The sequence below is a fragment of the Antechinus flavipes genome, chromosome 5 (assembly GCF_016432865.1).
Source record: "Antechinus flavipes isolate AdamAnt ecotype Samford, QLD, Australia chromosome 5, AdamAnt_v2, whole genome shotgun sequence".
Taxonomy (NCBI): domain Eukaryota; kingdom Metazoa; phylum Chordata; class Mammalia; order Dasyuromorphia; family Dasyuridae; genus Antechinus; species Antechinus flavipes.
This window is the reverse complement of record NC_067402.1, coordinates 276,150,413-276,290,107: the sequence shown is the minus strand read 5'-3', so window position 1 is coordinate 276,290,107 and position 139,695 is coordinate 276,150,413. Positions and strand designations below refer to the sequence as shown.

The 139,695-nt window shown below is 39.4% G+C and overlaps 1 protein-coding gene across 6 annotated transcripts; it reads left to right on the top strand.

Moving 5' to 3' along the window:
- The first annotated feature begins 18,597 nt into the window (after nucleotides 1–18,597).
- On the top strand, nucleotides 18,598–126,816 carry IGF1 (insulin like growth factor 1). Of its 6 annotated transcripts, none has more exons than XM_051961200.1 (5): nucleotides 18,598–19,015; nucleotides 24,738–24,894; nucleotides 96,671–96,852; nucleotides 99,595–99,646; nucleotides 119,278–126,816. In XM_051961200.1, exons 1-5 carry the CDS (start codon nucleotides 18,953–18,955, stop codon nucleotides 119,394–119,396), a joined length of 573 nt encoding a protein of 190 aa, XP_051817160.1. In that variant the 5' UTR covers nucleotides 18,598–18,952; the 3' UTR covers nucleotides 119,397–126,816. The 6 variants fall into 6 exon arrangements, with proteins under 6 accessions (XP_051817160.1, XP_051817159.1, XP_051817157.1 ...); XM_051961197.1 differs by having other exon boundaries at nucleotides 18,629–19,015; nucleotides 96,671–96,810; nucleotides 99,595–99,807; XM_051961195.1 differs by having other exon boundaries at nucleotides 18,669–19,015; nucleotides 99,595–99,807.
- The last annotated feature ends 12,879 nt before the right edge of the window (nucleotides 126,817–139,695 follow it).

Sequence of the window (139,695 nt, the reverse complement as noted above, 5' to 3'; positions counted from 1 at the left end):
ATTGGGGTACCAATCACTGGATTAATCAATGATATAAAGGAAGTATTAAGTATAACTGGTAATATTGGGGAGAATACAATAGAGCAGGGACACAAGCCAGGGGTATTAGTAAGACAACCTAACCTCTCAGAGACCCCTAGAATTTTAAATGGTTTCTGATTCAACAATAAAAATGGGAATTAGTATAAGGATCTCCAGGATCTGTACCTAGCTGCCCACTGGAGAGTCAGTCAAGGAGCATGGAGTTTGGGTTAAGGACGCCCAGAATTTATATGAGTTATACTTTGTTCCTTTCTTGCAACCTTCCTTTTTCCTTTTGTCCATTATTTTCCTTTTTTCAGTGCATTTAGTTTTCTCATTTGCTGAATCGTTACATCCAAATTCTCAGCTGCAACTGTGTGAGTTATATTCACAATTCCAAAGGTATCTGGTTTCAGGTGTAGCTACGTCCCATTCCTGAAATCGGATTTAGGCCCAGAGAGACCCCACATCTCTACTCTTAGTGAATGATTGCTAAGGGGTAAACATCTGGAATTTATAGGAATGAAGAAGTCTTCTTTAAATAATTCCTGCTACATCAAGGCCCCATTGCATTCTTCCAGGACTGTAAAACCTGGGAACGTGGTTATATCACATCTTTCAGCTGGTTTCTATAATAGGTGATTTTTGTCCTGAGATTTCTTTAGGTAATAAAGTCAGTAATTACCCCTTTTCTGAGGGGTGTTCCTGAGCCCAATGCACCTAGGGCAGACCACCCTTGGCTTTTGCTACCCATTCACTGAAACTATTTTCCTGTGAGTTAAGTAAATCCTTCCATCATGCAACAGCTTTACACTTTCAGGAAGAATAAAATGCTCTACATGCTTCTGAGTGTGCAAGGTCTCTGTGTGACTCCCAGAGACCAACCAAATGGACAAGTCTACACAAGGATCTCCCACTCACATAATGACTTTCATGTGGAAGGAAATTATAGAGTGGGGTGACTCCAAACCTGGTTTTAGCATTAGGGAGAATGAGCCCAAGTTCCAGCTAGCTAGCTTTGAAATCTGTCACAGGGTAAAAATGAAGAGTCTGTGTCTGTGTCTGTGTATTTATGTATGTGTGTGTAAATATTTTTGCATATATTATTTATATGTATGTATGTGTATATATTTGTGTGTATATGCATGCGTGCATACATATGTATTTATGGATGTGTAAATCTTTTTGTATACATTATATGTGTGTATATATGCATGTGTGTATACATGTTTGCGGGTCTGTAAATGCATGTACATGTTATTTACGTGTATGTCTATATGTGCACATGTGAGTGTGTACATGCATGTGTGTATACATTTATATGTTGGTGTGTAAATGTATGTTCACACATTATTTGTGTGTGTAGGGTATATGTGTGTGTGTGTGTATGTATACCTGTGTGTGTACACTCTTAAGATTCCACCAAAGTTATCAGTACCAGGCTGTGGAGAGCAGCTACTGAAAATATCTCATCAAACATTCTACCAGTTCCCTATATCCTTTGATAATCCACTCCTCTGTCCCCTGAGAGTCCTCCTTGACAATTTAGGGTAAGAGACCTAAATCTCAAATCCAGAATATGTCATTTATTACTTATGTGACTTAGACATTTTCTGCATCTCGGTTTCTTAATTTGGAGGGGGAAAAAGTAGTGAAGCAAGGAGAGAATTGGGCTAGCTGTTCCACAACACTGATGCTACTTACTTTGAGGACCTTGGGCAAAAAAATCACTTACGTTCTTTCTCCCATTAGAATCTAAGTTCCTTTAGGAGAGAAAGTTTTTTGCCTTCCTTTATATCCTTCACTTAGCACAGTGTCTGGCACATCAGTACTTGTTGACACCCTAATTTAACCTCCCCGAATCTCAATTTCTCCATCTGTAAAGTAAGAGAGTTAAATGACTGAGTTACAACAAAATTTTTAAAGATCAATTTAAGGTATTATATTTAAAAGAAACTATCTCCAAAATGAGAAGACAGAAGGCAATTCAATTAAAACCCTTCAAATGATGAGGCAGAAAAATTAAAAAATTCATTGTATTTTCCGGGGGAGGGGGGCATCCCAGGACTCAACAATTTATGAGGCTTTTTCTAGCTCTCTGAACCTCAGTTTCCTAATAGAAGTTCCTTTTTTGCTCAAAATCCTGTAATCCTATGAGCCTTCATTCCCTGTGACCATTGAAAGTTGATTTGTTAAGGTCTAGTATTGAGTTTAAGCTTCCCTTGCCTGATTCGAGTCTCCCTTTTGGAACAGCACCTAGCCGAGAGTCTGTGTTTTGTAAACATTTTATCAAGTCAAATTCTAAGGAGTGAGTAGCTTAGAAAAGTCCAAAGCTACATGAGTTGACCCAGATATTCTCTCAGGAGAAAGCAGTCTTCCCCAGTTTCTGGCTGTGGGGTTTTTTTTCCCCCAACATTTCCTATAGGATAATGCAACTGACTCTGAAGACTCTCCCCCTTGAGAGCCATGGAATATGTTTAACAAGCCTGGCGCCTTGTTGCGGAGGTTGCCAATCCAGGATGTGGTCTTTCTACCTGGATGGGAACCCAAGCTGGGGAGAAGCGTGCCAGGGGCGTTGGCAGATATCTACCTCGAATGGGGTCCAAATCTGAAGTCACCATTTTCCTTGCAAAGAATACAGCGAGGAGAAGCCAGGGAACAATTGATGAAAAGACCTAGGAAGCCAGTTCAGCTAGTCATCACTAGCCAAGAAAAGAAAGGAGAAGGAAAAAAAAAAATCAAGAAGCAGCCAACAGAAAGAAGCCAAAGAAATAGCCGACAAGGGGAGAAGTTGGTCACGCTGCCTTGAAACTAATCCGTCAAATATCTATTAATCACCTACTGTGTACAATGTATCACACTGGGGATCGGAAATGTAAAAACTAGCGAAACAAATCCCGTTGTCCAAAAATAAAAAGGCGTGGACACCTTAAACTCATGGGAGGGTCAATGAAAATCAAGGTATATGTCACATTCTGATCCAAGGAACTATTGTTTTAACAGGTATTATAAGTGATTATTGAAGCAACTTAAAGAGCTTTTGTTAGAACGGGTCAGGCTAGGGAGTAAGCAGGGCTGAAGAACTATTATAACCCAAGAACCAGGGTCTGAACAGATTGATCTGTCTACAAAGCCAGACATTAGTTCTTGCTGAAATGAGAAGACAAGTTTACCCATGTGAGATCATTTTATCTTAATTTCCAGATCCTCTGGGATTTTTTTTTTGGTTGGATTGGTTTTTTTTTTCTTTTTTGTATGTTTTTGGTTGTTTTGTGAGAGGGAGCATGACATAGTATATAGAAAATAGTCTTGAAGTCAAGAATACCTGAGTTTTTTATATAGAAAGTAAATAACTATCTTATTTGCCCGTGGCAATTTTCTAAGGCAGAAAGCCACAATATTCACAACAGAATTGGAAACAAAATAGACCCCCATTAAACTGACAAGAGCTAAACATCATTGTACATTAATGGAATATTATATCACTATAAAAATGATTTTTTTAAAAAAAGAAATGATAAATATGAGGAATTCCAAGAAACCCCAATTAACTGAAACGAAGTAACAAAAAGCAGAGAAATGACATACACAATGACGATAACAATGTAAAGGACAAAACATAAAACCAAATTGATTGATTGTATATATAATAATCACCTTTGATCCTGTAGAAGAAAGCATAAAAGGCACCCTCTATTCATCAGAGAAATAGAAGAGCATGGGTGTGGAATATTGTAGATGCCATCAGATTTAGTTAATGAGTTCATCTAGATTGCTTACCTGATTTTTTTTAAGTGTAGATAGGGAAAGTTGGCTTGTTTTGTTACTTATGAAGACTAATTGAGTGTAGAGTGGTGGGTAACAAATTACACAAATTAGATGTGTGACTTTTTGTGATAGAACTTGAAACAAAATAGATGCTGACCAACTGAAGAATAGCTAAATATATTGGAGTACCTGAAGATAATGGAATATTACTGTAAGAAATGTTATATATATAAAGAATCTATAGTAGTTGACCTGATGCAAACAGAGGCAGAGAAGAAAAATGATATATACAATGAATGCAACAATGGAAGTGAAAAGAACAGTGACCACAAAATAATCTAAAATGAATATTGCAAAATTATAAAGATTTGGGGTCAGTTTTGACACCTTTGACATTTCTCCCCACTTCTTTCCTTATATTATATATGATGTCAGATTTTTTTCAATCTATTGATTTTGCTGAATTACATTTTCTTGTCTTCCTCTTCCTTTTCTTATTTTTCCTTCTTAAAAAATGTTCTTTGTTACAAGAGCTGGTAATTTGGAACAGGAAGGATTACAAGAGAAATATAGGTGATGCAAAAAATTTAATTAAATGATTATTAACTAAATACAATTAAATTAATTTTAATAAGATAAAATAATTATTAATTAAGATATTCTAGAAAATGGAGAAAGGCATGAATAAATTTTTAAAATGTGTTACCTCCTTAATCTTTAGTGCTGATCCTTCATGAAATTACATCTCCTCTACTTTGTATTTCCTTATCTATGTACAGATTATATCTGCCTACCGAATTTATTTTTCCTTTTCAGCGTGAACAGAGTCAAGGAGGATTCTAGAGGAAAGAGGAACATTTCAGAATCTGAAGAGTTTGCAGCAATTGGTCAACAATCCTTTGAAAATTTGAAAGTTTTATAGAAAAAGTAATTCTTATTACTAACCATATAATAATGCTTTTCCCAAGTCCATGGCAGGCAGCAGCATGGCTGAATCAGCCTCAAGGTCAGTGAGACCTGGAGTTGAAACCCTGACACATATTAGCTGTGTTTAGCCAAATCACTTAAACTTTTAGGTTCTCCCCCACCCCCTCCCATACAATTCTTTAAATCCACAAGTTCACAAAGAGGTATCAATCTGCCTTTTCTACCTTCAATGAAGTCCAAGCAAATCCCTAAGACTCTTAAATTTCCGAGCTATTATAGAATCATGGAAATAGTGCTAGATTATCCTTTAGGTCATTCAGCCCATCGCTCTCATTTACAGAAGGGAAACTGAGTTCCAAAGAATTTAAGCAGATTTACTTCACAAAGGAAGTTAACAGGTACCTTGTTACTCCTGGTATATTTTATCGTTACTTTTCTGGAACCAAGAGTATTCGCTGAATTTAACCTATTAAAATCTGCTAAGGAGATTAAATGACATCATGGATATGGAAAGTTCTTTGAAAAGCATAAAGCCACCGGAGAGGCAGCCAAGAAATGTAATTATGGAGAAGGCGAGGCAGAGTTCATGGAGAAGGGAGGAAAAAGTTGGGCAGAGTAAAGGGGGCAGGGGAGAAGAGGAAAAGGGAGGAGTGGGGAGTCGGCTCTAAGGCAGGTCCAGGCAGGGGTCAGGTACCTCAGCCTCCTGGATAGGGACACTGGATGACAGAGGATTCACTAAGGGACATCCCTTGGTTATGCTCCTTTTCATTGGCTTTCAAAGTAGCCTATAGTCAAAGTGATTTTTTTAAAGAATAAATCAGACCTGGACATGGCGCTCTTCAACAATGAGATGATTCAAACCAGTTCCGATTGTTCAGGGATGAAGAGAGCCATCTATACCCAAAGAGAGGACTATGGGAACTGAGTGTGGAGCATAATATAGCATTCTCAATCTTTCTGTTGTTGTTTGCTTGTATTTTGATTTCTTTTCCAGTTTTTTTTTCTTTCTTGATCTGATTTTTTTTTTGTGTGCAGCAAGATAACTGTATAAATATATATGCACATATATTGGATATAACATATATGTTAACATATTAAACATGTATTGGACTACCTGTCATCTAGGGGAAGGAGTGGAAGGAAGGAGGAGGAAAGTTGAAACAGAGGTTTTGCAAGGGTCAATTACCCATGCATATGTATTGTAAATAAAAAGCCTTATTTAAAAAAAAAAAAAGAATTTAAAGAAATAAATTTTCCCATAGGAACTGCTTTGGCTACATTTCATAAAATTTGGTGTGCTACCTCATTGTTGTCATTCTTTGTAATGAAATTGTTGTTTGGTTCTATGATTTGTCCTTTGACCCACTTATTCTTTAGCATTCGATTTTTTAGTTTATAATAATTTTTAATCTTTTTCCATTGCCTTTCCTTGTTAAATATAATTTTATTGTGTGATGGACCAAAAACAATATATTTAATATTTCTGCTTTCATACAATTGATTTTGAAGTTTTAATGCCCTAGTTCATGCTCTATTTTTATGGGGGTGCTATATGTTACCAAGAAAGGTATATATTCCTTATTGTTCTGTAAGAAATAATCAGCAGGTTCTGCACACATATATTGTATCTAGGATATACTGTAACCTATTCAACATGTAAAGGACTGCTTGCCATCTAGGGGAGGGGGTGGAGGGAGAGAGGGGAAAAATCGGAACAGAAGTGAATGCAAAGGATAATGCTGTAAAAAAAAAAAAAAAATTACCCTGGCATGGGTTCTATCAATAAAAAGTTATTTAAAAAAAAAAAAAAGAAAGAAAGAATCAGCAGGATGATTTCAGAGAGGCCTGGAGAGACTTACATGAACTGAGCTAAGTGAAATGGGCAGAACCAAGAGATCATTATATATGGCAATAGCAAGATTATACGATGATTAGTTCTGATGGTCATGGTTCTTGTCAACAATGAAATGATTCAGGCCAGTTCCAATGGTCTTATGATGAAGAGAGCCATCTGCACCCAGAGAGAGACACTGAATGTGAACCTCAACATAGTATTTTCACTGTTTTTATTATTGTTGCTTGCATTTTGGTTTTTTCTCATTTCTTTTCCTTTTTGATCTGATTTTTCTTGTGCAGCATGATATTTGTGGAAATATGTAGAGAGGAATTGCATGTGTTCAGCATATATTGATTGGATTACTTACCATCTAGTGAAGGGGTAAGGGAAAAGGAGGGGAAAAAATTAGAACACAGCATTTTGTAAGAGTGAATGTTGAAAATTATTCATGTATATATTTTGAAAATAAAACACTTTAATTTTTTTTAAAAAGAATAAATCAGACCATATCTCTCTCTTCTATTCAATTCACTAAGCTAGCTTCCTATCACTTCTGGAATAAATTATAAATTAGCTTTTAAATCTTTCGATTAATATGTGTTTGCATGTATATATATATATATATATATACATGTATGTATATATGTCCACCTATAAAAACCATATATATGCCCCCTACATGTACACTGATATAAGCATGTAAACATTATAAATATACACAACCCCCTATATATTCACACATATACATATACATATATGGACAAATACACATGGATATATACATACTCACATTGTTACATATATGCAAATGTAGGTTGTGTACGTGTGTGTGTGTGTAATTCTCCTTCCCATGCACTTCTGCTTCATAAAATCCCATAGTCATCTCAAAATTTAGCCTAAGCATTCCCTTCTTCATGAAGATTTCCCTACTGCCCCTTTGCCCCTTCTTCCCAGAGAGAGACAAAGAGAGAGAGAGAGACAAACAGGGACAGAGAGACAGACAGAGACAGTAATAGAGAGAGAGAGACAGACAGAGAGAGAGAGAGACAGAGACAGACAGAGACAGGGAGAGAGACAAAGGGACAGGGACAGAGATACAGAGACAGAGACAGTAATAGAGACAGAGATAGAGAGATAGAGACAGAGATGGAGAGAGACAAAGAGACAGAGACAGAGATAGAGAGACAGAGACAGAGAGAGACACACACAGAGAGAGACAGAGAGACAGTGACAAAGAGAGAGACAGAAAGACAGAGGTAGAGGAGATAGAGAAATAAAGAGAGACAGACAGAGAGAGAAACAGAGAGACAGAGATAGAGAGACAAAGGCAGAGAGAGAATAACAGAGAGAAACAGAGATAGAGAGACAAAGACAGACAGACAGAGACAGAGATACTTAACAAATAAAGCTGGCAGGATTCATTATGGCATAGCATGCTGAACTCAGAGTCAGAAAACTTGAGTTCCAATTTTGCCTTTAGACACTTAATAGCTCTGTGACCCTGGGCATGTTACTTCTCTCTCTGCCTCAGTTTACCTATAAAACATGGGCAATAATAGCACCTACCTCCCGAGGTGTTTGTGTGGATCAAGTAAAATAACATATGAAAAGTGGTTCACAAACCTTATAATACTGTGTAAAAGACAGCTTGGAATTGGATTTTATTATCTAGTAAATACGGAGCCACTGCCTCCTCAATCTTTGCTATTTCTATGTGTTTCTGTTCTCTAGACCTGTGATATTGTGTGTAGAGAGAGCTCCAGGTGAGGAAACAGCTTGCAGCCAATGCAGATATGTAACTTAACACCTTACAAACTTATACAACTGAAAGGTCAGGGCTTCAACTCAGGGTAACTCAGCAATACATCAATAAACATTTATTAAACACCTACTATGTACCAGGTGCTGTTTAAGCACAGGGGATACAAATATAAATAAAAACAAAGACAATCCCTGCCCTCAAAAAGCTTACAAACTAATGGGGGAAGACAAGGCCCAAAAGGAAGCTGAAAAAAGTGGGGTATGGGTGTAATAAAGGAAGGGGAATGGCAGTATCCTTCAGACCACTATACCGTGCTGCCTTTTTGTTGCTAGTGCTATTAGAAATAATGATTCAAACGTTATAATTACTATTACCATGTCCATGTCTGATTTCCTCTATTAGATTATAAGATCCTTAAGCACAGAGAATGTGTCTTATTATCCTTTTTAAGCAATGCTCTAAATCTAGGATCTTATGATCTTGAGCAAATCATTATAGTCTCCTTGAGCCTCAGTTTCCCTTTCTCTCACATAAAGGGGTTGAACTATATGGCCTCTGAATCCTTGTGTCTGTATCTATCTCTGTATGTCTCTCTCCCTTTGTCTCTCTGTCTCTCTCTCTCTCTTTGTTTCTCTGTCTCTGTCTCTTTATCTCTGTTTCTCTGTGTCTCTCCTCTATCTCTCGCTGTCTCCGTCTGTCTCTCCCTTTCTTTCTCTGTCTCTGTATTCTGTTTATCTTTCTCTCTGTCTCTTTCTGTTTCTCCGTCTGTCTCTTTTTCTGTTTCTCACTGTGTGTCATTATCTCTCTCTCTTTCTGTTTCTGTCTCTGTCACACACACACACACACACACACACACACACACACACGAGAATTTTATATAGACAACTCTGTGACTTTGGAGTAAGAATAAAGCTTTGGTGGAAATACTTTTGTTTCCTCCTCACTTCAATCATCCAAAGATTTACAGGGCTCCTCTCTCAGCCTTTCCTGACCTCCCCCTCCCTGACTCCACTGCTCACCCAAATTATTTGGTGTATACTTAGCAGAAAAAGTCCTGGGGTCAGAGAATATAGGTTCAAATCCCACCCAAAACACTACTTTTGTGGTCTGCAACAGATCAAGTAATTTACCTGGGCTTTAGCTTCCTCATCTGTAAAATGAGATAATGGAATCACAAACTTAGAACTGAAAAGAACCATTAGAGACTCTCTAGCTGAACCTCCTCATTTTACAGATGGGGAAACTGAGGGAGATTCAATGACTTGCCCAAGGCCACAAGTGCCTGACATAGGCTAACTCTCTGTCTCTCACTGAAGCCACTGAGCCATCCAACTGCCTAGAGATTAGAGTGGAATCTCAGAGATTCTTTCAAACTCAAATTTATGATGCTGTGGATGATATACATGATCAATCAATCAACAAGCAGTCAACAAGGTCTATTTTTTGTTGTTCAGCCATTTTTCAGCCGGCTTCGACTCTGTAACGACATTTAGAATTTTTAAAAAAGACTACAATGGTTTGTTATTTTCTTCTCCAACTCATTTTACAGATGAGGGAACTGAGGCAAACAAGGTTAAGTGACTTGCTCAGGGTCACAACAGAAAGTAAGTATCTGACACTGAATTTGAACTCAATCTTCCTGACTCCAGGCCCAGCACTCTATCCACTGAATCACAGAGCTGCCCTCAACCTCAACCACTTTAAAGCACATCCCTTGTCATTGCCATGGCATAGTAGACAGGGCAATTAGCCTCTCTGACGTTCAGTTCCCTCATCTATAAAATGAGGGAGATGGACTAGATGGCCCCTGAGATCACTTCTAGCCAGAGATCAAAATACCTACTCCTTGCTGGTAAAATAGGACTATGAAGAGCAAAATGCAAAACATAACATAGATTTGAACCCCTAAAAGTAATGGCTTAGTCTAACACTTAATTCATACACAATTTATTATTTATTATATTTATATTTATATATTCATACCTCTATATGTGTATTATAATATACAATATACATACATCTATTTATATTCATAAATTTATTCTATATAATACATGCAATATATTATATATGTGTTACCATGTATAACATACACATTTTATTTATATTTAGAAATTTATCATATCCATTGTACATGTGATATATTACACACATATGTGCTATCATCTGCAATATATAAATTTTGTATTTATATTTATAAATGTATATATCATACATATACATATATTTTATTTGTTTCTATTTACACATTTATATATCATACATCCAATATATAATATACATATATTTCATTCATTTATATTTCTATTTGCACATTTATTTTCTATATCATACATATTAACATATTGTGTGCATAATATATTATATGACGTGTTATAAATATTTATACAATCAAATATAAATCTATTTATACATTTAGCTCTGAAATTAAATTTGGAGGTAGGAACTTTCAACCTCTTCTTCCGAGATTTGCATCCATAAAGAGCCCTGCCTTTGAGTCCAGAAATTAGAAGTTCTGGCTTTGTTGCTTACTGGCCAAGTCAGCAATGAGCAGATTAATTGGCCTCTCTGTGCCTCAGTCTCTCTTCTACAAACTGGGAATAATGAAAAGAAAGTGGCATAGGGGATGAAGCATTGGACCTGGAGTCAGTTCAAATCCCATTTCTAATACTTGCTAGCTATATGATCCTAAGTAGCTCATGTAATCCTTTTTGTTTCATTCTCATCGTTTGTAAAAATAAGGGGATTAAATTTTATAGCTTCTATGCTTTGTTTCTTCCGCTTCTAAATTTATGGTGCTATCATTATAAATCAGGGATTATTAACTTTTTTATGCCAGAGATTCATCTGGAAGTCAGTCAGATGATGATGCCTGTGGATTTCTTCTCAGAATAATGTTTTTAAATGCATAAAATAAAATACATAGGATTACAAAGGAAACCGATTACATGGAAATCAATATGAATTTCCCTCCATCTAAGTTAATAGACCCTTTGAAATCTATCCATGGAACAATATACTAATATAAGGTGTTATTGTAATTACTATTTTTCCCAATGGTCAGTAATGAACATCACTAAGTTAAACGTTGATTTTTTTGTTTTGTTTTGTCTTGTTTTAAATGATGCCCAACAGAAGCTAAAATCCCTTGGAAAGTTAGGGGAATGAAGAGGTATTTTTTGAGCCACACACTAGAGGGCACCCACATTTTTCCATTCCTGTAGAAGGAGTCCATAAATAGGAACAGCTGTGAATTTCAGAGGAGGTGCCTTCATTCCATCATGTCCATTTAAATTGGGCCAGTGGAGAGGACCCATTAGGTTCCCGCTATTGGCTTCCTTCCTTTGCCCAACCAGCCCCTTCCTTCCCCATGGTTTCTCCTGCCCTCTTCCATCAACATTCCATCTGCTCTCAGCGCAGCATACTGGGTCACAAACTCAGGAAGGCTTTCATCCCTACATGTGTTCAGAAAGCATCTTTTTTTTTTCTTTTGGCATTTCAGGAACCATCAATATCCAAGTAGAGGAATGGAAGAAAAACTCTAATTGCTTTAAGGGAAGGGGCTTGTCATCTCTATTCTGTCTTTTCTAGAAGTGGGGAGAAATCATATTTTGACTTCAATCAACAATTCTATTGCCTTAACCATTATTTTTTTCATCCTCCTCCTGGGTCTGTTCATCCCAATTCATCCTACTTAGTACTATCAGATTCAGCTTGGTAGTCAGAGTCTTGGTCTTTTCACTTTCTTGTTCAAATACTTTCTATTGCTCCCTCTGTTCTATTGGAAGAAAGTCCAAACTCCTCAGATTATAAAATATTCAAAGTCTTCTATAGTCTGAAACCAATCAGTCTTTATGTTTAATACCTCCCTTTGTGTTCTTTATACTGTTGGAAAATTAGGGAGTATGGTAAATAGGCAGAGCTAGACTGGGAGTCAGGAACACCTACGTTCAAATCCCACTTTGGATATATACAAATCCCACTATGGATAGATAGACAGACAGACAGACAGATAGATAGATAGATAGATAGATAGATAGATAGATAGATAGATGACTCTATGCAAATCACTAAACCCTTTTCTATTTCTCAGGTTTCTCATCTGTAAAGTGAAGAAGGAAGGGGGCCATGATAGTCCTTTTCAGGTCAGAACCTATGCCATGATGTTTCCCTGTTCCTTAATACAGTCTTTGCATTCATGCATCTATTTGCAACTTGCAGAAATGCTCATGGCTTCCCTATACTTGCAATATCTTTTCCCCACCTTACTCATCATGTTTGGATGTTCAGTTAGAGTCCTATCTCTTCCACAAAGACTAGACAAGATGAAAAGGATTCAGAACGGACCAGCTAGGGTGCTGAATCCATAGGATATAAGAATCCCTTGGAGAAGTTGGAGATGTTTAGTCTGGAGAAGAGGAGAGAAGGAGAGAGGAAGGGAGAAACAGAGAAAGGGCGAGAGAGAGAAGGAGAGAGGAAGAGAGGCAGAAGACAGACAGATTCAGAGACATAGAGACACAGAGATAGAGTCAGATAGAGAATGGGACAGGATGGAGGTGGGAGCTAATGCAAATGTCAGCTTGGTCCATGTATTCTAAGGGCTCCCATGTAGAAGAATTATTTTTGCTTTTCTTAAGTCTAGAGCATTTAGGAACAATGAGTGGAAGGTCTAGAAAGACAGAATTAGGCATTGTATAATTTGGAAGGTACAGTATCTGAAAACAGAACAGACCGCCTTAGGTGGTGGTGTCTAGAGTACGTCCAGCAAAGACGATTATCCTTGAATTTTTGTAAGAGGAGTTACTCTTCAGGTATGGGTTTGACTTAACTTAAGACATCTCTTCCAAAATTATGGGATTCTAGGATTGTTCTAATCATAGCAACTGAACTTAATCTGCCTCTCCATTGAACTCCAATTGTATTTTTGTTGGAATTAATTTTTGCTCACTGTCCTACTGACTTAGTTCTTTTTCTTTCCCTTCTCTGGCAGACTGCAAGTTCTCTGAGGGCAGAGACCATTCCTTATTCATCAATGTAATGAATTCAGTCTCTAATCCAGCGTTTGACACATGTGATGGTAGAGGAAGAAACATAGCCTAGTGGAAAGAAGAATGGTTTTTGTTGAGTCAAAGGTGTTTGATTTAAATCACAGATTATACAAATGGAATTGAAAGTGACAAATGACCACTTTCCCATTCTGCGCCTCGGTTTCTTCATCTATAAAATACAGTTATTGTTGTGGTTGTTTATAAAACTAGCTTCCTCTTTATAGTCCTGAGTCCTATAGATATCCCAGAAGCATAGAATTGGAGCTGGAGAGACCATCAAGAGCATCTATTACGACTCATTCATTTCATACATGACTGAACCAGGACCCCCCCCCCAAAAAAAAAAAAAAAAAGTTGAATGGCTTGCCCAAAATCCCTCATGCTGAGAGGATTCTAGGATTATAGCTCTGGAGCTGGAGGGGACCACAAAAGTCCTTGAATCCACCCTCCTCACTTCCTACATGAGAAAACAAAAACCCCAAAAGTGATTGAATTGTCCAAAGTTTTATATCCTGAGAAGACAGCTTGGAACTTAGCAGCCTTCTTCCTCTTTGCATTAACCTGAAGCAGCCTGCATTTTAAAGAGCAAACAATCCTCTTCTTTTTAGAATGGTGTCAGAAGTCTTCTGAGGTTGCAGCCTTATGCCAATACACCAGGCAAGAAAAAAGTCTTTGGGGAAGAGTTATTTATATCCTTCAGGCATTACAAATTCAAAAGGTGAAAACAGGAGTTGGATGATCTCACCATGAGCGCATCCTTTACAGCTATCTATTTTGGTGGTGCACAATTCCCCAATCTCACTGGGGAACTTTGCCAGACACTAAGCCCTGTAATCATCTGGGAATTTGAAATGACCCCTTAGGTTCAGATTCAACGGGGCTGGGGGACCTGAATTGAGACTTGGGTCCACCTTGGAACCTCCAGTTTCTAAAGATAAGCTTTTAACATTACGGGTGGTGATATCGTACTTGAGTGTTATTATTTTTCCCCGGAGTGCGTCATCATGAAAGTATCCAAATGTTGACTAGTTATCAGATGACACATTTATCGCTTATGGTTTTTTTTTTCATTTTTTTCTTCTTAGAATTCACCAGGAAAAAAAAAAGATGGATCTTATTTTCCAGTAGTTATTACACTGTGACATATTCATATCACCCTATGCAGAAATGTGGACCAGTTTCCAAACTGAACTATACAATAATCACTACAGGAAATTGCTTTCCCTATTGGAAACTGATCTCCGGCATCTGAATGTTTCCACCGGCAAAGCTGATGACAATTAGGGCTTGCTGTAATTTTGGTTTGACTTGATTCGAGGGGGCATAAATTAAAAGCCAATTATCCCTTGAGGTAATTGAGTCTATGAAATAGAGGGGCTTCTTGAGCTGATGTGTCAGGACCCAAGGAGGCCAGGACTTTGATCAAATAAGTGGGGCCTTCTGTCTTCCCAAGCAACATTTCTTATTAAATCGGTGAGGTAAGGTGATATGCGCACTGTGAATTCGGGAGAGATCACAGCCGACTTGGTTACAGGCCTTCAAATAAGCTTCTGAGCTCTTTCAAACATCTTGGAAAGATTAAAATATGTGGAAATCACAATGGGGAATAGAGGGCAGGCTGGATACTCTGTAAGGGAGCCGAGCGATACGCCGTGGACGGAGACTCCGGCTTGCCCCCCCGTCCAGACGTGGAACACGAGATCGGACTTTTAGAACTGGAAGGAACCTCGGTTATCATCTGGCCCAAGAAGGCCATTTTTGCAGATGAGGAAACCAAGGCCCAGACTGATTAAGCAATTATCTAAGAGTGGTCCAAAGCAGAGCAGAGATTTGAATCCAGGTTCTCAAACTCCCACTGAGGCAGCCTTTGCTTCTCATTTAAGAGCTAAGTTCAATTAGATATTGAAATAGTTGACTAGAGAGATACCATACTAAGCCCTTTGACTTTGTGGTTAAATATTTTGCCAAAAAACAGGGAAAGGTGAGTGAGAGAGTGAGCTATTTCTGAAAAAAAAATCAATTGAGTTTCAAAGGAGGAAGCATTGAAACCAAAGAGAAACATCCTGTTTTTAATAGTTGAGTGACTTGCCCAGGGTCATACGGTTAGTACGTGTCTAAGGATGGATTTGAACTCCAGAAGATGAGTCTTCCTTGACTCCATGGTGCTCTACACACTATTGCATCTAGCTGCTCAACATGTAGGATTCGACATGGCCAAAGAACCATGGGTCTAGAGCAGGGAGGGATCTCAGAGGTCATCTAAGCTACTCTTGTTTTACCACTGAGAAAAACGAGACAGAGAGAGATAAACTGATTTTCCTAACGTGACACAGTGAAAGGCGGAGTGGGTGACAGAAATGGCATTTGAACCCAAGTCCCCTTTATATTAATGGTACTGTTCTGCACATGCAACAAGATAGATGGGCTTGCTCTCTGATTTTGAAAAGTCTTTTTCAGTTTTTCATGCACTTTAAGTATCACTAGACCTGGAGTTAAAACAGATTTGGAGTTCGAATCCTATCTCTGATTCTTGCAAGCTGTGTGAGCTCAAGCAAATTATTTAAACTCTCTGAGCTTCGCTTTTACCATCCCTGTTGTTGTTGTTATTGTTGTTGATATTGTGTTGTTGTTGTTGTTGTTGTTGTTTTTGTTGTTGTGTCGTGTTCCGGTCTATTTAACCTCAGGAAGAAAGTTTTCTTGGCAAAGATATGGGAGTGGTTTCCCATTTCCTTCTCTAGTGTGCCCCCATTTTAAAAATGAGAAACTGAGGCAAGTAAACGTTAAGTGACTTGCCCAGGGTCACATGGCTAGTATGCATTGGGGTGAGACTCAAACTCAGATCTTCTTATCTATTAGACAGCATTGTCTCTCCAGTTATTGCTAACACTCTATAAAATGTAAAATAAGAAAAGCCTCTCTGTTCTAAACAGCCTCAAAGATTTCAAAACACTTTCCCAATTACAGGCCTGTGCAGAAGAAAATGGGAGAATTCACATGCCCATTGGACAGACAGACAAGCTGAGTCTCAGAGACATAAAATAGTTTGCCCTTACTCCATGGCCAGGATGTGTCAGAAGTGACCATTCTTAACCTCAATCTGGTGTGTTCCTCCACAATGTACGCTGATGAATTAGATCCTCGCCTTTCACAACAGGAGTCTCTATGGAAAGTTGTGCATAAAATGATTTTTGTAAATAAAAATTGCATACTAAATGCATTATTACAGTGGGTAGAATGCCACGCCTGGACTCAGGAACACTTGAGTTCAAATCTGGCCTCAGCTATTAGCTTGTGTGACCCTGGGCAAGTCACTTACTGCTTGCCTCGGTTTCCTCATCTGCAAAATGAGCTGGAGAAGGAAATGGCCAGTATCTCTGCCAAGAAAACCCTAAATGAGGTCACAGAGAGCAAGACACAATTTAAATAATTCAAAAATAACAATAACCTCTGAATTCAGAGACAGTGTGCTTTCCATTCTACAGAGCGCCTCTTGTTAGGAAAACAGACCATGACAGGATTGCCTTATTTGATGGGAGGTGATGGAACATAGAGAATTATTGCTCCTCTCTTTCCATGCAGAATCATATTGTCACACAGGATTACAGATTTCAATCTACAAGAGATATTAAAGACTTTCAAGTTCACACACACACACACACACACACACACACACACATTTTTCAGATGAGGAAACTGAGGTCCAGAAGAGTGCAAAGGCTTCTCCAATGTCCCACCTATCACAAGTAGCAGAACTGGGATTTGAACTCAGATTCTCTGGCTCTCCAGCCAGGCAGGATTCTTTTCCTGTACTAGACGGGAACCCATGGGGAAATTTGGAGAGGTCCGGTTTAAGACTGCTGGAGGAATAATCCACAGCTTTAAAAGTCTTAGATTTCAAAAGGTGATAATTGCTATGGGGTCCATAACCACTCAGAAAGCATGAATCAACCCATTTTTCAAAACCTGCTGAGCTTCCCTTGGATGAAAGGTCCCTAAGCCAAAAATAAAGCCCACCTCTGGAACGGAGCACCATTCCCCGAGAGAGCCGGAAGGCCAAAGGAGCCCCCCAACTCGGCGGAAGGTGATAACTTCAAACTCCAGCCCATTTAAGGGTCCCTAGAAATCAATCAGCCCCTATTCCACCAATTCCTAGGGAAGGCTTCAAGTTATTCTCTTGATTTTTCCCACCTTGTTCCATAATCCCCCCGCTTTTATCTCCCCCGTCTCTAAGGAGCCGGACAAATCGTGTCTATAAAATATCACAACCCGATTCTCAATGGCCAAGAGTGGAGATGCAAAGTATATATTATAAATAGAAAAAACAGCTGGCTTTGGAGCACACCGCAAAACCACTAGCACAGTGGAGGGATTTGCATGACATCATAACCCTGGAGAGGGTATTACTGGCCAGCTGGTGTTATTTCAGAATATACACAAATTGGAGGGGGCAAAAAAAAATCCCCAAACAGGGTCAAGGTAGGCAAGAGGGAAGAAGAAGGGGGGGGGGGGGAATAACGAGCTCTCAGATGCCCTCCCCGGGAGTTGTCAGGCAGTCTACTAATTAGAGGAAGGAAGGAAAGAAGGGAAATTTCTTTTTTTTTTTTCCTTTCTTTCATTTTTCTTTGTGGCCGGCTGTCCAGCCCAGCACCAGGATACCGGGCAAAGAGCATGAGACAGTGACCTAAAGTAGGCCGATTGCATCGCTGCATTCCCCTTATGTAGGTTCTAGGAAATGAGATCATTCCCCCTCACGTGGCTGCTGGGAGCTCACCGAGGTATTTGCTCCCGTGTGTTACAAGTGAGGGTTCACCGGGGGGCAGCAGCTTCTGGGGAGCCAGTTTTTCTCCCCCTCTCTGGTGATTTTATGGTTAAATCTGGAAGGCTTGCTGTCTGGAGAGGAGCTTTTCTCTGCGCTGAGAGACAAAGGCACCCCGTTTCTGTCTCTCTCTCGCTCTCCCTCTCCCCCCCCCACGGCCCTCCGCCCCCCATCTTCTGCTCTGGAGAAGCCAGTAAGGTGTACGGACAAATGGGCTTCTCGGCCCAGGGAAGGGTTAATGATCATACAACTCCTTGTTTTGTGTAGCAAGCCCGAGGATTTTAATGTCTGCTAACCCTACCACTAACACACATTCTTTTCGGGGTGGGGTGAGGGGGGGTGAGAGAGAGAGAGAGAGAGAGAGAGAGAGAGAGAGAGAGAGAGAGAGAGAGAGAGAGAGAGAAATGCTTCTGTGCTCTAGTTTTAAAATGCAAAGGTATGATGTTATTTGTCACCATGCCCAAAAAAGTCCTTACTTGATAACTTTGCCAGAAGAGGGAGAGAGAGAGAAGGCAAATGTTCCCCCAGCTGTTTCCTGTCTACAGTGTCTGTGTTTTGTAGATAAATGTGAGGATTTTCTCTAAATCCCTCTTCTGTTTGCTAAATCTCACTGTCACTGCTAAATTCAGAGCAGCTAGAGCCTGCGCAATGGAATAAAGTCCTCAAAATTGAAATGTGACATAGCTCTCGACATATTCCCCATCTCTCTGGATTCCTCCTCTCCCATTATTACTGCTCACCAATTCATTTTCAGACTTTGCACTTCAGGAGCAATGGACAAATTCAACAGTCTTTCAACCCAATTCTCTAAGTGCTGCCTTTGTGATTTCTTGAAGGTAAATCTTTCTTACTCTTTGCAAAGCATGTGGGCATTTTATTTCAATTGGATTCTTTTTTTTTTTTTCCCTTTTCCCATTTCGGTGTGTTGCATGCTGTCTGCCTTGGAGCGATATTTATTTACTTGTAAATGACATTGTTTCTGAAGGTGTGGGGAGGGGGGCGGGTGGGAGACGGGCATTTGCAAACTGCTGACTGGGCAATTTTGTTGGGGAGGGGGATCTGGAAAACAGCTCCGGGGGATAAGTTGCATTGGCACGGGAGGCAAATCAGGGATGGGGGAAACTGCAGGTACTTGGGCTGACTTCCACTTTTGCAAGCTTTCCTGTAGATCATTGTGGGAGATTCCTTTGCATCTTATCTATAGTCAGAGTCTGTGAAACCCCTGGGGGAATAGAAACTCCCAGCTGTTTTCTGCAGGTGCAGATGTTCTCCTTGGAACCCCGGGGGTTTGACTCGGCAACTTTGTCAGGACCGGGACTGGGATCCAAGGCGTATGTGTCCTGAGTGGCACCCGAGGGGAAAGGAGAGGGGGGAGATGTTCTAACTTTTGCAGCTTAGCTCGGTGGCTCAACTCCTGGCTATGGCTCTGAAGGCACTTACCTCCGACTTGGGCCATTCAAAGTTAGAGGGAGATCGAGTCGGCTCTTAGGGTAATCAACCTTTTGCCGACTCTTGCTGACCTTGCATATTCCTATAGACCAGAGCAAATGTATACTGTATAAGGAAAGCGGAAATTACTCCAGCGGGTGCCTGTCCAACTTCTCCCTTCTGGGGAGGGCTTCTGGAGGCAAAAGTTTAGATGTGGGGTTTCATGTCAGAGCTCTCTCTCTCTCTCTCTCTCTCTCTCTCTCTCTCTCTCTCTCTCTCTCTCTCTCTCTGTGTGTGTGTGTGTCTCTGTCTCTCTCTGTCTCTGTCTCTGTCTCTGTCTCTGTCTTCTTGGGGCTCGCTGGTGTCAGGTCCCTGAGAAGGTAAACCTGGCTTGCTGGGGATGCACTGACCTCTCACTCGGCTTCCGTTCAAGTTTCCATTTCTGCCACAATCCTAGCCTTGGAGACGGCTGTTTTTTTCAATTTGCTAACACTTTGGTGCCGGGGACACCATCACCGCCAGGACTGTAATTGCCTCGCGGCTCAATTCATAAATGATAGCTGCTGCTTAAAGGCAATCTTCATTCACTGTTCTTTTGGTCATCCCACGGAAGGGGGGTGAGGGGAGACACGGGAGGAAGGTTTCATTAGACAAGTCTGGGACCCACATGTCAAGGGGCACCCGGTCCTGACTCCCCAGGGGAGACCCATCAGTTTGGCCCCCTGAGAACAGCAGCGTTATAAAAGACACGAAAAGCAACCAATTGTCTTTGTCTCGGTTCCTGTCCAACCGACGAGCATGGGGCATGTGGCAGAGTCCACGTACCTATATTCTGCCACAACTTTTGTCCTTTTGCAACCAACTCGCCAAGTCCTTCTGTCCTGTGTGCCGGGCACTTTTCAGGAATGGAAAAATCCATGGGGTCACTTTTCCCCCCTATACCTTAATTGGGGTAAATGACTTGGCTCCAACCCTAAAATGCAATTGAGTGATCCACCAGGGTCCTGCTCATGGGCTTAATTCTCCGTTCTCCCCCCCCCTCCCATTCCTACTTCCCACTCCACATGACTGCAAACATTTCCAAGTAGTGAAATCAGGAGGGAAGAAGTGAAAAAGGTAAAGGAGGCACGCAGGTCATTTGACTGACCTGCCCCAATCCTGTGCTGCTCTAATCGGAATGCAATAGGAATTGGTCCCTTTACTGGGGGGGGGGGGGGGGGGGTAAGGGGGGAAATAGGGGAGGGGAGGGAAGGGGAGGGAAGAGAAGGAGGAAGGAGGGGGAAGGACCCAGTGGAATTCCAGCTGTGTAGCGAGCCCAGTGTTTGAATGGACAAAAGGCCGTTTACCCAGTCCCCTGGTATACCTGCCCTGGGTGTCCAAATGTAACTAGATGCTTTCATAAACCCCACCCACAGAGCAGCACATGTTTCTTAAAGTCTTCAGCTTTCAATTCACATCAGCCACATAATACCCACCCTGACCTGCTGTAAAAGACCTGCAACCCAATTGTCACACCTCCGTGAGTATTTTCTTATGAATATTACCCTGCGATTTCCTTGGCCCCCTCGACTGGAGCCCAGACATCTTGAATCAATTGAAGGGCCATTTAATTAAAATTCAGATCAAAGAAGTTTTTCTCTGTAGATTGGGTTCCTGGAGGACTTTTGAGGGAACGGTGTTTTGAGTTGAGATTTCTTTTTCTTTCTTCTCCCTTTCTTTTTTTCCCGTAAGTTTCTTTCTCTTTTCCTTTCGTATTTCTTTCATTTTTCTTTCTTCCTTTTTGGTAAAATAAAGGAGCCACAGTAAATGATGAACATATGGGTCGACTTCTTTCAAACTTTTCACTCACAGGCAAGCTCTTTATTGTTTTCTTTTTTGGAACACTATGTGGATAAATTTTCGGGTTCTCTCTGTGGGTGTACTGGACTGTTCCCTTGGCCTTCATTAAAGGAAAAAACCACTAGAGGATCTATCTTGTCCTAGGACTAAAGTGCTGATGTTTATCTTACAGTGTAACCCAGCTGAAAAGTCTGAAAAATCCAAGTCGTTCAGTACTGGAGATTTATGCTTAGAATTGGTCTCAATGTTTTCTATCTGAATGAGCTGTTAAAGACATAAAGTTCTGACTATATATACATACATATATATGTATGTATATGTGTATATGTATGGATAGATGTATAGATGTGTGTGGTTAGATACGGGTATGATGCAAATATGTGTGTGTGTTATGTGTATATATTACGTGTATATATAGCATAAACACTCACATATCCGAGCGTTTAGCCCACTGAGGTAATATGGAGGACAATTTTTCCAATATTTTTTTTTTCCTAAGAAAAAGCCATTCATGATTACAGGTGCCTGATCTACCAACTCAAGATATAGGGAGACTAGAATTGCATAAAATAGAGGGGAGATGATGAAAAACTAGGGAAGTGGGGAGAAGAGATGAGTTAGAAATGAAAGATTCTAGAAATGGTCATACCTAGAGAGTCCTGTGTCTTTTAAGATTTTGCAATGGCGCATGCTCTTTTTCAATGAAAGTGTTGGAGTCACATTGGGTTGTGTTTGGGGTGCATTTGTTGGGGTTTTCTCTTGGAAATGTGGGGGATGAAGAAAAAAATTGCCAGCAAGAAAAAATGGAAATTGGATGCTTGCTTGTTTCTTATAGCCCCGGTGGATTTGGATATGTGGGTGGTTTCCATTCAGCGGTGCCATTGAGAAAATGGAAGAAATGTTCAACCTTCTCTTCACCGCCTCTTCCATTTTATGTCGGTTATTTATAATGCTTTGCTGTATATTTTACAAGCATTTGCTAAATATTTATGCTGTGTTAACGAGAGTCAAGGGCTTGGGTTCTTTGCCAAGTGCAGGAATAAAAAGTCTGGCCACAAATATGGAAATCTTAATTAAAATGACCCAGCAAACTTTGCAACTGATGTAAAGCTATTAAGTTGAAAGTTCACAGAGTGCAAAGGCAGCGGTCAGGAAATAAATGATTGTGTCCAGGTCTTCAAAGGGGAAGGGGTTGGACGGGAATGCCATTGTGATGAGTTTCAGAGAATGATGACTTCCAGTCGCTTCTCCTTGTCCTACCTGCCCAAGAGACATAATTCATTTTGCCTACTGTCCCGGCAGAGTTTCCCTCTAATTTCACTGACATTGGATAAGACCAAGAGGGAAGTTAGGAGTCTTAAAATTGAAGACTTTTTGGAAAGAGCCAGAACTTTGAGATATGAGTTGACACCATGGAAAACCAAATGATCATTTTCAAATTGGTTTTATTCTTTTTGAGAATAGACCTGGGACTTGAGCCTCAGGAATCCATCTTCTGGCTGGATTACTGGTTTTTTTTTTCTCTCTCTCTCTCTATGACTAGCCAAGTCTCATCATTGGGGGGTCCTTCTGTTTATTTAGTATAAGATGGATATGATGACATAAGGGCCTCCAATAGGTGAAGGGAAAACTGCTGCCGGGGGGGAAAAAAACCCAGAAACAAAAAAGGCTTTGAAATGCTTTGGCAAGTTCTACATATGCAGTAGGCATTTGCTAAATATTTGTAGATTTGATTCTGATTGGATGAAATGGACTTTAGAATGGATTGGACTTTTTTTTTTTTTAAGAAGTAAAAATCCATTTGGCGCAGCATAGCCTAGAGGACAGAGAACTGACTTATGAGTTGAGAAGCCTTGGATTCGGGTCCTTCCTCTGACACATGCTGACTATGTGACCTTGAGCCAGTGACTCTATATGCCTCCAGTAATATCTTAAGACTCAAAGCTGCAAACAATGCATGTGCTTCTTATGAGGAGGTCCCTCTATCTATACAATCAAAGGTTCTCACCCAAAAGAAATCTACCTATATGATCCGATGTCATTTCTGCTTTCTCATATTTTATAGTCTCTTGACCTCTCTTTTCCCTTACCCCCAGGGCCATCTTTCTCTGGTGGTCGTAACTGCCAGGATTCCACAGAGTAGAAATCTGATTTTTTTAAACAGGGAAAAATATGAAGATTTGTAACATCATTTCAAGACCATTTTGGATAGTGTAGACCTTTCTAATAGAATAGAATGTTCTACTTAATTGCATTCTAGTTCATAGAATTGTCATATATAGCAAAAACAGACCACCAATTTTCAAAGCATTCTAATATAATTAAATGCATTTAAGACCAAACAAGACACTGTGATCTTAGAAGCCACAGCAAAGAAATCATTAAGAACTTCACTTATTGTTCTTTTTGCGATCTTGGCAAGTCATTTAATATCTATGGTCCTTAGTTTCTTTATTTACCATGCACAGGGCTTAGACCTCTCCCTATCTTCCAGCTCTAAAATGAAAGGATATCATCACATAATTTTAGAATTGGAAGCAAGGATGTTTAGGTAAATGTTTAATGACCAGGCTCTGCAGAGGAGAAAAGTGTGCACGGGATACACTTTTAAGTATAACCTACATTATTAATATTTTCCCTTCCCTTTCTCAAGTGCAGATAAGCAACAAAACGATGAACCAATCCCTAATTTTGTTGTGTTTCTGATTTCTGAGGCATAAACATTTACAATGAAAATTTAACAATCTGCTGTCACAAGCCAGTTTGAGCTGCTGGACACCAAATTCCCTCTGAGACGTCACTGATAAATGGGCAACCAGCTTCTATTTGAAGGCTTCCCGCAAAGGGCACCCTTACTTCCTCCCAAAGAAGCTCATTCCCCACGCAGACAGCTCAACCTGTAAAAAAGTACCAATTAAAAGTGGTTGTAGAATACCAGTTTACAGAGAGGACCAAAACATGAACAGGATGCAATGGAAAGAATGTTGGCTCTTAAGTCAAAGACTGTGAATTCAAATCCTAAGTCACCCAACTCACTGAGTATCCCTAGTTGGGTCCGAGTCTCTTAACTATAGGGATCCTCAATTTTTTCCCCTTTTTTCCTTCTATTTGGGATTTAGATTTAGAGCAGATTCGATTTAGATTACAACTATACACTCATTTCGAATAGATATATGAAGTCGCTTTTTAGCTCTCAATCTATTTTCTTAGCTTCTTGACTCATAAAACAAACTCTCTCCCATACTCCCTCAGAATGCTGGTGGTTTGATAGTCCTTCTGCTTATTTGACAGGTGAAGATGCATACAGTGTCCTCCATCCATCTCTTCTACCTGGCCTTGTGTTTGCTCACCTTGACCAGTTCGGCCACAGCGGGGCCGGAGACGCTCTGCGGAGCTGAGCTGGTGGATGCCCTGCAGTTTGTTTGTGGAGAAAGAGGTTTCTACTTCAGTAAGTTACCCTCTCCCCTCTCCCCACATTTCAGTTCCTGAAGTCTAAAATGTTTGCTTCTGTGGATTTCAACCTGCAAATTATTTAACCGAAGGGCTCACCACTGGCTGCTCTCCTAAGGCTCAGAGATCCCTTACCTTAAAGTAAGCATGTTTCAGAGGAGAGCTGGCTAAGTGAATGGAATTTTCCTTCTTCATTTTCTACCTTTTTGCCATTCCTGGTTTATCCTTCTCTCTACCTTTGAGGTAGCATGATGCACTAAAAAGAGCACCAGCTTTAGGGTTAGAATATGTTGGTTCAAATGCTTTCTCCTCTATGATCTTTGGTAATCACTTACTTTGAGATGCCTCAGTTTCTCCATGCATAAAATGGAGGGGTTGGCCCAGATGGCCAAATTTAATCTACTCTAATCCTTTCCAGTGAAATAAGGGGGTCAGACAGAATGGCCCTTAAGGGGTGTGCATATCTGAATGTGTATGGAAACATATATACTTATTTTCAAAGTCTGAGCCAAGTATACTTTATTGTGGTAATGCTCAAATTAATACTGATTTTGGAGTCTAAGCATGTCTCAACTTATTATTGTTGCCTGTGTGATTGGAAAAGTCACTTTCCACCCCTCTGAACCTCAGTTTCCTCACCTAGGACATTAATCCAGGTTTATTCCAGGTCCAAATGGTTTATCCTTTTGAGAAAAGATGGGAAAAGCCCACTGATCAATGCTATGGCCAATGAAGGTAACAGGAGATGAGTCTTGGTGACTAATACAACAAAGAGACAAAATAAATGCAAACTGAATTCGCATTTTGTTCTCTGTGAGAACCAGTTTGTGATTTTTAGTAAAGACTTAGCATTGACTTGGGAGAGCTGATGAATTATAGACTCTTATTCTCTGGTTGCTATCTCCACATGAAAGGGAATCTTTATTAAAAGAACAAGGGTATAGTAGGCTTTTTCTAAATCATATTAAATTTCAATGCTCTAAAGACACGCAAGTCTTTCTTGACAAAATACCCTCATGAAATCCATGGGATTCCAACTAATTAGTCCCTTGGATTTAGTTATCCCTTGCTCATAGGATAGGGAAAGATCCAGAAGCAGATACTTCTCCTAAGTAGCTCTGCAGAATTTCAGACTCCCACTGGCCATTGACTGGATCTTGTGATCTAAGAAATGAGAATCTGGCCCACATCACGTGTGAGTCATCCAGAAGGGTTTGTTTCACCAGAAGGCAGAAGAGTTTTCTCAGTTCTCCTCTCAGCCTTAAAGAATAGATTCTCCTAAGTAATCCTCTTCCCAGATCTCTCTCCAGGAATAGAGAAACCTGATGATCAGTGGCTCTCTACTGATTCCAGGAGAGAGCCATCTTTCAGGGAAAAGGCATGGGAAAGACAGTTCTGTGCACACTTTGGTGCCTTCTGCTGTCTTAGGAAATAAATGGTAATCTTTGTCCAACCAATGATTGAATCAAGTGGAGAGAATTTATTTTTTCAGAATAGATCATTTTTCTTTAATTCTTCAAATTTCATATTAACAAATCTAGAATGCAAATAAAATTTTAAAATGTTAATGTTGTTTTTAACATGAAAATTACCATGAAGAAAATGACTTTCTGACATAAACATGATATTGTAAAAAATGTCTAATCCTTCTGTGAATCATTATTCTTCATTCAGTTTTCTGAATTTCAATGCCTCCCACTTAGCCCAAAGTGGATTTTTTTAAATTTCAATCATCTGCTCTTACTGTCTCCAGTCACTTAACTGCGTGACTACCAGATCTTCACTTTGTTTGGGCCTGTCAAAAAATATATAACTAATGATAAAATAAATCTCCCTCTACTAAACAGACTATAGGCATGGAATAAGGCATGCTTTGTCAGATATGACCAATGTGCTTGTTTGTCTTAAGTATTCTTCTTTATTAGAAAGGAGGGTTCAGAGATGGTAGGGGAGTGGGGAATCATTGAGAAATATCATTGATTTTTTAAAAAGAAAAACATCCATAAAGCAATTTTTAAATAAAAATCATGGATCTTGAAAGGACCTTGAAAGTCATGTAGACCTCACTTTGCAAATGGGGGGAGCCCAGAGATATTAAGTCATATAATTGGTAAGTAATAGAGCTAGAAGCCAAACCCAGGTTTTGTATCTTCAAATTCAAATTCTGCCTTGATAACCACTATCATGCAAAAAAAAATCATTCATTTACTGATCATTTGAATTGTAGAATATATAACATTCCCTAAGATTCCAAATAATAGACCATGGAAACAGAGCCTTTTGCTATCCATGACACATACATGTGTGTGATTTTTTTTTAATAGGAGAGAAAGCAGAAACGGGATCTTAAGTCAGTTTATAATTGTATTACACATGCTCACCATCCCCCTCAAGATAATCAAAATTCTTTAGCAATGATGATGGAAACAAATGGTGGATTTCTACAAGTTTCCTTGTGTTTGGAATACAAGGATCTACTCGTTCCCTCCTTGGGGGTAGAGGGAGTGGATAAAGGTTGAAGCTGAAATCCTAATTCAGTAAGTCCAAAGAATACGTGGTATGTGTGAAAAATCATGACATATTGAATATGACTTCTTGGGAGAAAAGTATTCTATGAACTCAAAGCATCCTCTATTCATATTATCCTTGTTGTTTCATTTCTCTGTGAACGGTATGTCTTTGTTGATTTATAGAGTGGATTGATTTCATTTGGATTACTGATCTGATACAAGATCCATACAGAGGCCTTTTTGATCATCATTCTCAGTGTAGGAAAATACTTCTCCTACTCCAAGTAGAACAAACTGTTAAGGTTCTCCAACCAAGTTCCATTAAACCTCGTGTAATTTTCTTTTTCCCAGAATCCAAATCCAACTCAGAGTAAGCTCCCTTTCAGATGTCCCCTGATGAATTTCCTCCAAGATAAGCAAGTGAAGTAAATGCTCTCATAACCAAAGGAATTCCAGTTTTAAGAGAGATGTCAATATAAATTCACAAGGCTTCAGCTTACCCCTTTCTTCCTGGGTTTCACTAGCAATATTTAAGGCTGCCAAAATGTTTGGAAGTTAATTGTTAGTTGAGGGGGAGCTAGGTGAGAAGGAGCACCAGTCCTGGAGTTGGGAGGACCTGAATTCAAATACAGCATCAGACACTTGACACTTACTAGCTATTTGACCCTCCCTTGCCAAAAAAACAAAAAAGAAGAAGAAAAAGAAGTTAGCGGTGGTGTTTATTGCTTTATGACTAAGTTGTCAACTGGTTCTAAATTAATTGGTTGCATTAGAGAAAGAGATTGTTAATTGATGGTTAAGATGCCTTGCATCTTAGCCAGGTACTCTTATAGGAATGAAGAAATTTTCCAAGATCTTGGCCATGTTAGATCATTAATCTATTCAATTAATTAAGTATTGTCTTACATCGAAGGATCACAGATATAAAACTGGAAGAGACCCTAGAGACTATCTAGTCCAAACCCTCACTTTAAATATGAGGAAAAATGAAATCCAAAGGGGCTAGTTAACTTACCCAAGCTCACCCAAATGATAAGTAAGTAGGAATCAGGATTTGAAGTCAGATCCTTTGACTGCTGACCCAGTACTCTTTCTACTGTGCCATGTTTTTTTCTCAAGATTGCCCATGAGATCCCGAGATTCGGTTCAATGTTGAGAAAAACTTCTCCCAAGATGTAAGAGGGAGTAATGAGTACTTACAACTCAGAGATTCTATTATACTTTTCCCACATAGGCTCCATTTCATAACTTCCTAGTGAAAGGATTTCATGGGCCTTCCTTGCTTCATATTTTTAGTGAGAGTGGACGTCCTCATCCACAATTAAACCTGAGTTTCACAGATATTTCATGAGATTGAATTCCAAATGAAGAGCTAACCGCCAAGTCTCACCCACATGCCATAATAAAGGTATTAATTTCAAGACTCAAACACTCGACATTCTATGGGAATATTAGTAGAATAATAAGTACCATAGAATTCTTTATTGGGGCAAAAATAAAACAATTCAGTCAGTCACAGTCCTTCAAAGAAGGCTAGATTATCTTAACCATCATCATACAAAACTGGAGACAACCAGCTGCTGGTTTAGGTGAAGACTAGTCAAGAGTTGAGGAGCTGGATTTATCAATCTCTACAGATGCCTTCTTGATCTAGGTTTTGCTAAGAGTTTATACAATCTAATTCAATTTAGGAAATAATTTTGAGAGGTTATTATGTCCCAGGCACTATAAACCAATTGCCTTAGTATATTGTATATATTGTTGTACATAGTCTTTTACCTGACTCTTTATAATTATTTTAATAGTTATGTCTTGGGACCACCAAGCTTGATAAGTGGTTACTATGGGGAGAATTGGTTCCCAAAATGTTAGCTACACTATAAATGATCCTCTAATTAGAGGGTACTAATGAGAGCTTACAACCTACCAAAACTTGGCCCCAAAAGCATCCTAAACATTTCAGAAATCGACTACCCTATTATTAAGTAAACAAGTGTGCTGGGCTATCCTCCATATACAAAGATGGTGATTTCTCCACAATTAAGGTGCTAGGATGGAGCTGATGTATCCAGCCCACTGATTTCTCCCTCTTGTGGCCAGAAACATACATTTGCAACATAACCAGTTGAAATTAAGTGCCTTCAGAGACAGCTAGATGGTACAATGGATAGAACACCAGCCCTGAATCTGACCCTTAACATTTAACACTTACTCACTGAGTGACCCTGGGCAAGTCACTAAACATTAACTGCCTAAAAAAGAGAGAAAGAGAAAGAGATAGAGGGAGGGAGGAAGAAGAAGAAGAAGAAGAAGAAGAGGAGGAGGAGGAGGAGGAGGAGGAAGAGGAGGAGGAGGAGAAAGAGGAGGAGGAGGAGGAGGAGGAGGAGGAGGAGGAAGAGGAGGAGGAGGAGGAGGAGAGGAGGAGGAGGAGGAGGAGGAGGAGGAAGGAGGAGGAGGAGGAAGAGGAGAGGAGGAGGAAGAGGAGGAGGAAGAGGAGGAGGAGGAAGGAGGAGAAGGAGGAGGAGGAGGAAGGAGGAGGAGGAAGGAGGAGGAGGAGGAAGGAGGAGGAGGAGAGGAGGAGGAGAGAGGAGGAGGAAGGAGGAGGAGGAGGAGGAAGGAGGAGGAGGAGGAGGAGGAGGAGGAGAAGGAGGAGGAGGAGGAGGAGGAGGAGGAGGAGGAAGGAGGAGAGGAGGAAGAAGGAAGGAAGGAAGGAAGGAAGGAAGGAAGGAAGGAAGGAAGGAGGAAGGAAGGAAGAAGGAAGGAAGAAAGAAAGAAAGAAAAGAAAGAAAGAAAGAAAGAAAGAAAAAGAAAGAAAGAAAGAAAGAAAGAAAGAAAGAAGAAAGAAAGAAAGAAAGAAAGAAAAAGAAAGAAAGAAAGAAAGAAAGAAAGAAAGAAAGAAAGAAAGAAAGAAAGAAAGAGAATAGGAGGGAGGAAGGAAGGAAGGAAGCAAGCAAGCAAGCACTGGGTCCAATTATGCCTCTGATGCTTATGTTCTGTGTGACCCTGAACAAATCATTTAATCTCCCTGACCCTCTTTCCTTATCTGTAAAATGACAGTGCTGGACAAGATGACATTTAAGTTCCTTGCTACTTTTAAATCTAGGAGTTTAAATCAATTCACTACTTTCAGCTTCAGTTTCCTCATCTGTAAAAAAAAAGATAGAGTTGAACAAGAAGGCCTCCAGAGCTATAATTTTTCTTCTGGCCCTTGAGCATCACATTTTAACTCTGTGCTCCTTTGCACATCCATCAAAAAAAAAAGTTGGCAGAAGAGTCTAGTGATTCCTGTGCATTTATTGTTACTTGTATTATTACTTTATTATATATATAATATTATATAGTGTTAGTATAACAGTTACCATGCTTATAAAGTCTGCTATTGATATAGCGGACTTACATCTCCAAGGTACTTTCAGCATGGCATAGAGGCTAGAGCACTAGCCTTGGAATTCAAAAGTGGCTTCAGTTTCTACCTGAGACATTAATAAGGCATGTGATGATCACTACCTTTTTCTGAGCCTCAGTTTCCTTTTTCTAAAATGGAGCTCTTACCTCACAAAGTTGTTGTGAATGTCAAGTGAGATGATACTCGTAAAGCAATCTGCAGACCTTGATCACATAAATGTCAACTTATTTTTTGTTTTTATTTTTATTAGCAACTCTAGTACATTGTGAGAGTACTCACTGTGAAAAATTTATGAAAGGAGAAAAACAAAGAGATACACGTAAACTAGAAAGTCTTGGATAGGCTGCTACCAAAACCATTGAAAAGAACTTCCAATGGAGTGAGATAATAGCACTATTGGACTAACAGAATATTACATATTATATTACTTTATTCTCAGAACAATTTTGTTGTACAGAGATGAATAATTAATAATAATAATAATATCCCTAATTGTCAGATGAGAAAACTAAAACATGAAGACAACTTGATTCCCCATCTAGTGATCTAGCCATTACATTTTGCTGTCTTCAATTAAGAAAATTCAATTCCATCCAACAAGCATTTATCAAATACCTACTATGTCAACTGATAAGCTTTTTTTTTCCCCCTGTGACATTGGGGTTAAGTGACTTTCCCAGGATCACACAACTAGAAAGTGTTAAGTGTCTGAAATCAGATTTGAACTCAGGTCCTCCTGACTTCAGGGCTGGTGCTCTATCCATTGCACCACCTAGCTACCCCTTGATAAGCATTTATTAAGCATCTACTATATCAAAAATCATTTACTACATGAATAGTATATATTTATATGCCTGCATATAAATGGCATATATTTGTATGCCTGTTATATAATTCAATCAAAGGGCATTATTAATCCCCTAGTATATGCTATACACTGAACTAGATTAGGGATACAAATAGAAAAATAAAAAGGAAAACACTTCACAAGGAGTTTTCATATTCATAATGGCAGGAGACAAGTGGGCATAGGGAGGAGAGGAATAAATAAATTCAAAAATGATGCAAAATAAATAAGGAACAGAGGTTGAGCAGATGTTCTAGTTTGTCCAAGTCTATCCTGAATCATCCTATGCAAAAAAGAATCAAGGAAGTCATTTGTATGTTGCAAAGACGGTAGTTTTCCCTTTCAATGATTTTCCTATAATTTATCATCCAGAAAGCCAGATGATAGCTATATAACAGCAACAGCAATAATACCAACAGCAATCACAATAACAAAAATGAGAAGTTTAAATTATAGAACAGCCATAGATCTGCCTTGATAGAGATTGTTTCCTTCCTGAGAATTCCCTGTACTGATGAAATCAGTCTGGTTCCATCAAAATATTACAGTTAATAATTACAAGAAGAAAAATGGTATTTTACACTCCGTCAAGTACGCTATAAAATTTATCTCACTTGATCCTTACAACATCATGGGAGAGGGGGTGTTATTAGCCACATTGTACAGATAAGGAAACAGTTGCGTAGCCGGTAAAACTCAGAGATACAATTCAAATTCTAGCCTTCCTAAGTCCAGATACTTCATTCCAACTGCTACCCACTGCTTTTTGTTCTGCAAATCCTTTCAACATCAACAATATAAAACAAAGTATTTTCAACCCCCCAGCATGATGTAATAATCTATTCATGAAATATTCATGAATAAATATTCAATAAGGGGAAGAGTATTTATATATCACCTACTATGGCTCAGGCACTAAGTGCTTTAAAAATATCTCATTTGATCCTAACAATGCTTTGATGCAGGTACTGCTATATATCTTATAGTTGAAGAAACGGAGACAAACAGAGTTGACCTGCCCAGGGTCACTCAGCTAGGACGTGTCTGAGACTGGATTTGAACTCAATTCTTCCTGACTTCAGACCCATGGCTCTATCCACCCATGACATCTAGCTGCCTCATTACTTGCAATAACTACAATGATAACTTTTACCCACTAAAGTGTCAAATCACTACAGTGATAAACTTCAAACATGCACCTATCTGCTGTCTCTGAAGACAATTACACAAACACACACACACACACACACACACACACACACACACATTTATAACATAATTGGGCAACTGTTGATGACTTAAGATACTATGAAACAAATTTTAGTGCAAACTCCTTGGATGATTAAATTCAAAATCCCCCAATTGGACACCACTGGATTATATCATACAGAAAGTACTTTGAAAAGCCAGCTTTAAATAAAATATATCAATAAAAGGCATTATTCATATAAATATCACCACTCCACTGGGTCCATCCTACATTGTTATATGTGTAATATAATGAAAGGAGTCAAATCTTTTAGTAGCTATCTGACCATAGAAAATTCCTTCAACTTCAGTGCCTCAATTTCTTCATCTGTAAATAAAGGGAAAATAAAAGGGTAGCTAGGTGGTGCAGTGGGTAGAGCACCAGCCCTGAAGTCGGGAGGACCTGAGTTCAAATCTGGCCTCAGATGCATAACACTTCCTAGCTATGTGACCCTGGGCAAGTCACTTAACCCTAATTGCCTCTGTAAAATAAAATAAAGTAAATAAACAAATAAAAGGAAAATAATAGTCACAATATCTACTTCTGGGGCTATAGTGAAAATCCCAGTAGAACAGCGATTACTTTTAAACTCTAAGATGGTGCAGAAATGTCTGTTATTGCTATTGATAATAAGGAGAATGCTCATGATCTCCAAACTGTGGAATGAAAAGCTTTCAAAATATAGAGACCCAGCAGAAGAAATTAAAACCATGTGGGGAAAGGGTGAGGCTCACATTATTCCCATCATTCAATCTGCTACTGAAGTTGTCTTGGAGATGATTTTAATCAGGCTACAGAGGGTTTGCGGATATTCTGATATTCAATTACAAAAAGCAGTTATTTTATACACCGGATAATGTTAAATTTTAAAGAATAGCATTCATTTCAATCAACCCAGTCTATTGACATATCCATGTATTGTCTCTACCTGGACTCCATCAAAAAAAAAAAATTTGAAACAAGATGAAGATAAGAGATCTACAATGAAATCATAGATCTGAACAAAAATCTCAGTGTATATATACATAGAGCTTTAAGGTTCCCCAAACACTTTGAATACATTATATCATCCAAGTCTCACAATAATTCCAATAGATGACATTGCAATCCCCATTTTATAGATAAGAAAATTGAGTCACATGATAGTTGAGACAAGATTCAAACCCATATCCCCAAAACCCAGTCGAATGCTCGATCTTGGCAGTGGGTAGACATTTTTGAGACCAGCCTGACGGGCTGCTGTCCAGGGATGTTTGTTGAGGAGGTCCTTCCATCTCAGAGATCTGGGGATTCTGAATCTCCCAGCTTTCCCGGCCTTGCATTTAATTTGGCCAGGATACGGAGCACTTCTTTGGTGGCATCTGGGGGAATCGGTCTCCACTGAAGCTGCAGCCTTGGGCAAGATGCCATGGAAACACCTCTCCAAGAAACACCTCTCCAGGAAAATGCCAGCAGCCCGGGAGATTCCAAAGAATGACTTTTCCATTCTCTGGAAGTTCAAATCCCCAGGCCTTATTAGCTGCTAGGCTAAGGGGATGACAAAGCGCTGCATTCTGTTTGTCTTTATCTATAGGCTAGATGGTGTTTAAAATCCAGAAGGGAAAAAAAGCTGTTATTTGACATCTGATTCCTTAACTGCAGTTCACTGTATGCCTATTTAATGCATTGTTTAGTCTCATATTGGCTAACGCCACTTAACGAAGCACTCGGCGAGAGCCGGCATTCATTTTTGGCATCTCCATCTCCTCTTGCTTTTTCACTGAACCTTAAATACCAAGAAAAACCCTTGACTTACTTTGCTCCTGGCATGTTGCTTTATGCAATTGGCCTGAACCTTTGCACGGGGCCCTCTGCATTTGTCCTGAGATAATTAATGGCTTTGCAATATTTGATCAGCAGCAGCCACGGTTGCAGGGAGGAATTATGCAACTGGCAGAGACCACACAGTCTTCTAATGAAAACCTCTTGCATTAAATGCTCAAGCAATCTGTTTCAGGGCAGGAGAAGCACATGGTGACCTCCAGAAGCAACATCCAAAAGACTGGAGTCTCACTTAATGGCCCATCCCGTGGAAGACAAGTGGAAAGGCAACCTGACTTGACCTCTGCAGATCTGGGTTCAAATCACAGCTTAGCTACTTCCTGCTAAGTATGACCTTAGATAAATCACTCCATCTTTCTGGGCCTCCGTTGCCCCATTTGTAAAAGTGTAAGATTGGACTTGATGGAGAATTAGAATAAGAAACACTAGCTAGGATCATCTTTATGGTCCCTTATGGACCTTCAATTCTTCCTGCAGCCTGAATGGGACAGGAGATAAGAGTGCTGGGCTCAAAATCAGGTAGACCCAAGTTTGAATCCTATTTATCTCAGACACTTACTAGTTGTCTCTGAAGCCAGACATATCATTTCACTGTTCAAGCCTTAATTTCCCCAGCAATAGAAAAAGAACAATAATGATGCTTACCTTGTTCTGAGGATTAAATGGGTAAAGGAATCTGTAAAAGTTAAAAAAAAATGTGTGAGTTACTACTATGATATGACAAAGGACCTTGAAAATAATCCAGTACAACCGAGTCATTTTACAGATGAGAAAACAGAGGACCAACGATGTTGTTTCAAGGTCACATAATTATGGGCAGAACTGAGATAAGAACACTAGTAATTTTCCTGACTCCTAGGTCTCATCAGGCTTGTTTCAGACTTGGACAGGAAATATACAATGAAAGGAGGAATCTATGCTGTAATGAGGTGCTTTTGCTTATCATTAGTAATGATAATTCAACATCAATACACAGAAAAACCAGTTCACATAAATGTCTATCAAGTCTCTCCATTTTTCCTTCTCTCTTTGTGTATGGCTGTCTTCTCTCTCTCTCTCTCTCTCTCTCTCTCTCTCTCTCTCTCTCTCTCTCTCTCTGTCTCTCTCTCTGTCTGTCTCTCTCTCTTTTCTCTCCTCTCTTTCTCTCTCTCTCTCTCTCTCTCTCTCTCTCTCTCTCTCTCTCTCTCTCTCTCTCTCTCTCTCCCTCTCTCTCTTCTCTCTCTTCACTCCTCCCTCCCCCACCTACCCTGGGTAAAGACCATTCCAGTAGGGTCTCCCTTTCCCAGGTTCCATTTAAAGTCACAGTTCAGAATGTTATTGTATATTCTATCACTCCTACTCTTGGATTGCTCTCTCCAATGTCAACTCAGCTCGAGCTGCTTTGGAATGACTTTATAACACTGGGCCATTGGAAAATCTGAAGCACAGTGATGAGTTATTGGGCCAGTCATTTTTGCTGGAGTTTTCGGTGAACTCAAAAGTCAACAGTGCCCCAGACCAAGAGGGATTTTTCACTCTATTTTCTGCAGAATCCTAGGGCAATCGTGTATGAATTTTTCTCAAAAGCCCTCCTCCTTGAAGTCTTCATGAAATGGAATAGATTCTTTGAATTTGAAGAATTCTCAAGCTGGATGATGAGTGCTCAAGACTATAGGACCCCAGATTAAGAGCTAGAAAGGACCACTGAGATGATTTAGTCTAAGCTTTGATTTTACAGTGTTAAAAAAAATAAATCAAGGACCAAAGAGGTAAAATTACTTGTCCAAAGTCACATGGTTACTAAATAGCAGAGCCAGAATCTAAGGCTAGTTCCTCTGACTCTGAATCCAAAATTCTTTAAACTACCACAGGCTGTATTCATTATCTTCTGGATTCCAATATCCCTTCTTTTAACTTTAAAAATATGTCCATTATGGAGCCAATTTTCATAAGTACCAGGATGATGCGCCATTTTCCCTGATGAAATCAACTTTTCATCATTGACATATGATTGAGAAAGTCTGCATAAAGCCAACCCACATGCAGTCAAATCCTAATATGTGAAAAACCAGGGGAAAAAGTGTTTCTCATGAGAATCCTGGGCAATTCCTGAATAGTCTGGGGGTTTCAACCTTCTCTCCCAGGAAATGTTTTCCCTCCCCTCCAATTGTATCATTGAAATTGCACTTGATCTCATTTTTCCCACTTACCTTCCAGTGGCTAGACCCAAAGTCTCCTTTCAGCTCTGACATCATCTGATTGTGGGATGTTAGGGAGTGTTGAGTGAGAGTCAAGGACCAATCAAGAACCGGATCATTATTGATCCTGGAATGACCCCAAACTGATTCTGACAGATCAGAAAATTCATGGGCAAAGAGTCATTTGATAACCTTTCCTTAAAATTTCTTAAATGATTTCTCATTTCCTAATTACCAAACTTGTGGTGTCTTTTTAAGGTTGGTATATTTGGGGGCACTCATCTGACAAGAAATGTGTATGTCTATTCAGTGTTATTTTAGTCATTCATTCATTTAACAATTAATTATTTTAGTCAATTGTTATCATTTATTACAAGTTATTTTAGTTACTTTACAAATACTTAATAAATACATAACATTTGTCGGGTACTGTGCTAGCTATCGGGGACACAAGTAAGGCAGAAACTAGTCATTTTAAAACATCTATTTCCGACAATCCTTCTTTGTCTCAAAATCACTCAGCTCATTTCTTTTTATATGAAATCAAAGTCTTATCAGTATAGAATGGCATAGTGGGAGACATTAGAGTGGGAATTAGGAAGACTCACTTTTACTAGCAGGTTCTTCTTCTCTGACTTAAGCTGTGTGATTTTGGCATGAAATTCTACTTCTCTGGAGCCCCTTCTATAAAAATAAGGAATTAGAGAGCATTATGCCAGTGTTACTAAGTCTATTCTGCCACATGCTGGTTGTAGGATCCTGGGCAATTTATCTACTCTTTCGATGTTTCAGCCAACTCTCTAAAGAGGTAAGTTGCAAATGAATTGATATGTACATCAGTGGAGAAAATTTACTATCCAGGTGTTCTAGAGACTGATAAAGGATTAGACCTAAACCACCTCTTCTCATTGATATTATTAATAGTAATAATTGTATGGGTAATTATAAGTAATAGAAATAGAAGAAATAATAACAATGAATAATGATGAAAATGTCAATTATTTTGTTAATGTTTTCATCAATCTCCTCCCCTCTTGAATATGTTGAAATGATGAAGAACTGATCAAGATATTTCTAATGAAATTTAAACAATCACTGATATTTCTTCAATGTTTTAAAGTCTGTGAACAACTTTATGTGTATTACCTCATTTGAATTTCACAGCAGTCCTGTGAGGAAAGTAATACAGATAGTATACCTATTTTGCTGAGAAGGAAATGAAATTGAGGGACTTACCTGAGGTCATGATACTATTAAGAATTAGAGGCAGGATCAGAACCCACTTCCTCTTGCTTCTAAGTCCAGTAGGCTTCATTCATCCAAAACTTTAGTTTTCAAAGATTTTACCTCACATCAACCTGAGCAGTGAGTCTTCCATTTTATAGATGGAGAAACTGATGCTCAAGGAGGTTGAAATTCCTTGGCAAGCATGAACACTCATTTTCAACTCAAGTCTTCTGCCTCTGAGTCAAGCATATTTACCTCCACCTAAATCAGTTATCAAATATTTACTCATCAGTCTGGGGTACAAACCTAGGATCTTATTACATCCCTCCTGTTCCTATAAATCACTGGGTCACTTATCACATAATTCCATTAACAAGAGCCTTTTCTCGTTTTCTTTTTGCGCTATTGATGTACAGGAATTACAGGGCGTCAAACACTTAATCAATTCACCAAAAATGTATTAAATTCCCACCATGTCCTAGGCAACACGCCTCCCATGATCCCTCTCAATTGGGTCAGTTATGTGTATGTTGTCATTGTTGTTTTCAAAAATTCTCTTGGAAAGCTTTTCACAATTTGAAAATATCATTGACTAGTTTATTCATTCCAGTTGGTCGCCAACTTGAAACCACCAAAGATAAAGGCATCATAGCGTCTTGCCCCTGTGTCCCCTGCATTCCTGACGTAGGAGTCAACAGGTCTTCCATGAAAAAGCTTAACTTTTCCTACGTATTTTGAGTTTTATGTTTCTTTCCATTAAAGTTTCCAGCCACTCATAGACATATTTAGTTTGGCAATGAGCAGCAGTGACTCATGGAATGAAGAAATTTGAAAGCAAAGCTACTGAAAATGGATCTAATTTCTGTGTGTGTGCGTGTGTGTGTGTGTGTGTGTGTGTGTGTGTAATTTGGGAGCCAGTGATTGATAATTTGTCTAATTTTTCTGGGTTTCATCAACTGAAGCCCTGCCAAGTATTTGTGCTATATGGATGCTTTGTTATTCCTGAAATGTATAACGAACTTCAGCTGTGATTCTATCTAATGCAGTCAAAATGTAAGACTAGGGTTGGCTGGTTTTCTCATTGTTTTTGGCTGAGCCCCCTCAATCAATGGGTATCTAGTGCAAAAACAAGATCATATTGAAACCATTTTCTGCATGTTCCTTCCTATGGATCCAACCTTTTCACTTTCAAATTTGCCAAGCCTGAACAAATGGCCCCAATTAAAGGGATGACTCTGTCTTGGATGGAGAGGGTGCCCTAAGTGGAACAGGCTTGCTAGGGAGATGTCAGGTTCCCCAGTACTGGAAGTCTTCAAGCAAAAATTAAATAACCACTGATTGGAGATGGGATGGAGGGGAACTCCTAGAGGATTAGGTGGGATTATCTATGACTTGAGAAAACTCTTCCAAAGCTGATATAATCTGTATTTATCAATAATTGCATTCCCTTTATTATTTCTTCGTGAAATTTGTGTAGGTATATTTTTGATTTGGGTAGCAAGGGATTTTGATATATTCTATTTATTCCTGCTTCCTCCTATTGAGCACATACTTAAATATCAAGGTGAAATTTATGATGGGATCATTCAATAGACATCATTCAGCTTTACCTTTATATAGGCAGACCATAGGTCCCACACACACATACACATACTCTTGAAAATTATAAAATATATTAATATTCTAAGTCAATCATCAAGCATCAGGTGCTTATTTTCTGCCAGGTACTGTGCTAAGTATGTACAAACACATAGATAGATAGATAGATAGATAGATAGATAGATAGATAAAGAGAGAGAGAGAGAGAGACATATATATGTCTGTCCTCAAAGACAGAGTTCACATTTTAATGAGGGTAATTTTGCACACAATTATGGAAATTTCCATTAGCACAAAAGGTAAGATTGAGAGAAATCAGGGACTCTTGAAGCACATAGTCAACAGGGAAAAACATAGGGCTGACTCTATCGTCGGAGGCACATCTGTTAATGCCTAGAAGTCATCTGGTATGGCTTGGTATATGTGCCATCCTTAATTCAACTCTTAAAAATAAAAAAATAAAAAATCAGAGGAGTTCATCTCTTAGGAGAGATCAGGCTCAACTGGCTACAGAAATATTTTTCTGGCCAATAAGTTAGTTTTGATTTATGATGGGAAAGTTTGGTTTTATAATCAAAGCAACAGGCTCTTTATGCTCCAAGGAGTGCAGAAAGCAAACACTATGTGGCATGGCAAAGAAATGTAGTCATTTGAGGGATAGTGGAGGCCAGAAGGTACCCGTTGATTGGTTTGGCTTTAGTCTCTCTTCTCTGAACACGGATCACACGGGTCAGATTTTGATCAGAACCAGAACTAGTAAATCTTGCACCCAAGATGGGAAATTTTTGTTTTAGTTTTGGGTCCAGCCGATTTGAAAGTGAAGGAGATCATCACAGAAGCCACATACTTAGAGGGTTTGTCGGGGAAAAGATCCTGCTCTATTGATGAGACACAGAGATTCAAAACAAGTTAACTCTATGTCATTTCTCTGGACTTCAGTTTCTAGAATTGTAAGATGAGAAGCCTGGCCTAGATGGTGTCCAAGACCTTCCATCCCTCCATCTTTATTGATGACTACAGTCATACACAGGGCCACAGGTGGCCCTAGGGAAGGAGGAAGATGGAGAGGATTTCACCTAGAGGGAGACCTTATCATTGCTGTATGATGTAACCGCCAGCAGATGGAGGATGAGGGTTTGAGAAGCTCAGCATTTGGTAGCTTCTTATTTTAACTTATATTTCTTGCTAAATACCAAGACAGTAGTTGAGGCAGCCAAGTGGTGCAGTGTTTCAGAGCACAGGACTTTGGAATAAAGAAGACATGAGTTGAAATTCTGCCTCACTTACTACCCGTGATACCACTCTGAGCAAGCCACTTAATAGCAGCCTGCCTCAGTTTACTCTTTTGTAAAATGGGAATCATTATAGCACTTATTAACAGGGTTATTGTGAGGGTCCAATTAGATAATATGTGCAGCTTTTTGCAAACCTTAAAGATGCTATATAAATGCTAATTATTTTTACTGTGATTCTTATTTATCAGTATTACTAATTAGGTGATAATCTCTCTCAGTTACCTGCTAACAACGTATAAGAGCTGGGTAAGAGATCCAGTTGCCCCACTCTGGTTACAGATCAGTTTTTGACCTAAGCTTTGAATAAGCAAATTCCACTCAACTAATAGCAATTCATGTGCTAACTCTATTGGGCAAAAGCCTTCTTATTTCCTCCCTTTCGTCCTGATTTTCCTTGGAAGTAACATTGAACTGCTCCAAGGATAACCCCATCGTCTGACCTTCTGTGAACTGGAAACACTAATTGCTGTGGCTGCAATTTCCATGCCAGTGGTTGAGCCAGGAACTCGACTTTAGCTCTTAGGATCTTGCCAGGCCTTCACAAGCCCCCACTGGTGACAGCCAAAGAATAACACTTTGTAAAGACAGACAATTGTTTATCTTTGAAATAAATAGATAGATGTGTGTCCTACCCCTAATTCAGTGACTTTACTGGTCACTTTTAGCAAGTTTCTAATGTTGTTTCTTGTTTTTCCAATCCGACAAAAAAAAAATTATCTGGGATTTGAGTTGGGAGAAAGAACAAATTAAGTGATCCAGAGAAGCTAAAAGAGGGTTTCAGTCAATAATCTGCAAGTTGTTACAAACTAAAAGTTTAAGCAGAGACTCTTTGGGGAAACTTCCCCTGGAATAAAAAAGATGGACACTAGCAAATCTGCCTGACCATTGGTGGTCATAGATACAATCCTAAGCGATAAACTTTAGGTGCTGGTGGTACAATGATCTCATGATAATTAATCAATCAATCAACAAGTTTATTGCATCCTCCAATGTGGATTCAAGATCCAAAGACTTGAATAAGATAATCCCTGTCCTCAAGGAGCTTACACACTGAACTGAGGAAAGTAACATGGCTTCAACTCTTCAAGTTATTGTTCTACCTTCCAATGGTTAGAAAATCTTCCAGGGGCCATCTTCTGTTCCCAAAAGATACAATCTATAAGAGTGTGGAGAGAAAATAATTGTATCTAGGAATTAAGGGAGTAGAATTCTAGGAAGGAAGGAAGGAAGGAAGGAAGGAAGGAAGGAAGGAAGGAAGGAAGGAAGGAAGGAAGGAAGGAAGGAAGGAAGGAAGGAAATAAAAAAGGAAAGAAGGAAGGAAGGAAGGAAGGAAGGAAGGAAGGAAGGAAGGAAGGAAGGAAGGAAGGAAGGAAGGAAGGAAGGAAGGAAGGAAGGAAGGAAATAAAAAAGGAAGGAAGGAAGGAAGGAAGGAAGGAAGGAAGGAAGGAAGGAAAACATGGCTACTTTGCTTTCCTGGAAGGGAGAGAGGGATAGGAGGTTACCAGGGTCCAATGCAAAGGAGAAAGTTCCATAATTATCTAACAGCCACAAGGCAGTACAAACCAACTAACTGAATATACTGGAAAGAAGTGGGTATAATTTGGTTTTGCATAAATGCTCCTACTAAACCACCACAAAGTCACAGATAATTACAGAAACTCTATAAATGATATAACCTGAGTCTTAGAATGCTTATAAACAGGTGGAAGACACGCGGGATGAAGTGCAAGCAAATCTGGGTTAGGAAGATATCAGCATTCCAAGGAGGTTGAAAGTAATGAATGAAAAACTCTGTAGCCAAATAAAATTCCTGGGGGAATTGAGGTATATGGAATATGAGCTTTTCGGTTGGAAGCTGTCTAGGATATCTAGGCCAAGATCCCATGAATTAGATCATGGGATCCTAGCTCTAAACCTGGAAAGAATCTCAGAGACCATCTAGTCTAACCCCTTCATTTTACAGATGAAGGAATTGAGACCTCGAGGAGTCGTGATTAATTAAATCACAAATCGAAAACGGCAAGGGACACCAAAGGCTATGTAGTCTGGTGGTTCTCAAAGTATGGTCCAAGGACTCCTTAGGACTCCCAAGACCCTATCAGAGGTCCATGAGATCAAAATTATTTTCATAATAATATAAAATCTTTTTGACTTATGACAGATTAAATATTGATAGGCAAAAGCTCTTTGGCACCCTCAATAATTTTTTAAGAATATAAAGGGGTCCAGAAACCAAAAAGTTTTAGAACTACCGATGTAATCCAACACCCACACTTTACAGATGAGGAAACTAAGGTCAAAATCACAAAAACCATAAGAGTCAAAGTCCAGATTTGGACCTAGATTTTCCTGACACTGAGCTCAGCTCCCTATCTATTAGAAAGCCATGTTGCCTTGACAATACCCTTCCTGGAATATTACAACAAGAACTGAATTTGGTCTGCTGGCCTGGATCTTGGCTAGAATAAAGATCTGGAGAGGGGGAAAGCTGCCTTTTAGGGGAAAAAAATTCTAGATTCTGTCTCTTACTCTGCCTCATATTAGATTCCATCAAGACGGACCAACAGCAAACATTGCTGTTAACGTAAGGATCCTAGGCAGGGTCTTTTGAAATTGTAGGAGCGGGAGACCAGTAGATCTAGAAGTATTTCAGTGCCAGTCGCTCGCTCTAAAAATGTTAGACACGGGGACCTAAGGCATCAAGTACTGATCCAAGGAACCAGAATGAACCCAAATGAAGGAAGCTAGAAATGCAGGTACAGACCAGACTAGGAGACGTTCTAGAGTGGACGGCAGCAAGTGATGCAAATTTCAGCCTTCTCTTTTGCCTAGAGCTCAGATGCCCCATTTGTGAGATGCAGCTCTGCCCGGAGCTGGGCCACTAATACTATTTTCTGGGTCACAGCAGCCTTCACCAGACTGACATCACATGGCTAAGGACAATTCATGCCCAGCCGTCCCTGCATTCTGCCAAACACTAATGAAGGGAAAAGGGTTAATTGGCTATTTCTCTTTGGTGTCCACATGACTCCTAGAATCTGGACAATTGTTTAGAAGGCCATGACCACATGGGGAATTTACTACTGAGAAACATAACAAACCAAACCATTGGTATGAGTTACAACCTCATTAGTTACTCTTTGGTTGTCAGATTAACACTTAGCGGAAGCCTAAAGTTGAATTAAAAAGAGGGGATTCATTACTGACAAAATATTGTTAGAAATTTCTTTTCCCCTTCAGAAGTGATCTGTCACTTTCCCCTCAGACTTTCTCTCCGAAGAATAATATTTAATATTCCTACACACATAGTTTATTCTTACTTGAGCATTGAGTGAAAAAAGTTTATCCCCGATTTACAGATGAGAAGACTGAGGCTTGAATTTTTCATTGGTCATATGGCTAGTAAGTGACAGAGGCAGGATTCAAATCTATGTCCTTTCTAATTCCATGTCCTGTGCTTTCCCCACAATACTCCTCATTCAACGAATTAACAAATATTCAGATATTGGTTCACACCCCCAAAATCACTTTGTGTTTATCATATAAATTGTGTACTTATTTATGGTTGTACAAGTTATGTTCCCCTTACCACCACAACAAAATATAAGTCATCGAGAACCGACTCTGATTTTTTTTTTTTTTTGTCTTCCCAGCACTTCTTTCCAGCCTGTCTCCGCCATGTGCTGGCTGTATGTCACTTTTAGGACTCTAGGAAACTCTCTAAGTTCAGAGCAGTTGTTGAAATACATTAGTAGAAGGAATTTCTTCTGGTAGTTCCCCAAACAAAGGAAATCACAGAACCAATCTTTATCCCTCCCTCTATTCCTGTCCCCTACTTCCAGGAAAATGGAAGGTAGGTCCTAAAGAAAAATGGATAAAATTAAAATTGAGTTCATCAAAGCCCAAAGTGGAAGCTTTGTGGAGTAGGAAAAATAAGAGCATAGAGAGGAGAGAATCTCCAAGGAAGCCCGTTCTTCCTCCCTCCCCCATAGGCCTTTTCATTTTCCCTCTCCTGATTTTAGTGTAGATTGCAAGATTTAATAAAGCTCCCAATGGCTCCTTAGCCTGTCAGGGGAAAGTGATTTTCTGATTCCAAGTTCACTAGAGATTTCTGGAAAAACAGTAACAGGGGTTTGGAAAGACCGGGGCCTTAGCACATAAAGAAATATATTGAATATTTTTTAAAGATATAAAATTCTTAGAACTGCTGGACAGGTTTCTATGTGTGACCTCTCTCTTCCAAGTGGCAATTGCTCAACAGCCCGATTCCCAACCGAAGGCTGACATAATCTTGTTGTGCAACCCTGATCCATAGCAATGTCACTTTGGAAATTGCCCTCTCTGTGCATTTGACTGGGGGGGGGAGGCAGGGGGAACAGCCAAGCAGCTTTAGGTCGTGAGTCGAAAAAGCAGCAGCGTCCAGGACCATTCCCGCGAAACCTGAGCCCTCCCTCCGCCAAAAAGTCAAAACAAATTTGGGTCTTGGGGAAAAGGAGAATGTCAGTACCAGCATTTTGCTCTTTAATCAGAACCCAGGAATGACACTGTGGGTGGCCATGGCCCTTCCTCCCTCCCCCTATTTTTCCCCCTGTGCCATCTCCTGTAGTTTCCCTAACAGAGCTCTTCAGCAGAGAGAGCAGGAGAGGTGAGAGGGGAGAGCGGGTTCCATGATCATTCTACCCCAGATTTCTCTACTGAGAACTGTGTCTATGAGGAACCCCAGGGATGGGACACCTGGTAGCAAGGGACAAGACCGAAATGCTGAGATCACTGCTTGAAATCCCTTGATTTTTTTTTTTTTTTTGGTAATCAAATCACAAAGTCTTTTTTTTTCTCCTTTCCCTTTTTCCTTTCTTTCCTTCTCCTTTTTTTTTAATATCAGTTTGGTCTGGATCCTACCCAACAGTCTGAAGATTAAAGACTATACATCCCATTCTAATCTTCTGACTCATTCAATTCCCATTGGATCGCTTGTCTGGTCCAATCTGAAATATGAAACAGGATCTGAAAAGTGTCTCTTAAAAAATGAGCCTTCCCCCACTTTTGTTCCTAAACAGCCAGTCCCAAAAGTTCCCTTGGGATTTGATGAAGGGCAGCCGAGGTCTGGCTTCATCAAGGGCAGAGTGAGATGATGAACAGAAGTCTGCAAAGAAAGAGGGCTTGGGTACAGAGTAAAGCCCTGCCGATTACTATTCATGCGACCTTAAGGAAAACACTTTCTGTCTCTGAAACTCAGTTTCCTTATCTGTAAAATAAGGGGATTGGACCAGTTGGGTGGGCAGCTAGGGTTGCAGGCTTAAAGTAAGTAAGGCTCATTTTTATGAGTTCAAATCCAGCTTTAGAAACTCACTAGCTGTGGGATTCAAAACAAGCTCCCGTCTGACTCAGTTTCCTCATCTGTAAAATGAGCTAGACAAGGAAATGGCAAACCACTCCAATATTTTTGCCATGAAAACCCCAAATGGGGTCACAGAGAGTAGGATATGACTCAAACAACTGAACAACTGCATGTCTTTTAACTCTAAATGAGAAAAGTTCTAATCTTGCTCTTGTAGTGATGAAACCAAAATTCTTAAAGTGTCAGAGATTTAGACTTTCAGTGCAATATCATCCAACTACCTCAATTTACAGATGAAAAAACTAAAACCCAGAGAAGGAAAAATGCTGAATTTAAACTTAGATGTTTTGATTCCAAATCACATTCTTTCCATGGTACCATACATTTTCAGACTCGGTTTCCTCATTTGTAAAAAAGCAAGTTGGTCTTCAAGATTTTGTAAGGTTTCTTCTAGCTCTGGATCTCATGATCCTAAAGGACTTTAGTTTCTACTTAGTGACCCACTGGAAAGTGGTCTCTGGATGATGGTTGAATTTATCTTCTTCTTTGTTAGTGATCAGCCTTCAATCAAACCAAAGGATAACATAGGGCATTCTAGATCTCCTGCATAATGTACATTCATTAGATAAGGAAAAGATCAAGAGAAAATAATTCTTCTTTATTTGAATCCAATGCTTTCCCTCTCCTTTAACATTTGGTGGCCACCTTGGTTAATTGATGTCGCCAGAGCATTCCAACATGCTATTTTAACCTTTTTATCCTAGTTTAGCACAGTTTCAGGCATTTTGGGTGTCTAATATATGCTTGTTGGCTTCTTGACTTCCTCATTTCAATCAGGACCCGGATACCCCGACAAGCTCAGCTGAAGGCTGGAATTCTGAATGTGCAGTGTGTGTCTATGTTTCCTGTGACTTTTCTGTCACCCATATAGAGTTAAATTTGCTAGGGATGCCTTCTGCAGTTGAGTGGGCTTCGATCCCATGGCGAGCCAGAAGGAGCTTGCCTTTGGACAGCATCCTATCAATGTCAGAGGCCTTTTTGTTAGAGTTCAAATAAGGCCGTAAGAGAGAAGGGGGAGAAGGGTCCATGCAAATGATTGGATTTCTTGGGTTTGCAAGTGTCTGGCCTGCCTCCTTCCTAAAGCTGTCAGAAGGTGTTCTAAATCACCCTTGGACTTGGTTTAGAATGAAGTAAAACTTTCCTTCGAATCCATAAGGGAGCCAGAGCAAGTCCCATGCCAAAGCCCAAAATCAATCTTTGATTCTCTATGTTTGCAATTGCTTCTCATCGCTGAGCTAAGTGATTTCATACATGCCAGGCACCCAGGTTGAAAACAACAGTTTCTGGGGAAACATCCCTACAGAAAAGTTGAATACAGTGGAGATACAAAGAGATTATGACTCAGACTCTTCATTTCAGGAACCTGGCCCAGCTACTGACCTGCTGGGGAATATTGAGCAAGACAATACGCTTTTCTGTGGTCATCTGACAAACGTATCTGTTAGAGTAGTTTCACAAAGATGGCGTAAGAGTGGGGCAAGATAACATGATATGAAATGGTTTCAGCCACTTGAAAGAAAGGAACTGTGTTTGTTCATCCATGGTAGCTGTTTTTTTTTTCTTTTTCTTATTGTTAAACCCCATTAATTGAGGTTTTACACTAGAGAAATGTTTGGAGATTTTTTTTAAAAAAAAGAATGAAATGTAGTTGCATAATTTTCATATGATATAGTGATAATTACAATATTTCTGTAATACTTTAAAATTAGCCTGATAAATGTTAACAGAAGGCGCTGTCTCTAGAGTGAAAGGTCTTAGATTTACATCTCTTTTCTTTTCTGGGACTCACCTGCTAAAATCCAGGAAGTTGGACCAAATGGTCTCCAACGATGCTTCCAAGTCTACATCTATGATCTCTTTTGAAACTTACTGGCTAGGTCGGCACTACAGATATTATTGTGCCCATTTTAAAGATGAGGAAACTGAGATCCATTAAGGTTAAGCCACATAGTATATTAAGTGTCAGAAGCAGAATTGGAAATCAGACCTTCCTGACTCCAAGACCAATTAGCATCATAAAATGCGGAGTTGGAAGACCTTAGCAATCTCTCTTTTATTTTACCATTAGGGAGACTAGTGACCCAGAGAAGGGTAAAAACTTTCCCAAAGAGCTAAATGGCAGGGTTTAATGATTAGATTGATAAATGTTGCCTATTAAACTAGATACCTTAACGTGTGTACTTATATTGTATTTAATTTATACTTTAACATATTTAACATGTATCGGTCAACTTGCCATCTGGAGGAGGGGGTGGGAGGAAGGAGGGGGAAAATTGGAACAAAAGGTTTGGCAATTGTCAATGCTGTAAAATTACCCATGCGTATAACTTCTAAATAAAAAGCTATAATAAAAATGTTTTTAAATAAAATAGATACCTTATAATTCTAACATTACATAGTCTATGTTTAAGCAACTCCTTAGGGAGATTAGCTTAAAAACACATGAATGACTCGAAATTAATATGTTAGCTATCTGGATAGAAATGTGAACTCCTAAAGGGTTTTCTCTCAGGTAGTTTAAACACTTCTCTTGTAGATCTTTCAAAAAAGCAACTATTGCTTTAAAAATTGTAAATATTTTGGGGGTAGGGATCATATCCCCAATTGAATCCTAAGTTTCTTCGAGACAAGGACAGAGTCTTCTCTTTGTATTTCCCATTATGGTTTACATAATGAAAAACAACTGCATCCCTAATCCAGCAGGCATATATTAAGTGCCTATTGCATACAAAGCCTTTCTTTTGGCTTTTTGGATCTTGACCTCCACAGGTCTGGATGCAACATTTGTCAGCACCTCTTAGACAACTGTCCTTGGTAGATCTGGGATCGGGGACCATCTCTAACATGTACTAATTATGTGAGCCTAGGCAAATAAATACCTTTACCTCCCATCTCTATGGCGACTCTCCTTGACTCTGGGTTATGGAGCAGATGGTGATCTGTATTGGTGGAGAGAGTTTTCTCCCTGGGAGTTCTCTGAACCAAGACAATCACAGATCTGGGCTTCCTCATTCCCTCCAAAAAGATTGTTCAAGACAGTGTAGTAGGTGTTAGGAATACAAAGACATTTCAGAGATCTGTGTTCATCTTCAAGGAACTCCCAGTTTACCAGATGAGAGGGATATGAGTATATAGGTACTAATTTGTTGGCCTTGGAATGAGTGCTTGATTGACTGGTTAATTAGTGGAAAAAGGAAATGAGCCTGCCAGCCTAATATCTTTTCAGTTCTGCATTTAGAGTCACAGGACCATGTTTAGTAGCTAGTCTATTTAAGAACAAATGACTAGAAGAGCTGAATTACTGTGGCTATGATATTAAACATCTACTGACTTCCCCACTAATAGGGGATTGAAGGGTGGAAATCACTTTAAACAAAGCTAAATTCCTATCCTTTCTTCTTTCCATTATCACATCCCGGCCTTCCTTTCTTCCTTTCCTCCCCTTTTTTTCTCTCCCTCCCTCTTTCTTCTTTCTCTCCCATTTCTCTTTTCTTCTCTTCTCTCCCTTTCCTTCTTTCCTTTCTCATCCCCATTTTCTTCTTCCCTTCTTTTTTTCCTTTTACTCCTTCCTTCTTTCCTTCTTCTTTTCCACATCCTCATTTTCTCCCCCTCCCCTTTTCCCCACATCTCCCCCTTTCTTCTCTCTCTTCCTTTCTCCCTTTCCTCCCTCCATCACCTCTCTCCTTCCCTCCATTCCCTCATCCCTCCTGTTTCCAAATCTCCCTTTCCTCGCTCTTTTCTTTCTTCTCCTCTCCTTTCTCTCCCCCCACGAGAGCCTCATTTTATGACTCATGCCTTAGACTATTAAAATGGAAACAGCTTTCATCATTTCCTCAGCATTATCCCTTCAAATGATTGCTTAAGGAGGATCAGGCTGGAGAAACAGGGCCAAGTTTGCAACTGGGGAAGGTGGCTATGTATCCTCTGAGAGGGAGGAAGGAAGGCTCCAAGGAAAGAAGGGAATTCCTATCAATAGCACCTTCTGGAGTTCATGCTTGAAAATCCTGCTTTGTTGGGGGTTTTTGATAGTGCTGAAGAAGGGTTTAAATTGAGAAGCTGTCTGCAGAGAAACATCACGCTCAGATGTCTTTAGGGATTATCTGGTCCAACTCTCTCATTCTGAAAGGGAGAGAAATGAAAGCCAAAAGAGGGAAGTGATTTCCTTGCAGTCACACACCTGCCTAATAAGTGTCTTAATTACCAGTGTAACCATGGGCTTCTCTCTAGAGCTCAGTTTCCTCCTCAGTGAAATGGGGAGATTAAACTAGATCATCTCTAAGATCTTCATCTGTCTCCAAAGCGATTATTCTATGACCTGTCTGGGACTCAGTTTCCCTGCCTGTAAAAGTGTAGCTAGCATTCATCCATTCACTTAGCATGTCTCCAAGCCAGCACTTGAAGGTTTACAAAGTGCCTTATAAATTTTCCTTATTTGATTTTCACAACAACCCTGGAATGTGGGTGATATTGTTTTCCCCATTTTACAGATAAGAAAACTGAGGTTAATTAAGAGATTTGTCCATGGTCACAGAGCTAGTAAGGTCTGAGGCAAGACTTGAACATGTCCTCAAGTCTAACATGGCTTCCCATGACCAAAGGCCACATCACCTCTCACCTAAATCATTATAATCATTTCTTAATCTATCTCCTTATTTCCAGTCTCCTTCATCTTTGGTCCATCCTCTTCATCATTGATCTGACAATCAGAGACAGTATGGCAAAATAAAATGAACATTGGAGTCAGAAGACCCGAGTTCAAATTCAACCTCTAATATTTACTACCTTGGATCCAAACTCCCAATTTCCTCATCTATAAAATGGGTTGATGACCTCTGAGGTACCTTCTAGGTCTAGGATGCTACAACTTTTATGTCCTTCAGTTTTCCGATTTGTAAAACGAAGGAGGGTTGAACTAGATGCCTTCTAAGGTCCTTTGTAGACGGAAACCTCGAAACTGAGCCTTCTTTTCTCAAAAGCCTTAGGCCAGATTCTAAGATTTAAAGGCCAAGGTGGTCAAAAAGATGAAAAAAAGAGTCCCCCCAGATTTAAAAAGATGAAAAAAACTAGCCCTTAGTTTCCAGTGAAACACTCAAAAAACAACTTATTTAATTAAAATTGTTTTCTTCACATCGGAGTCAGATTTTCACAGGTTTTCACAGGTGTTCCTAACCCAGCACATTTTTTTTCAGGCTGGAGTGCTTAGCAAGGTGGGAGCTGCTCTCTAAAAGAGATCTCTGTCCTTAAATTATTTTTCTGCTTTGATGAGCTTCAAGACCAAATTGCTCTGACAAGTGCCAATGCCCCAACCCTTTTATAATAGCACTGCTCGGGTTCTCTCCTTCCAAGCAAGAGTTCAGCAGGGAGTTATTTTTGAAGGCTTATTCTCTCTGGCATTCATATAACATGCTAACATTTGAAAAAAAAGTGCTTTGAAAGCATTGGAGAGGAGTAGTGGATCTCTACAGAGCAAAGTTGAGTTCAAATCTGCTTCTGACACTTATTGGCTATGTAAGTCTAGGTGAGGCAATCTCAAGGTCTTAAGCAAAAAAAAAAAAAAAAAAAAAATACTGAGTTGTTTTAATTAATAGAAGGAATTTTCTATGGCAGTGAAATCACAGGTCTAGCTCTTATCCTTCTTTAATAGACTATTTCATTTGAGGTTCAGGCAACCTTGGGAAATTAGTATCCTCAGGTAATGAATCAAAGTATTATAAACATAAACTGCCTGCTCTGTAGTTACCCAAAATGCTTTCTGTTTAGATGAGATTTACATATAGCTTTTCAGAAGAGTATAATAGAAGTTGTTATTGCATCTTGTTTAAGTCGTTCTGTCAGGGAAGGATTGTGAATCTTTACATTAAGTATTTCTTTTGAGTGTAGGAAATAAATACCTGTCCCATATCCGATTCAAATTTAACAATGAGTGTCTTTCTTTTCCCCATTTTGAGGAGCCCTTGAATATGAGCCTAAAATTAAGCTTTAAGAAAAAAGCTATTGGAGTGCCAAGGTAGAGGAATAAGAAGCTAAAAGAAGTGAGAAAGGTGAATGATCTTTCTCATGAGAGACTAGGCTTGTATTTCTATGGCAAAGTGAGGTTTGCAAAGTGTTTTACCCTGGAAGCAACCCTGGAAGATGGAGCTAGTATTATCCCTTTTTAACATTAAATTAATGAGGCAGAGAGATTAAATGGCTTGCTCAGAGTTACACAGATGGTAAATATCTAAAGCTACATTTGAACTCAAGTCTTCCTGACTGGGTGGGAAATAATGTTGAGTTTTCTCATTGGTAAAGTGTTATTGGAACGTCAGTCATTCCAGTGAGGGAGACCTACACAAAGGGTGAGTAGGATGAGAAGGGAGGGTCACATCTGTCACATGATTGGTTTGAAAGAGAGAAGGAAATGAGCCTTATTTATTTGGATCTTGAATAATCTGAAGATGTGGAACATGGTCCCAAACTCTCATTTCTTTCTTATTAAGATCTCTTTTCTACCAAGCCTTACCTACTGTTTTTCTCTTTTTCCACATTTTTCTCTAGAGCTAATAGAGCTTAATGCTATATCTTTGGGTGGTCCAGCTAGGGCTAGAACCCAAGTCTCTAAGACCCCTAATTCTTGATTATTCTGAGATTTCAATTCTGATCTCTACTTTTCTGGCACCATTTTTAAAACTTATCTCTTCTTCCAGATTATTGCCAGAATTTCTGTTTATTTAGGGTGTTTTTAGGATCATAGGGTTTTGAGCTAGCAGGTACTTTAAAAACCTGGTTAAATTCAGAAGACTCATTTCACTGAAAGAAATCAAATCTGAAAGAAAGACTCATTGATCCCAGTTTTCTTTCCTTCCCCACAGAAAATAGTTCCTATCTTCTTCTAAATGAAGGGATAACAATGGCCTTCAGGAGCAATACAGTGAAGTGAGTCAAGAGGAACTGAGTTCAAATCTAGCCTCAGACATTTACTAGCTGTATGATGCTGGGCAAATCATTTAACTCTGACTGCTTCTTTAAAAAAAAATTTAAAGCAAAGGGCACTTTGAAGCTTCCCAGAGATTCTACTCCTTCTAACTTAATGTCATAGCTGACCATATATCACAAATAGTAATTTGTGTACTGTATACAAATCCTGCCTCTGATATATACTAGCTAAATGACCCTGGACAGCTCACTTAGTTTCTCAATGTCTCTGGCAATTCATTTCTATGCTATATATAGTATATTTACATACTATATATAATTTATATGCTATAAATTAGAGGATTGTCCATCTGAATTGGTAGAGGAAATTTCCACATTGAAAATTGCTAACACCGATGAAATAACCTGCTTTCCCCTCTTATCACCCCAAAGCAAGCTTAATGTCACGTAAGTGGCTTAGAGGTCCATTTATTTCCAAAGAGAAGATTGTGGAGTTGGTCTTTTCCCATTCCTGGTTGAGAGCTGTCAGGAACAGGCCCAGCAAAGAACTCTCAGCAAGTGAGAAAGTTAGGGCCCAAAGGGAAATGCAGCTGGTTGCTCTAAGAGCTAAAATCGCCTACTCAGCTACTTGTGTGGGGCTCCCTTGCTCTGCTAATGGGACACTTTCTGTGATAGCTGTGGAAATGCAAATCGCTTTTGGCTTGGAGCTCAGATGGAGCAAGGGAAATTCAGAGGAAAGTGAAGAAAGCATGGAACTTGGAGAAAGAAGGGATAGTCAGAGCCAGGGTTTCTATAGGCTTTTAAGGCTTCCAAAAGTCCTTTACATTCATGAGCTCATGTGAGCCTCCCCACAGGGGGTGAAGGTAGGACAAAGATTACTAGCCTCCTTCTACTGATAGGGAGGCTCCAAGCTGACTCATCCAAGGACACACACCTAATCAAAGTTGGCAGGTAGATTCTAATTCTTCTGTTCTTTTATTTTTCCCAGCATCCACCATTCTATCCATTCCATCATCCTCAAGCATTTTTTCTTTGAACTTTCTAGTGCCTAGTACAGTGCCTGACAAAGAAAAGGTGTTTAAGAAGTGTTGATCCATTAAATGATTGATTGATTATCCTTGGCCTATATATATATATATTATATATATAATACACATATTATATATAAAATTCTTCCTTCTTACCTTCATCAAGATTCAGTTTAAACACCGGCTCCCACATGATGTCTGTACTGAGCATGTCCACAGCCCATTCAATTACATGAAAAATTAAATTCAAATTCTCTCTCTCACACATACTAAGTATGTGACCCAAGGCAATCTGTCAGTGCCATAAACAACTCTCTAAGACTAGAAATGATAGAAAAAATACTCATCTATATGAGCAGAGGAAGTTTTTCAATCTGGTACTTCCTCATACCAATAAAATTCAATAGCAATCCCTCTATTATGTATCTGTGTTTGTAGAATAGACATATATATGTATATGTATATGTATATATATGATAAAATGAAGACTCTTTGAGGGCAATTTTTTTCTTAAGATGCCTCCTCTTCCTCCCCAGCCCCCACCAAAAAAAGATCTGAGTTCAAATTTGACCCTGACTGCTTACTAGTTGTTTGATCCTGTCAGTTATTTAAATTCTCTTTAGTTTCCTAAAGAACTCACCTTAAATTTCCTCATCTATAAAATGGGGGAAATAATAATAGCACTTATCTTCCAAGGTTGTTGTGAGGATAAAAATGAGATAATATTTATAAACCACTTTTCAAAACTTATAGTACTTGATAAATGGGATTTACTGTTATTATTTGCTTTGAAGGAAACTAGTGATTATCAGAGATAGGTGTGAAGAGAGCATATCCCTTATTTGGGCATTTTTTTTCCTGAGAGAGTGGAAGCTTCTTGAGGGGCAAGGACTGTTCCATTTTGTTTTTGCACGGTTGATACTGAATATATACTGCTGAATCTACCAAAACTCACCAAGCACATTCTTGATGCTTCTCAGGATGTTAGCCCATAATTCACCTTTGGGCCCCCAGGACAATCAGCTAAGTGTCTGCTGACTCCAAGTTGAACCCTTGGTCCATTAGATCAGTGGTTCCCAAACTTTGTGATCTTCAGATCCTTTTACAATCTTATAAATACTAAAAGAATTTCCATTTATGTGGATTTTATCTGTTGATATTTATCATGTAGAAGTTAAAAGTGATATTTTTTAATTCAAAATAATTATTGCTGTTTAAATGCAAAGACATATGTAAGAAAAGTAACTATCTCCCATGACAAAAACAATTAACAAGAAGAGTGGCATTAGTTTACATTTTTTTTAAATCTCTTTAATATCTAGTTTAATAGAAAACAGCTGGCTTCTCCTATTTACTTCTACATTCAATGTTTTGGTTGAAATATATGGAGAAAATCCAGCCTCATGAAGGCAAATAGTTGAAAAAGGGAGAGGTGTTTTAATGGGCAAATCTCTTTTTTTTTTTAAATAGTAGCTTTTTATTTTTCAAAATACGTGCAAAGATAGTTTTCAACATTCACTCTTACAAAACCTTGTGTTCCCTATTTGTCTCCCTTCCCCAGACAGCAAGTAATCCAATATAGGTTAAACATGTGTAATTCTTCTAAACATTCTTTCACATTTATCATGCTAATGGGAAAATATCTTAATATTATTATGAAAATAGTTTTGATCTAAAAGACCCCCTGAAAGGGTCTTAGAGACCCCCCAAAGGTTTGTGGACCACACTTTGAGAATTGTTGTCTTAAACTATACCAACTGTCAAGGCCTGATAAAGGGAAGCATTTAAAGTTTTGGAAAAGCAACTCGGATGCTAGCCCAGACAGAATAACAGAGCTGGAGGGAGTATACAAGAGTGTAGAGACCAATCTCTTGCATTTGGGGAGGAGGGAGCTCAGAGAGAGCCCTTCTTTGGGTAGGGCTACATGATACCTGGAGCATTCAGGTTAGAATATAGGTCTTCTCAGCCCTGGTCCGCCCGAATCACTACCGTGTTATGTCTCGGCAGAAAACACGGCATGTGAAAAATAGATTGTGTGACTCGAGGCAATCTCTTAGTGCTATAAGCACATTGACAAGGACAATTACAGAAGAATTCTCTAGCTGAAAGATCAAGGTCTCTGAACATGTTTTAAACCTAAACACAGTCTGATTGACATCCAAGTTTCAGGAAAACATCTATTACGGGATCATAGGATTAGATGATATTTGCCTTGGCCCTAAAGGAGACCAGTGGGTAGAAGGTAAAGGGAAGTAGAGGGGAGCTAAACAAAGGAAGATTATCTCATATTGCACAGTTCTATGGTAGACTGAGTGTTCCTATGGATTGATGGAAGGACAAGAGCAAGAATCCCATAGAATTAAAGGAGATGGGTTGCAATCTGTACTAATGGAAGGAGTGCCCACATTCGGGAAGTCGTAGGAGACATTTAAGGATCAACTTCGTGATCAATAATCGATCAATGAACATTGATTAAGTAGCTAATAGTGTTTAGTTAAGTAGCTAATAAGTGCCTAATAGGGACTGTGTTAGATACAAAAACAAATTAATCCCTTTTCTCAAAGGAGGGCCCACATTCAGGAAGTCATAGACATTTAAAGATCAATTTTGTGATCAATAGTCAATCAATGAGCATTGGTTGAGTAGATATTAGGCACTGGAGATACAAAAACAAATGAATCCCCTTTCTAAAAGTACTTTTCTGGAGGTAGGGATATGCATAAATGAAGACATAAAATTAACGCAGTCAATTGTAGTCTTGAAAAAACAAAAAATGACTCATGCAGAAGGTAACACTTGAGCTCCGTTTTGAAGGAAAACAGGGATTCTCAAAGTCGTGGAAGTAGGAGATGTCACATGTGAGGAACAGCAAGAAGACTGTCTCTGGACCAAAAAGTTTGTAAAAGAGAATTAGATATAAGACGAGAAGGAAGTATTTGAGCCAAGCCATGAAGGGTTTCAAACGCTAAAACAGGGATTTTCCATTGATTCTGGGGGTAGGGGGAGCAATTTGATCACTGTATTCGATTGTAGGGGTCAGAGAATGGAGGCAGGGAGCTGGATGAAATGGCTTCTGAGATCCCTACTACTGCAGCTCTGTGATCTTCTAAGCCATTTTCCCTCCAAAGGTCTCAGTTTCCTTATCTGTAAAATGGGGAGTAATAACAGCCCCTTCCTCCCAGGATTATCACAAGGATCCAATGAGATGATGTATAGAAAGCTTATATAAATATCTAAATTCTATAGAGATGTTAGCTATTGGTCCTATTGTCTTAAGTTTTATATTGATGAGACAGGTTAGTATGGGAATAGGGAGCTTTGGGGTTTGGAGTGAGAAGGTGAAGATTCCAGTCCTGCCTATGTCACTTACTACCTGAGAGCTGTTGTGTCCTCAGTTTCTCCATCTGTTAAATGGGCAGGGGCGGGGGAGATGAGGTAGCCTCTGAAATGTCTCCCGGTTCCCAAGCCCCGATCCTGTGGATCTTGAGGAGTCCCGGAGAATGAGTCCCGGGCCAACCCCTCAGCCCCGCCGCCGCCCCCTTTGCTCTTGTTTACCAGAGGCAGAGAGGTGGCAAAGAACAAGCTGGGTTTCGTGAGAGCTGGCTGCCCTTAGTGACTCACAGAGAGGTGAAACCTCCCTCCTGGAGACGTTGTCACAACCTGAGCGGAGCAGGGGCTGCTGCCCAGAGATTTGTGCTTCATCGGCGTTTTCCCCAGGAAGCTCCTGGAGGAGGAAGGTCTCTCCCCCTCCACCCCCCACTCCTGAGGGGGAGCAGAGTGCGCTTGCTGGTCCTGCTACAACTGGTAGCGTGCTCCTGCTTCAGCCTCCTCCTCCCCGTGTCTCCTCCCGGGGCAGAGTGCTCCCTCTCGCACCTACCAAAGTGCTCCTTCTCTTCCCTTCCGGAGGCCGAGAGCCCCCATCCAGAGACCCCGTGCTCCCTCATCCCCCTCCGGTCAGAAACAAAGTCCTTTTCTCCCTCGCGCGTGGTGACCCAAATTGGGAAGGTGAAGGCCTTGTGGGAGGGGGAGGAAAGCGTTCTGTTCCCCGCGAAGCTGCCTCAGTGTCTGGCAGCCTGAGCGAAGGGCTCCAAGGTGGCAGCGCTATTACTCATCCCACTCAGCGTCGGGAACTCAGTCTTCACGCAACGCAGAGGGCAGAGAGCTGACCTTGGGATCGGGGAAACAACGTGGGCCTGAGCTTTGGCATGGGGCAAAGGGGCTTCCTCTCTTGCTCATGGAAATTAGGGTCTCTCAAATGGGGGTACAGATGCTGCCAATCTGCATTCATTCCAAAGCACAAGTTTGCCCACCCTAGTAGTCACCAGGAACATCACAAGGGCTCAGGACCTTTCTCTGTGTGTGTGTCTGTCTCTTTCTGTCTCTCTCTCTCTCTCTCTCTCTCTCTCTCTCTCTCTCTCTCTCTCTTTCTGTGTGTGTGTGTGTCTCTGTCTCTATGTGTTTCTCTATCTCTGTGTGTCTCTTTGTCTCTCTCTGGTCTCTCTCTTTCTCTGTGTGTGTGTCTCTGTCTCTCTCTGTGTGCCTCTGTCTCTGTCTCTATGTGTTTCTCTATCTCTGTGTGTCTCTCTGTCTCTGTGTATGTTTCTCTGTATCTCTCTCCATGTCTCTGTCTCTCTCTCTCTGTCTCTCTCTCTCTCTCTCTGTGTGTGCGTGTGTGTGTGTGTGTGTGTCTCTGTCTGTCTGTCTCTATGTGTTTCTCTATCTCTATGTGTCTCTGTCTCTCTCTGGTCTCTCTCTTTCTCTCTGTGTGTGTCTCTCTCTGTCTCTCTCTGTGTGCCTCTGTCTCTGTCTCTATGTGTTTCTCTATCTCTGTGTGTCTCTCTGTCTCTGTGTATGTTTCTCTGTATCTCTCTCTGTCTCTGTCTCTTTCTTTCTCCATGTGTTTCCATGTGTGTCTCTGTCTCTGTGTTTCTCTGTTTCTCTCTGGTCTCTCTCTTTCTCTGTGTGTGTGTCTCTCTCTGTCTCTCTCTTTTTCTCTGTGTGTATTTCTGTCTATCTTTCTCTGTCTCTCTGTCTCTTTCTTTGTGAGTGTGTCTCTCTCTCTGTCTCTGTCTCTATGTGTCTCTCTCTGTGTCTCTCTATCTCTCTGTGTTTCTCTGTCTCTCTCTGTCTGTGTGTGTCTCTCTGTCTCTCTTTCTCTGTGTGTGTCTCTTTCTGTCTCTCTGTGTTTCTTGATCTCTCTCTGTCTCTGTCTCTCTCCCTACCCCTTCATCTCTTACTGCTTCAGATTCAATTTCCTGTTGTTCTTTCTCCTTTGGGCACCGGTGTGACACTTGGGTGAAGAGTTAGGAGGAAGAATGCCCGAAGGATGACCGAAGGAGGGAGAAAGGGACCCGAAGGGCCAGCTATAACCCTTCATATCATCTACACCCAAAAATCTCCCCTGGTGAGGTCTAGACAAACTGTGAAATTAGAGGCCCTTCACTGGCCTCCCTCGGGCTCCCAAGGTCTCATTGGCCTCTCTACCTAGAATGGCTGCCCATCCAAGTCGCGCCCTCCCCCACAATGCCCTAGAACTAACCTACTGTATAATTGTCCTGAGGACAAAGTGCAGGATTCAGAGTCAGAATTTCTGCTTTTGGCTCCCAACTCTGCTGGATCCGACCTCTGTAAATTTGGGCAATTTATTCAGCATCTTTGGGTCTCAGTTTCTTCATGTGGAAAATTAGGTTCAGGCTTGGCCAGTCCCCCATGGCCGCCCATCCACGGAACCTCCGAGCTGCTGGACTGGGCCAACTGGAAAGACTCGGTTACATTCTTTCCCCGGGAGCACACTGAAGCATTAATAGGTGAGAAAGGTTCAGGAGGAGCATATTTGCATTTTAACTAAGGGAAATGCCTTCACGACCCAAAGTTATAAACCTCCAACAGGGACATTTCAGGCACCAAGCATCAAGGACCCGAGGAAAGGGAGAGTGTGGGGAGAGATCTCCTGACACCCTTCAAATATCCCCACCTCGATGATCACTCTTCCTACCCATTAGAGATGTTCGGCTCCAAACAAAAGAGCAACTAAGGCACAAAAAATTTCCATAAATGGCTGGTTACTGAGCAATTATACACCTGATACATGAGCTGGACGTGTTAGAGAGTTTCTCTATTCTCACTTGCCCTGTTTTCTTTTCTGCAAATTCTAGGAGCCATTATTAAACCTCTAAATCACCTCTGCAGAGTGAGCTAATATGCATTTATTAACCACTTACTGTATGCAAGACACTATGTTAGATGGGAGGCAAAATAGAGTACCTCTCCCCCGTGCTCAAAAAATGACAGTTCCTGCGCTGAAGAAGTTCCTGTTCTACTAGGGGAATACAACATTTAAATCAATTCAATAATTACTTATTAAGTAGATCTTGATCACACAACTAACTTTACCCAACCTTTAGCTATTTATTTAAAAAAAAAGAGTTGTTCAATAATTACTGATAGTTGGGAGCCGTCTCGGTCTTGGAAAAAGAGCATTGACTATAATCAAGGGACCTATACTTGTTGCTTCCGTTGCTACTTGTGTGGCCTTAGACAAGTCACATTTCTGTAGATGGTTGGATCAATCTTGATCTCTGATCAAATAGAATATTTATTTTAATTGTAAGAGAAAAGAATAACAAGTGAATAACACTATTGTGTGCTAAGAATACCCCAAAAAGTGCCTACCTTCAAGGAGTTTACCTTCTACTAGAAGGACTCAGATATAAAAGTAATACACAGTGATTTGTAGAATGGGGGGGATGATGAAAGACTTTATGATGAGATGCTGGGAGTTAGGGATTCTAAGAGAGAGGAGAGGAGGAAGGACAGGAGGAAGGGGGAGGGCCACAGAGTGAACAGAGAGCCTTGTAAAGACAGGAGGTGGAACTGCACTAATGTTCACTGAATAGACTGGAGTGTCGATTTTAACAGGACCACCTCTATGTTACCCTTTTCTCCAAAGGCCAAAACAGATTCCCCCCCAAAAAAAAACACAAGCCCATTCTGAGCTCCAGAACTTCCCAACCCAGCTCTCTGGCATTCCTGGACCAGCCCCTCCATCCACAACATCACTCCCTCAACCTGTCACCCAGGTATCCCTTAGAGAAGGAAACTGACAAAGGTGATGGGAAATCAAGCCCAGGGCTATGAGTGAGAAAGCAAAAACCAAATTAATCTTTATTTGAGATAGATAGATGGATAGCAATAGATAGATATGAAAGAGATGACAGAGAAGTAGGTAGAAATGATAGACATGGATATGAAGGGAGAGAGAGAAAGAGGGAGCGAAGGAGAGAAGGAAAGAGAAAGAGACAGAAAGAAAGCTAATAGATATAGAAAGGTAAATAAATAGGTGCTCAGATGCTAGAAATAGGTAGAGATGATGGAAATAGATGAAGATGATGATGATGATGATGATGATGATGATGATGATGATGATGATGATGATGATAGATGAAGATCATGGAAATATAGATGATGGAGAAAGACAAATAAATACATACATACATAGATGGGATTTATTAGACCCTTACAACGTGCCAGTATTGTGCTGCTAAGTCTCTGTCCTTAAGGAGCTTATATCCTAATTAGGAAAATAACACAGAAAGAGGAAAAGGGGATGAGGATATCTAGACATCACTCAGCAACTGTCCCTGCTACCAGTAGACTTATACATGGTTGGTGATAAAATATAAATGTTTTTTAAATGGCTAAAATACCAAATTCTACAAACAAGACATCTGTATGGCAGGTCTATAGGGAGATTGTGAAATATGGCTTCCTGTGAGCTGTGGCTTCCTGTAAGAGAAGATAGAGAAGGTCAGATTTGAAAGAATGATAGAGAGGGAATATGGCATGGTATGAAAGGAACTGGATTTGGAGTTTGTTGTGGTGCAACAAATAGAGCACTAGGCTTGAAGTCAGGAACGCTCAAGTTCAAATCTATCCTCAGACACTTACTGGCTGTGTAGCCCTGGGCAAGTCACTGAACCCTTTTTGCCTCAGTTTCCTCATCTGTAAAAATGAGCTGGAGAAGGAAATGGAAAGCCATGCCAGAATCTTTGCCAAGAAAATCCCAAATGGGGTCACATAGGGTTGGAACATGACTGAAATGACTGAACTAAAGCCCTTGGTTTGAATCCCAGTTCTGCCTTTCGTAAGTCAAGCGACCTTGATCAAGCCACTTGACCTCCAAGAAAGTTAAAGGACTTGCTCATGGTCCCAATAGATTTGGAGGGGAAGATTAAAAAGGAAAAATCAAACAGATTCGTTGAGTTGGACATGATGGCAAGAAGTCCGGACTGAGTTGTTTTATAAGAAGCCAAGAGGCAGGACTTGTTGGTAAATGTTTAACAACTGTCTCTCTGCAGGGGTGGGGTAGACATATGTTTACCACACACATTTAAGTTTCATCTTCATTCCTAATATTTTCTCCATCACTGTCTTAAGTCTAGAAATCAGCAAAACAATAAATCAAGCCCTGATTTATAGCATTTGATGATTTCCAAAGTATAAATACTCATACTGAAAATTTAACAATTGGCTCTGGCCCTCAGGAGACATTTCAAACTGGCTCCAACACACCCCTGCCTGGAGATCAGGAGCCAAGCCAGGGCTAGAGATAGAAGTGGAGTTGCTTGAGACAGGGGAAAGAGGAATAAGTTTGCAGTCAGGAAACCTGTTTGAATCTGAGTCTCCCACTTATTATTTGTGTGAGCTTGCTCAAGTCATTGCTGTCCCTTTCTGGGTCTCAATTTCATCTGTAAAATAAGAGAGATGGATGTGATGTCATCTAAGGTCTCTTCCACTCTGGGGATCTTCTGATATTTGAGTTACACAACAAGTTTGTTCCGATTGTTGTTGCTATTCTGTTCTTCAAAGAGGGAAGGACGTAGGAAACCCTACCTAGTTATACCCCAAATTGAGTCCCCTAACACACTGTACCTTTAAGCTTATCTCAGTAAGCTTTTCACTCAGAATTTCATCTGTGCTTGAAAACAACAGTCCTTTTCCACACAACCTAAATACCAACGACCTCTTCCTCATCACTGAAATCCCTTCTCTATTCCCATTTGTTTTCCCACCCACATCCCAAATCCCTAAAGTGTATGAAAGTCATCCATCTGTGTTTTCAAAATGTGTCTTCCCCCATCTTCGGTGAAAAAAAACACATTACTTAGTGAGGGGGCAGCATGGTGTAATAGAATCCCGGATGAGGGGTCAGGAGGGGTTCCATGGTCTGCCCCTGGATCTGCTATTCATTAACTGGGTGACTTTGGGCTAGTCACCATTAACCTATCTGGGGCTTCACTTCCGTGTTAGGAAAATGAAGGGGTCAAACTAGATGCCCCCTCAGATCCTTTTAGTTACTGGCAGGCTCGGGTTCTCTGATTCGTAAGGAATCCACAGTATTGCTGGCTTTGGTCCTAGGACCCCCACATAAGAAAGACATGCCCTGGAGCTCTGAAAGGTCCTACAGTACAAAAGCTCGTGTCTTCTCTCTAGGACTGAGCTGAGGAGCAGCTGGAGCAACAGACCCGTTTGCTCCCTATTCATAAGGAAAAAAAATCTAGATCTTTCCCAATGATATATCCTGTCTTATCATGTGGAATGGAGAAAGCCTAACAATCTGGATGATGAGGACATAATCAAAAATTACCCCCAAGAGGTCATGGGATCATAGATTTTAGGCTGGAAGAGACCATCAAAAAAGCCAACCTCTTTATTTATTACCTGGAAAACTGAGACCCAGAGAAGTGACTCGTACAGAGTTGTAGAGCTTGGAAGTGGATTTTGAGTTGAGTAGCTAAGATAGGAGACTCCTGACTATAAGTCTCTCATTCAGTCCTTCACACTTAACCTCTCCCTCTTTCCTTATATCAAGAGTATTTAATGCAGGCTCCATGGAACTCTCAGGGGTCTATGGATAGATTTCAGGGAGTCCATGAACTTGGTTGGAAAATAGAGACAAAGACAAAGAAATGGAGAGAGAGAGAGAGAGAGAGAGAGAGAGAGAGAGAGAGAGAGAGAGAGAGAGAGAGAGAGAGATGGTTGGATAAGTGAGTCAATAGATTAGTAGATACATACATACATGTGTATATAAATAGATCCATGATGCATGGATGGAAAATATAGATATCTTCATTTCAATATAATTTATTTCCTTTATAATATTCTTTATTTTGTGCATTTAAAAACGTGATTCTGAGATGTTCCTAGGCTTCACCAGACTGCTAAAACTACCAAAAACTAAAACAAGCACTTTTGCCCAAAGCCATCTTTGAGAAAAGGCTGGAATGAACTGAGTCTTATCCAAGGAAAAAAGAAAAAAGAAATCTTTTTTTGTCTTATTGTATTGTATGTATCATCCACAGTTAGAAATCATTTCGTCCAACTCTTTCATTTATATCATTTAGGAAACTGAGACCCAGGGATCTACCTAAGTAAAATGAGGAAAAATTGAGTTTTTATTTTTAAAGATTCCCTAGGGGTGAAGATTTTACAACTTCCTTGAGTCCAGAAATTCTTCCTCATTTCTAATTGGGCACTGTCCTGAGAGAGCCTGAGCCCTTCCTCTTGCCCAGTTTTCTATAGACATGGAGAAAATTGGTCAGTATTGAAGTGTTCTTTTTTTCAGTCTGAAGCCAGCCTTTAACTCCTCTGGGCCTTCTTATTTCCTAGGATGAATCCCCAACATTCTGTAATCTTTCCTCATAAATTCTATTTTCCAGTCTATTGTTCATTCTAGCTCTTTTCTGGATCTTTTCCATTTTCTTCATACCACTTTTTAAACTAATAGGTGAAGCTGAAGTCCCTCCTTTAGTGTCTTCGTCAAGTAGAATGGAAGGTTGGCCTCCTAGCTTCACAATTAATATCGATGATAAATCGAAATATTATATCATATATATTATATCGTAATATATCACATAACATATATTATACCATAATAACTGGCCATATTAGTTCTACCTTATTCCCTCGTGTTGAATTTGAAGGAAATGATAGAATGAAAGGAGAATCAGTCTTGCAATTAATTAATTAATGAGAACCAGCCTTGTCGAGTCAAAACCTGCCTCTCGTGCATTCTATCAGTTTGAAGCTTGGCATTTTATTTAAACTCCCTACATCTTAGTTTTCTCACCTATAAAACTGAAAGCGTTGGACAAGATGGTTCCTGACATCGCTTTAAACTCCCGTTCGATAACACTAAATGGGTTTCTTTTTTTTTTCCTCCCTCAATTGGTGTCATGACCATTTTTGCTCATCCTGATTTATTTTGTCTCTGGTGTCCTTTTCTTAAAATGGACAAAGTGACTTTTCCCACTCGGTTCTTTTCACCTGAATGTCAACTGCAAAACTGTGAGCCATGCTCTCCATTCCGTCCTGTCAGCAATAGATAAGCCCCCTAAGTGCTACTAAAGCTAGGAATAATCTTTTGGGAACATTCCCAATGTGCTCCTGGATTGACACTAGAATCCCAGCAAGCTTTTCCTCCACCCTAGAAATATAACTTGGGGAGGAATTTCTTAATTTTTATTTTATCAATAGATTTTATTTTTAATTTTTTTGATAGATTTTTATTGCTGGTAGTGCTAGAACTGAAATCAAGAAGAACTGAGTTCAAATTCCCTCCTCGGAAACTTAACTGGCTCTAAGCAAGTTACTTCTTTCAGCATCAGTTTCTTTATTAATAAAATGGGTATAATAGTAGCACCTCCATCTCGGGGTTAGTGTGAGGCTCATATGAAATAATCTTTATAAAACATTTTGTAAACCTTAAGTTTCTATGTAAATACTAGTGATTATCTTGGGGGTTTGTATTGCCTAGATTTCCCCTATAAGTTTTTCTTATTTCCAGAGATACTCGTTAGTTATATGATCAGTGGCAAATTTCTGTCCCTCACTGCCGTTATGTGTAAAATGGAGATGGGGATAATAATTTCACCATTTACCCCACAAGCCTATTGTGACAATAAAAAGAGATAGCATAGGCAAAACACTATATAAAAGCCAAATACATTATTATGGAATAATGTGTTAAAGTATTAATGGACAATACAATCCAGTTAAGCAAGTATTTATTTAAAAACTACCATATTCCAGGCACTGTGCTAAACACTCTTGATACAAAGACAAAAGGGAAAAGTTTCTGTCCTCAAAGATCTTACATTTTAGTGGGAGGTTGGCGAGGGATGAGGCTTTCAATGCTTTCACTCACAGGAATGGTTGAATTTTAGGCTCTATAGCAACTGAAGAGTTAGTCCAATGGGTATCTCTTGATCTCCCACTATATACACTGTCTCTTTCTCTATCTCTGTCTGTCTCTGTCTCTGTCTCTCTCTCTCTCTCTCTCTCTCTCTCTCTCTCTCCATCTCTCTCTCTTTCTCTCTGTCTCTGTCTCTGTCTCTCTGTCTCTCTCTTTCTCTCTCTGTCTCTCTTTCTCACTCTCTCTTTTTCTCTCTCCTCTTTTCTTCCCTCTTTCTCTTTCTCTTACTGAGTAGGATTAAGGAATGAAAGACCTTTTAATCTGCTAACTTGTTAGTGCTTACAAGCTGAAACAGTTGGATCTACCATGCCATTGTGAGGACTAGTCTGATGGAGACAACGGGTGTGGATGTTCATGTTAGTCCCAATGAGCCGGTACCCTGAGGTAATGTCTCATGCCATCCGCTCCCATTGTGCCCTGCCATAGTGTTCCATTGAGTACTTGGCCCACAGTGGGTGCTCAGTCAATCCACAGAGTGAGCAATCGACTGGCTACTGGGACATTCCTGTGGTGAGATTTAGACAGGATGCCATCCACAGTGCTGGCAGCTGGGAGCAAAAAGGTCCTGGCAGGGTGGGTGTGGCTACTCCAATCCAGAGATACCAACTTAGTAAGTCTCCTTTGAGCCTTGGGGACTTACCCAATTAGCTTTCCAATTAGTGAATGAGATCATTCTTCTGATCTTTCCCAGAAATAGTCTCCCTGAGAAGACAAGCTCCAAAATAACTAACATAGCAAGGGAGCAGAAAGGAAAAAAAACTGAAGAAAGGATTATTAGCAACTAATTACCTTCTTTTTTAAAAGAGAATGTAAACATGGAGCATTATTGGAAAACCAAACATAGGTCACAATGACATCTTCCTTGGTTTATAACCTGCATTTCCTGCCCCATAGGATATTTTTTGACTTAAAAACAGTTAATCTCTTTGGTTTTCTCTCTCTCTCTCTCTCTCTCTCTCTCTCTCTCTCTCTCTCTCTCTCTCTCTCTCTCTCTTTCTCTTACTTGAGTAGGGCTAAGGAATGAAAGACCCTTTAATTTGCTAACTTCTTAGTGCTTACAAATTGAAACAGTTGGATTTGTACATTATCCTCCATTTGGCTAATCATAACTTTAGTCAGGACCGCTTGGATGATTAAGAGTCTCATGATTCATAAATAATAAATTACTCTTCCTTAAAAAATTGAACAGCTTCCAGATTACATAGACCCTCCCCTCCTTAGTTCAGGATGCCAGACATCACTCAGTCTTTTCAAGACCCTGCCATGTGAGAATTAGGTGAAGGATGATTTTCTTTTATCCTTTTGTGACTTGTTCTGAAACAGTCAGAGAAAGTTGGGGGTGAGGGGTGGAGTTCGTATTCGCTTGTATTAAAGAAGTCTTAAAAGCAACTTGATAGCTGTCTTCAAGTATTTGAAGGGCTAATAAATGAAAGGGGATTTGACTTTTCCTGCTTGGCCCCAGTGGCCTAAACAAGGAATCATGGGTAAAAGTTGCAAAGGCAAATTTAGGCTCGATATAAGAAAACAATTCTAATAATTGGAACCATGGAATGGGCTACTTTGAAAGTAATGGTTTCCCTCTCATCGGCCATCTAGAAAGCAAAGACTTCACAGATATGACAGAGAGGGTTTTGGTTTAGATGGCTTCTGAGGTCCTTTCCAATTGTGAGATTCTGACTTCTGGGAGCCAAAATGGTGAAGCAACACAGGAAATCACCTGAACTATCCCCAATTTATCTCAAAAAAAAAACTATAAGACAGCACTTCAAAATGAATTCTGGACCTGCTGAATTCGTTGTGAGATTCTGTGATTTTGAGATCCAGAAACACAAAATGGCTTATTTTTTAATGAACAATTAAGACCCAAGTCCTCCATCCCTTTTTTTCCTCCATCTTTTTCATTGTACCACAGTATCTATTTCAATAAAACACCTCAATATGGTAAGTTCTTTTCAGATCTGCCGTCACTAAACCAAGAAAAATCAGAGAAAGAACCCCTAATGCCAAGTGCTGGGTCTGAGTTATCACTATTAAAAAGTACTCTCCTTTTACATCTGTGAGATGTATCTAAAACTCTCTCATCTGGCAGCTCAATGTCACTCAACCACACCAATCCATGAAATGTTTGTACCTTTTGTACCTTTAGTGTGTGACTGACACATGGGGACCACAAACAAAAGCACGTGCTATGGCTGGACGGTGCAAGCATTTATGGTCCCCATGGAGACTGACTTCAACTGAATTCAGTTCAGATCTGTAATCATTTGGGGATTGACTCCTATATTCAAGGCCTCAAAATTACCAAGAACAAAATTATATAGTCCATGTCTATATAGTCATTCTAATGAATCACAATCTGTGGATCCCAGAGAAAACACAGTAGGCTACACCATTTAGTTTTCCATTGTCCCAACATAACAAATAATTTTGTTTTGAGAAAGTTTTATTCCAGTGGCGATATTAGCATCCAGTGCAAGTTAATCCAAAAGCCATTTTTTCTTCCAGATTTTCACTAAAGAGTCTTACTTTTCTAGTTGTAATTAGAGAAATAAAAAAATGAAAGGACCTAGATTTAGAGTTAGAAAGGATTTGTGGAGTCGCTAGTCCTTACTTTACATATGGGGAAACTGAGGCCCAGAAAAGGGAAGTGATTTGTCCTATTAGGATCATAGGATTATAGAGTTAGAGCTGGAAGGAGTCATTTAGTCCAATTCTTTCATCTTACAGATAAGGAAACTGAGGCCCTAAGGAAATATATATATTTATTATTATTATTATTAAGGAAATATACATATATATTTAAGTTGCCTCCTATTTGCCAGGTACTGTGCTAAATGTTTCACACATATTGCCATTTGATTACTAAGTCAAAATCAATGTAGATAGGTTGATTACTTAAGTTTTCTTAATTTCTTTGATGGTTCAGGATAAGAGCTTAAAAGACATGGAAAACTATCTATTCTGGATACTTACAACTTAGGGAAACATGGAGCGCATTTGGATTTCACAAAAGAGAACTTGTTAACTTCATGGGGGGAAAAAAGAGCCCATAAGAACCATAAAATCAATTCTATAAACCAATTAAGTATCCAAAGAGCCAGGTGGCTCTTTAGTGAATGGAGTTAGGACAATCTGAGTGTGAGGGCTTCCTCAAACTTGCTCTAGCTGTATGAGCCCGAGTAACTCATTTATCTGCTCATACAAATCTCTAAGACTAATCTGATTTGGTAAAGAGAGATGCTTTATCTATGTCAGTAGATTCAAAAATAGGAGGGGGAAATAGTGAGAGACAAAGAGAATGAGCCAGAACCAGAGAGAAGAAAAACAGGGATAAATGAAGAGGAGAGAGAGACAGAGAGAGAGACAGACAGACAGATAGACAGACAAAAAGAGGGAGGATGAAAGGTTTTGAAGAGATTTCACTAAACTGTGCTTCCAAGGAAGTTGGGAAGTTCCAAGAGGTAGAGATAAGGAGAAAGGGCATTCTAGGCATGAAAGACAGTGTGTGCAATGGCATCTAGAAGGAAAATAGAAAGCCAGTTAGATTGGAATAAATAGTGCATAAATGGGAGTATAATGAAATAAAACAAGAAAAATAGGTGGGGAAAAGCTCTATAATGTAGAATATTTTATATGCCAGATTGAGAATTTTGCTTTCACCCTCCACGTAGAGAAATAGGAGCCAATGAAGATATTGATGGAATATGTTGATCTATATTGATAGAATATCAATTTGGCAACTATATGGAGGATAGTTTGGAAAAGGGAGAAATTAAAAATAGGGAGACTATTGCAATAGTGTAAGGCAGGGCTTCTTAAATTTTTTCTACTCACAACCCTTTTTGCCTGAAAAACTTCTATGTGATCCCAAATATATAAGTATATAAAATAGATACACAAATCAAACATTTACTGATAGTAAAACATGATTTTACGACCCCCACATTCAGTTATATGAATCACAGTTTAAGAAGCTTTGCTCTAAAGGAGAGGTAATGAGAATCTGAAGTGCACTTGGGATGTTATAGCACCACCAGTGCCATAATAACCTCATAACATATGGGCTTCCACATCACAGGACATAGTTCCCCCTCAGTCCACCAAGTAACGTAAGAGCAGCAAGAATCCTATTAAAAAGCATGTGGCACATGTGGGCTAGTGGCAAATACCAGAGTATACAAAAGTAAGGCCTTTTCTCTTAGCCCTGGTTGATTGAAGTTATATTCATTTCATCTATTTCTAATAGTTATGATTTATAATTTCCCCCATTTAATTTATTCTTTTGACAAATAAAATCTCTGGCTATATTTAACATTAATGTAGATACAGTATAAATAATACTAAAATAATATCAGAATAATAGTATTTATATATATATATAATATGCATATATATAATTATATACATAATAGGATTTATTTAGTACACTCATTAAAATAATCACATTTTTAAAAAAATTAATGATCCTTACATCAGGTGATAATGGAGGGCTACTCTCAAGTCAGTAGACCTGAGTTCCAGTCTTGCCTCTGATGCTTATCACTTTGTGACATTGGGTAAATCATTTCATTTCCCTGTTTCCTCATTTGGAAAACAAAGCCTGCTTCAGATCCATTATCCTATGTCAAGGTAGTTTAAACTTTCAATTATCCTCTTTGCTAAAATAAAGAGAGTTTATACTCACGAGAAAGCATATGACAGTGTTAGCACGTGTGTCTATTTACATGTGACAGATAATGTTCAAGATCTGGGTAATGTCCGATGTTAGCCAAGAACCTTGTCTATGTTCAGAACAAATGGAAGAGACTGAGGTCCTGTGCTTCAGTTTCATGACTGTCTTTCCCTATTAACTCAGAAAATTGAAGCTGTTCACATGTTAAGAAGCAGGATTTCTTATGTTTTTGTTACATTGGATTCAGTTGCATGGGCTAATGTCGGATTTTAGCCAGCTGGAACAGGTTCCCTACTACATGTGGTTGGGATTGAGAACGTTCAATGTCCCCCTCTCTCCCATCACTGTCATGGATTCAGGCAGATTTACAAGTGTGTCACCTGCTTGGGGAGAAAAAAAGGCACCTAGCCAAGGTTAGAGCCATTTCCTCTGTTCAGGATCTGTGTTAGAAGACCATTAAATGCCCCAAAGCAGGAGCATGGTAATTGGAAGGTAGAAAAAAAGTCATTTTCACCAATTTTATTTTCTTTGGTTTTTTCTTTCTTTGTCAATCCAGAAAATCACACCTGGCTCTTGATTGTGCATTCTGCCTCTTGTGCAATGATAATTTTCAACAGGAACAGTTTCTGTTTAGAATTTAATGTAATAGAAAGAATACTGTCTGTCGGTGAGGTTCTAGATTCAAAGTCTTTACTACTCACTGTATGACCTTCAGAAAATAACCTAAGTTCTTTGAGCTTCAGTTTTGTCATCTACAAAATTATCTATAAAATGGAACTATCTAAAATTTAAGATCCTTTCCATCTCTAAACCCTATGCTGCTATGAATAAAAATTATAACTATGGCTTCTGTTTATAATCTGCTTTTATTGGATCTTACTATATTCTTTGCTTTGTCACTGAAATTCCTGGGAGTACATATGTGAAAAAAGACCTTTAATAAAAACAGGATGTTCTGGCTGTGGTCCAAAGTTGGCTGTCCAATCATGATCTGGGAAGATCCGTGGTGTACTTGGCTGGGCAAGAGGGGACCATCCCAAACCCAGCCTTGATCTATGGTGTAACATGCGTAGGATGTGTTCTCTCTGAGGATAGTGTCCAAGTCTTCTATTTCCTTTGGCCCTAGCTCCCTAGAGCTCCAAGGAGAGGGCTCTGTACACAGTGTCTACTGCTGAAGATGTGATACTGAAGGATTGACATATGAGTGGCCCTCATCTAGCCTTTATGAAAGAAGACCAGCTAGAATAGCATTATCCCTTTCCTTTGGAGCTCTTAAGACATACTTCAAATCTATTTTCTTTCATTTTCAAGTAATTGACCTTCTATACTAAAGATGCTTCTATGGACATACTACATATCAAAGGTACAATATAATATAATAATAATAATATATAATAATGGCTGACATTTGTGGAGCACCTACTATGTATTAGACACTGTGCTGAGCACTTTTCAGGTACTATCTCATTTGATTCTCATAAGAATCGTGTAAATAAGTGCTAATATTATCCCCATTTCACATTTATGAAAACTGAGGCAACCAGAGGTTAAGAGGTTTGCCCAGGGTCACACAGCTAACAAGTATCTGAGACTAGATTTGTACTTAAATTTTCCTCACTGTGACCTAATTACTTCTTAATTTCACTAATAAAGAAAGTATGGTATAGTACACTGAAAAGTGGTCTCCGAATGACCTAGGTTCAAGCTCTACCTTCCCAGGCTCACACAGTCAGAGAAAATTACTCTCATTAGTCATAGGAAACTCTCTTAAAACTGCAAATTGGAGAGCAGTTGCCATTAGGAGACAATTTCCTCACCAAAACAAAAATTTCTCTACATTAATAAAACCTCAGGACTAGACCCAATCCCACTTTCAATTTTATTTAAAGTTAAACTCCAAATAAATGTGTTTAAATATTATGATCAAGCAATCCCTCATCAATTTAATGAGATATTTATGATATTAAGTTTCTACAATATTTTGCACATTTTACCCTTTGGGGATACAAAGGCAATTCCAAAATAGCCCCTGCCCTCAAGGAATTTGCCTTCTAATGGGAGCATGAGATAGCACTATCCATAGATGTATTTTGAAGGAAGAGAGAAAACTAGCAATCTCTGCTGTCATCCCCAATCTCTCATTTTCCCTCAACCGCCATATTCAATCAATTTTGAGATCTTGTCATTTTGACTTCCACCACTTCTCTCCCAAGCATCCCTTTTCTCCATTCATATAGCAAACCTCCTAGTTCAGACCTTCAATTACAAAAGGAGTCTATTTGGTCTTTCTGCTTCGCGTCTATCCCCACTCCAATCCATCCTCCATTGAGTTGCCAAAGCAATTTTCCTAGAGCTTAAATCTGACTGGGTCACCCTCACCCTAGAACCTCAGTCCCTTTCCTATCTTCTTATTTATTATATTTTCAATAGTCTTCTCACATACTATAGAAGTGGGGAGAAGGCCCCCCGAAATCATTGCTATGGCAACCCCAATTGATGAGGAGCTGAAAGCTAGGTACAGCAACTTCCCATTTCTTAAGTTCTATGAGTTGATAATTTTGTACAGACAGACATGATGTTATAAAAATCCAAATGGTTTTTAACTGAAAAAGGTCCCCCCACCCATGTATTATGGGAAGTTTCTTGAGGAGATTACACATTAAATGATCTTAAAGTTAGAAGTAAGAAGAAAGAGCATACCACTAAGGCAAGGGGAATGGCTTGCGATGTCAAGGTCGTATAATGGTAATAATTTCTTTGATTAGAAGGAAAGGAAGTCAGGAAGGGAAGGAAGGCTGGAAGGAGGAGGGGGGTAGGGAGAAGGGAGGGCTTTCCAATTCTAGTCTCTGAGGTATCTCTCACATCCAAAGGCAACATTCTCAACTTCCTCTGGTTATCTCCTGTGGCCTTATTATAGCTCTTTCCCTCTCACCAGCTAATCAGCATCCTCTGCTTTGGTTTTCTCAAGCGTTTTTGTTTTCACAAAGGTGTCATCTGCACTACTATTTCTGAGCTATGTTTAAAGCCCTTAACAGCTTCAAACCAGGTAGCACAATTTGCATAAAACCTCCTGACATTCAGAGAAAGCTTATTGGATGGTTCCAAATGCTGGGCAAAACTAAGGCAAGGACCTGTGGGTGATACCACAAATGGGGAACACAGATGGGAAATGCAAAAAAAAAAAAAGCCAAAAAAGACAGAGGAATATAGTGCATTAACAAGGGAGCATTAAGACATTAACAAGGGAGCTAGAAAGAGAGGTTTTGAGCAATTTGTGGCCTGTCAAGTGTTGGGGGGGAAAAAAGAAAGAAAAAGATGTGCAAAAGAAGATCCAGATGTTCTGAAAAATGCTGGGGATTTGTGGCACAGTCTAGTATTAATGTGGAAAATAGGTTGGTGAGGGCAGAGCTCATTCTAGCTGCAGAAAATTTTAGTGTAGACCTGTGAAGAGCCACAGGTGACCTTCTCAAAGGTTCCATTTCTGCTGGCAGCAAGTGAAAAGAAAAAGGAAACCAGAACCTGAATGAAAGTGAATAAATGAATGAAAGTTATTTATAAAGTACTTAGGATGTGTCAGGCCTTGTACTGACTGCTAGAGATACAAATATGAAAGGGTGGGATTATCAAACCATTGGAGGTAGACTCAAATAACCCTGAAAACATCATAATATGTTTAGAGTTAGAGCTGTTGGGGACCTATCTCTTCCTTTTTTTTCCCAGAAGAGCAAGCAACCTGCCATCAAGTTTAAGTAATTTACCCAAAAATAGGGCAGGGTTTAAATCCAGATCACCTAACTCTAAAGCCAGTGTTCTTTCCACTTCACCAGTCCATCATCCTTCTTTTCCAAAGTCAACATTAATTGCCTTCCACTACCATCATAACCCACTTTGGGGAAAGGGATGGCCTGGCTTAATTCATTCATATTCTTTCATCAAACATTGTCCGGGGGCCATTTTCCTTCTCTACTCCCCAGCCCAGAATCTTATTGTAGAATTTGGTGGCAGGACTTTAGTGCCAGTTTTAATCACTGAGCTAAATTGTGTGTGTGTGTGTGTGTGTGTGTGTGTGTGTGCTTGTGTGTATGTATCCTTTGTCCAAGTTATGAGTAGAACCTTCAACCAATAGATTTTTCATTAATAATATAATAGATTAGAATATTACAGTAGAAGGGACATGCAAAGGGAATATTTACTGTGTGGGATGACTGAAAGGAGAACCAATGTACTAGCCAATTAACCAATCAGCATTTTACTAAATACCTGTTGTGCTCCATCCTATAATGGCAGAAATGAAATATTTCCTGCCCTCAAAGAGCTTAAATTGTATCAGAGAACTATATATATATATATATATATATATATATATATATATATATATATAGAGAGAGAGAGAGAGAGAGAGAGAGAGAGAGAGAGAGAGAGAGAGAGTTAGTTATAGTTATGTACAAGCTGATTGTTGGAAGGACCCAAAGAATTGTCCCATGACAAGACTGTAAATGAACCATAAGAACTTACAGCTGTGATGTAAGACAAAGACAAAGACAAATTAAATTTGAACCCAGAGAACCTAGATTGAATTCTCACATCTGCTATTTTCTTTTTTGTGACTTTGGGTTAATCATTTCTTTCCTGGATCTCAGTTTCCTGATAGATAAAAAGCTTAAATTACTTTATTTGGAGAAAAGTCAAGTGTTTACAAGTGAAATAGCATTGATTCTAGAGTGAAAAGTCCTGAGTTCCAATGCTGCTTCTGATGGCTATTGTCTGTGTGATCAAAACATTTAACCTCTCTGGATCTCAAATTCTTCAGCCACAAATAGATAGATAGATAGATAGATAGATAGATAGATAGATAGATAGATAGATAGATAGATAGATAGAATAAACTTGACTAGAAGATTTTAAATATCCCTTTCGTCTCTAAATCTACCATCCTATCCTCTCTCAGGTCTCTTCTAGATCAAAAATTGATGATTTCTACTTTTCTCCAAAACTCAACTCTGGCACCATTTTCTAAATGAAGTCTTTACTGATAACTTCCCTAAAATAAGTGGCTGGTAGATATTCTGAATAATATATATTAAATAATATATAACATTATATGTATGTATATATATATATGTATATATATATATATAAAGGTATGCATGTGTATACATAAAAGTTCTTGGAAGTCAGAGACTATTTCTTTTTTATGTCTATCCTTAGTGCTTGACGCATAGAAGGTACATACCAATTATAGATCACAGAATGCAAGACTAGAAAAGACTTTCATTTTACAGATGAGGAAACATGCCCAATAAAGTTATATCATTTTCACGTGATCACATGAAATGAAATTCGATGATTAATAATAATAATAATAGCATTTATGTATTCACTTTAAGATTTGAGAAATATTTTAATATATTATTTCAACTAAGTCTTTTGGACTTGAACCCAAGAACCATCCACTACATCATACTGTCTCTCCACACTTGGTAATGGATTGGTTCTTTGATTCATGACCCTTCAGCTATCAGTTTCCTCGATTGTAAAAATAAAGGATTGAATTCAGTGATCTCCATGGCCTCTGCAAGGACCACAAATGCCTTTCCTGCTGGCCAAAGTCAAGGAATAGTTAGATACATTTGGTATTATCCCTACTCATCCCCTTCAAATTCCCCATCCAGAGCCGAGCCAAAGGAAGAACAATAAAAGACAAGTGTGGTGGGCACGGAAACAGTCTGGCCAACACTTTTTCTAACTCAATATCACTAAATCACCAGAGGAGTCTTGTCCACGGGTCACATTAGGGACCATGTGGCAGGCTCCCAAACAGACTGACAGATTCGCAAAACTTGGCCGGCTTCTGTGTTGAAGGGAAAGGGGCCTCCAAGGACAGCCTTCTGGAGTTCTCAGAAAGTCAGGAAATTCACAGAAGTGATTGACTAGAATAAGGCAAGAAACTATTGCCTCAGATGGGATTTCAGAGCAGATAGATGTGGTCATTCATAACACTTTGGAGTGTGTGAGAAGGGGGAAAAAAAGTTAATCCCCAAGCCAACATCACAAGTTAAGTTTAAAAAAAAAAAACCAACAGATTTTTTTTTCTTATTAAACTTAGTTTTTTTTTTTTTTTTAAGGAGGGGGAAGGGGGAAGTCATAGACTTTCTGGATAGCTCACAATGCTGATAGAAAAGCAACTGATGGACATAGACACACTATCTGTCCCAGATGAAATAAGGATGAAACCTAGATTCATCTCAGGGACTAGTTTCAACTGACCACACCTCTCTCTTAAATCCTTATTCAATTCAAAGAATAAGCCCACTGGAAAAAAACAACCAGCTTCAAAAAAAAAAAAAAAAAAAAAGCCCAGCTGACTGCCAAATAGATTGGTGACAAACATTGCCAACTCACCCTGGGGTTTCTACTGTGATCCAAAAGTAGATGGAAATTCCAGGTATACTAGTTCAAGGGAAGCTTATCATAGTCTCTCAGTCACCTAAGCAATCCAGCCCTAGGGAAAATGATTTTTAAAAAAACTTAGTTCTAAAACTCCAGAGACCCTGTATTTGAGAAATTAATTAAAGAAAATGAGAGGAAGGATAGTCTGAAATATCATGGCTCAATCAATAAGCATCAAATGCCTACTATGTGCCAATAATACTAAGCTTTGGGGATTCTTTCTTCCCCTCCATTCGACAAGCATTTATTAAGTAGCTACTATAATTCAATCTCTTGGTAGGCACTAGAGATTTTTCCATCCAGTCATTCAATAGGCATTTGTTAAGAACCTATTAAGTGCTAGGCGCTTGCTAGGTAGCCGTTGATTAAACACCTACATTTGATTCAAAATAAAGCAATAAATTGTCCAAGCTTATTCTCTCCCTCTTCAAAACATTTACTGATTGTGCTATAACAAGACTTGGTAGGAAAAATGAGTGGGGAGGCTGTTCCCATAAGCAAGAAACCAATAGTTAAAAAAAGAATAGTTTTTCTTGAGGAAAATGATGGAGCTTCCTGCATTTAGTAAATTGAACAGTGGATGAAGAATCCAGAGATCTGGTCCCATTCTCATCTTGTGATTACAAAGGTAGTCATAAGGAAATCACTAGACTGAAGTTTAGCCTATGGAGGGCTAAAAAAAAAAAATCAAATGTTTAACTCAGGGAGGAAAAAATTCTACAAGTGAGAACAGAAACTTTCCCATATTTTGGAAATAATTCTGAAATCTTGAATACCATAGTTTAAAGGCACTGGTTAAGCTGAGTAGCCAGCCTTGTAAAGGGACTTAATAGGAGGAAGAGTTGAAGGAATATTACAAGAAGAGTCAGGGGGAAATTTGAAGGACAGGTGTGAAGAGAAGGGATTCAACTTGTTCTGTTGTGGAATAAAGATCCAAGAGCACTGAAAAGAAGTTACAAAGAAGTAAATTCGGGATCAGAATTAGGGAAAAAAATAGCCTATGACTGAGAACTGCAAAGGGGAAATGGGTTGCTTTGGGAAGTTGGGGATCTCTTCTCAATGGATTTTTCTTGTCAAACTAAGACAAAGGCTGGATGGCCGTTTGTTAGCACTGTTGCAATGGGGATGGTTGCCCTCTTAAAATGTTGTGATTCTGTGATTTTTGATGCCAAAAGAGTGATGTTTGATTAAGACAGATACAAAAAGGATTTCTCTACACTTTTTTCTACCCTCTACGTTGCCTAAAATAGTGTAGATCATTATCTTCAAAACCTTCTATAGATAAGTTTTCAAAAGATAGCTTTCTTTCAGTTTCTTTCCTAACTCTTCAAGTATTCCATCATCATCTCTTCTTGAGGGATTTTTTTTCTTCATCTCCTTAAATAATAGTGGGTACCAAACTTAACCTCGGAGTCAGTGTTCAGTTTTCTTTTCTCTCGACTTGCTCTGTTCCTGAATTATCTCTTCGACGTCCCTGGTACAGAACATTTACTGATTCTATAAGCAGAGGGTTGTCTGAATGGCCAGACAGACGTGCACATTGTACATGGTAGATTCGATGTGGTTGGGAAATTGGCAACGTAAGCAAAAGACCATTTGATGAAAGAAAAGACCATAAATGGATTCACTGGGTCCCTGGAGAAAAATGTTGAGCCCTACTCTAACCTTGAGTAGACTATATCATCATCACTTGAATAAATTATCAAAGTCAATGGTATAATGAGAAAGGTCTTTACAATATAAAGTAGAAAGCAGTGCATGAAACTTAATTAGCAACAGGAGCCACTAAAATTATAAATTTTCAGTTAGGCTGCATATTCACTTAGAAAATGATGTATTATCATTAACTGTATTCTATTGTATTTTAGTTTATTTTGATAACTATTTCCCAATTATAGTTTAATCTGGTTCTTTCCCAATTATAGTTTAATCTGGTGACCTGAAGTCACAGGTTCTGAGTTATACCCTGGCTCTGTCACTTTCTATCTGTATGATTTTGGACAAATCCTTTGATTTCTCCAAGCCTCCGTTTCTATAATGGAAAAGGAGAGAAATGTCCTCAAATAGATGTCTTTCCACTTGTAAAGCTATGATCTTAGCAACCTTCTTCCATCGTTCACCTTGCTTCCTATTTCAACTGCGTCATCCTGGGCAAGTCCCTTCACTCCCTTGAATCTCGATGTTCTCATCTACAAAATGGGGGGGTTGGTCAAGGTGACCTCTAAGATCCCTCCCGCCTTTGGATGGATCTATTACAAAGAGGGACTTTTTGCTTTCCTCGGAAGATCTTCTTCATTGTCGAGTTTCCCTGTTGCTTAGGGTCACCCCCTTGTTCCCTAGACATGGGCTACGGTCATCATCTCCGTCCCTAGAAACATGCTTTCGGTTGTAGCCTCACTACAGACAGATGGAAAAAGAACAGCCAAACTGGAAAACCAAAACACAATAACAAGTGCACGAAATGAAGTATCAACATTATGTAAAACCATAATTATCTCTGATTCCTCCCTTCCTTTTTCTCTCCATGTTTAATCTGTCAATAAATCCGGCTACTTCCTCTTCTCGGCTTGTGCCAAGATCTGCCTTCTCTTCAGCTTCCCGGCAAATGAGCTTGTTGGTGTGGGCTCTGGAGAGCTCGCCCACTGGATTCTCTACTTCCAGACACTCTCCTTCTCCAAAGAGGGAAATAACTCCCTGGCAGGCGGCCTTCCCTCACCTGCCTTCTTGACCATGGCCTACCCCACCCCTGGGAAAGCCTCCAGGTATCCAACAGAGTGGAGGATAAGGAGGCTGAGCCGGAGAGGGGGCCCCAAGAGGCAGTGCCGGAGCCAAGTCACAAAGAACAGGCAAACGATAGACTTTTGAGAGCAACTGCAAATAAAGAAAATGTGTTTTAATACACACTTGGCTCATTCTTTGCTTTGTGGCACCAGAAGACGGGCGTTCCCTTCTATTCACTACTGCCTTATGTTCAGGCTCTGGTGCTTTTCTTCCCAGATGCAGAAAGGGTAAACTAATAATAACAAGTGTAATTATAGCCGATGATATTGGTGTTGGGGCTCTAATCTGGAGTCTGGAGCCAGAATCAGCTTACTAATTCTTGTCACGGGCTCGCTTTTGCCAAAGTAAGATAAGAGAAGTTCAGATCCAAGCTTCCCCAATATCTTCTTCACTCTCTCTCTCTGCTTCTCTCTGTGTGTCTCTCTTTCCCTTTCTTTGCCTCTATCTCTCTATCTCTCTCATATTCTTCTCTCTGTCTCTCTCTAATTTTTTTCTCTCATATTATTCTCTCTCTCCATCTTTTTCTCTCTCTCTCCCTTTCTCTCTCCATCTTTCTATCTCTATGCCTCAGTCTCTGTCTCTGTGTGTCTCTGTCTCTCTCTCTCTCTATCTCTCTCTCTGTTTCTCTCTCTCTTTGGCTCTCTCTCTCTGCCTTCCCTCTTTGTCTCTCTCTCTGTCCCTCTCCATTTTTGTCTCTCTGTCTCTGTCTCCCTCCCTCTTTCCCAATCTCTTTCTTTTTCTCTCTCTTCTCCCCCCACCTCTCTCTCATTATAAGTTCCTAGATGATGCTTGATTCTTACAACAGAGATAGAGGAATGAGTTAAGGAAGGGGTGGGGGGGAGAGAATGGTCAATCTCACTTTAGGAATTCTTTCTCCTCTGAAGGACTAGATGGCTGCTGAGATCAGTTTCCCCTGAATCTGCCATTCAGGGGGTCTGTGATTCTAAGAAGAGTGCCTTCATTTCACTGATAACCAGTGACCCCTTAAGTCCTGAGCTTCAGCAGTGAGAAGAAGGATAATGGAGGCCACTGACAAATGCCTCGAATTGGTAATTCTAATTTATCAGATATTGCAAAGCAAGAGATGCATGGATGAAGCACTTACATATAAAAAAGGCAGGTGGTAAGAAGTGGCCTTGTGTCAGGAAGGTCTGAATTCAAATCTCATATCCACTGCTCACTGGCTGGGTGACCTGGGAAAATCACTTAACTCCTCAGTGTTCTAAGGGCAAGGCTATAAAATTCCAAATTGTGTGTGTGTGTGTGTGTGTGTGTGTGTGTGTGTGCATAGTACCTTGTACACTACATCTTGGAGACACAAAGATTAAAAATAAATGACCTGATCTTTTCTCACAAAGGCTCATATTCCGGTGGGGAGAGATGAAGTTTACAGGTATAATTCAGTATCAGGTATGATAGGGTCAAAGGAAAAATCCAGGCAGAGAGCACCATAGCTCTCAAGCTACAAAACAACTGAGAGACCATCCAATCCACGCCTTCTACCATCACATTTTATTCAAAAGGAAACCAATATAAAGATCTGGCTTGTTCAAAACCAAACAAGAAGTATCAGGAGAGCAGGATTTGAACCAAGATCTTTACTCTTTCCACTTTGCTCCCCCATCTCCCTGTTATCTGGAGAGATCAGGGAAAGTTTCACAATAGAGATTGCGACAACAGAATTAAAGGAAGAAGATTCTGAAAGCTCTCAAAAGGGGAAAAGAAACCACACAGAGCCGGAGGATAGAACAAGAAAAGAAAAAATAAAGACGACGAGATTTAGAGACAGATGATATTGTAATGATAATCTGCCCAACTTCTTCATTTTGTAGAGGAGAAAACTGAGACCCAGAGAAAAGTGAGTGCCCAAAGTAATAAAGTCCAAGTCCAACCTCTTTTCTTTGGTTCCCAAATGAAAGATCTTTCTACCTACCACACCAAAGTTGCCTCCAGGTATATTTAGTGTAGAGTGGGCGATTTAACAGATGTTTCAGATGTGGTGCCATTCAAATGGGGTCTACTGGAACTGTACCAAAACAGGGAAGTGAGATCCAATGTCTGAAGGACTCTGAAATGAATCATTTTCACCAGTGCATGATCCCAAAGGAAACAAAAGAGAGAAGGAACAGAGAAAATCCAATCAATCAAGGAGTATTTATTAAATGCCTACTGTGTACCAGGCACTGTGCTAAGCACTGGGGATACAAAAAGACAAAAATCTGTCTTCATTCTCAATGGACTTACAATCTAATGGGGGAGACAACATTCTAACAAATATATAAAAAGCGAGTTATATACAAGAGAGAAAAATAGCAGAGGGAAGGCGCTGGAATTAATCAAGTACATTTGGGAGAGGGTGACACCTGTGATTTAAATAGATTTGGAACTCCCAGTGTGAAAACTCCTTATACTAACGATCTCAACAATGTCTATAATTTATCCAGATCATTCTTCTCAGCATATACTACTGATTTACACCTTGTTTCCTCCATTAGAATATAAATTCCTTGAGGGCAAGAACTATTTCTGCTTTTTTTCCTCTGAATCTTCAGCATCTAATACAGGTGTCTGGCACAGTAGCCACTTAATAAATGCTTGATGATTGATCTGAGACGTTGAAGTAGTTTGTCTGTGATCACCTACCTAAGGTGTGACAAAACTTGAACCCAGGAGATCTGGTTTTGTCCCCTCTATACCACACTGCCTCCCATTCAAATTTAGTCTGGCATGATGAGCCAATCCAGTGTCATCCAATTTCCATCAATAACGAGTAAATTGTGTTTTTTGTCTAACTAAGGAAATCCTTGCAGTGTATTCTATAGAGAGCAGAGTGGGGTCTTATTTTATTTTATTTTATTCTTTAGTAGCTACCTTATATTCCATGCTCTACTGGAAGAATTAAAATGTAACAATGATCTCTTGGCATCTAATTATCTTATCTCAGACCTTGATAAACCAAGCCATCCTCTTAGAACTGAATTTCTGTCCAGCAAAGCATTTCTGTTGCCAAAGTATAATTTTGTTGGCAGCGTCTATCACTTTCAAGCCCTGGAATCTGACCTAGGCTTGTAAATTGTGCTGTCCTGGCAAGGTTCTCGTCCTCCAGGGCATTGTATTGGTCTAAAGCAATACATCACATTGCCTCCCACTCTTTTTGTTAGCCTATTTCTCTAAAGGATCCTAAAATGATAATATTTCCGCTCCAGAAGCCCCAGTTAATCCGGCCCAAGACCTTGCTCTCTGCACCACTGCCACAGGCTTTGGAAACATGGGCCGGGAGGAGTCTTCCCCCACACATGACTGAGGCAGGCCCTCCCAAGATAAGTGAGGTGTTAAGTCAATGGCAACCCAGTGAGGGTAAGGGAGACAAGGAGGGATCCTACAGAGTCACATTGTGACGAGATGCTAGCCCATAATTGGAGCTAAAGAAATGTTTGTTGGTTTGAATCGAGTCCGTCCAGTCTTGACTTAACCATTCTGTGAGGGTCTGGGCAAACTGGTTGCAGAATCCCTTCATTTCTAAGAAAATAGGGCAGAGTTTAGGGAGTGGTCCCTCAGTTTCTAACGGAAGAATCCTTTGTTCCATAACAGATGCGCCCAAGAGAGTGAGAAAAGGTTTAGGGAGTGGTCCCCCAGCCTCTGATTTCAGAATTCCTTGACCTCTAACAAAGACATACCCAAGAGAAAAGGGAAGGTCTGGGGAGTGTGCCCAAGATCTCAGGCAGCTTACAGCCCAGTCTGGCACAAAGTATTTCCCAAGGGACACAGATAATACAGAGGAAGACAGACATATATGTGCGAGAAAGCCACATGGAAGTACCAGGGGATGTGATACTTCCCCTGCAAAAAGGCCTTGCCTGGCTCTTGTTTTCCCTCACTTGCGGATGATCCATCAGTGACTACGAGAGAGCCTAAAACAGAAAGCTTGCTCATGCCTTCTTTCTTCTGCTATATGAAGACAGAGAATGAACCCCTAAGCTATTGCCCCTCTCCCTTCCTTGTGCCAGTCCCACTACTCAACTGCTGGGACCTCTTCATTCTGATTACACATCCCATCATTCCCTTTTATGGATCCTACGTACCCTAAGGCAAGGGATTTTAGTACGTGGTTGTGGGCAAACTGAAAACCATGACTTACAAGGATTGGTAGGAAGAAATAAGTTGTATTAAACCTAGCAAAGAGAAGACTTAGAGAAAGTGGTACTTGTCATTTTCAAGGCTTTGCAGGTGTTTAATGGAAGAGAGAGTAAATTTGTTCTGCTAAGCCATAGGAGGCAAAAACTGTAAGACACAGGTGGAAGATGCAGAAAAAGAAGGGTCCACGGAGGGGAAATTTACAATATGAGCCATTCAAGAGGTTATTTCAGAAGATGGTGTGTTCTCCTTCATTGAAAACTTTGGCAGAGACTATGTAGGTACTACTGGCCATATTTTAGAGAGCTTTATTGTTGGGTAAGGATTAGACCTTCTGAGGTATCTTCCAAACTCCATGATTCTCTGATCCAGTCATTTAATATTCTGTAAGACAGAAACTCTGCCTTTATCTGATTGGGAAACAGGAGTAGTTGCTCTGTGGATTTGAAGGTTGTGCAGTTGGGTGAGAGAGTGTTGATTCCTAGGGGAGGAAAATATATCCTTGTCCAATTAAGAGATAGCTGCCTTGGCAAATATTCTCTCCAATTAAAAATTAACATGGGTCAAGGGTTAAATCAATATCTAAAGTTGATAGATTTTCAGGAACCAAATCACGATGCCCTTAGCTGAGTTCAGGACTTTCAATTCTTAGAAACCAACGAGGTCTTTCACTTTTCAGTTTAGAAGATGGAAGGGTGGGGCTAATGGGGAGGGAGAGACAGAGAGAAAGAACAGAAGAAAAGAGAATGAGAAATGAAGGGAGGTAATGAAGGAGGAAGAAGGGAGAGAGAAAAGAAGGAGGAGAGAGGAGACAGGGAGAGGAGGGAACAAAGGGAGAGAGAAAAACAGAGGCAGAAGGAGCAGAGAGAGACAAAGACCAAGAAGAGAGAGAAAGGGAGAGACAGGGAGAGGAGAGGAGAGGTGGGAAGGGGAAAGGGGGGAGGGGGAAAGAGAGGAAAGAGAAACAGAGACAGAGAGACTGAATCAGAAACAGAGAGACAGAGATAGAGAAAGAGAAACAGAGATAGAGACAGAGAGATCAGAGTTGATCATTTTAACTCAAAGCAGAGCGTCAATAAATCCTATTCAAATCCTCTTTTTTATGCTGTTATATCTTTATATCAACTAAAATTTCCTCTGCATCACTTCTTTTCTCCTCTCCCAACACAGACAGCCATCCACCTCTTATTAAAGTTCATCTTAATAGATGTGACCATTCAAGCCTGTTGAGATATTTTTGGATTCTTACTCTGCTATCCAGTGCTCTTGTTATTCTTCCCAGCATTGCTTCATCTACAGATCAAATTTATGCCTTCATCCAAGACACTGATGAAAAGGTTGACTAGTTCAGGGCCAAGGACCAAGCCAGGGCTACACAAGGAGAGTACCATTGATCATCCCCATTTATGTTGATTATTAAAAATTTCTTGATGATTTCTCCTCAAAGCCTAGTGTGCAGATCTGACTTTCTTGTCTCGTTTTCAAAGATGGCTAGTTTAAAGCCTAGAGGTTCAGGCAGAATTTATCCCCATTTGGAAACTATAATGGGCATGGATTTTTAAAATTAACACTTAGATGCTTATAAATTGAAGCCAATTCTTCATCTTTCCAAAACTCCAGATGTTAAAAGCAATTTCATCATTGCAACAGGTCATATTTACAAAACATTTTCTCACAACAATGTTTAAGGGTCAGTAGCATAAGTCTTATTCATTCTTTTATATAGATAGAATGAGAATTGAAGGAGACAAGTGACCGGCCCCCAGTCCCCCAGGCAGTAAGGGGCAGAGCCAACACTCCATTCCACAGAAACTTATTCTAAATCCATTTTTCTCCAAATCCAAATCCAAATCATACATCTGGTGCCTTAGAGGTGATCTAGTCCAATACTTTCATTTTGTAAGTAGGGAAACGCATCAGAGGAAAAGCGACTTGCTAAGAGTTACTTTTTATTACTGAGATATTCTTAAGAAGAGGCTATTCAATTGAATAGAGAGGGGATTTCAAAGGAATTTTAACTCAAGGCCCCATGTCCCAAACTATACTTCCATCAATATGACTGAAATCTAAATCTATCTAGAGCTTACATAGCATCTTAGTAAAGGTGCCCTTGCTCAGCCAAGACTGCTTTGTTAGCGATCGCCACAGGTGAGATCTCCATATCCCTCTTTGCTCTAGGCCAGAGGAGAGCACTTTGCTGATGATGGACCTGGGCAGAATGAGGAAAGTCAGCTAATTATTGTGGGTTTGATGATGCCGGAATTCTGCCTCCCATCCTTGTAACTAGTGAGTTAGCTCTGAAGAGTATTGAATTACTTCACTGGCCATGAATTATTTAAAGGGAAGTGCTGTTATTATAGAAGCCAGCTGTTTAACCATTGGAATTCTGTACATTGGCCAATACTCAGGAAAAGAGCTGTACTCTGGGACTAAACACTATGTCTGCTCATGAAGTGCTCAAAGGATGAGTTAAAAGTGGTGATTAAATATGCTATAAAATAATCCTTGATTTATATATTAGGAGATTCCTGGAGAGCAAACTGGATAGGAAGAAAAAAGGGAAGAAGGAAGGAAGGAAGGAAGGAAGGAAGGAAGGAAGGAAGGAAGGAAGGAAGGAAGGAAGGAAGGAAGGAAGGAAGGAAGGAAGGAAGGAAGGAAGGAAGGAAAAGAAAGAACCCCAAGGATTCAATAAATACTTGTAAGAGTTATTCTATGAATAATTAATGTGCTTGTCTCAACAAGCTTCATTATTAAGTGTGAGTCTCACAAAGACTTTATTCCAGATCCTGGATTTAAAATTGGAAGTGACTCTTGAGGTTATCCACTCTGATCTCCTCATATTTTAATAAGGAAACTGAGGTCCATCAAAAGATAATAAGGTCAAAGAATTAGAAAATTAGATCTTAGAGGTCAGATTTATCCCATTTTACAAATAAGCAAACGGAAGTCCAGAGAAAGTATGTATTTTGCTCAGCTTGCAAAGACATCAAGGAAAGAGCTAGGCTTTGAATCCAGCTTTGAATTCAACTATAGAGCTACATACCCTCACAACACTGTGCCTCATCCCAACATGGGAAGAAAATGAGATTTTTGGAGTGAGTTCCCCATTACTGGAATGGGCAACCACAGTCATTCTCTGTCTAATGCACTACTCCCAACAAGCAGAGATAATCGCTATTTTGCGGGCCTGTGAGTCGTTCAAACGATAAAACCAAATTAATAAAGGATGCTGTGCTTCCATGTTTAACTCTTTGGTTTTTGATTCCAATAGACTATGTCTTAAAACTTACTCACAGAATCACACAAGGAACTCTCCAGATGTCCAGAGAATAATTTATAAGTTCCTCAGACCAACATTTCAAGTTTTCTATAATTTGCCTCTCATCTATCTTTCTGGCTATTTTTCATATTTTTTTAAAATATATTCTCAGCTTTGTCGAGGGCACTTGCTAAATGTTTCCAGACAAAAATCTCCCACTTCTGAGACTTTGTACAAATTCGCTACTAGTTCTGGATTGAGCTCCATTCTCCCCTCCACCTCCACCTTGAACAATCTAAGCTTCCCTCAAATCACAACAGTAATAGCATGAACACAAAGCCTTTGTAGTTTCACTCCAATTGCCAGTGCTTCTCCATGTGCATGCTGTTCCCCCTTCCCAGGAGAATGTAAGCTTAATTTTTTATTATTCTTGCATCCCTAACTAAGAGAGGCAATATTGGGTGGTGGTTAGAAAGGTGGCCTGAGATTTATCAAGGCCTATGTCCAAAATATGCCTTTGATACATGCAGGCTCTGTGACTCTGGGTAAATCAAATAACTCTTCTATATCATACACTACTTTTCTGACTCTAAGTGGCCGAGAAGGTACGAATTTGGTCCCAAAAATACGATCACCTTGTGTTTCCTAGAGTTACAATTCTCAAATTGTTTATCTGAGGCCCCCATGACATGATTTAAAAGACCTTTCCTTTATATGAGTTATCACTATCAAAACTTACCACATTAGAAATTGAAGTGTCTTAGTATTATAATGAAAATAAGTTTTGACCCTATGGATCTCCTGAAAGGGTCTCAGGGATCCCTGGAGGTCCCAGAATCATACCTCTGTAGTATTCCAGTTCCTCTTGAACAGTTAGCATAATGCCTTACACATTGCTGTTGTTGTTCCATCATTTCAGTTGTATATGATTCTTCGTATTTTTCTGGGCAAAGATACAGGAGTGGTTTGCTATTTCCTTCTCCAATGGTAAACAGACATTAAGTGACTTGTCCAAGATCATAGAGCTAAAGTTTCTGAACTCAAGTTTTCCTGACTCCAAACTCAATACCCTATCCATTGCATGACCTGCCCCACCTTACACATACTAGAAGCTTAATAACTCTTTCATGGATGGATTTATCTCCTCATTATCCTATATGGTGCTTTGCACAAAGTAGGTATTGAATTGAGTTTTGTTAAAAGGATCTTGAGAATATCGTACTCCAAATTCTTTATCTATTAAATGAGAACACAAATGGGAAGGGAGCAGGGGGAAGGGAGTACCCTCACTACTCTGAGAACAAATTGTACATAAACTCCAACTTCTATAATATTTTACCCCAAATACTTTCTATTTGTTGACTTGTCTGTTTAGTTCTATAAGATAAAAAGAAAACAGTAAAAAGGAAGGCAAACTTCTATAAATGCCCGAATGATTTATGGACATGAATCTTTTCCATTTTGCATCTGCCATGTTTTTCTGTCTGCTTAACAAATACATCTCAGGGTTGCCTAGACTAAATGTAGCTTGTCAATGGTGTAAATGAACGCATCTTTAAAAGGGGGCCAAACAATTACTAATTAAGCCCTCAAAGAATACATGATGAACTGTTGGGAAGGAGGTGGGGGAGTTTGAAGATGGAATAGGGCATATATCATCAGATATGATCACTATGCTAGTTGATTTTGAGTGACTGTTTTAGACCATAGTGAGGTGGGAGAAATTTATTCAGAAATGATTATGATTAAGAATAAATGTTTCCATGAAAGTCTTAGAAAAAGAGTACTAACCCCTGTGTATCTGGGCTATATCAGGCTTAATGTGAGACCAGTGCTCAAGAGTAACCCAAGACTGTTTTTGTTGTGATCCTCATTTAAAAAAGCCAATAATTTTCCCTTTTGACCTTTTTGTTGGTACTATAATAACAGAGAAGAGCATTAAAAGGGGTCCCCAAAGTCAAGACTATACTAGATTCAAGATGATACTGCAGAAAATGGGAAGGGGGAATGTATATTCCTATATCCGATCATCACTTACTGAACTCAATGTTCCTGGTTCTTACTCACTGGTGAAAGACACTTTGTAACATGATTGAGGAGGAGAAGGAGATACATGACTGATCTTGGTGCAGTCTTCTTGGCTTCCTTTGATTTGAATCTGAAGATAGAAACATTTAGGATGAAGCAGGAGGGTAACTTTGGATGAGTTTGCCAATTTGTAGCCCCTGTTTGCATATGCACATACAAAGTCTGGGAAGGGGTTTTGATTTTCTCAATGTGGGGAAATCCTGATGTGGGAACTCTCTCTGTCAAAGATGTTCACGTGTCTCATACTTCCCAGAACTGTTGATTTAGAGCTGGAAGCGAAACCATCCAGAGGTCACCTGGATGGATGGAAAAATGGAGACCTACAGAAATTAAGTTAAATTGTCCAAAGTGACACAGATAAGAAAGAACAAAATCAGAATTTGAATCCAGCTCTTCCTGATGACAAACCAGCATTCTATCCATCCCACCATACTCCCTTGTGAGCAGGATGTCTGTAGACTAAACTAAAATGCTATTAACACCAATACCTATAAGCTAAGAACCTAACAGTGTAGTTAATTTCATTTTAAAATAGACAAAGAAGTAATGAAATTGAGAGTTATTAACATTTAAGTTTTAGCTTTTGGGATAACATTGGTATGTTTAGTTTTCTGGGGGAGACTTTCAATATAGAGAAAGAAAAGTGTTTTCTCTGAAGTGGACAGGATAAGATAAAGGGAAAGAAAGAAGGGGAGAAGAGAGGAAAGGAAAGAAGAAATGGGAGGAGAGAAAAAGGGAGGGGAATGAGGGGGAAGGGAAAAAAGGGGAAGTGAAAGGAGGAAAAAGAGGTGGGGGAGTGAAGAAGAGGGCAGGAAAGGGGAAGAGAGGAGAAAGGAGAAAAGTCAAGGAGAGAAGAATCATTTGAGATAATCTCTTTCTGCACAGATGTAACACATTATTTTGAAAACCCACATTATGATATATGTTAAACCACTACCCCCTAGGAAGGGAGCAGAAACTAGAGATGCTGTAAATTAAGAAACAACATGGCACCAGGGAAAGAATTCTCTCCAGGAAGGAGGGCATGGTCTAGATCATGATCTCAGAGAGTGATATTATGTCCAATCTAGTCAGACTTGACCCATGGGGAAACCAAATCCAAGGAGCCCACGAATTCAGAGATCCCACCAGGAGGTCAAAGCTATGAGTCAGAAAGAGTATGTTGCAGAGAGAAGTCCATCTCTTGCATAAAAACTTGTATATGTATACAGTGTATCCCTCCCTCATTAGACTGTAAGCTCTTTAAGGACAAGGCTGATTTTTGCTTTTTCTTTCTAGCCCCAGAACTTAACACAAAGTCTGGTTCGCAAAAATAGTATGTATTTCATAAATGCTTTTTGATCCAATGAATGAATGAATCAGTAAACACAGCTGCAATCCATCTTTCCCCAGAATAATCCTTCCCTTAAGCTCCTATTCAGGACCCTGAACTATTGACAAGTAAGAGCTCCATCCCACTGTCTGGGGGAAGGGACTCTCCAAAATTGTCCCATACAATGTCACTATTTAAGTCAGTAGTGGCAGTCATAGGAGCCATGCCCTGCTATGATGGGAGGAAGATTCAAGGATGTAAGACCTACTGCCCTTTCCTGCCATAGGCCTCTCTGTCCAGGTGTGTGTGTGTGTGTGTGTGTGTGTGTGTGCGTGTGCATGTGCGTGTGCGTGTGTGTGTGTAATCAGTTCATACTGATTAACATCCCTCTCCAAAGAAGGATCATAGTCTCTGAGCCAGAGATGGAAGAGACCTCACAGGCCATCTAGACCAAGCCCTTTATTTTACATATAAAACAATAAGGTCGAAAGAAATACCCCAAGAACACACAAGTAATACATTGCATAGACAGAACTGTGACCCAGATCACATACTCTAAATCCAGATTTCTTCATCTTCACCATCTGTGGGATGGATATTCAGAGTTAAAGGGAATCTCAGCGACCTCCTCATCCACTCCAAATGAAAACAAATCCCTTATGTCATCTATCAATCAGTCACTATGAAGTGCCTACTAAATGCCAAGTTTTGTACAAAAAACAATCCCTTCCCTCAAGGACCTTCATAAAAATGGGTTCTTCTGGGACAACACTTAGGGGTCTTCAATAGCCTCAAATAGCTTTTAAATTTTAATAGCTTAAAATAGCTATTATATGTATGTATGAAGACTTTTTAAATAGCTATTAAAGGGTAGCATGTAGAAGACAGCATACAAAAGTATACACATAATAAAGCCAGGTAATTTGCAGAGGTATACAAAGAAAGCAACTGGGGAATCAGTAAAGGCTTTTTTTTTTCTATGAAGAGACATTTTAATAAGCAGTTACTATGTGTTGAATACTGGGAATAAAAGAAAAAGCACAGTCCCTGCCTTCAAGAAGCTTACAGTCTGATAAGAGAGACGACATAAACACAAAGGGGTATATATAAGATATGTTCAGAGTAGATGGAGGGAAACCTGAGGGGGGAAGGCACTGGCGTCTGGTGAAAGAGGCATGCTGGGAAGGGCTCTGTGGAGAAGGCAGTGCCGGAATTGAGTTTTGAAGGAAACAAAAGAATCAAAGAGCCAGAGATGAGGAGGAAGTGCATTCCAAGCATGAGGGCAAAGGAACAGAGATGATAGATGCAGTGTCATTGAGGGTCAACAAGAAGGTCAGGCTAGCAGGACCACAGAGTGTGGGGAAGGGAAATTATATGTATCAAGTTTCACTATCCAGCCTTTGTTCCAAGAGAACCATTCCAGAGGAACCCCCTGCCTCCCAAAGAAGCCCTTTTCATTTTTTGGACAGCTCCAATCACCAGGTGCATATTTTTTTCCCCATAATTAGCCTGACACTCACAATGATGGCAGTGGTCTGAGGAAGCTGACTTATTTGGCAAAGTAAAGACACTGTACAAAAAAAAAAAAAAAAAAAAAAAACAATCCCTTCCCTCAAGGACCTCCATAAAATGGGTTCTTGTGGGATAACACTTGGGGATCTTGCTAGCAGGTTTGCTATTTCATTAAAAGTGCGAGGAAGCTACCTCTTCGGATGCAATCTGGCCACTGAGGAGGGTTCAATATATGCCAGAGGAGGGGCTCAAACCCAGTTCTTCCTGACCCTAAGGTCATCTCTCTATCCACTATGTGGATAAAACAATGAATAAAACACTGGGCGAGGAGTCAAGAAAACCCGACTTCAAATCCAGCTTCAGTCACTTACTTACTGTGAGATCCTGGCTGAGTCACTTAACCTCATCTACAAAATGGGGATAATGATAGCCCTTCCCTCCCAGAATTGTTGTAGAATCAAATGAAATAATACTTGTAAAATCCTTACTTAGCACAGTGTCTGGAACATAAAGAGTGCTGTCGAAATGTTAACTTGCTATCGTGGCTAAGTATAGAAATGAGAAATTCTCAAATGGCTGGTTATAAGGGACAGCACTAGAGAAAATGCCCCACAAAGGTATTTTTGTCAATGTTGTGTCTAATAATAGAGATGCGGCAACTTTGCCAGCGTGAAGGATAGAAAGGGGTCGTTTAAAAGGTACGACCAGGATCGTCTCTTTTGAAAATCAGTCATTAACTGCAGAGGCTGAGATTTGGGGGGCCGTTTGAGAAACCATTTTCTTTTAAGACAGAAGCTTCAGCATTTTGTTCCACAGCCTTTGCATTGGGTTTCCTGTTTTAGTCTGCGGAGGCAAGTCTTGCTGGTGTTCGCCCTGGAGGGGTGAAAAGAGATGAGCTGGGATCCCAAATGTGGAATCTAGACCTTCCTTCTAAATGACTCCCTCCCAACTACTGAGAAGAGGTTGATAGTGGTTCTTTAATGCAAACAGTATGAATTAGAATTTGAGTCTAAACCAGGGGGGGTCTCCAAACTCATTAAATTAGAAGAGATTTAAAATTAGCCCACGTTTCTGCTCCCAACCTGCAGCGAATGGTTGGTTGGTTGGTTGGTGAGCTTCATTTTCAAAGTGGATCAAAATGACTCACTACGTCAGAGTTGAGTTACATTGTCCATCTGTGACTGATCAGACCAATATGAGCTTAGAATGCTCTGCCACAGGTTGGGCACAAATAGTCCCTATGGAGCACCAGCCCTAGGACTCAGGAGGAACTGAGTTCAAATCTGACCTCAGACACTTAACACTGCCTAGCTGTGTGACCCTGGGCAAGTCACTTAACCCCAGTTGCCTCAGGGAAAAAAAATCCCTATATACATTTGTGGTACTTCTCTAACTTTGCACATGTCCCATTTCTTCTGAAGTAAATCAATTCTGCTTTGCTTCTGGAGCACAATGTCTCCCATGCCATACAATCAAGTCCAAAGTTCTTAAGAGAGACCTTATCACTTTTTTTGACCATTCTTGTCCATGGCACCAAGCCTTACATTGTCCTGAAACTGTGTGATTGTGGGAGAGTCACAACTTCATTGAGCTTCCGTGTCCTCAGTTATAAAACTTTTCTAAGGCCATTAGGAAGAGATAATAACCACAGATGAGAGTGATTTCCTCAACTGGCAGGAAACTCAGGTATACATGCCAGCACTGAAGGAAAAAAAAGTTGCCTCTCCCATTCCCCTTTCAGTGCCCAGTTCTGCCATGTGTGTGATTGTGTGACCTCGAGCCAGACCTTGCCACTCTCTGGACCTCGATTTCCCCAATTGAAAGACAAAGGGAGTGAGCTAGACATTAATCAAGATCATTTCCAGCACTAAATCAATGATCCTAAAGAAAATGCCTCCACAGCAATGGCCAAGCTAGAAAGCTTCTGGGTCCCACCCTGTATTGCCAGATCTCTCTTGATCAAAACAAACTCCTTGTCACATCTTATAAAGAGTGTTTATTTCCACAGCCCTCCAGTCCCCAGCAACTCTTGCCCTTTATGCATTCTAGGGCAGTGGGAGAGAAAAACTTCCTGTATTCTCTTCCACGTTTTCATCTTTTCTGAAAGGAAACCAGAGTTTAGCATCTATTCTTGGCGGGCCGACTCCTTTGGCCTCCCGAAATGTCCAGTAACTTAGCAAAGAAAAAAAAAAAAAGCCTATGGATGTCCTCTGTGAATTGCCGAGGATCACGTGAGCTTGTTTTCCCCTCTCCTCCAATTTACGGTCTCTGGAAAAGATTATAAAACAAAACAAAACAAAAAACATTGTTTATAGAACTCAGGGGGCCAGTTGATTCTCAGCTGAGGGTAAAGCCGCCTGCTAAAGCAAGGAGACAGAGTGGATGTAACACCAGCAAAGAAAACCACAGAGACAGAGAGGAGGGCCAGCTTCTCTGCCCCTCCCTGACAGACATTAGAGTGGGGGCCACCTCCTAGATCTGCTCCCAGAGAGGAAAGCGGTCTCCCTCTCCCAGGGATGCCACAAACAGTCATGAGGAGTTCTAGTTTCCCAGCGGCCCTGAGCCCCAGGGCCAACCTGTCCGGTCTCTCATTTTATCTGTGGGAAATATTTTGGTTCTAGAGTTGGAGGAGCCAATCAGCCCTCTGAGTGAAGGGGCAGGTGGCCGTGGGAAGTGAGTAAAAGGGGCTAGTTGGGCTTAAATGTGGAAAAAGGCTTCGTGAGTGTCTTAACCTCCCCACCGAGGGAAGGGGAAAACTGCCGTGGAACTCAATAATAATGGATTGTAGATTTGGGAAGGGATTGCTTTTAGAGGCCATTGAACCCAATCTAGTTATTTTACAAAAGAAAAGAGGGAAACCTAGACAAATTACTTAACTTGACCAATTTCCTACCAGTAGTAAATGGCCACAGTGGCATTTGAAACCAGGTTCCTGGATTCTAAAGCCAGTATTCTGTTTAGTATAACATGTTGAAGGAAAGCCTAAGAATCCTGTCTCTGACACGTAATAGCTGTAGAACGGTGAACACATCACTGAATTTCTCAGCGCTTCCAGGCAAATCTCTAAAACCGAGAAGTTGCTGATAAGTACCGGTGAAGAGCATTTCCACACTGGGAGGTCTTACATCTATAAAATCTTAGAGCATGTTTTGTTTGAAAGGATTTTATTACAAATTCCTAATGAGGGTGGAGCATAATGGATTTTTTAAATATTATTATTATTATTATTTTTTTTTTTTGCTGAGGCAATTGGGGTTAAGTAACTTGCCCAGGATTACACAACTAGGAAGTGTTAAGTGTCTGAGAGCAGATTTGAAATCAGGTCCTCCTGACTTCAGGGCTGGTGCTCTATCCATTGCACCACCAAGCTCCCTCCATAACAGATGTTGAATATTTCTACTTTGATTCCCAGCACAAGGCCATACCCAGTCAATGTCAGTCAAATGAATCAATGTCAAATGAATCTGTTGATTCTCATCCCTAGTTTAAATGTAGAATAACTATTCTTTTGAATTAAATTCCCTATGTAAAAAATAAGAATTATGGCTGAAAACATTTAAGTTTGTCTCAAAAAAAAGTCTGACTTTCACTCCTGCCTCAGATACTCAACAGTAGTATGACTCTAGTCAAGGCACCCCTCAGTCTCAGTTTCCACATCTGTAAAATGGGGCTAATAATGGCACTGATCTCACTGTTGTAAGGGTAAAATGAGATAATGCTAGCAAGGTGCTTTGCAGACTTTAAGATGCTATGGAAATGTTCGACATTATTTTTTTTTTTATCTTAAGCAGAAATGTGTTCTGTTCTAAGGCTACACCATTCTTTTCTTTATCTTATCCAGGCAAGCCCACTGGGTATGGCTCTAGCAGTCGGCGTTTACACCACACAGGGATCGTGGATGAATGCTGCTTCCGGAGCTGTGATCTGAGACGGCTAGAGATGTACTGTGCGCCAATTAAGCCAGCCAAGTCAGCCCGCTCGGTGCGTGCCCAACGCCACACCGATATGCCCAAAGCCCAAAAGGTAGGTTAGGATGAGAGGAAGCCTGCTTTCCCTAGCATAGAACACGGAGGCCTTTACAGGCCCGCTTCAGCCAAGGGTACCATGTCATACCCAGTGGAATAATTCAAAAACACCGCCCCTCCCACCTCATCAGAAGCCCTTAATTCCTCAGGTGTTTGTCAGTCCTGTTAGTTTTAGGCTTACGTAATTCTCTACCTTATCCCCTAATCAATCAGTCAAGAAATTCTTTAAGCACCTTCTCTGGGCCAGGGATATCTTCTTAACAAAGTACCTTTTAAGAATCATCATAATTATAACAATTATTAATTATAGAGGATGCTTAAACAAGTGTCTTATCTCCTCCGTGAAAATAATAAGTATTCAATAATAATGTTAATTAAATCATTATCATAATTGATTAATAATGATCAAGAATGTATCTTATTTCTTCTAGGAAATTAATTACTACTAATTAATAATGTCAATTATTAACTCGGTGCCAGGTACTTTTTAATAACCTCTCTTTTTAAAAAGCATTACTCTCATTCCTTAATCATTATTAAATATGGAAAATAGTTAAGTATTTTCTCCTTCAGAAAATGATTGTTAATAATACTAATTATCAATGATATAGCCAGCACTTCTAAATCATGTACCTTTTTTTAAATTGTAATTATTAATTAATTATTATTAATTAAGGAAAATGGACAAATTGGTGTTCAGGGAAAGTATTATTAATTAATAACACTAATTAATTATTAACCAGCTGTGTTCCCAGGACAATTTTTAAACTGTGTGCCTTTTCAAAATTATTATAAATATTAATTACAGATAATGGTTTAGAGTTAGCTACATGGCATAGTGGATAGAACACCGCTGCCCCTGGAGTTGGGAGGACCCACGTTCAAATCCAGCCTCAGATACTAGCTATCTGATCTAGGCAAGTCACTTAACCCTGAATGCCTCCAAAAAAAGGGGGGGGAAATAAAAGGGAAAAAAATATTGATTTAACAAGTATCTTAACCCCTTATTAAGATTATTTTTTATTTATCTACAATGTATTAGGCATATCTTTTTTAATCATATCCCCATTTTAATCATTGACTAATTTATTTTTCCATGATTTTAACTTCAAAGTATTTCTTACTGTGAAAGGACTATTATTAAAAATCATGAGCATTCTCATCTAGAAAGACAAACCATTCTGGAAAAGGAATTCTCTGAGTTCATATTGAGTAGAGTATTGAATCTATGGCTTCATTTATGTAGGGAACTCCCAGGGGAGGAAAGTTTCTTTACTAATACAGGTTAACTAGTCCTTTGCGAGTTATAGAGGCAGAGTTACCTAGAGCAGAGATGTGAAATCTGCAGTCCCCTTAACTCCAGGGCTCCAGAAGGGCAGGAACCAAATTAAAATGTCATTGGGAAATATTTACTAAAAATGCAATAGAACATAGACAATGTTAATTTGTGGTTTTCAAAGTTAATATGCAGCCTACAAGCATCCTTATTTATGATTTAAAGGCCTTGTTTGTATTCAAATTTAACATCACTGGCCTAGAATACTAAGAGACTAAGTGACTTGACCAGGATCCCATAGCCTGTATCTATTAGAGGCAAAACTTGACTCCAGGTCTTCCTAACTCCAAGATCAGCAGTCTACCTATTCTGCCATCTTTCCTCTCTCATACAGAGATACCAGATCCAAATTTCTACTTTGCTTAAAGAAAATGCCTCCATGATAGATCCATGGAAGGATTTTCTTTCTGGGATATGAGCTGTGAGCAAGTCTTATGGGGGTGGATCTTGGATGAAAACAATGGGATATAATTTGAATCGTCTTTTAAATTTTGGGCTAAGATGTGTGGAAGAGTAGAAGGGATACAGTGGATCTATATCCCTCAGCTCTTTCCCTAAGAAGGTGGGGAGAGGGGGGGAGAAATTGAAGTCAAGGGATATCTTTTGGCTCTCCTCAACTGAATCAATTTGGATCTCAAGATCTTTGGGGTCTTGTTTTTCAAAAATAGTCAATTTGTGTTTTAGCTAATAGTCTCATTTTGCAAAAGTCTCAAGATAAGCTCAAATATAGATCACTGTGACATGTATGACTGGTCCTTGGCTGCTATATGTAAAGTTCCCAGCATTCAAAGCCCAAAGAGAGAGTTAAGAATTCAAGGGTGCCCAAGTGGGTTCTAAATAGAATTCCCTCCCCTCTGCTCTTATGTAAGTGTCTTGTCCAGCTTGCATAGAGGGAAAGTGTCATATTGCAAGTTGCATTGAGAGGATACTTTCTACTGGTTTCTGGAACTTGGGATCAAGTTATCATGAATATGGTTGTGAATTTTTCCAAAGTGAAGGAGAATAAGGGAGTATCTATTTCCTTTCCCTTCTAATCTCAGTTTACCCAATGCTTTACAACGTAAATAAGAGAATCAAATAGAACACAATCTGATGGGGGGAGGGGAATCATAATTGTGTTAGGACCATGAACTCCAGAATCCAGATGCTGAATTAGAGAATAAAAGGGTAGATAGAAAAAAAAAATGGTTTGGGTTTTTTTTTTTTTTTGGTTTGCTTTTTTTTGTTGTTTTTTGTTTTACTTCCCTGTGTTGGGACTACAAGCAATTACAAAACTCGGTCCCTACACTCAGTCTTTCCCAACCTATGAAGCTCAGTGACCCTAGACTGGCACAGAAGCACTATCATCGAGAACACCACAGGAACCACCTGTTCTGAATGAAATTATTTTTGTGATATTTGCAGTATCAGCCCCCATCCACCAACAAGAGAACGAAGGCTGAGAGGAGGAGGAAAGGTGGGCCAGAGAAACACCCAGGAGGGGAGCAGAATAAGGGGAAAGAAGAGAGACAGCAGAGCAGAGGAAAGAAGAAAAAGCAGAGGAGGGAGACTGGAGATAGAAATACTGAACGCAGAGGAAAAAACAGGAAAATGGAGAGAAGGAATAAACAGACAGAGGCAAGGACTATGAGAAAGTAACAGAAAATCAGGAAACATAGAAAAAAAGAAGAAAAATATTGTGACAATAGATGGCACATATAATGAAATGAGAAAAAAAAATGAAACCTTGGGTAGGACAAGACATGGAAAAAACCAAGTATTTGGAGAGAAGGGAAATGTGTCAGAGCAAGTCCAATGGCAGATACAAGAAGGAAAAAGACTAGAAATAGAAAAATGAGGCAGGGGAAGCAGAACTATAATAAAGGCTGGAGGATGGCAGGAACTAAAAGGAAGGGTTGGTTTTCTTAAAGCCACTTTTAGGAACACTCCCAAAGTTGCTGCCATTATTGCATGTGCACTCAAAAGCTGAGTTAAAAATTAGCGAGCATTTGAACAGAACTGTCTATGAACACTCACAGCTCCCTTTCCCCACATGGTTCATTTCCCAATCCTGTTCAGGGTCAAACTCCCCCAGAGGGCAATGGGAACAGTTTAGAGAATCATGGGATCTCAGGATTGGAAAAGCTTCAAGAGATCATCTTGTCCAACCCCCTGTTTAAGACAGAACTTGGTCCAATGACCAATGAGGGAGCCTGCCTCTTTCAGTCTGTAAAATGGGGTGTGGAAGTGTGAAATTAGTGGGGAAGCAATATCCTGGGGCTTTTGGGCCCCATCTTTTTTAGTTACACAGCACTGCATATATGCATACATACATAGATACACATGCAAGGATTTAAGACCGTGGAAGATTTTATTCCATGAAAGAGAGAGATCTAAGTCAATTAAGTCAAGCCTTAATTAAAAATTCAAAAGCAAAACTGAGAGGCAGCATAGCATAGTAGATAGAAAGTTGATTTGGAATAGGGAAGATTGAATGCAAATTCTGCCTTTGACACATACTGTCTGAGTAACCCTGGACAAGTCACATGACATTTCTTAGTGTTTTAGTCAACTCTCTAAGATCATAACTTGGAGAGGAAGTGATAATCTGCATGGTAAAGAAAGTCTCCTCACCCTGAAGTTCCTAATACCAGTGAAATCTCAGATCTAGCCCCTATCCCTCTCCTAGCCCCCAAAACACCAAGACACTATTATAGGAATTATGATGATTACTATAGGAAAGTAGCATGGCAAAATGAGAGGAGAATTCAGAGTCAGATGACTAATTTCAAGTCTTAATTCTGCCACTATCTCTATGATCTTGGGCAAGTTACTTCAAGAAAAAGCCAAGATGTCCTCTTCCATGTTCTGCTTCAGAAAACCCCTTACCCAACCCCTGTGATTCATTGAAGACCCAGGATTCCTTGAATGGGGATGCAAAGATGCCCAGACATAACCAAGGAAAGGAAGTGAATGAAAGAATTGGGTGAAAACAATCAATCCCCACAGCTGCCATTAAATTTTTGTCCTATACCTCTCAAAGGAGATGAAGGCAAGTCAAGGGACGACTTTATAATCAGAAGACACTCCAATTCCCTCTTCGCTTACCCCTGGCACCCATACGCCTTTGAGGAAACCCAGGCAGTTACAAAGTCCAGTCCCTACATTCGGGTCTTCTGATCATTTTTAATATCACAGGACGGAACAATTGCCTTGAAGCGTTCCTGTAATTAAAGAAAGCCATTCGGGATCTCCTTTGAATAGAATGCGACTGGTTGGTTCCCAATCCCAAGATTCCCTAAAATGCCTGGCTTCTGTTCTGCATTCTCTTCCCTGGCTATTGATTTAATGCCAAAGTCAACTCAGAGCTCAAACACGATGATGACGGTGTTGGGTAAAGAACTACAAGGCAATCCTCTTAGCCATCACCTGAAACTTGAGTCAAAAGAACACTGGATTTGGAATCAGTACCTGGGTTCAAACCCATACTTTGCTACTTCCTAGCTACATCACCTGCCCTTCTCTGGGCTTCAGTTTCTGCACCTGTAAAAAGGAGGGAATTGGAATAGTTGAACCTCTGAGCACTCTTCTAGCTCCGTGATCCGAAATCATGATTCTCTGATCTTAAACCATGATTCCATGATTCTAAATTATGATTCCACAGTCTTGAATCATGATTCCATGATCTATAAATCATGATTAGGATGAGGAGCTTCTCCATGATCCTAAATCATTTCATTTCTCTACATCTCCTTATGAGATGATTGGTCCCTTCCAACTTTAAAGCTATGATTCTGTGACCTTGTAAGTTTTCAAGGATGTACCCTGGTCTAGTGCAAAGAGCACTGGTTTTGGAGTCAAAGGACTTGGATTCAAATTCTCTCTCTGACACTACTTGTGTGACTTTAGACAAGTCACTTGACTCCTCTTGGCCTTCATTTCTTCCTCAGTAAAAAGAAGATTTGGGACTAGATAGCCTCAGAGTTGACTTTCAACTCTAAATTTAGGATCATCCCCTCCCTATCCCTAACTTTTACTCAATAGGAATGCAACGATAATCTGTTCCCCACTCTTAGGGCAGCATGGTACAATGAAAAGAGTGTTGACTTATGAGGCAGAAGACCTGGGTTCAAATCCTGGCTCTGCTACATAGTGCTTGTGTGATCTTAGAAAAGTCACATAACTTCTCTTAGTTTCACTTCCTTGTCTGTAAAATGGGGGTCTGGAGGATTCTTAGTTACTGTGTCATGGACCCTTTTAATGGTCTGCTCAAAGCTATTCTCAGAATAATGTTTTCAATTTGTTGTTTTTTAGTTGTTTTGGTTGTGTCCAACTCTAGGGTTCTCTTGGTAAAGATACTGGCTTGGTTTGTCAGTTCTTTCTTCAGTTCATTTTACACATGAGGAAATTAAGGAATACAGGGTAAAGTGATTTGCTGGGGGTCACACAGCTCATTAAGTTTCTAAGATCAGATTTGAACTCAGGAAGATGAGTTCCTTCCTGATTCCAAGCCCAGCACTCTTATCTACTGTGCCCCCTAGGTGTCATCTTTACAATATATGAAAATAAACCCACAGGATTTCAAAGAAAATCAATTTTTATTGAAATATAATTATTAAAATATTCAATGGACACCCCATCCCCAGGTTAAGAATTCTGGACTAAATGCTCTTTAAAATCCTTTCCAGCACTAAATTTGTGGTTTATGATGTCATGTTCCATGACTCTCAACCATATGAGAACACTATTTGAATATTGGTGCTGAGGGTGAAAAGAACATTGTCTCAAATCAAAGGCCATGAATTCAAATCCCATCTCTCACATTTCCTTTGTAAGCTTGGGAAAGTCATTTATCTTCAATTCTCTCATCTGTAAAATGAAGACGAGTATCCAAGATAGCATCTAAGTTTCTTTCTGGTTATAAATCTGTGATCCTAAAAATCAAAAAGGAATGAGAACAAATACCTTTTTAGCAAAAAACCTTGTAAGTTCAAGAAATCTTTTCAGGTCGAAGGGAAAAAATACAAAAACCTAACTTTCCATGGTCAGCTGGAGTAATCCCAGAATGCATAGCCAAATACTCAGCACTTTGACCAATGCATAATATGTACTAAAGCAAAACACCTATTCTGTGTAGGATATCATGCTAGATACTAAGCAACATACCAAAATAAAAAAGACATTCTCTGTATTCATTAAGTTTTGGAATAGCTCCTCTTGTTCTCTCTTGTTAGTATGAAGACTTAGGGTTAAGAATCCAGCGTTACCCATCCCAATATAAGGCACAAATAGATAAATAGAGAGGAAGATCTGGAAAATCATGGACAAAATAAATAATACAAGCAAAATATAATGACTCCTTTCCCTCTATTAAGCAAAACTAAGGAGAGCACTTTGGGTCAAGCAGATTCATCCCCTGTTCTCATAACTACCTGGCTTTAATTTCTCACCCATTTTCAGAAAAAGGGGGGGCGGGGCAGCCTGGACAGTATTCACTGCCTCAAGTAAGTATTAGACAGCAGGTATTGTTCAACTAGAATAATATCTTCACAAAGAGAACTATTGAAAATAAAAATAAAAATGTTCCGCTGAAGTCTATAGGTCACCATGGACTTTAAAAAGAAATTGCTAGCCTACATTTCAAAAGTCAATGAAAAATCAATTTATATACTTCCAAAAAATAGTGGCTGAGCATCAAATATGTTTCAGATGTTGTATTAGGCATCAGAATTGGGAGTGGGATGGAGATTAAGAAAAATGGATTAATGGATACAGGGCTATTCTCAGAGAAAGAAAGACCTCAATTTGGGTCCTCTCTCTGACACAAATTGAGTGTATGACCTTAGGTAAATCACTTCCACATTTTAAGACCTAAAGGGGTTGGACTAGATGACCGTTAGGTTCTAACCATTTATGATTCAATGATCCCATGGCCTCTGTAGAACTCAGTTTTCTCATCTGTAAAATTAGGGGATTAGACTAAATAATCTCTAAATCTCCTAGTAAATCAACCTAAAATCCTCTGATCCTATAAATGAATGACCTCATAGTTTTCAATTTTCTTATTTCCAAAGTGATAGGTTTGACTCCATCAGACCATCTTCACTTGAGGTACTTGAACTTACTTTTTAATATTTCAGTAATGATTTTCAAATCCTATTTTTGTTATTTTATGCTTTTAAAAATATGATTCTTGGAAAGGGTCCATAAACTTTGCCTGATTGGCTTGCCAGAGGGGTGCAGGACACATGAAATGTGAAGAACCCCATATCTGGGCAATTGTCCAGTCTCTAGGTCTGTGATTCAATGATGCTTTCACCCTATGATCTCTCGGGTCCTCAACTTCCTTAATTGTAAAAGAAGTAGACAAGATGATCTCTGAGGTCCCTGCCCACTCTAAACCCATGATCAATAAGACAGAATTAATTATTATTATGTCAATCAAAGTCCCACACTCTCATGTGATGCATTAACCAGTCAGTTTTAGACTGAGCTCTCAGAGAAATGATCATTTCTCATATCTCTTAAAATCACACATAATCTGTGTTTTCATTGTTCTCAGGATGGGACAATGGATCCAAATTGTGGTGACTGGAGAAAATTTGGTTGGAGCAGTCTCCTGTTCTTGCAAATTTTATGAGGAAAAGACCAAAATAAATAGACATATGGGTATTTCCGGGCTTCCCACTGTTTCTGGGACTTCATTCTCCATAGGCTACCAATCAGTGCCTTTCCCAAATGTTCAACCTCCTTTCTAACTGATTAAAAACAAACAAAACTACCTCCTCCCTCCAATGAGTGCACTATTAGGATGTAAGCATGAAAAAAGAAAAGAAAAAATAGAAAGAGATAATAGCAAATAAGAACAGGATTTGTGATTTTATTACAGGTATAGGGAACTTCCAGGTGAGGAAACTCTCTACCAAGGCAGATTGACAATTTATAGTCTTAAAGAGTTGTGTAGAACTCTGAGAGAATAGGACATTTGTCCAGGGTCAAAAAACCAGCCTGAATTAAAGAAATAGCCTTCCCTTAAATAACTCCCTTTCTTGTCCCTCCCTTATTAATTTCAAGCTAATAATAACAGCTAACATTTATATAGCACTTATTACATGCCAGGCATTTTGCTAAGCACTTTTATGATTATCTCATTTGATCCACAACAGCCCTAGAAGATAGGAGCTTTTTATCATTCCCCATTTTACAGATGGGGAAACAGAGGCAGAGATTCAAGTGACTTGCTTAGACATGCAGATTTGAACTCAGGTCTTCTTGACTCCAGGTCCAGCACTCAATCCACCACACCAGCTGCTTGCTTTAAATAACAGCTAACATTTATGTAGTGCGCCAGACACTTTGTTAAGTACTTAATTAGTACTTGAGTACTAATTATTACCTTATTCATTATCACAACAACCTAGAAGGTGGGTACTATTATTAACACTATTTTGCAGATGAGGAAACTGAGGCAAACTTGCCCAAAATTGCACAGCTAATAAGTATCTGAGACTAGATTTTAATTCAGGCACTGACTCTGTCCACTGTACCACCTAGCTTCTTCGAGGACACAAATTTGGCAGTCTTCCTATCAACTCAATAAGTACTCACTAGGGAATGAAAGATTAGTAGATGGAATGACTTTGTGAAGAGGGGAAGTTTTCTTAGGTTAGACTGATGAGATAAAGCTTATTGATATCCAATCTCAGAATAGAGATCACTCAATCAACAAGCATTTATTAAGCATTTTCATTATTTGCCACTTGGCTAAAGATACAAAGAAAAATCACAAATAGTCTGAGATGGCCTATTGGATCTAACGTGGACACCTGTGGTAATTGGGGAAAGAGTTATTGTTTTTGGATGCTGCAGAAATTCCCCTTTATACGGCTTGGAATCTCCACTTTAGAATTCCTTGCTTTAGTAATCCACTTCTATGTAGTTGGGGGCAGAGGAAGGGGAGTGAGTCCTGTTTCTGATTCCGTTTAAAGTTAGTGACAACATATGAGATAAAGACAGAAAAGGGGAGAAGTGAGAGATAGATGGACAGAGAGAGGCAGAGAGAGAGACAGAGAGAGACAGAGAGAGAGAGAGAGAGAGAGAGAGAGAGAGAGAGAGAGAGAGAGAGAGAGAGAGAGAAGGAAACAGAAGGAAAGGGAGACAAGAGAAAGTGTTCTATGAAATAAGGAGTAGCTGAGGTGAGTAATGATTCCCCTAGGACTAATAAATATCTGGACTTCACTGGAAAAAGGAGCCAGGATAAGCACTGAGAGGGAAGGGGGAAGGGTAGGGAATTGACTTCCCTTGCAAGGCTAGAATTGGCCACTCGGTCCTCAAGTGTCTGCCTGAGGTCTGGGAAGCTTCCTCTGCGTCCTACATTCTCAGGCTTGCCTTAGCCCAGAGAATAAGTTGCTAGAAGTAGGTCACCATTGGGAAAGGAGGTCCGAGCCAATGAAAAGACCCAAGTCTGACCTCTGCCAGTTCAATCAGGTGTTTCAAAAACAACTGATAAGATCATGGGCCCAGCCCTTCTTGAGATTGTAGGATCAGAGATGGAGAGCTGGAATGATCTTTCAATGTCTTCTGGGCCAAACCATTCCTTCATTTCACAGAGGAGGAATTCAGGGTCCAAACGGCTAAAGTGACTTTGACCAAGGTTATCCAGGTATTAAATGACAGTGCTAAAGCAGTAATTGTGCCTTAAACTGAAGGGATGGAGATAGGGATAGGGGAAAGAGAACAAACTTCTGATTTTACTGGTATTGAGAAGTCCTGCTACTAAAACAGATTTCTCTGCAACTGATTATCTTAGAGAGTTGATGTTAGATGACTTGTCCAGTGTCACACAGTCTCTAGGAATCAGAAGCAGTACTTAAAACCAAAATTCAAACCCAGATTGACTTCCAATTTAGTCGTCTTTCCACTGGACCAAAATATTATAGAGAGGTTTGCACTTCCGATCATACGATTAGAAATAAACATCTGATTTATCCCTCAATCGAGCGGTTTGGTTTATTCAAAATTATACATGCCTTTATATTTTGGCATTCTTCCTACTCACTCTTACCCTTCAGTGATTCAGAATTTACAATCAATTCTTAAACTAGAAAAATTCAAATAGAGATTGGAATGGTAGGTAAAGGATATAGTCTATTTTCAAATAGTACATAGGGGAAAACGGAAAGGAATGGCTAAATTGGTAAAGTCTTTTCAGAAAGCAAAATGGAAAGCTATCCTTCATTAGAACAAATTTTATGCTTTGAATTTGTTTCCAGATGATCAAAGCTATCCATAAAACAGTTCACAAAATCAGTTCTCTCATGTGTCCATAGTTATGGAAAACACTCGCTTCTTTTGGACAAACATCTCTTATAAGAAATCACAAATGTGATTTTTTTTTTTGTTGAGGCCCAGAGTCACACAAGCTAGGAAGTGTCACAAATGTCATTTTTAAAAAATAATTCTCTATGAGCAAACCTGACCTGTGCCTCAAGGTAAAGGGATAAAGATAGACACTGGATCTATCATTTTCAATGGGACAGGAAATACCCAGTTGAAATAATTCCATTTACCAATGAAGAATGGCACCTTCTCTACCATTTGTGGTCTAAGATTGTTGCCTCCAGATCTCAGAGATGAAATGACTTATATGAGATCACATAGGACATCAGAGGCAGGACATAAAGCTCGGTCTCCCAGACTTTGAGCTAGCTTGCCAACTGCTATTCCATCAAGATGCTCTCAATATGAAGGCAGTATCTTTGGGGTACCATTCCGTGTCTAAGGCATCTCAAGTGGTTTTCAAGAACTGCTAATTAGCCATTTGGTCTGAATCTAATATTTCCCAAATACAGAAGTACATTGAGTTTTAACTCATTTCCCACCCCTAGATCAGAATTCTATAATGCTGTAAGATTTTCCTACTTTATGCTTTACAACAATCCAGTGAGGTAAAATCATCCCCATTTTATAGATAAAAGAACTGAGTTTCACAGTCAGGATTTTGCCTATAGTTCTAAGCTTCTATGACTGGTTGCTCAAGGGTACCATAGGCACACAATTCCTTAGTATGCAAAAATAACATTCATTCTAATAAATGTCATTGTCAGAGTTTTCCAACTCCTACCCTCAGATCTTCAGACTGAGTTCAAAGTTAATTCCACTATCACAAGTAACTATATGCTACAGCTCTATTAGGATAGTGACTTAATGAAGGAAACTCATCTATAGACAATATTCAAAATCCCCTTTGGCCTGAAGGTATCGAATGGTTTGTAAGTTTTTGTATTTTTTTGTTTTTTTTTTTTGTTTTGTTTTCCCAGTGGCCTGGGGTCTATGTGTGAGTGAAATATCAAGCAACATTGAAAGTAGCTATGGGTAGGGCAGAGGTTAAAACCTCTGACACTTAATAGAGGACTACCCATTTCTCTCTTCCCCATGTGAAAATGGGGCATGGACCCTGTAGACAACATTGTTGTGAGTCTAAAAATGAAATGGTGTTTGTAAAGACAGGTATGGGGACCTGGGATGTCCTTAGTTTGGAGAACTAGATAGATGAGGAAGCTCTTTCTACTTATGCAGCTCAGAACATTCTCTGTAACTTGATGATTCTGGTCTTAGCTAGAGCTGCAAGGGGACACCAAAGTGTTGGGACCCTCTAGGTTTCTTAATTGTGGATGGCGATGCAATATTTAAACTGCCTATTCAATGTCCTTCATCCATCTTTTCTTTGTCGTTTTCTTTGTAACTGGTAATGGGAAAATCTTGCGATTTTTCTGGGGCAGGAAATCCCATTGTGGAAATTCCATCCAATGATAAAGTTTCATTATCTGAATAAAATAAGGGGACACCAAAGTATTGGGACCCTCTAGATTTCTTAATTGTGGATGGCAATTCAATATTTAAACTGCCTATTCAATGTCCTTCATCCATCTCCTTTTCTTTTTCATTTTCTTTGTGACTGGTAATGGGAAAATCTTGCGATTTTTCCGGGGCAGGAAGGAAGTCCTACTATGGAAATTCCATCCACTGATAAAGTTTCAGAATCTGACTATAACTTAATCTTAGCCTAGGATGCTGGTTTACCAGTAGCCCCAAAGCAAGTCTGTGTCAAAAGGGTGACTGAAATCCAAGTATTCCTGACTATGAGGTCAGCTCTCTAACCACTACACTATGCTGAATGGATTCTATGTAAAGTATTTGGTGAGCCTAAAAACACTACCGAAATGTTTATTATTCCTATTAGGGGCTGAGTGAGACAGCCTTTCATTCTATACTTCTTTAATTATTTCATGTGTGCCAACTGCTTGCTCTCCAGGGAGAAGGATTATGCTTTAAAGCCCAGCCTTCTTATTGAGGTCTTGGAAGGTCCTGGGGACACGGCTTGACCAGTGTCCAGCAGGAATCAGTTAACCTGGCATTCTGAGGATGCAAATGCAAAGCCTGCCTCTGAGACATGGGGTCATGTTGTTGGCATTGGCTCTGGGGCATCCACGCCTCACCAAAAAAAAAAAAAAAGGATGGAAAAGTCTAATATTCGGCAGGATGAGCAAATTGCTGACCACAAAAGCAGCAATTTTTTTTTTTTGCTGGGAAAAAAAAAGCTCTAAAGGTTCCAGCAAGAAACCAGGAAATGTGACCCCCTGACCCCCAGCTGGCCAAAAGTCAAAAAGCCTTCGCAGGCTGGATTTTCAGATGCCAGAGGTTTTGTGGAGCTCGTTTCAAAAAGCACTAATGTTAGCTAGCAGAGAGCCTCGGGCCCGGCCCACCCTGAGAGGTTAAACAACTAAAGGCCAGGCAGTCCCACAGTCTGTCAAAATAGGAGGTTCTGTTTTCACAGCTGGAGATAACAATTGCAGCTAGACCTGAGTTCTGTAGGGTTACAGACAGAGGAAGCCGACAGGTTTCGGGAGGGACAATAATACCTACTCAGTCCACCATTGTTGGCTTGGGTTCTCCCATTGGGTGAGAGAGTGGTCAAATGAAAAGAATCATACATCGTAGAATCCAACATGGTACCTGGGGATGGCTCGTTCGTCCAAGAAACACTTACGTAGCAGTTTCTAAGGTATGGTGTTAATTTGAAAGAGCAATGATTTGGTCAGCTTAGAGAATTCCCAACATGACAATTTCCTCCACCCATGAGGATCACAACCCCTGTGTGATTTTGTAGATAAGTCATGAGGAGTTTCTGGGTTAAGTGACTTGCCCAGGGACACATGAATAGTAAGTATCAGAGGCAGGATTTGAATGGAGACTAAAGCAATGATTCTGGAATCTGAGGAGATGGCTTCAAATTAAACCTCAGATACTACTTGTATCACATGGAGCAAAGCACTTAATACCCATAGACCTGTTTCTCCATATGAAAAATGAAGGACTCAATGGTCTCTAAAGTCCTCTCTAGCTCTTGATCTATGACTTTCTGTGATCCGAGGTCTTCCTGATACCAAGCCAATCCTCAATTGCAGGTTGCCTCTGTGTACAGAACTCTGTAAATGAGTGAAGTGATACCCAGGAATATTCTTTGAGAAATATAAACCCTTATATGCTACTATTATTCCTGGTTGCCCAAGGGACCATACATGCCCACAATTCCTTGCCCTGAAAAATGAGAGGGATAATATTTGTTCTTTAACTCAAAAGAATACTAAGAAGATTATAGAGGGAGGATGGTAAGAGTTGCCAAGTGTGATGTAGAAAGCAGAATATAAGCATGAATGATCTCATAATTTTCTATATAAAGAAAACCCAGATCCAGTTGGATAGTTGCAGAAGTTGCAGGTCCTTTTAAATTCAAATGGAAACAAATAGTATTTATTTATCAGTAATGCTAGTAGTATTATTCCTGGTTGCCCAAGGGACCATATATGCACACAATTCCTTGCCCTGAAAAATGAGAGGGATAATATTTGTTCTTTAACTCAAAAGAATACTGAGAAGACTATAGAGGGAGGATGGCAAGGGTTGCCAAGCGAGATGTAGAAAGCAGAATATAAGCATGAATGATCTCATAATTTTCTATATAGGGAAAACCCAGATCCAGTTGGATAGTTGCAGAAGTTGCGGATCACATCAAATTCAAATGGAAGCAAACAGTATTTACTCATCAGTAAATGCTTTCATTCCATAGAAAAGTTCAAAACTGCTTTTCAAATTCCCAATATCTCTCACATGCTGAGAAAGGAATTTCAGCATGCAGTATTGGAGTATTATGCATGATTCATCACAAAGAGTCTTTGGAAGATGCTGGCGCCCAATCCTACTCGTCCTGTGAGCTAATCACGGAACCGCACGGTTCTGGGAAGTCTGTCAAAAGTTTAAGTATCTATGATTTTGTGGCTATAGGTCCTTCCAAGATCAATGCCCATGACATTCGCATCTTGGACTTAGAGGCAGGCTTAACTAGGTAACTCCGGGCAGAACAAACCCACTCTGGGCCTTGATTTATTTCCTTGGGAAACCAGAACTTACCTCACAGGGCTGTTGTGAGGATCCAATGAGACAATATAGACGATATCCACTTAATCAATCGACCAAACAAGATTTATTAAGCACCTACTTCAGGTACTGAGCTAAGAGCTGAGGGTTCAAAGACAAAAAAATAAACAACTAAAAAATTAAATTCCTCAAGGAATTTACACTCTAACAGAGGACATGGTCTGTATGTAAACATATGTCTGAAAATAAAGAGAAGATAAACACTTTTCGGGGAGGATACCAACCACAGAATCAGGTCTTACATAGAAGTAAAGTTTAAACAGAATTTTAAAGGAAACCACAAAGACCTGTGTGAACGCTAGATTTTATGGTTATTCAGTCATTTTCCAGTCATATCCGACTTTTTATGATCCCATTTGGAATTTTCTTAGCAAAGATACTGGAATGGCTTGCTATTTCTTTCTCCAGCTCATTTTACAGATGAGGAAACTGAGGCAAAAGAGGTGAAATGACTTGCCCAGAGTCAATAGCTAGTAAAGTCTAAGACCAGATTTCAACTCAGAAAGATGAATTTTCCTGACTTCAAGCCCAGAATTCTACATGCTGATTAATCTAGCTCCAGCTAGAAACCAAGAATTCTAAGGTAGAGACGGGGATGATGCAGGGTAGAGAATTCTAGACATTAAATTTTATATCAATATCAGGTAAAAGTAGTAATAGAAAAAGAAAGAAGAGAAAGGAGCCAAAAGTTACTGCGGCTTAAAAACGTGATTCCTCTGCAGCCAAGCTGGTATCGAAGCTGTCTGAGTTGAACTCAGCCAGTCCCTGGACACTAGCTGAGGCCATTTCCTCTGGGAGTATCTGCCAGACACAGCTTGTACTCCCCTGGTGTTGCTTTTGGGAACCACTTCCAAATGGTGATGAGGCAACAGAGAAGGTTTTTTTGGTAAAGTATTGAAATCAAACATTTCTACCGACCTTACGATTTACTCAGCTCTTCACAAACATTATCTCATGGTCTCATTTGAGAACTGACTTGATATAATGAAATAATTGGGTGATAGACAAAAGATCTGGGTTCAAATATTCCCTCTAATATTTGGAGAGAGGGGAATCTTTTAGCCAACCCATGCCTCAGTTTATTCATTTGCCAAATGAAGCCATTAATTCCTATGGTATAGTCCTCTTGGGATAATTGTGATGCTAAAAAGATCTAACGTCCAAGAACCACTTTGCCGACTTTAAAGTTCTATAAAGGCAGTGGCCAGATAGCCGACCTCAAAACGAGAAAGATGTGGGTCCCGGTGCTCTGACATACTTGGCAATGTGCGACTCTGGGTAGTTTTTTTTTTCAATATACCTAGCAGCTCTCTAAGGTATATACATTGTCTTGATCTGCATCAGTGGAGAGGATTTCCACACCAGAAGTTCCTACACAAGTGAAATCACAAATCACTTTCTAAAAAAGAGTGAGGAGAATGAATGGGCTTAGGGAAGCACTGGCTATTAAGATTTCATTTGATCCTTACTACAGTCCTATGAAGCAAGTCATACAAGTATAATTTAGAAGCGGAAAACCCATTTCATTTATTCTCCCCATTTTACAGGTGAGGAAGTTGAGACTCAGAGATGTTCACAAAAGTATAAGTATAGAGTTGAAAGAGGTCTTAGAGGTTATTTGGTCTAATACTCCAGTTATTATAGATGCACATTCTGTGGTATTAGATATTTTTAAAATAGCAAATGATAAAAGACTAGAAATTACCTGCTCTTTTGGAATACTACTGTTATTTACATCTTTTCCTGGCATTAAAAGTAATTTCACATGATAGAAGCTAAAAGGCAAAAAAAAAAGAAAGAAAGAAAGAAAGAAAGAAAGAAAGAAAGAAAGAAAGAAAGAAAGAAAGAAAGAAAGAAAGAAAGAAAGAAAGAAAGAAAGAAAGAAAATCTCATTTTTTAGATATGAGTTGCTGAATACTGTCTGATAGAATATATTTAGCTGCTCAAATCTGGCATTTTCCTTCTAGAAATGCCACGACCAAGAACTCCAGCCTTTTCTGAACTTCCAAAAATAACTCGGGGCAAGACAGTGTCTTTCAACTTTTTACGTCAAAAATCTAACACATATACAAACAGCGAAGTAAACAAGCAGCTCATAAAATCGACAGTCTAAACAGTCCGGGCTCCTCGATGACATCCTGCAAGAATACGAAAACTCCAAGTGAGCCCTCTGCCAGCGCTGCAAAGCATCGATGGCATGGCTTCTCTCCTGTTCCACCCCATCCCTCTAAATCAGTGGTCAGGATTTCTCACACCGCAGTCTCAGTTGAGCCCTGAGTCAGGACTCTGATAGGATAGCATAAGATTATGGGTTTGTAGCTGGAAGGAACATGGAATGAGAGAACTCTTGGGAGAAGGTAAGATCTGGGAGGGGTCTTGCCATGGAGAATATCAGAACTGGGAAGATCCTTAGAGCAGAGTAGAAGAAATATTAATGACCATCTCTCTAGTCCATCCACTTCCATTTTTGTAGATAAAAAAAAAAAAAACGAAGTGAGAAAAAAGATGGTGTCTAAGGTCACATAGATCACAACCAATGGCAGAGCTAGGCTGTGAATCCAACTTTTTTTCTAATTCAACATCTATTAATCTTTCCATAATACTAAACTATTTTTCACCTGAGAATGGAAAGAGTCTACTTCTGCCTAGCCTCTGCTATAACCAAGCCAACCAGTTTCAGTAATAATAATTTTACAAGGAAATATGTTTCATTTATGGATGGCTCAACTATCTTGAGGAGTCTCTCATATAGAGCCTAGATCTGGTGAGACTGAGCAATATTCTCATGAGAGAAGTAGCTTAAAAGGGACTTCTATAGAATCTGCTAGGAAAATCAGGAGAGGCTGTCCATTTCAATTCACTCATTTTACAGATGAGGAAAACTGAGACCCAGAGAGAAGTGACCTGCTCAAGTTTCCACAGGTTGTTATTGGCAGAGGTACAAGTCAAATCCGCCTCCTCTGTTGTCAAATCCAACGCTTTTTGGACTGGTTTGAAATTAGTAGATTGTTTTATTTTTTGTGTTTTTTTTTTAAACAGCTAGCTCATTTATCAACCAAGAGACTTGGGATACATTTTTCAAGTTGTTTACACACTGACCCAGTCTATAACTTGCCAAGAACTTGGTTCTTTACTGCTTCCCACCCTGCACCTTCTTCCTTTGGACACCGATATTCTTGAAAGGGTACAGCCCATGGTGACCGGAAAGAATTTAAGGTCGCTAGACCCTGAGCCTTCCGAGGGGTACAATGTCATTTCATCACATAACAGCGGATTCGGCGGTCTTTGTCTGGGGTTGTTATCATTGGCAAAGAATAACACCAGATCCCGCTTACAGCTGAACCCTGTATAAGCACCTTTTGATAACCACAACTCTTTATCTTTGCCAAACAACCCAGATATTTACTGGCATTTTGTAGAGTCTCTAGTAAAGTGGACAGAAATTTGATCTTAAAGGTCATCCCTCACACAGATGCATAATTTGCCTGACACTCAATACGCCTGATTCTCAGTGATGAAAAGTTGACTCAATGCTCCCGGAATTTGGGCTTGTGATTCCCAGGGGATAGGAATATCAGAGCTGATACCAAGCCTACTCAGTCATTCCTACCCACACACACACTCTAATACCATTGCCACAAATTGTTCCCAACAGGTAACAGGCTAGGGCAATGACTGACCCCTCAACGATTCCATGGCTCCATTTTCTTACTGGTCTTTCTAGGGAGGCACTCGAAGCTCATATGGTACTCGTTGGACAAGAGTGTGCAATACTCAACATGACCAAAGGGCATTTCCCCAGTGCTCAAGGGTTCTATCTTTTGCTAAGATATTGTGTCCCACAATACTTGTCTTGTTCTGAACAGACACGCTGGAAATATTTGCCCAGTGGAAACATCACTGCTTCCCCTCAGAATAGTAGAGAGTCTGTTATCATGCTGCTGTATGCCCTTATATTAGACAAGGGGGGGTGTGTCGCTGGGAAAAAGCTATCACGTGGTAGCCAAGGGGAACAAATGAAGTCTGTGTGATTTCTAGATTTGGGAGCTATCAATCCCCATTTGTATCGGGATGCCCCTTCTATACAGAACCATCAATAGCAGTGGATGGTAGCTCAATGTGCCCCCAGTTCAGTTTGTTTTTAAGATAAAGTCAGTAGGTAGAGGGAAGAAGGTCATCCTGAGGCTGCTTTTGGGAAGAGGAGGAGAGATAAAGGGTGGGAAGGGGAGAAGCTATATCATGTGAATGCTTCTTGTTTTAATCCATTATTCTTACTAAATAGGTCCAGTTCAGCTCAGTTGTTTCTCCATTAAGAAGGAATGTGAGTTCTGCCAGCACCTTCTAAATTGGAGTGGCCTGGGACAAAGCCCCAGTGATGCAGCCTAGTTATGAAACACCCTGTCCTATAATTGCCTTTGTATCCCCAGCATCCAGTATAACACCCCAACAGATACTTGAGGATTGATTACTTGATTGATTAATTTACTGATTGAATGAAGTTAGAGAATAGACCTATAGCTGAAAGAGACTTTAAATTCCAACCCCAGAATGAGAATGATGAGAAAACAGAGACCTAGGCATCTAAAGTGACATAGAGACTCCTAGATCTAGAACTAAATGAGACCTCTGTTGTTCAATCATTTCAACTCTGGGTTTTTTCTTGACAGATATTTGCTATTTCCTTCTCCAGCTCATTTTACAGATGAGGAAACTGAGGCAAACAGGATAAAGTGACTTGCTCAGGGTCATGCAGCTAGTACGTGTCCGAGGTTGGATTTGAACTCATGAAGATGAGTTTTGTTGTGTGTTTTTTTAAACTCCAGGCCCAGTGCTCTGCACACTATGATACCACTTAGCTGCCCTAAAAGAGATCCCAGAAACCATCTATTTCAACCCCATTTTGTAAATAAAGAAACCAAGGCCTGGACTGGTTAAGTGACTTCTCTAAGATCAATAGGCAGCAAACAGTAGAGGCAGGCTTTTGAACTAATCCATCCTACTCCACAGCCAATGTCATAGAGAAGATTCTTGGTCATGGACTATTGGACTGGATGGCTTTTGGGGTCCCTCCCAATTTGACTTAAATGACAACCCATTTTTTTAACCCCTTGCTGTTTTCCTTTATTAAATACCTAAATAGTCACATAGTACAAATCACCTGGATAAGTTTGCAGAAATTTGGGACAATTTTTGCCAAATTGGGAGCAATTTCAGTACCCAGCAAAGAGGGATTAAAATGCAAGTACCATCCTAGTTGCCCATGTGGCCAATGCTTGCCACTCCTTGTCAAGACTACTCTGGGAAATTAAATTAAGACAATGAACCAAGCAAAAAATGCAACTGAGACCGCAGTCCCTAAGTACTTTTGTTATTTCCATTGTCTGCAACAAAGAAAGCATGTGTGAGACTTTGGGAACTGAGCCAGATGCAAAGCAGACATTCCAGCTGGTTTTGAACAGTCACAGCCATGTATGTTTGCGGGGTGGGGGTGGAGGGAATGTGCAACTTGGGGAGAAGCTGATGACTTGTCGGCTATGTCTCTGCTCGGCTATGGAAACACACCTAGAAGTCCTAGCTAAATTTATCTCTGTGCATTTGCACCCACTGAGACTTCAAACTAACATCCTCTTTGAAAGAAGAGAGGAGAATTACCTTCTGATGTCCAGCTCAAGACTTGGAGACTGGCGGACTCGGGGTCTTTCTGCCTCAGATACTTATTAGCTTATGTGACTCTGGACAATTCTCACTCTCTCCTCTCTCTATGTATATATCTGTGTCTCTCTCTATTTCTCTGTTTTTCTGTCTCTGTCTCTCATTTGTCTCTCCTCTAAGTGTCTCTCTTTATCTCGCTCACTGTTAACCCCATCTCTGAAATGTAATTCCTCCTCAGTGCCATGCTTTTAGTTATTTTTAAAGTTCAGCTCAAAGACCACCATCTACATGAAGCCTTCCTCAAGGTCCTCAGCTACTAGAACCTCCTCTTTCTACTCTCCCAAAATGACCAGTTTATTTAAATATGTACATACTGCTGCCCCCTTAGAATGTAATGTCCTAAAGGCTTGTTTCTTGTATTTGGACCCTAAATATCTAGTACAATGCCTGGTATGCAGTAAGTGCATAATCAATATTTAATTATTGTTTGACCCTATGCCTAATATTATCTAGACTATTATAGGGATCGGACATTTCTTGACATACACAGCCCTTACTTGCCTTGTCTTTCCTTATAATTACCTTCTAAATTCTCTGTGTCTGTAATCAACAAACATTTATTAAGGGTTTAGAATGTGTCAGGCACTTACTAAACACTAACAAAAACACAGTCCCTGGCTGCAAGAAGCTCACTTTCTTTTGGAAGAGATAACATGAAACTGACAATGTACATACGAAAGATAGATGGATAGATTGATGGATAGATGGATGGATGGATGGATAGGTGATTGAGACAGACCAAAAGATAGACAGGCAAATAGATAAACAGATAGATATAGATAGGTAGACTGATATATAGGTAATGGAGATAGATGGATAGATGGATGGATGATTGAGACAGACCAAAAGATAGACGGGCAAATAGATAAACAGATAGATATAGATAGGTAGACTGATATATAGGTAATGGAGATAGATAGATGAATAGATGGGTGGGTGATTGAGACAGACTGACAAATAGATAAATAGATAAATGAATAGACAGAATGATAGATGATAGAGACATAGAGTGGATAGATGGATGGATGAATGGACAGATGGATGGATGGATGGATGGATGGTTAGGTGGATGAATGATTAGATAAACAGATAGAAAAAGAGAGATGAGACAAAGACAGACAGACAGATGGACAGACAGAATAAATGGAAGACAAATGTCTCATTGAGGGCAGGCACTGCCTTGCGTTGGGTTTTATATTCCTAATGCCTCAGACATAAGGAGCATTAAATAAATGTTTATTGAGTTGAATTGAATATTTGTGATATGTTGGATAAGGTTAGGATCTATGGAGCATAGTGAGTAGAGAGCCAAGTCTTGGGGTAAGGAAGACATGGGTATAAGTCCTGCCTCAGACACATGCCAGCAAAGAAGTCATTTAACATCTCAATTCTCTAGGTCAGTGATTCTCAAAATGTGGTCCAGGGGCCTACAGGGGTTCAAAAGAAACCATAAGGTTCAAACTGTTTTATGATAACGCTAAGACAGATCAGTTTCTAACAGAGTAACTATCGATAGCTATAACCCACATAAACAAAAATTATTTGGGACCTTTTAAGAATGTCAAGAAGTCCTAAGACCACAAATGTTTGAATATGACTTCTGTAGACAACTTTCTAAGACTAAATTGCAGAGAAGGTTCTGAGTCACTTTGGTAGAGGGGAATTTATCACCTGGAGGTTCTCTATGGCAAAGAAATTACAGGACTACTCCGTATACCCCATACCACTCCAAAGGGCCTAACCCTCAGCTCTCAGTCTCTTACGTATAGATCCATCATGGCAGTGAAAAAAGCAGCTGGATAGTAAGAAGACATGATCGGTTTCCAGGGACAGTGATATCAGATGCACTCATCAAGTCTCATACAGTAGTTAAAGCTGATTATTTTTGTTCATTTTCAGGAAATACATTTGAAGAACGCAAGCAGAGGGAGCTCAGGAAGCAGGAACTACAGAATGTAAGAACTACCGTCCAGGAGCGGAGAATGAATACGCCTCCTCTGCGGGATCCTTCTCTGTAAATAAGTTATTTGTTCAACATTGGAAGACTTTAAAAAAACAAAAACCAAACACGCCGGTTGTTTTAATAAGCTTGATGAAATGACAAAACAATGGGCATTCTCCCAGGGGGGTGGGGGTGGGCTAGGGGGCCAGATTGAGCAAACATTCCAATGTTTAAACCTCTTTAAAAGACTAGTGTCAACTCCTTGCTAAACATCTTCCCAGAGCTGCTACGTCGCTCTCTGATTCTGTAACTTCTCTATACTATCCCGTACAATGGCAAAACAAAATATATTCCCTTTCTTCTCGAAAGCCCACAAGTCCATGGGCCTCCATAGATGCAATTGCTCAGAATCGATCTATGAACCCTTGGCTGGGAGAGCAACGCATTCACCAGCCTTGTCTAAGTGTGTGTGTGTGTGTGTGTGTGTGTGTGTGTGTTTTATTTTTATTTGCACTTCTTTAACAAACAACAGAGCTGTTTGTTTTAACAGTGTCAGATAAGGGTTATTTGTCTTCTCCCTTCCCTTTCCATTTGCACAAAGCAAACACTCTCAGTAGCCGACCCCCAGCAGGAAAGTAACACATGAGATTTTCAAACACACACAGCTTCCCATCTGTGGCACTTGGACCAAATATGGGTTGGATCCATTTAGTTTAAAGACAGAGCTTTCTTTCCTCGCCCCCTACGCCGCCGCCACCCCCTCCCCCACCTCTTCCTCCAGAAGCAAGTAGACACAGTTTGCAAAACAAATTCTGTTGTAGACCCCAGTCCCAAAGCATAGTAGTCTCTTGAGTGCTCAGTGTCTCCTTCTGCGATTTCAATAATTTCTTCCTTTTATTTTTTCCCATGTAAAAGTAGTATGTAAAATTTAGCATATCATTAATACAGAATATTATCAAGTCGTATGTACAACTCTGTTTTCTAGTACAATGGTGCTATTTTGTAGTTTGTTATATGAAGGAGTCTGGCCAAAACCGTAACTGGTGAAAGCAAAATGAAGGAGAGATGAACAAAGGGAAAAGGAATTGAAAGATCCATCTGGTTTTGATGGAAAGCAAAGAACATACTCCCCCCCCCCTCAAAAAGTGTTTTTCTTTCAAAAATAGGGCTAAAGATACTAAGAATAGTTACCTCTTTCTCAATCAGAGAGGATTAAGAGAAATTAATCCAACAAAAAGGGTCTGATACTTAGAAGTCTTCCTTTTCCTTTCTTAATTTTGGGGAAAAAATTCTCCCTTTCTCATCCCACCCTCAGACTCACCACTGTGTGACCTTGGCCAAGTCACTTCACCACCTCTGTGCCTCAGTTTCCTCATCTGCAAAATGGGGAGAGTACTTGTCATCTACCTACCTCACAGGAGTGGTGTAAGGATTAATAAGCAAAGGGTCTCGATCCTAACATATGCCAAATGAATTTCTGGAATGAAAGGGATCCTCTGAATGGGCGACAATATCATAATTGTAGGATATAGTCCGAACATCAATGTGCTAATAGCTTCTCAGAAATATTTCAAAGCACATGGGATGTGTTATATTTGAGGACTGGATAGAATTGTGCATTTTGATTCCCACACACACAAATTAAAAGAGAGAAAGGCAGAGAAGAAGAGACCAAGAGAGAAAAAGACAGATTCGGCCTGATTTCTGCCAGTAAAGAGGAAGACATGGCTGAAATTTTCAGGATACAATGATTCTTTTAGGCAAACAGTTTCCATTTAGTAAATACCTCTTCTGGTGCATGAAATGATCATCTAGATATCTGAAAATTTTAATTTGTTCCTTCCTTATAGGTCCATGTATCCCATGGTTCAAAATATTTAAACAGTATCTAATAAAATAATGACAGAACTACTGCCTTGAATAAATTTTAATCTATCCTCTGATTAATGCATCATAACATAAGTATTTTTTGAAATTCAGCTACTTTTCACCAAATTTGATAGCTAGGAAATTCTTAAGCATTTCCTTGACCAACCAGAAAATTTTATTCCAGGAAAAAAATTCTGTCCAAGAATCTCTTATAAATATCCTACCAACACTTTCTGAGTTGCCATAGAACTTCTCTCTTAGAAAAGTGGATACTGAGAACAGACCCACAGAAGCTCATTTCACTCTGAAGTTTCCCCTTTCAAGCTCTAGGGGTCCTAGTTTCCTAAGATCCTTAGGCTATGACATTTGAGGCCGCTCTGAAGCACATTGATTTATTTGGTGGTGTTAGGCCCTGGTCCCACAGTCAGAAGTTTGTTTCTCTAAGGTGCACTCAAACATCCCTCCACTTGTTCCTTTCCCCAATATTCTAAAGCTCATTGTTTCTATCTAACAGAGACACTAAATAGGGGGCTAAGAAACCAGTTGTTAATTTGGAATCAAATCTTTATTCTCAAGGAAACCTCGATAAGCAAGCATTTTTAAAGCTCCTACTGTGTGCCAGGCCCCACAGGCTCTTTAAAAAAATAATTTCTGTTTAGTGTGGGGGAGGAAGAGAAAAAATGTCATAATGTGAAAAGTCTTGTCATGTTGCCTCTCTAACATTAACGGGGCTTTGTAAATATTCCTAGACTCTTTAAATCTCAGAGTTAGAAGAGATCTTCAAGGTCTTCTGAGTCTACCCTGCTCCTTGATGTAAGAACGTCCTCGATGATTAAGCACATGAACTAATTGACCTTCACATCTTTTTCCTCCACTTCCATGAAAAGCACTGAGCTCTTGGGCCTTTCTTACAGATCTTATTCTTTTTCATTTGAGGGGCCCATCTCTCCTTTATGCACTTAGTATGTTCACATAATACTGTAAGAAAGAGAACGTTTTGGCTCCTCAGCACACTGGGTCACTTCATTGGAAAATAAGATAAGAGAGTTTTTCGATCTCTGAGTTCCTCAGTGTCAAAACACCCTTCCTATTGGGAGTGTGGGGATTATTTTAAATCAAAGAAGGTCATGTATAGTAAAGCACTTTGTGAATACTTTGTAAAGGTCAGTTGTCAAATACCGAGTATTATTAAAGAACAGAAAAATACTACCCTCCCCATTTAGAGTTAGATACCTAGAAGCAAGAATAGTCACCTCTTGAGCTGATATTAGGATAAGATTCAATATTTTATCTACTCAATCTGTTCATTTAGAAGATTTCTTTAAAAAAAATAGTCTACAACATGTGCTTTTAGGAATGGGAAGTTATAAAGAGAACAAAGGGGAAAAGGAGGAATAACATGATTTTTAAAAAATTTCTTGGCAATAGATTCAAAATACTTTCTTCAATCAATCAATAAACAAAAAGATATTAAGCTCCTATTACACACTATGCTTGTTGCTAGTGATACAAAGACAAGATCAACAAAAAGAAACAATCTCCGCTTTCACGGAGCTCATGTTCTGTAAGGGGAGAGAGAGCATGCACAAATCAGTTGGTCAATGATTTTTATTATGCACTTACTTATGTGCCAGGAATTGGAGTTACAAAGAAACCATCCAGCCTACACACCTGATACAATGTCATTTTGTATTGAGAACAGTGTCAGTTTATCTCCAGCTAAGAAACTTTTATTAAGCATTATATTCAACAATGTCCTAGATGCCACAAGAGACCATATAAGAAATTAATCTTGGCCATTGAGAGAGCAGTGGTAGATGCTGTCGGTGGCCAACACTCCCTTCCTAAAGAAGCTACTCTACTCTGGTAGCTTTTTACTAGTGGCATTAGTTTAAATTGCCCAGAACCCAGCATAACTTCCAAGGGGCCTTTCCTGAACCTCCTGACCCAGTTTGGTACAGGGAATTCCAGATGCTAGTTAGACCCCAGCTACTGGTTTATTTGTTTCATCTACTAGTTTAATATTGGGGAGGAAAGAAAAAGAGAATGAATTATCACCACCACAAGAAGAGATTGTCCAAAGCAAAACAAGCCTAATTGACATTGGTCAGTTTGGTGCAAGGAAAAGAGCTTTGGGTTCAAATTCCAACTCTGTCGATCACTACTTGTGTATCTTTGGGTCTCAATTTCTGCATCTATATAATAAGGAGATTGAACTAGATGACCCACTATGGTCTATGACCAATCAGTCACTAAGTTTTTATTAAGGGCCTGTGATGTGCGAGGCACTCTCCTAGGTGCTGATAGCACAACTATAAAAATAAAGAGTGCTCCTGCCCAGAAGGAGCTCACATTTTACCACAATCCCATGCTTTAACCATCATCCAAAGAAGGGATTCCAATGAACAGTCAAGCTCGGTAGCAAAAAGACTAGGTGGGGTCCTCTTTCCCATCAGAACCTCCCTCTCTTGTAGATACCGAAAAACAACTTATACTTTTATCAGTCTAGAATACATGCTAGAGGGTTCATGGTGACATGGTGGCATTCTGAGCAGAAATCAAATCTCTGATCAGTTTTTGAAAATTTAAAAATAAATAAATAAATAAATGAAATCCTATGCAGGAGCCATTTCCAAACTGCCCCTACCCTTGAGGGGTTAGTTTGTTGGTATGTAGGAAGTCCCCTATGCCCGATGACTTGAGGGTCTCCATCAGGAACAAATGCATTTCCCAGGAGGCTTCTAGAGGAGTATATAGCAGTCCATCTTGCTTTCCTGTTTACGGATTTGGCCAGCAATGCCAAAGTGGTGCTATTGTTTGTTTAAGAAAGTACTTGACTAAAACACAAAAGAAAGCATAGAAATATTTTTTTAAAGTATTGAAAAAAAAAAACCAATGATTCTATAGATGTAAGGCTTATTGAAATAGAATTAGGTCTAGCCATCACCTTTCACCTTTTTTTTATCACTCACAAGTAGCAAAGCCTCCAAATGGTTAACTTGGGGGCAGGGGTAGAAGTTGGACATTGTCAGCATAGGCCCTTTACGATTTTATAGACTCTTGAACTTGGAAAAATTCATCAGGATATTAATGGAACTAAATACCTTGGCTCAAGGCACAAACATAAGTGAAGAACAACATTTCTAGTGACAAACGGAGCTCAGATAGAAGCAAAGTCAAGGGCTGTTTGCCCAATTGTCTGCGTCCAGGGCAGAGAGTCAAATAGAGAGGAGTAAATGAGGGATATGGGTGGGGATTGCAGTCATTGCTAAGAATACCTTCTCCCCTTTCCCCCAGGACATTCTTCAGTACTTCCTCATTCTTGGAAACTATTCATTCTTCATTTAAACATCTCAATGAGCATTTAGCTCTTACTCATACAGAAAGCAAAGTCTCTGATCTTTGCAAGGAGCCATGCCACATAGGATTCCCAATGTGAGACATAGGTTATCTACTGATAAAGGTAAAAAAGAGGACAACTTATGAGAAAGAGTTGAAAGATATGGCTAACGATCTGTGAAGTTTTTTAAACTTTATATTGTTTTTATGATTATCTTAATGTGCAAAAAAAAAAAAAAAAAAAGACTCAGTTCTTCTTTCTTTCATCTTTTTTTCCCTTTTTTGGAATAAGGAGTAGTAAGTTAAACCCAAATAGTCTTTGAAACTATTAGGCTAGTTAGGAAAAAAATGTATGTTTGACTTAATGAAGTTATAATCAGTCTATTTAAGATAGTTTGCATTTATTTTTTAGTATTAAAGGAATTGTACTAATTTATTTGAGAGGTACTTGCTATGGTTGGCTCTCTATGAGAACACTGCTTCCCATCCAAAGCAAGCTCCCAAAGTGCCATGCCTTTTTTCCAGTCTTCCCACTGGCAAATCTGTTCAGTGCCATTGATTTCAAAATTCAATCATTTCAATTCTTAGATCTCCCTCACCTCACCAACCACACATACCCATGGTCATAAAGTCCAGATCACGCCTCAGTAAAACTGACCACAATGATGTATTTTCATTAAGAAAAACCTAAAAGGAAAGCTATTAAGGTTTGTCTTCTTGTTTGTTTGTTTGTTGACCAAGCTAATATTTAAGCCTATAGTACCCATTTTGCTTGCCACTGTTTTGTTCCTCAAAAAAAAAAAAAAAAAAAAAGCTTTCCTTTCAAAGGTTAGAACCTGATATATATCTGTGATTCATACACCTCCCACCATCAAAAAAAAAAAAAAGTTAGGAAGAATGGCTGGAGCTCTATCACATCAAGCACAGTAGAGAGATTTCCATTTGACAGTGAACAAGATAACTAAGAAGCCTCATGTTGAAGGCATAGAGAATTGGATTTGATTTCCATCTGTTTTGTTTTCCCTTATCCTTTGTTTTCCCTTTCAGTTAACACGCTGGTGGTCTTCTTAGTGGTGTTTAGAAAAGTTGGGGAAGATTACTTTAGAAGTGTTGAGCTAGAAGGGATCATTTAGAATGACTAGCTGAACTTTTTTTTTTTTGTATTTGCTCCTTTTTCATACATTATTGTAAATGAATCACAAGTGTGAGCAGATGCTCTCTTTCCATTCTTCATTGGTCTTTATTAGGCTCATCTTTCTACAAAGGGAAAAAGTATCTGCTTTAAAAAAAAAAAAAGAACTCTCCCTTTGTTATGACAAGAGGAAGACATAAGAGAAAATGTCCCCACTCCCTGCTGATAAAACAAACTAAAGATATTAAGTCTTTGTTAGAGGATGTCAACAGAATCCCATCTGCCACTTTGTATATGGCAGTCCACCGTTCTTTGACATTGCATGTCTTTCAATTATATAGGCCCCATCATATATGAAAATAATCCTTTATCTTTTGCCCAAAACGCACTGATCTACAGTAGCTTGAAGCTAGGAACCATCTCTTCTCAAGATCTACCTGAGAGCTTGATTGCATTCATCTTTTTTTCCATCTTGTTTTGCTCTGCCATCTCTGATCACTCTTACAACAACAAATACATCTGCTGCTAATGACCCAGCAGGAGTGCCTCTCAAACCCAACCTACTTAGCAGCCATTTTTTTTTTTTTTGCTAGATCTCATTATAACTCCTATCTAGAGCAAGATTAGCAAAAGTTTTCCAATATCACTTACCCATGTATCCGGTTTACACAAGGGCTCTAAGCACTATAAAAGATCCTCTTTGGATAAGGAGAGTTAATGAAGTTTGAGGACTATGGTTCTATCTTGCATTTTGCTTCATTATATTTTTTATCACTTTTATAAGGCCAAGTGTGCTAAACAGACCCCCTGGCACTGAACCCATACCTTCCCTGCTACTTTGTAACCTGAAAATGGCAATCGGTAGTTCATTATGATATCTGTCTTAGCTTAAAAGAAAAAAAAAAGCATATTTTTCAAGAAATTAATCCTGATTGTATTTGAAATTATTATTCAATTCATTTATGGTGAAGGAATATTGATCCTGATGACTTCTAAAAATGTAACTAACTGAATCATTATCTTTCATTTACTGTTGTAATAAGCATATTTGGAAAATGTACGGCTAGAGCGTCATAATAAAGTGATATTATCTTCCTTTTCTTTAGTAATTACATTAAAATTAATCATGTTTGATTAATCATTCTGTTTTGGATAACACTGTGTAATGTGTCATTCCTTAAAAATTCAGCTACAATATCAGTCAAAAAACTTTTATTAAGTGTTCATCTGTGTATTCTCAACAGTCAAGGAAGACAATTAAGCGGAATGAGAACTGCAATTATACAATGAATCAAAATCAACATATATATATATGTGTGTGTGTGTGTGTATACACATACACACACACACACACACAAAGACAGAGAGAGAGAGAGAGGTGTGTATGTATGTGTGTATATATAATATATATATATATATATATATATATATATATTTAAATCTCAAGAGCTATCAGACCATAGCTCAGTGTCATCCAACAATGAATACTGCTTACTCCATACAATGAAGCATGGGAAATTCTTGGCTTAAGATCCCAGCAGAGGATTACATCAAATATGGCAAATTACATATCCACAGAGGCACACATATATCCACTCAGTGAATAAAAATGGGACTGTTTTCCAAGTGTTGAGACCTCCTGTTTCAATAAAATGCTGTTTCCCTATTAAAAAGACATTAAGCAATATGTGGTAACCTAGACACATGATCCCCACTACTAGGAAAAGCTGAGGCTGCTGGATGGGCTTTCTGAGCTGCACTAGGGCAAAAGTCAATCAAGAGTCCATACTGAATTATAAACCAATTTAATAAGCCCTAGAAAGCAGGGAACCACCAAGCTGCTTAAAGAGGGCTGAACTAGCCCAATATAAAAATGGAGCAAATCAAAGCCTCTGTGCCTAACAGAAGTGGGTCTGAGACCATGAAAGACCACTGCATAGGAAGGAAGGAAGGAAGGAAGGAAGGAAGGAAGGAAGGAAGGAAGGAAGGAAGGAAGGAAGGAAGGAAGAAGGAAGGAAGGAAGGAAGGAAGGAAGGAAGGAAGGAAGGAAGGAAGGAAGGAAGGAAGGAAGGAAGGAAGGAAGGAAAGAGGGGAGAGAAGAATGGGGAAAGGGAGGGAAGAATGGGGAAGGGGAGGGAAGAATGGGGAAGAGGAGGGAAGAATGGGGAAGGGGAGGGAGGGAATAGTAGAAGGAAGAAAAGAAGTGACAAGGTAATGACAAGGAAAAATGAGGTAAAACAACCTGGCCTTCCTCTGGTTCCAAAATCTGTTAGAGGCACTGTTACCACAAAGCTGAGGGCCCTTTCAATTCTATTTGCTACACCATCATTCAAAGCCTGAAGTGCTTTTATGTGTGAATTTAGATTTCCAAAGTTGTGTTCTTTATCTCCTAAAAAGCATTTAAACCACTGAGACAAATATAACCAATGGGACTCCTTGCTGTCGGAAGCACCAAGAACCATTTAGCACATGCCCTCATTCTTGTTCTTATGCCCATCCATGCAGTACTTGATGATGATCTCTATTTCCTATCACCATTGTGATGCAGGAGTACTCTGGGATACAAAAGTATCATTAGTTAAACTCCTGGTCTCCCCTGAGCCCTGTGATACTCCTGGGGAAAGCTCACATAAGGATTTTCTTATTCAGGTCCACATCAAGAACATTTCTTGATAAAGTGAAAAGGCGATCAGAAGAAATCCTGTATCCTGCTAAATGATAGAAGACCAATTAGTCACTGTTTTCTTCAACTATTGAAGCTTAGTTCCATTTATAGCAATGAATCAGTGTTTTTAAAGGCATGTGTAGAAGTTGGTACTTCTCACTGCCCAGTGCTCACATAAATCTACCAGGATTTTGTCACTCAATAGACACAAAGGTTAACATACCCTTGGGTTTTTAGATTATACAAAAATATTTCATGGTCTGAAAATCTTGGGAAGGATGGCAGTTAGAGAGCATCTGTCTAATGTATTTGTATGGGGAGTTTATAACTCTGTGAGGTCTAATAAAGGATGATGGTTGGTAACATCTGGCTTTTAAATGTTCTTTGATTCAACCTATGAATGAAATTCTGAAAAAGCTACAGCAATCACTGGAAACAGAAATGTATATAAATCTGCTCAAAGACATCCAGAGAACAATTTAACCCTGGTAAGGACCAAAATGTTGTTTGAGAAATTTCATGGCTTTATGACTGGAAGGACTCACAAAAGTCTTTGAGTCTAATCTCTTCATTTTACAGATACAGAAACTGAGATCCAGAAATGTAGTCTTAGACTTAGAACTACAAGTGACATCAAAAACCATTTGTTTCAGCCCCTCGTTTTATAAATAAAGAAACTGAGTCCCATGTCTCTCTTCAGCATTAAGATTTTTCAAACCAGTTCCAATCATTCAGTGAAGAGAGCCATCTACACGCAGAGAGAGAACCATGGGAACAGAATGTGGACCACAATATAGCTCTCTGTTGTTGTTTGCTTGCATTTTGTTTTCTTTTGCAGTTTTTCCTCCTTTTGATTTGATTTTTCTTGTGCAGCAAGATAACTGTATAAATATGTATACATATATTGGATTTAACATATATTTTAACATATTTAATGTATTAGACTACCTTACATCTAGGGAAGGGGATAGGAGGAAGGAGGGGAAATTTTGGAACAGAAGGTTTTGCAAGGATCAATGTTGAAAAATTACCCATGCATATGTTTTGTAAATAAAAAGCTTTAATTAAAAAAAAGAAGAAGAAGAAGAAATAGTCCCAAAGCGATCACAGTCACTGTTTTAAAGCTGAAAAAGATCTTTAAGATTATCCAATCAAAACTCATTTGTCAGAAGAAACCAAAGCCCAAGGGAAGTAAAAATTCATAGGTGGTAAGCATCAGAAGTAGAATTTAACTTTTATCATTTCTCAACCTCATGATCCTCCCTCCAAAGTGATATTGGGATATCTGAAGAATCCCAAGTCCATGAGCAAAAGATGACACAGATTCATATAAGTACAGCAGTAAGTCACCCAAACAGATGCTACCTCTCTGAAAAAATTTACCTTCAACTGCAAAATACCCACCTCTCATTCTCTGGTTTCCATGTAATTCCCTATATGAGTAAATGAGAGGATCGCTTTCATATATGATAACAATCCAACTGATCCAAGCTGGCTTTTTTTCCCCAGTAGCATGATGAATTGAGCTCAACTATTCACACTTTCTCACTCAGTTCCCTTAGGATTAATGGTACATATTTTCGAGACAAGTGAATGGGATTCAGGGCAAAGTCTGTGACCTGTGGAGCAGAATTTCTCTCTGCATGAAACTCACCAGGCCCATATGGTGATCAAACCATGACCTGGGACTCATTAGCACTATGCTCTAAGCAGCCCAAAACAAATACAGATTTGGAATCAATAGGATTTCAAAGCACACATGAGAATGTAATCAACACAACGAAGGAAAAAGAAAATATATGTGTGTGTATGTCTGTATATATAACTATACATATATATATACATGTATATATGTGTTCCAATACTATTTCTATATAAATAAAAAGTAGACTGAGCACTGAATTTCAAGTCAGGAAAATTTAGATTTGAATCCTATCTCAGATATTTATTAGCTGTGTGATCCTGCTCAAATCACTTAAGTTTCCCGAGCCTCATTTTTCATACCCATAAAGTAGGAATAATCAAAAAAGGTGACATGGAGTAACAAATGGAGCAATAGCTCTGGAGTCAGAATGGTGTTGGGGTTTAAGTTATTTTTTTAAGAAAAGTAAATGATTTTGCCAGTCACTTAATCTTTCAGTGCCCTAGGACACTCTCTAAGACTATAAATTGAAACAAGGGTTAATCTGTTTCTGTAAAAAGCATTTACTCACTGGGAATTCCTTATAAAATGAAATCACAGGTCCTGTCAAAAATATAGCATAAGTGTAGGATCAAATGAGATCAAACATATAAAGCAATTTATAAATCTTAAAGCATTCAATAAATGTCAGCTATTATTAAAAGATTCACAAAAATGTCATTCTGTCTCCATGAACTCTAGTTAAACTGTCACCACTTGGGCATTTCAATCTGGATGAGCTGCTATCATCTTAAATTAAACATGTCTAAAACCAAATTAAGCATGTTCCCCTCCACACACACACATATCCCAAAAGCAAACTGCTTTCTTTCTTTATTTTTCTTTTTGTCTTGTTGTTAATATCACCAATATCATCACAACCAAAACGTTGGAATGATTTTTGCTTCCTTCTTTTCCATCACTGCTCCCATATGTAGTCAGCAAGTATTGTGGATTCTTCCCTTACGATGTGTCTTCCTTCTCTTTTTTTAATTCAATGTTGTTTTATTCACAGTTCCAAATTTTCTCCTTCCCTTCCTTTCCCTGTTCCTACAAGTCTACCCAGGTTTCTCTGAAACCATGACTTCCATCATTTCTTATGATACACAACATTCCATCATATTCATATACCATAATTTGTTCCGTATTCCCATTCCTCCACCCATTGAGAGAGTGTAAGAAGGGGGGAAAACATTACAAATATGTAAAACAAATATCTGCATTAGTCCAAGGACAGAAAAAAAAAAAAAAGAAAGAAAAGAAAGCATGTCAAACTGCCTTCTGGGTCTATCAGTTTCTCTCCCTCTCCCCCCTCTTTTTCTCCCTCCCTCCTTTCACCTTTCTCTCTCCTCCTCTCCTCCTCTTCCCCTCTCTCTCTCCCTCTTCCTCTCCTTCTCCCTCTCCCTCCCCCCCTCTCTCGATATGTAGCATGTTTCATCATGAGTCCCTTAGAATGTATAGCAAATCATTTTGTTGATCAGAGTTCTTAAATTGGATTATCATTACAATATTGCTGTTACTGTCTAAATTGTTCTCCTGATTCTGCTCATCTAACTTTGCATCAGTTTATATAAGTCTTCTCAGGCCACTCTGAAACCTTCCCCTTTATCATTTCTTATAGCAAATTAGTATTCCATCAGATTCATGCCCAGAACTTGTTCCCTAATTGTTGCCCCTTCAGTTTCCAATTCTTTGCAGCCACAAAAAGAGCTGCTATCCGTACTTTTGTACATATTGTCTCTTTTCCTCTTTCTTTGATCTTTTTGGGGTAGTTCCTCCCTTTCCATTCCTTCCTCTCCTAAAATCCTTTGTGTCCTTATCATTCCTTCTTGAATTCTTGCAGAAAGCTGCCAAATGCTTTTCCTAACTCTGATCTCGGCATCCTTGTAATTCATCCTTCATGATACCATTTCTATTCAAGATTCCATTTGATTACACGAACAATTGTTTGGTGTCTACTTTGGGCATTCCTTCCTTCCAAGACATTCAGCAACACATACATTTATCTAAAAAATAAAGGGCAAACTAGATTCTGCATGTGAATTCCCCATTACAGCAGGCTAGTTTCTCCACTGTTCCTTGAATAAATCACATGTATCTGGAACTTTTCTCTCCTAGTTCTCCCAGTCCAAAAGATCTTCCCTCCACCTCTTCAACTATACAGATTGTCCTTTTCTCTCAAGACCAGTTTCCATCATATCTCCTTCTTCTCTGGTCATTCCAACTCACAAGTAAAAGAGAATGACAAGAGTCATTCTCTCCATTGAGTATCTATACCACTTGTTGGTACATAATCATCTATTTGCCTCTCAGATGATTGTTTTTTCATGTAGGTTAATCTTATCATCCCAGCTAAACTATAGAGCCCTTAGGAAGTCCAAAGATTATCTTGTGACTTTTATTTGTTCACTTTTAGATCATAGAAATGTGAGTTTCATTCTGGAAGGGACCTTGGATGTCACTGGGTTCAGTTCTTGAAAGCCCCTTCATTCTACAAATGACAAAACTGAGGTACAGAGAAGTGAAGTGATTTTGAATAATAGAACCCTAAGTTTAAAGGTAAGAGGAACATTAGAGCTCATTAGACTCTCCTCCTCTAATTTTACAAAAGGGAAAATTGAGGCTTATAAAAATGAAGCTACTTCTGATTGTAAGGAGATCTTAAACTAGAAGGAATCTCAGAAGCCATCTAATTTCAACTATCATGCACCTGGGCAGCAGGATGGATAGTGATGAACCTAGAGTCAGAAGAGAACCGGGATTGAATCTCTTCTCAAACATTGCTTGATTGTGTGACTCCGGACAAGTCACTTCACCAATGTAAACATCAGTTTTCATATCTTTAAAATTAGGGAGTTGAAATCAATAACCTCTAAAATTATCTTCTTCCTCTAAATCCATGAGGCAATGATCTGTAAAAGTAAAGATAGTAATGACTGTAGAACTCATTTCTCAGGGCTATCATGAAGATCAAGTAAGATATTCATTTGTATCTATGTACATGTAGAAAAATTTTCCTAAGTCCTAAAGAGTTCTGTAAATGGGAACTACCAATTTATTGGACATCATGATAAATTGTTGTCGTTCAGTCAGTCGTTTCAATTGTGTCCAACTCTTTGTGAGAGCTTGAAGGGTATTCTTGCAAAAATATTGGAGTGGTCCTCCTCATTTGACAGATGAGGAAATTAAGACAAACAGGGTAAAGTGACTTACCCACGGTCGCACAGCTAGTAAGTGTCTGAGGTCAGATTTGAGTCTTCTTGAGTCCAGACCTAATGTTCTATCCATTATGGCACCACCTAGCTATCCCATTATGAGGAGAGGGGTCAGGAAATTCTTTTGGGAGAATAGTTAGGACCTACATAGAGCTTTAAGATTTGTGAAGCATTTTACATATGTTGTCTCATTTAATCTTCACCATAACCTTGGGAAGTAGGTATCATTTTAATCTCCATTTTACAAATGTGGAAATTAAAGCTGGCAAAGTTTCAATGACTTTCCCAGGATCACAGTGTCTGAGGCAGGACTTGAACTCAGGTCTTCTTGAATCTAAATCTAGTGCTGTAATCACTGTGCCAAATGGAAATTTGGCATTACAACTAGGCTTTGAAAGATTGGTTGGATTCCATAAATGGCAACAAAAGTCTTTCAATCAGAGAGGATGAGATTAGTGAAAGTGCTGAAGTGGAAAAACCATAAGTGTTGAAGGGACAATATGACATAGTACAATTTGGCAGTATCCCTGTAGGGCAGAGATAAAAGATAAGATTAAAATTGTGGGCTATTTCTCAATTAAAAGGAGCCTCAAATGCTAGACTAAGGAATATGGTCTCTTTTCAATAGACAATGGAGAAACTGATGGTTTTAGAGCAAAGAGATGACTTGATAGGAATGGTGTGATTGGATAGAGTAGAAAAAGAGACATAGAAACAGAAGCGACAGTTTCAGAAGATGGCTAAGACATCTCTACCATTGACCACCAAGGTAGAATGGAGTGACATTAGCTGCCTTTGATTTAATAACCCAAGTGAAGGAGACATTTCCTGTTGCTCAATCTGCCTCCATGCTCTGGTTCTCAAGGCAATGAGGACAAAGAATCCCTTGGAGAGAGGTGACTTTTTTTTCAGGCACCCGAGGGTTGTTTAGAACACTAGGAAAAGTCACTGATTAATCTCAACAGCTGCCAAGATCCCTGAAGAGGAATAATTTACTTCCCATCAATGAACAATTTATTCAACCTGGTTAACCACATGACTGGAGCCATGACTGTAGTTGTTTTAATATCTCTCCATCATGTGCAAGATAAAGTAAGGTGTCAAACAGAAAGGACAGTACTTCTGGCTCTGACTCTAACCTTAAACTCTGAAAGTCTACACACACACACCCCTCTCCAAATAAAATGGGAAGAAATTTCCCATTCAATCCAGCATACAATTATTAAATACCAATGAGGCACACTGTGTGAGGGACTAAAAAGCAAACAAAAATATCCCCTTCCCCTCAAGTGGTTTATATTCTACTGAGAAGAATGGGAATAGTGTACACTGACAAATTAGTATATATAGAAATTAGATGGAGAGACAATATTAACAACTGGAGAATGAGGAAAAGATTCATGTAGATCATGGCACTTCAACTCAGCTTTCAAGGATGCTTTGGATGCTAAGAAGCAGAGGTGAGCAGGGAGTGTGTATTCTACATGTGGAGCATTTGCAAAAGCGTGAAGAAATATTAAATTCTCCAACTATAAGTAGGCAAATTTGGCTTGTCTTATAATTATTCCTTCTTAGTTGGGGAAAGAAGTCTTTCCTCCTACAAATACATATTCCAGATGAAAAACTAGAATCACAAAGATTTTCTATTGACTTTCTAGTTATCAAAGGAAAGATAATAAACTCAGAAGACATTCATATTTGGGCATGCCAATCCAGTCACCCCTATCCAAAAAACTCTCACGGTTCCTTCTTTCTTCAAAGGAAAAAGTCAAATGCTTTTGTTGAGCATTTCAGGATCTCCACAACATGGAGCCAATCTCCCACTCCCAACTGGAGTTTTTTTTTTTTAATCCATTATTACCCAAAGTCCTCTTCAAGCATTTTACATGTCAGCCACATTCCCCTGCTTCCTATTCCTATTTTCACTTCATCTCCCATCCTCATGCCTTTACACAGAAGTTCTCCATCTATCCTCCTCATCACCACTTTGGGAGTTTCTCATTACCTTCCAAGCTCTATATGAATGACAACTTCTACTGGAGGCCTTTTTCTGATCAATCAGCAGACAATAATATTCTCCTTCCAGTCCCAAATTTTTATTTTCTTATATATGTCCGTGTTGTGTCTCCTGGTTAGATGAAAGCTCATTCGGGAAAATAAAATATTTTTGTTTTGTTTTTTTTGTTTTTGTTTTTGTCTGCTTCTTCCACACCTGGCATTGTGCCTGATTGAGACCTGTAATTTTGTTGGAACACAGAACTCCCAATGAAGAAATTCCTCTACCAATGTAGATCGACATCTGTTCTGTAAGTTTGGGTCTTAGGAGACTGCCAAAGCACTGAAAGTTTAAGTGATTTGCCCAAGATCACACAGTTGGGATGTGATTCGAACTTGGATTTTTCTGACTCTGAGTCTGGCATGAGTCTACACTGGCATCCAATACACCACACTGCTTTTTATCTGGCACATAGTAGGTGCTTAATAAAGCTTTGTAAAAGCTATGAATAGACATCAAGAGCACCACTTAACAGAGTCCTTTGCCCCTCTCCAACTCAAGCATTGCTAAATGGAAATCACATAGGACAGAGGGGAAAATATCAAAGAAGACTGTTAACTAAGAATAAAAAGGAGAATAAAGTGGGTCCCTAGGTTCGACACTCTTGGGAATGAAAGATCATTTGTTCTTTTCTAATCATAACCTGTTCTAACAAAAAGAGTTGGAGGGAGGGGGCACATTAACTCAACCAAATTAGCAAAAGGAGATTGTAGTATAGCCGACTAAAAACTGGACAAGTATTCACAAAATTACCAGCTGTTTCCTTTCTGTTGAATGGGAAATGGAAAAAATAAAGCCTTTAAAATTCTCAATATGAAAATAATTCCTCCAGACTCCAGAGAACACAATCAGGTTCTTAAAAGAGGAAAGACTCACAGGCTGTCCAACAATGCTCCCCTGAATCCCAATGCAAAGGACCAGGCACTGAATATTCATCAGCACCACTAATGGCATTTACAGAGTTATTTTTATGCTTAATTAAATAAGTCTCAGACAGCTTTTGAATACAGAAAGGATGATACATAAAGGCAGGTGCCAACTTTGGGCTAGAAATTCTGCTTAGAAGTTGACTTAGATGAACTAATACTTTGGCCAAAAAGCCCCACCACTTGGACAGCAGAAAAATATGTGGGCACTGAGACAGAAGTGAGGAAGATGCCAGACCATACTAAGATTGTAAAAGGACATATAGGTGACAAGGTAAAATGCTCAAATTATATGATTTTTCCAGATTTAAAAGGATACACCTTGAAATAGGTCTTTCTATTGCTTCCAAGCAAACAGAAGCTAGTCTAGGCATGTGAAGCAGCATGTTATCAGACTGAAAACCACTCAGAATTAGGAAGACAGATTCAAATCCTGCCATGGATATCCTTCCCTTTCCCATTTTCAGCTCCCGTTTGCATATTGTTTTCCCTCATTAGAATATAAGCCCTTTGAGGGCAGGGACCATTTTTTTTCTATTTTTATTCCCAGTGTCTAATAATAGTATTATTGAGTTATTGAGTCATTTCAATTGCATCAGATTCTTCATGATCCCATATGGGATTTTCTCATCAAAGACACTGAAGTTCTTTGCTTATTTCCCTCTCCACCTCATTTTACCGATGAGGAAACTAAGACAAACAGGGTGAAGTGACTTGCCCAAGGTCGTGCAGCTAGGATTTGAATTTAGATTTGAATACAGATCTTTCTGACTATCCACTGAGCATCTAGCTGCCTGATACATAGAAAACACTTTTTTAAAATGCTTGTTGACTTACTGACACAAACCATTTGTGTAAACATGGATAAATTACTTAACCTCAGAGTTTCGTGTAACTGTGTCAGAATATTATAACCCACAAAACAAATCAAGTCAATAAACATTAATTAAGCATCTTCTGTGTACCAAGTACTATGTTAATTTGCTGCATATACAAGAAAAGACCCCCCCAAAAAAAATTAAAGTAGGAGCTCCTTAAACTGAAGACAATACTAGTTCTGAGTGAAAGTTACAACTCTTAGGTTTTAATAGTTACATTAAAATCAATTGTTAATGTTGGTCCTTAAGATACCTTGGAGCTCTTGGAGTTACTCATTCTAGGAAATCCCCTCACTTCATAGATAAGAAAATGGAGTCCAAGAGTAGATGATTTACCCAACATTTTGCCTCTCCTTTGTTAAGGTTTTTTGTTTCATTTTTCTGCTTTCTGGAAGGTTTCACATAAAAAAAAAAAATTCTGATTCCTTTAATTGCTAATATCTTTCTCTTGAAATTAATCTTTTTACATGCTGAATTTTATTTTCTATGCACATGTCATCCTTCCTACCACTTCTCCCTCTCCCCCACCAGAATGCAAGCTGCTTGAGAACAGTGGAAAATGGGGATCATTTTTATCCCTTTGAACAAGTAGATATGTAGTTGAATTTATGTGGATTTGAGTTCAAATAAACTGAACTTGTCTCAGTCATTTAGATATTTCATTTGTGATATGATATGAGCTCCTTGAAAATAATGGCAACTTATTTTTTTTGTCTATATTCTTTCTGCTGGAGAGACAGTGTGATGTAATGGCTAGAGAGTTCTCTGAAGTGCTTGAAAGACCTGGTGTCAAGTCCTGGCTCTGACACATCCTAGCTATATGATCCTAGGGAAATGAGTTGGAGAAGATCTGAATCTAAATTGATTAGCGTTTCCTCATCCGAGAGTTCATGAAATCATAGGACCAGTCCCTATCTCTAGTTTAAACTCAGGACCTATCACAATTCCTGGAACATAATAGAGACTTAATAAATGCTGATTGATTTCCCCTATTAGAGCAGGTGCTTTTTAATGGTACAGGTTAACTCTTATTTCCAATTCGACTCTATTAAACAAACACTTGCTTCATTCAAGGCACCAAAGGTGATTATTTGATAGCCCTGTTGTCAAGCTCAGCTTGACAAGCTCATTGCTACTATTCTGTCTTTCTATACAAGAGATGGACAGGAAATGGGGACAAACCAATCTGCAAATCTACCACATCTCTAATTTCCTCCTTCTGGACACTAAGAGCTATTCTTACAATGCTCTGGAGTACTCATGGATTTAGTACAGAAGAGGGAGGTAGAAAAAGGGTTTCCTTTACCATGGCTCCATGCAACAGTCACTTTGATTCAAGAGTATTTTGATGGACCCATGAATTCATTAAGATGGGGAGTTCCTTCATTGATCCACCTATCCATGCCCTCTTATACCACTCATTCCTAGGACAGCCATAAGATCTTCACAAGGGGCCTATTCATCTTAATAGGGAACATCCTCTAGATCTTTCAATATTGGAGGAAGAGTGACAGAATTTGGGGATTATGAATTGGTTCTCTCTTGTTCTTAATAAGTTATTGGTTCCAGTTAAGTGCAGAGAAACCTGAGAAGACTTGTATAATTTGATGCAAAGTGAAGTGAACAGAACCAAGGGAACAAATTAAACAGTCATGATAATGTTACAAAGAAAAACAATTTTAAAGACTAGTGGGATAGTGCATGGAGCACTGGCCTAGAGCCTAGAAGATCTGAGTAAAAATCCATCGTCAGACACTAGCTGTATAACTTAGTCAAGTCATGTATGTTTAACTGGTTAGATTTTTTTCTAAGTATAAAATGAGGATCATAATAGTTCCTACCACCTAGTATTGTTGTGAGGATCAAATTATATATTATTGATACAGTCATTAATAATTGCTTGCTCCCTCCACCTTTATGCCTTGCAATAATTTTCTTTTTAAAATAAATTTTATCCATTCTATTTTTCTATTGTTGTTCTGTTTTTATATCACTTACAAATCCCAATTTATACCACCCTCTGTTCTTTCAAGAGAATAATATTATAAGAAAGAATGTTTTAAGGAACAAGGGAATTCAAGAAACTAATCAACATTTTGAAAAAGTTTGACTAGTAGCATTCCATTATCTATAATTTATTTTCTCTAAAAAAAAAAAAAAAAAGTAACCTTTGGCTCAAAGTTTACTGGTATGGAGCTTTCTCCTCATTCATGTTAGATTTATTTGTTAATGCCCTGAGCCTGTATGAGAAGTGGTAGGAATTGGCAATAGCAGAAGAGAAAGGAAATCTGGGATCCACAGGCTTCTCATTTCAAGAAAGAAATTCTAATGTTCCATACTGTCTTCAGGTCCCTAAAAAAAGTGAGACTCCTGTAAAAAATTTTTCTCATTTAGAGAAGATGGCAATCTCCATCATGTGACTAACCCTCAGTGGATTTGGGGGAATTTTCCCTTTCATGAGATCTTGGATTCTCTCTCTTGGTTGAGCTGAGTTATCTTGCTCCTAATAGAGAACTTATTTGCTCTGTGTATTGGTTGGTGTTTTCCCCTAGTTAGACTTTCTGTGATTTCTGCTTTGCCATCAATTTGGATAAACTGATTTATTTGTTATTTG

Coding starts and splice junctions, on each gene's coding strand:
- IGF1 (XM_051961195.1), top strand. CDS start 18,953: ATGGACAAATTCAACAGTCTTTCAACCCAATTCTCTAAGTGCTGCCTT. Junction 24,895..96,670: donor AGAAAGAGGTTTCTACTTCA/GTAAGTTACCCT, acceptor TATCTTATCCAG/GCAAGCCCACTGGGTATGGC. Junction 99,808..119,277: donor GAAGGAATAAACAGACAGAG/GCAAGGACTATG, acceptor GTTCATTTTCAG/GAAATACATTTGAAGAACGC.